Genomic DNA, 124,936 nt, shown 5'->3' on the forward strand with positions numbered 1-124,936 from the left:
AAACTGATGGTAATTCATGCAAAATCATGTTGACCATCTGTTGGAAAAAAGATTGCTAGAATTTTGGTGAGGATTTTAGCAGTCTTTATTTGGTCAAAAATATGTTTAGAATGGGCTACTTGCACATCTGTTTTTAGAACAATGTGCATTTTTTGAATTGTCTTGGAACTGTAATTTATTTACCATGTTTGTATAAAGCTTTATAATTTAAAAACCAGTTCACAACATTAAAAGCAGGGTACAATCAATTCAAGGAAATAAATCCAGCGAAGCTGGAAACAATTCAGCAATAACAGCTGCTAGTTTGAGCCTCAGTGGCTATCAGTAAGTAGGAGCCTTTTGCGTGTCTGTTTTTAAAAGCCTGCATGATAAACATATTTTTATCTGTCTCCGAAAGTAGGCAATGGTCAAATGAACCTGGATGAGGGGATTCTACAATAAAGAAGGCAACAACTGAAACGGCCCTGCTCCTAGTGAATGGGCTGGAATCTTACAGCCACAAAAGATGGAACCCTGAACAGTGCTTCTCCAACAAAATTAGAATGTTCACAATTGCTTTGCTAGCAATATGTACTACTTAAATTTGATTAATTCTAAACATCAGGAATGACAGAGCTGCTCAACAGTGAAACAGACTCCCTCAGGAGGTGGTGGACTCTCCTTCCTTTGAGGTCTTTAAGCAGAGGTTGGATGGTCATGGATGATTTAGCTGAGATCCCTGCATTGCAGGGGGTTGAACTAGATGGCCCTCGGAGTTCCTTCCAAATCTACAATTCTGTGGTTCTGTGATTAATACTTCTGTTGTTAAAAGTGAAAACAGTTGGTCAAATATCTGTTATGTGTGAAATACTATTGCAAAACCTTATTAGCCACAGTTTTCATTATAGGAAGGTCAGCACTCCTTAGAAATCAGAAATATGGTTATAATTCAAATGCAAAATTGGCATATATATAATTCAACATCTTGAATTTCTAAAAGAGATCCAGCTGGAGAAACTTTTATAATCATGTTGGTGATCTGTTTCCACTTTAAGCTCACATTGGTATTTAGCGTGAATCTTATAATACAATGTAAAGGTAAAGGGACCCCTGACCATTAGGTCCAGTCGCAGACGACTCTGGAATTGCAGCACTCATCTCACTTTACTAGCCGAGGGAGCCGGCGTACAGCTTCCGGGTCATGTGGCCAGCATGACTAAGCCGCTTCTGGTGAACCAGAGCAGTGCACGGAAATGGCGTTTACCTTCCCACCGGAGTGGTACCTATTTATCTACTTGCACTTTGACGTGCTTTCGAACTGCTAGGTTGGCAGGAGCAGGCAGCTTGCATATAAGTATCTTTCATATTTAAAGTTAAGTAAAATGAAAATATTTATTGTTTCAAATATAGTTTGGGCATACTAAAGAAAACACACTGCAAGAGACACTAGTTGCTTACATACATTAAGCTACAGTGTATCTCAATTACATGTTTTCACATTTGCCAGATATGAAATCTAGCATCTTTCAATTTCAGTTTTCCAGAAGCAGCTTTATTCTAAACCATGGGTTAACTCTGCATTTTCCTCAGCCACAAATCCACGGGCACAGAAAGTCATGTCCCCTAATCTGCATTTTATTAAACATTATTATTAAGATTCCCACAGAACTTCTTTATAGTTTTCGACCCTGTAATTCACAATTATCCCAATCACTCTGGCTCTTCTATAAGCCAAGCATTTCACACCTCCTTGATTAATTAAGTAACTAACTAGAGAGGTTCCAGCAATCTTCAACCCAATTAGTTTAACTGTTCCATGCTGAGATCTATCAAGAATTGAAAAATCAAGCGGATGGGGGCTAAAAGTGTTTTTGGCTATGTTAAACAAATCTCATGATTCCAAGCGACTTTGAATGTGAGCTAAATGAATTGTCCAATAAATATGGGGTGAAGGTATTATTTAGGTTTCATGAATACTTAAACATGTGTACACCAAAGCTATAGAGGCCACTTTCAGTTCCTCAGACATGCCTTTATCTTCATGCATTGAGAAAATTAGAATGGCAGTTGTCTGCTTACAACATGGGTTGGAATAGAATTCCTATAGCTGTTAGAAGAAGAGGGACTATACAGGAACATATAAAACTACCATAATACCAAGTCAGACTCAGATCACTGGACCATCTGTATTGTTGCACACAACCAGTAGTGGCCTTGGGGTCTCAAATTTCAACAGTACCCTCCATTCTAAATCATAGTTGTGGCATCCCCAACAATGCCCCTGAGGTTCTGCGCCCGGTGCAAATGAATTGGCCGCGTTCCCCTAAATCTGCCTCTGATACCACCCCATGGGCATAGCCAAGCGGAGGCAAGGGGGCGGTTGCCCCCCCCAATCAAGTAAATCAATAAAAATACTTAACAAACTGAGGTTCTGCCCCCCACAACATGAAGTCTGGACATGATCCAAACAAAATAAAAAAATTCCTTCCAGTAGCACCTTAGAGACCAACTTAGTTTGTTATTGGTATGAGCTTTCATGTGCATGCACGTGAAAGCTCATACCAATAACAAACTTAGTTGGTCTCTAAGGTACTACTGGAAGGAATTTTGTTATTTTGCTTTGACTACGGCAGACCAACACGGCTACCTACCTGTAACCTGGACATGATATTGTTGCTACCCCTACAACTGCCAATGGGAAGAGAGAAGATGAGCTGTCTTGCCGACAAATCAGAAGACAGAAGGGTTTCAAAACAATTTAAACTCCAGAATAATAGATAGATATGCAGCAGACATCTAACTTGTTAAAGGTTGGTGACTCAAGTTGGCTGTGGGCACGGTTGGACTAGATGACCCTCAGTATCCCTTCCAGCTACTGTATACAGTTCTATGATTCTATGATCTTTCAGATCAGTCATGACAGGATTAATTCATCCCAAACCATAACAAAATTAAATTCTTTTTTGTTGTTGACATTATTTAAATTTAAACAACTTTGCAAGTTTCAGTCTTCACCATGAAAGACAAGATAGCTTAGGCATGAAGGAGTATATTTCTTAATCAGAGGATAAATTACTCTCATTGCATTGCACAGCTTGCATGCAATTTGAGCCAGCTTATCATTTCCGGGAGCAATGTAATTTGAATTTGTTTTTATTGCATTAACCTTTGTTTCCTTATGTGAGATGGGGCACAGCAGTAAAGAGGAGCATGGATATTGGCTGTGGATGCCCACTCAACCCGATTTATGGCCCTGATTTAGTGATCCTGATCGTGCCCAATCCAGATCGTGCCCCAGAAAATACAGATCTCCAAAAATCCCATTGATTTCCAGTGGAAAGCCAAAGCCAAATTTTATCACATATGGAATCTGCAGATATCGTAGCCCCTACAGAGTGGATTAACCTTTCCAAACTTCAGACAGGTAGCTCCAGGTGTCTTCATGTTAAACACCTTTTTATGTTTTCAAAGTAAAATGGCCATTTTTAATCCCCCCCCCCATGCAGGGGCATGAAATTTTACAGGCCTGCTAGCCCCTACAACAGGGGATTCAGACTGCCAAATTTCAGAGTGGTAGCTTCAGGGGGTTTTATGCTATCCATCTTCATAAAAGTTTCTTTCTTTTTTTAAAAAAAAAAGACTGTCAAGTACTTAATTCTTCTGTGTCTGGCCTTTCACTTCTATGATGATTTTGAAAAACAAATCCCTGGAGGCACAACTGTCTCCAGGCAGAAAAACAGATGACACCCTTGCCTGGCAGGCACTGAGAGGTGTCTCCTGAGTGATGCAGGGCTGATTTGCAAAGCAGCGAAGTGGGCAGGTATGTAGACAGGCAGAGCAGCAGCAAGCAGAGAGGCATGGCATGGGCAGGCAGCATAGGCAGGCAGATCCTGGTAGGCAACAGGGGGGAAATAACATGCACACAAAACAACCCGGGACTCTTTTGAGGGGCAGATTGTCACAGCAATGAGAAAAAATAAACCATGGAGCCACAAGAAGATGCTGTCACATAGGAGGCAGATTGCCAGCAGCAGGAGCAGTGAGTGAGAGGGGAAATTAAGTATTTTATTTAGACATTGCCTAAGTGTTCTCCTAAGTTAACTGTTAGGATATAAAACAACAGAGTATTAAGGATTGATTAGGAAAGGATTGGCATAAGCAGTGCTTTTTTCCTATAAAAATACTGTATTGGCCCGAATATAAGCCATACCAGAATATAATAGGACCTTTAAAATTGGAGGGGGGGGGGAGAAAAAAAGAAAGAAAAAATACCCGAATATAAGCCGCTCCATTCCTCGAGCCGCTCTGCGTTGCCAGTGGCCTTTCCCCTTCCTCGCTCTCTCCCTTCCTGGCCTTGGAGAGGACAGGAGACTATGCATGGGGCTGGCGCTGCTTTGCCGTGCTCCTGGTGCTGTTTGCCCCGTGCTCCTGGCTGTATACCGTAAAGTCACAAATATAAGCCACACTAACTTTTCATGGTCAGAATAGGGGGGGGGGGTGAGGCTTATATTCAGGCAAATATAGTAGGTGCCAGTACTCACCATGAAGTTGTTACAGTAAGTGCCACACTTTTTAATAACAACAAGGGTACTGGGTACCCTTGAGTACCCCCTTTAAAAAAAGCACTGATCATAAGGGGAAATAAACCAGGGTGGCCTGCAAGGCCCTTTTTCGGTGGCCCTTGCAAAGTACCAAAGGAGCATCACTAGTGGCAATGTAATAGGAATACCAACATCCGAGATCCCTCCCCGCAGTTAATGCCTGGTGGCAGCAGCAATAAATTCCCTGTGAACACACAAGATGGCACTTTAGGGCAGGCATAGGCAAACTTGGCCCTCCAGATGTTTTGGGACTACAACTCCCATCATCCCTAGCTAACAGGACCAGTGGTCAGGGATGATGGGAGTTGTAGTCCCAAAACATTTGGCCCAATCGCCTTCTCAACCCTGCCGACAGACGGTCTGGGAATCAGCATGTTTTTACATGAGTAGAATGTGTCCTTTTATTTAAAATGCATCTCTGGGTTATTTGTGGGGCATAGGAATTCGTTCTTTTTTTTCTTTTCAAAAATATAGTCTGGCCCACCATATGGTCTGAGGGATGGTGGACCGGTCCATGGCTGAGAAAGGTTGCTGACCCCTATATTAGAGTCTAATTTCTACACCTGAACTGCAACACCCCAATGGCTGCTGCTACCCTGGTATTTTCCGCAGCAAAATGTGTCAAGTAGAGAAGGAAAAAGTCCATGTACAGGAGACTTATCTGTGCATATGTTGTATTTTTGCCCATTTCCCCCTGAAGCATTATATGGGTTGTTGTTTTTTTTTTTTTTTAAAAAAAAAAAAAAAAAAAAAAAAAGACTGTTCTGTCTTTCGTTGCCCCAATCCCCCGACGACCCACAGGAAGCTTGGCGTGAGTTTCCTAATCCTTCCCCAAAGAAGCCCGTCACTGTTTATGCCACAGATTCCCCAACGGTAAAAATACAGCAAGTCCTCGTGCTAGACAACTGGAAGAAGCCTTCAACAGGTGCCGTGAGGGAAACTTGGTCACAGAGTCTGGCCATGGAAATTCTTCCTTTCTCATCAAACACCGACCCCATGCAGTGCTGCTGTCTCTATCTTGCAGCCAGAGCGGGCGCGCAACAACACACGTCGTCGTCGTGAATCCTCTGGAAAGGTGCACTCCAGCAGCAGCTCCCCTCCCTCAAGAGGAAATCATCTCAGAAAAATACGCGGGGACTGCATGGTCCTTGGGGGCGGGGATGTTTGGCGTAGTCATGAAAAGGTATCTGCATCATGCTGGTGGGTGCCGGCCGGCTGAGTTGCCGCGTTTGGCTAGGGGTCCCCCTGAAGCCCCAAAGAGCGCGCATGACTTCAATCCTTTAGTCCTGCGCGCGAGAGAGGTGAGAAAAGTGCGGCGCGGGCGGCAGGCGCGAGAAGGAAGGAGGCGCTGTGAAGCTCGGGCCAGTCAGCTCAGGCGGCGAGGAAGGATCCCCCGGGAAAGTGGGAGTGAGTTGGCGAGCCGCCGCCGGCGGCGATATAGGCGCCCCCTCATCTGCTCTAGGCAGCCACTTACAAGCGTCTCACTTGAGCGGAGCTTCGAGCTCGCGTGGGGCGGGAAAGAAGCATAGAGCTGGCCCTGTCCCAAGCCTTTGAGGTCCAGCCAAAGGCTCTTTTGCATTTCTGGGGAAACGGCTCCCCGCCCACCCACTCGGCGCAAAATTGCAGCGCGAGGCGAGCAACCTCCGCGGGGGTGACTGAGCTCGGAGGGGAAGCCTCCGGAGTCCAGGCATAAGCAATAGAGTTGGGTGAGGGTGAGGTTGCTCGCGCTTGGAGCGGCGGGACTTTCTCCCGCTACTCCACGAGCCCGCCGGAACAGGACCAGCAGCGACAAGAGGCTGTGGCGCCTTCTCCCGTTTGCAGACCGGCTGAAGCCTCGGGAGGTTCTCCGCGCCCATTTCTCAAGAGAAGGAAAACTTTGGCGTCAGTTTTTCTCTGCCTCAGTCCCACGTCGGTGAGTAAGTGAAACGCGGGAGGATGGCGGAGCGGGGATATGACTTGCACGTCTACGAGGGACGTCTGGCTTTCCTCGGGGATTATTATCATCTTTTTCTACCCTACTGAGGGAATGGTCTGGAAAGCATTTGGTAGCGAGGGAGAAAAGAAACTGATGGGACAACCAAGCCTCTGACTTGCAGACTGCAGGCCAGCGGGGTTGGGAGCGAGAGGGCAGAAGGGGCAGGATAAGCATTTATTTGGTTCACAAAAACAGTGAGGGCTGGTCCATAAGGGCCCATGGGGCACCACTGCCCCACCGGCTTCAGTCTGCCCTTAGGCAGCAGCCCAGAGAGTGCCACTGCCTGTCACGTTTCCCTGCAGGGAATTAGATTCGTTAGTTCTGCCTGTCACTGTCTTAGCTTCTGCCTGATGTTTGCTTCCCTGCCTCCTGCCCTACCACTCTCACTGGGCAGAAGCTGTAAGGAACAAAATGGTCCAGGCTGCAATTCTAAAAAGATTTATCAAGGAATATGCCCCATTAAGCTCGGTGAGACTTCTGAGTAAACCTACTAAGGCCTGCGCTTTTGGTTTGTCTTCTATGGGGCTTTTTGAGAATCGATAATGATCTCTTGCGTTGGCTTTCGATGACTCCTGCCGGAGTTAGGACCCCACTAAATTATATGGGAAATGTATCGTTGTGTTTTCCCTGTCTGTGGTGTGTGGGATTTTTAAAAATTAAATCAATAACAGCAGCAGGCACCCTCAGATCAGGAACTCAGCAAGGGAGAAAGGTGGCTGAACCCCACTCCATTATTGCCCAAATTAACCCCCCCCCAGTTGGTATTTATCCCCAGAGTGAAGTTCCTTTTGTGCCAACCCTAACCACAGAAGCCTTCGTTCGAACCACACAAATCTTTAAAATGATGTCATGCTTTCAACATGCTTCCCACATAACAGCTTTTTAGAAAGTGGTGATGGATTACTTCAATTTGGAAGACATCAGCTTACTTTATTGGATGCTAGAAATCCTTACACTTCAATAACCCAGGTGGTCTCAAATTTTCCTTAGGGCCAAAAGTGAGGGGGAAGGTCCTTCCTTGTTTGCCTCATCCAAGAGAGGTCTGGAGTGGCAACAAGAGAACCTTTCTGCATTGCCTCTCTGTTTATGGGATGCTCTCCCCAGGGAGGTTCAGCTGGTGCCTTCATTATACACCCAGCCTTTGCCTGATCAACATCCCGTACACCGTATTTACGCAAATCTAATGCACCACCGAATCTAATGCACACCTCAATTTTCAAAACCTTGAAACCAAAAAGTATTTGCTGGCGAATGTAAATGCGCCATAAATCTAATGTGCACCCTAAATTCTGCGACATAATTTTGCCCAAAATGTGTTCATAACATTCATGAAAATATGGTACATTTTGTTTGTGGGGTTTTTTGTTTGTTCTTGTTTTTATTATGTATTTTCTGTTTTTAGCTTCAGTTACAGGTAGGTAGCCGTGTTGGTCTGTCATAGTCAAAACAAAATAAAATTAAAAATTCCTTCCAGTAGCACCTTAGAGACCAACTAAGTTTGTTCTTGGTATGAATTTTCGTGTGCATGACAAACTTAGTTGGTCTCTAAGGTCAGGTGCTACTGGAAGGAATTTTTTATTTTATTCTGTTTTTAGCTTGTATTTTTATGTTGGGAACTGCCCTAAGATTTGCGGATGGAGAGCAGTATATAAATTTAATAAATAAATATTTTTAAACAAACAAACAAACTATATTCTCATGTTGTTGTTGTTCATTCATTCAGTCGTGTCCGACTCTTCGTGACCCCATGGACCAGAGCACGCCAGGCACGTAGCTTGCCCTAATTCAGGCAGGATCATAGCAAGGCAGTTCTGCAAATATTTGTTCAAGGTACGAGGAAGTGCAGTTTAGAATACTGCTGCTCCGTCTATTTGGTGTTGTAATGAATTAGTTTTTGCATGTGACGAAGTAGTCAAATAGCTTCTTGCCTATAGGCATGCTAGAATCAAAGATTATATAGAGCAGGGCTGGAGAACAGAGTCACCCAACCACCCATGTTGTTGAATTCTAATGCACATCATCCCCAACCAGCGAGGTAATAGTAAAGGGAAACAGAGATTAAGAACATAAGAACAGCCTGCTGGATCAAGCCATCTAGCTCAGTATCCTGTTCTCACCGTGGCCAACCAGATGCCTGTGGGAAACCAGGGAGTAAAACATGAGCACAAGAGCACTCTCCCCTCTTGTGGCTTCTAGCAATCTGAAGAATTGCTGCATCCAATTGTGGAGGTGGATCATAGCCATCATGGCTAGTAGCCATTGATAGTCCTGTTCTCCATGAATTTGTCTAATCATCTTTTCAAGCTATCTAAATTGGTGGTCATTGGAGTTCCATAGTTTGACTATGTGCTGCATAAAGAAGTACTTTCTTTTTCTGTCCTAACAACATCAGGAGGCCCACTCTGGTGTACAGCATCATCACAAAAGTGTTGGGCCTCATGGTAAAGTCTTAGGTGAAATCAGCTCTAAGAAGGTTACTGGAAATATGCCCTCTCTAGTTTTTGAGCAAGTGTCCAAAATCATAGGCAACATAAGAGTAGACAAAAGTTGAAGCTTACTTAGTACTAATTTTTCAGCTACAGTAGTGTGCATTGTGAGTATAGACCAGGGATGGTGAATTCCTGGCCTGCAGGCAGAGTCGGTGAAATAAAGCCTAGTTTTGCCCCTGCCTGCAGGCCTTATCCAGCCTGCCAAAGCCTTTTAAATAGGCTTGCCCAACCCCCAACTGGATATGCCAGTGGCAACAGCATCAGTCACATCACTAGTGACACTGAGAAGTGCTGAGGAGCAGGCTGGAGTTAGGAAATGAGAATGCATCTTCTAGTCTGCGCCAATATTTCATGACTGCTGTTGATGGCCAAATACTCAGGAAACATTTAACAATTTTTATTTAACAAAAATTTTATACTGTTTGATTGTAAGAAACCCTCTAAGCGCAGCAGTTCCAAGCACTCCTTTCTTTTTCCTGAGTGCTCTGATCTGCTCCACAGTGACTCTTATTGACAGTGGTGTGGCACCAGAGCATAGAGCACTAGGGGACAAAAATCATGTCACCTCTGGCACAATTGAAATGACAACATCAAAGTGCAAATTCCAAATCGCCATGGGCCAAGAACAGGGAAAGACCCTGGGACACAGAGAATGTAAAATCAGATATGGTGGAATTGAGCAGATCTTCACAACTTACATTTGCAGGGGGGCTTAGCCAAAAGTTTCCCTCATCCCACCTACCAATGAGCCTGAAATAAAATACTGGGTTGTAGTCAGCTAACATTTATTCAGAGTAGTTCCAATGAAATGAATGGACCTAATATTAATTTCAACAGGTCTACTCTGAGTAAACATTAGTTGGCTTCAATCTATTTTGTGCATGTGCTCTAGTGTGGGTGCCCACATTCTTGGAGAGTGGCATACAGCCCAAGAAGTGGGTTCCCAGAAGGCAGTGTGTCCCTTTGGTTAACCCCGAGAAACATTAATATATGCTGTAGGGTTGTTGCAGATTTGCAATCCTAGAAGAGTTAAAATCCTAGTGCTAATCTTGATGTTCTTTCACAGTCCAACCTGTCTGGTAATTACAGGAAGTAGAGAAAATTAGTTCCGAATTAGTTGATGTGTTTATTCCATGCAAAATTTAACTTTGCAATGATAATTCACTACAGAGGAAATAATGGTAATAACTCTGTGAGCAAGCATAATTACTCTCTGCATTTTTTAAATCATGCAAAACCCTAATTGTGTTTGTTCAGAAAATAATCCACAGTTGAATTGCATCATTGGTTCCCACCCACTTCTGCTGCCACTACAAAAGAAAATATAAGCACTTCCTTGGTGTCTACCGCATCTCCCCTACAGATTGAGTCACCATTTTTCCTGCCATAGCTTTGACTCAGAAAAGCAGTGATTGGGCATCTTAGACGCAATGGCTGCAAAAATGTTGTAGACTAAAAAAAAGTGTCATCTTCAATATGCAAGTGTAATTTGCTATGAAATCTCATATGTGTACACATGCTCCACGTGTACATTAAAAATGTGGAAGAGGCAGGACTCCACTCTCATATTCCCAGCCCTGACGTAACCCCAAATATCTGTGCATTGAATAGAATGTGTATAAAAAAGTGATTATGTATGCACAGTTGTATACATACAGTTCCACATGATTCAGACCCCTGTGCAAATGAGGGTTCTAGTCGTATAAAATGCCTATACAGATAGCTCCTTTTCACTTGTTCCTCTAAACAGGCAAATGTTTGTAGTGCAAGATGCATGGTAGAATCAGGTATGGGGGCAGTGGCGAATGTTCCCAATCCCATCCACATATTTAGTGACCATGTCAAGCACATATGAGTAGAGCAGGGGTAGTCAATGAGACGCCTTCTAGAAGTTGTTAGATTACAGCTCCTATTATCCTTTCCCACTGGCCATGTTGGCTGGGGCTGGCAGGAGTTTGTGTCCAGCAACATCTGAAGGGCACAATGTTTGTCTACCCCTAAAACAATCCCCAAACTCAGTAAAAGTATTAGAAAGTTGCCACTATTATAGCCTCTTTTCTTTTTGGACAGGATTACTATGAAGCCACAGACAGCAAAATTTAAGGTGATGTTTTTGTTGCACTGCACACTACTTAATTTCTTGAGTTTTCAAAAGAGCTTTGCATGCCGCCTCCTTTCTGCTATTTATCTCCATGGCTATTGCTTCTGCTATTTCTTGGACCTACTGGTCCTCCCACACTGGAAGTTCACATTGGTGGAAAGACAGAAGTTTTCCTGGCTCTCACCCAACACATGCAAAAAGGGGTCTTACTTGGAAGTTCAAGAGAGATCTTTATTCAGGCAAGTAACAATACAAGCCCAGCAGAAGATACAGGGATCAGGAGTCATGGTTCAGGAATAGGGCAGGAAGCTCAGAACTGGACAGAAGCAATGGAGATGTCCAGCATTTTTCTGCAGCCTCTGACCTGCTTCTGTGGGGTCTGGCATTGGACCAGGCCACAACATGAAAGTTATGCCATGGTTTGACTAACTGTTATGTGTGAAATTGGGCTCATAGTTTATTTCCCTCAAGCAAACAATGAGTTGTAAGCCAAGAACAAACCTTGACTCTGGCTTATGATTTGCTTGGAGAGAGAAAAAGCACGAGGCTGGGCTAAGATGTAATGCTAAGCCAAACCAGGGCTTAACTCCTGGTACTCTACCAGTAGCAGAAGCCTGGGAAAGGTGAAGCAGTCGTGGTCTCCTCTCTGTACATCAGCATATCTGTTCATTTGCACTTAGCCATGGCTTGGCTTACCATTATGTCTGAACCAGGCCAGTATCTAGCTGAATGACTCCCATGATGGGTGGTATATGTGGATGGGGCTTGTATGTTGGAAGGATTCAGGGTTGGGGTATGTTGCACTTTCTTGTGAGATCTCTGTTGACGGGAGATGGGACATCCAATGTCAGGGGTCCTTAGGTTTTGGTTTACTTTTCCACATAGAACTGAAGTGCAGTTATTCCAAATTACACTCGGAAGGTAGTACACTTGTTTCATATTTTGTCTAAGTGTGTCTATGTTTAAACTTAGATTAGATCACTAATAATTATTCAGATATTGCCCTGTTAAAAAAGTATCACTCTTTCAACTCCAGTCCTGTATTCTTCTAGTTGCCACTTATTTTGCTTGTGACTAGGGGCAACACATTTTAGTGACTCATTCAAACTATAGTGCTTACTAATGTAGACAATGAACAATTTGTGAGCTGGAAGAGCCAGAACTAATAAACTAGTTGTTTATGTTCTGTGGACAATCTGAGGCCTTTGTGGTATTTGAATAATGCATTAAAAACAACAACCCAACCATGTTCTTCAAAATGTTGCAGAGAAGTAGAGACAAATCACAATTAAAATTAACTTCATTTTCTGTAGAAACTGTATTGGTAAAGTACAATAATCACATGAAGCCCCATGGATATGGATGAAGGACTAGAAAATAAAGTATCAGACATGTACAAGATTTGACATGTGTTTACCGTGCTGAAGACAGATGGAAAACATTTTTGTTGAATTGCATCTATGTTGTTGATAATATTTTATGCAACTTTTCTTGATACTAAGTCTTTCTCTTGCACTAATGGTGTACAGTGGTACTGTACCTCGGGTTATAGATGCTTCAGGTTACAGACTCCGCTAACCCAGAAATACTCAGGTTAATAACTTTGCTTCAGGATGAGAACAAAAATCGCATGGCGACAGCGGAATGTCCCATTAGCTAAAGTGGTACCTCAGGTTAAGAACAGTTTCAGGTTAAGAATGGACCTCCAGAACGAATTAAGTTCTTAACCCGAGGTACCACTGTATCTGGAGCCACTGCTCCCTTCTACTATATAATACCCTGTTTCTCCTAAAATAAGACATAGCCATAAAATAAGCCATAGCAGGATTTCTATGCATTTGCGAAATATAAGCCATTCCCCAAAAATAAGCCATACCCCGAAAATAAGCCATAGTGACGTGGTACCTCCCATTAAAACAGCCTGGAGAGGCGTGGCTATGCAGCGTACCAATGCAACACGGTTAAAATAAGACATCCCCTGAAAATAAGCCATACTGTGTTTTGTTGAGCGAAAAAAAAATATAAGACGGTGTCTTATTTTAGGAGAAACACGGTAGCTTGTTTTTGTGATCTAGATACAGTATCTTCAACCTTTTCAGACACAGTTTTAACCCAAACATGCATTTGGGGACCCATTTCTTAATCTTTTAACATAGATTTGCATGGTGGTAGTGCTCCTTGGATCAGGCTACAACCCACTCGTTGGTCCCGACCCACCAGTGATCTAGATGATTATGGTGGGTGTGGAATATCCTGTTTGAAGGGCCTGTAACTGTGGCATGCAGCATTTGGGGAGGACCCATAGCCCCTCAGTAGTAGAGCACATGTTGCTGGAATCTCAGGTAAGGCTGGGAAGGATTCTGGTCTCAAACAGTATACATTATTGAGCTAGATGAACCAATGATTTGACTCAGTCGAAGGCAGCTTCCTGTGTTTCTAACATTCCCAGCATTCCACGTAGGCATGGATCCAGAGTTTTCCTTCTTTGAACAGAAGGTTCTTTCCATTCATGGAAGGACATCCATCCTTCCACTGGCACAAGGAAGGGAGGCAATTATTGTTGATTCTCCCATCCCCTTGCCAGTGCCATCTCCCATGCTGTTTTGAATGCCCCCACACCAGCCTTCCATAGTAGATTTGTGGGGAGCAAAGTAGGATGCAGGTAGATGGGTGAATCTGCAGAAATAATGTCTTCCCTTCTGCCAGTGGGAGCATGCTACAGGCAATTTTAAAAAAATGATCCATTTTTCTTTCAACATTCTTCCAAAAAGTATAATGTTGTATAATAATTAGATCAACTTACTTCTACTCCCCTAGCCTGAGCTAATGATACCATGTGGAATTCAGACTGGATGATTTAGTGAAAGAAAACACACATGGAGAAAGACATCTGCAGATGGAAGATATTAAAAACAAAGATGGAAAGCACAAAAAAGGTGTTGTCTTCCAAAAGCTGGATGGATGGAAAATGAAAAATAGCATTATCATTATCAAACAAAACAGTAAAGGAATAGTTCTCAGCAGTGCATTTTCAGTGTGTGCGCTCTCTCTCTCTCTCACTCACTCACACACACACACACACACATTCACACTCAGCTCCCAAACTCCCCCCCCCAGACAACTTGGAAATTGCTGATGGTCTTAGCAGACTGCATAATGATTTTTCTGCTGGTTGTAGCTATTTTAATTTTACATTGCTGCTAATTTATGTGTTTTAAAACTAGCTTTCTGTAAGACATTGTAAAATCCATTGTGGAGCTTCATAGTGCTAGTGATAAAGATAAGAAATAAACAATGTCAGATTGCCCCTCAAGAAACTGGTTACTTGTGTGTTATAGTCATAACATACTTCTTTTATATAGCAAAAAAAATAAAAAATTGCAGCCATGAAATCTTCATGAGTTCAAGTAAGGTATTTAAGCTTTTGTGGTATATTGAGGGTTCAGAGAAAACAATAATAAATTATTCGAATTCATTTCTGTCCTGGTGAACGTCTCTGTCAACAGGGAGCTGATAATTAAGTGATTTGAAATAGGGAGCAGGCTTTCCATGGTTGCAAAAGAAGTGGAACATTTCAAAAGTTAACAAGGAAAATATGAATGTCTTCGAAACAGTAGCTGGGAAATATTTGGGGATTTTGTGTACCGACCAAATAAACTTATATAATCTCATAAATCTAAATAAATTACAGTCTTGTGTGCTCTGTTTTTAGACACAAATACAAATTCTGAGGCTGATTATCCTCTGGCCACATGAATAATTTCCAAGCTCTATTGTTTTTCTATACAGTTTTTGTTATTTGTTCTGTCTTAAAGTAATTTTGCTTTGATGTAGCATTTTGCATTTAGCAAGAGTCTTTTTCTGTTGATTTCTGTTTCTATTGATGTTTTTACACCCGACCCTCTTGGACAATAAGTACCACACAAAATGAAACAAAAAGGGCTTACCATAATTCTAATAATAAGCACTAATTAATTTGGGGGGAAATACTAACTAATGGAGACGAAAGCATTAAAAACATAGTGCCAACAATGCAGAAGTATGCATGCAATATCACATCGTTATGTAAATTGGCAGCAATGTAAAAAAGCAACAACGACTTGCCTAGTTTCATCTGGCCCCTTTGCTGCCTTCAAGGAAGACATTTTTATTCCTCTGTGTGCACTCACAATGTCGCCTTTTTGTGTTTTATTGTTTCTTCCTATGTTATTTTTATTGTTTCAGTGTCTTTGTAATGCACTTGTTACAGAATGACAGAGTAGAAATCCTTGTCATAAATATAAATAAATCCCCATTTTGAGCTGTGTTGATACACAGAACTGTCCTTTCATAACTAGCAACTGAGACATCAAGCCACAGATGTTATATATTAAGACTGTCTGGTGACCTGACAAATGGGTCGAGGTGTTCCTAGTAAAATTACTTCCAGTTTATCTTCGCCTTACAAATCTTCATGGAGAAGCTAGCAGAAGGTTTCCACTAACTGTTTCACACTTGATATAAAACATATCAGGACCATTTAATCTTACTTGGAAACAGAAGCAAGAGGGGGTAAAATGCCAGTATATATTTAGGTGATGAAGCGCTATATCACTTTTCAATACATGTGGCATTCTCACACATTTTGAGTGTAGAACCTGTAAGAAAATTCTCAGTCTGAAATATTGTTTAGTGAGAGATGTGGTTATTACAGATAGTTCTGTAATAACATTACTAATATAAAACGTCTCTCTTCCACCCTCAAATTTAATAAACTGGTGGGCATAACTTCCACTTCTGAATACGAATGCAAGTTAATCAGTGTCTCAGTGCTTAATTGGATCTAAATTTGCATGTTTTTGTGCCTATAGAGGGATGTTTCATCTGATCAAAATGTTATATCCCAACTCTTGTATTGTAGCAGTAATTAATTTCCTAGAGCCCAAATAGAGGTAGTTAGTCCACTGGGATTTCTCTAAAGGATGGCCTATGACATTTCCCTCTATATACTGTCATTGTTTCAGAGTTACCATAATGTGAACTGAGAAATTTATAGAGCAATTAGACCCATTATTTGGAGTGCTAAATAACTAGTAATTGTTCAAAGCCTTTTACTGTGTGCGTGATTTGAATATAAATGTAATTGCTGAAAGCAAAATGCTCAACCTGAAGCAGTTGATAGCTATCTATTTTTACATCTTGCACTTTGATTAAGATAGGGTTGCCATATGTCCAGAATTTCCTGGACATAGCTGGAATACGGCAGTAGGAAACAGTGTCCGGGAGGAAATTGCTGAAATGTCTCGGGAAAATCCGGATGTAGCTTGTCCAACAGAAGTCTACATTTTAGCAAATTCACTTAAAATTAGCTTAAAAACCTTTTTTTTCCTCTTTCTTTTTTGGAAATTTTTCAAAAATTTGGCCAAAAATGAAAAGAAAAGAAAATCTCAACAACTGTATCTGGATTTTCACTTTTTGAAAAATGGCAACCCCTAGTTAAGAGCTTCCCTAAACAAAGCTACTGGCCATCTTGGACAATGTCTCTTCTCAGGTTAAAAATTGGGAACCTATATTTGTTCCCTCTAGGTGGCCTATGATTTATCCAAAGAGCTATGTGGCTGATGCAATTTGACCCATTTTTTCATAGCCTTTAGATATGGTTTGAAGTTCTCCTACCTTCGGGCAGGAAATATAGAAGTATAGTCAGCTGCACCAGCAGGTTAAAGAACAGTTTTTATCCATGGGCCATTGGGCTGCTGAATGAAGAAAAATAATAGTGGTGCAATTGACTTCCGACAAGCACACAGAGGGCGAACAATACTGAGTGTATGTCTGTGGGGGAAGGGGGCTCGTTTAATTTCACTGCATACAGGTGCTGTAGTGACAATAAAGGTTTATTATTATTATTTATATGCATTACTTCATTTACTACACATCGTGCGAAGTAGTCTGCTGTGTTTGAAAGCCCTCCTGATTATTCTGCTGAGTCCTGCTCCGAGTTTAGCACCTGTAAACAGCATATAAATCAAATCAAGTTCCCCTGTTCAGACTTCAGTTTTGTTAAGCCTTTGCTTATGTTTTTCAGAACAGGTTTTCTCTTCTTTTGAAGTTTTACATTAAAAGTGAAACCTCATGTAACAATTGCAATGCTGCTGTATCCAAAATATGATCTTGCCCTATAGTGTGTCATGTCTATTCTTTTCTGTCCCTGCTGATCAATTTTCCTTGATATGTTCAGCTCCATCAAAGCTTGATAATCTTGACTGAACTATTAAATGTATTGGCAGTGAAGATCTAGTGCAATCTCTTCAAACATCAACTACTTAAGACACTTCTAAATTGTACTTTTTGTGCCATTTAGGAAAAAGGCATTGGGTGTGAATGATTCAAGCCTATGTAGTCAGAGACCTCTAAAAAATAATATCAACAGTGAACCAGCAATTACTTTTCTTGTCCATATAAGTACAGCAACACCACAGAAGAAATCCTTATCTCTTTCTTAAACTCAGCAATACTTATTATCTATTTTGCATATGTTGTGTTCATTTCTGGAGGTTTTAAGCAAAGCTAACACTGTGAATAGAGGAGTCCACTTATCTTCACAGTATTATGCTTTATCATGGTTGGTAAACATAACCAATCTTCATTTGTGGTTTTCACACCTTTCAGAAATATCTTCAAAGCCTTGTAAATTAAAGGATACAAATTACCTGGAGAATACATTATAATTAAACACAATGAAGTAATATTAACAATATTATATTAAAAGCATGCACACAGCAAAATGGCACTGCTTACCAATTAACAGAAAGTTCTCTGTTTCCTTTTCTCAAATAGCGCTAACAAATTCTGTCTAGCATCTTCCTTTGGACCCAGTGGACCACAAATAGAACTCTGCTTGTGTAGCGGGGCTTTCTTTGCATCTCCTTCCCATTTCACCCTTTTGCATCCACTTAAAACACCACTTTTGAGGAGGCTGCAGCAGCAGCACAGGGAAGTGGCCAGGGCTCAGATAGGCTGTGTTCTATAAGCAGAAGAGCCTTTCTGTTGGCAGAAGACATGTTTGAATTAAAGCCATTGACTTCCAAACTATCTTTAAAAGCACCTGCTATCCTAAACTGGACTCCAACTGCAATTCATTACCAGATTTCGAAGAACCAAATTGCTATTCATTTTTTTATGTAAATAAGCAGTTATAACCTCTTTGTCTTATCCAAAACTGCTTCTTACTGATCGTGTAGGTAGAAGATACATGGTTTTCGATATGTTGCTTTTTATTTTACTAGACTCCCTTCTAGGTGACCAAGGCTTCTATCAGAGTACTACTCTGAGGACAAGGAGAGTGCAGTAAATAAGATAGTACTGATTCAGACTTCCAGCCCATTTTTATAATAACAGAGAACTTTCCTCCACAGAGCCCAATGAAAACCGTAATAAATTTAATGCTGTATATTTTTGTTGACAGACTGACTTCAGGGAACAAAATGTATTTATTAGCTTGTATGTCATTACTTGTTCTTCAGCATTGTCACACTGATTGATGCAGGACTGCACAAGCTGGTTGCTTTTCTGCATCATTCTTTAATATGTTACTCAATCACTGCCATTGCTTAATCTGTCAAAGCCTGCTGGTGTAATATGTGCCCTTTCATTGCCCCCCTCCTATACCTGTAGTCATACAAATGAAAACATCACAGTGAATCAATATTCTCATTTGATTGTCAGCCACAGCAGTTGTTTGTAGGTGTTAATTCACAAACCAACTTTTGCACCTGCTGGGTTTTTCCTGTGGATATCCTAGGAATGATTCATTCGATCTCTACCAGTAGTAAAATATATATTGTTGTGATTTTACTGTGTGCACGCTATGAATGAACTTGTTTTATAGGGCCACAGGCACAGCCCTGTCTTAAGGATGGGGTGGGGAGTAGATTCTACAGTTTATAGTCAGAAAATGGTTCAACAGACTGATTTGAAGCTTGGCAGGGAAGGTAAGTTTCAGGATAGTTTGTGGCGAATTTGGGGTAGAAAACGTAAGAAATGGCATACGTTCAGGGTGAACCTTGTGTGAGAGAAGGTTAAGTGGAAGGGAGTTGCATGAAATACTGTAAATCAATTTTCCATCATCTGGCCAGTTTGGGCCAGTAATTATAATATCAGTACTTCTGATTTCAACAGGGAAGCAGTCATGGGCGTAGCCGAGGGGGGCAGGGGGCAGCTGTTCCTCCCCCCCCCTGGTAGATCAAGTAAAACAATAGAAATAACTAACTGACCAATCGCATAGGTTCTGTGCCCCCTAACAAAAATCCTGGCTACACCCATGGGAACAGTTAGGTCTGGCTCTCAACTTCAGTCTTTTCCCTTACCTTACATTGTCAAGACAGAGATATCACAGGAGTATGTACATTGGACTTGAAGAGATTACCTGAAGGCATTGATAGCAAGGATTTTGACTCAAAATGTTGGGCATATTGGTTTTGTTGTTTTATGTTCAATTGAATTAACTGAAGAAATACAGTACTTGTCTGTAGGACAGAAACTACTAAACTTCTTGTCTGTGGTAAAAGGCTCTGTAATCATCTTTTAATTCATAGAAAAATAAAGCTGCAAAGGCATATGATTTTTATATGGTCTGCTAATAGCGGTGGGCCAGGGAAGAAATGATTCTGAAATAAATGTTCTATGACATTTTCTAGTTGTTGCTTCTGTTTCACCAAGTACCCCTGGAAATTTGTTGTGTTTTTGGTCCAAAGGAACAGTATATTGATTAAATAAGAAAGATGTATTTAGAAGTACAATAAATACAGTAAAACAATCAAAACTATGAAAAACTATCAAGCAAAACAACACAAAATACCAAATACTCACTAGTCACACTAGAAATGCATTTGTGAACTGCACAGAAGTTTTGACTTCCTTGAACTCACCTTGCTATTGAAATTGGTTGATCCATCCAACAGGGCATTTGGCAAACAGTTCATCTCATCCCCTTTGAAAATCTCTCAAATAGTTCCTTAAGTAATATGGTAATTCACCTTACCTATTCGATGAAACGAGAGGTGTGAATCTTAACTGTCATTTATGGTGATATTACTGCAACTAGGATGTGGGAATAATTTATAAGGACAATTGTTCTTTGAATATGCTCATATTTTTCTTTTTTGATCGTGCTTCCCCCCTTTTTTGACATCAAAAAGTACAGTGAGGTTATATATCCAGTTTTTATGTTGGACTTTCTGTATTCAGAGTTTTTGTCTGCAGTAAAATGGCTGATTTGCCTGTATCTTTTTAACATTCTGTAGGTTACTGAGACCTAGCTTTATTAATACCTAGGGTATGGATCATTTTCCTTCTTTTTAACAGAACAGAGCACCAAAGCTTATATTTTAGGGGGGCCTTCATGTACTTACAATTTTTGCTCTGTTATATTGTATCTTTATCTTTCCTTTTCCCACTGCAGTAGTTTGGACATTATTTTTTTTAAATTATAGCAATTTTTCTATTCATACCTACTTTCTTATCGAGATACCACTTGCCACACGCTGCTTTAAATCTAAATCTCTTGTGCATGAGATTCCATTTTCCTATTCTTTCAAACATGTAGCTACATGAATAAAGCAGAAATTCTTATTCTAGATACAGTGGTACCTCGGGTTAAGAACTTAATTCGTTCTGGAGGTCCGTTCTTAACCTGAAACTGTTCTTAACCTGAGGTACCACGTTAGCTAATGGGGCCTCCTGCTGCTGCCGTCGCACAATTTCTGTTCTCATCCTGTAGCAAAGTTCTTAACCCGAGGTACACTATTTCTGGGTTACCGGAGTCTGTAACCTGAAGCGTCTGTAACCCGAGGTACCACTGTATTAAATTCTCTCAAGGTTATGGTCATAGAGTTGTATCCAGATTTACAATAACCAAGTCCATTCAGAATTCAATTCAGTGGGGCTTGCTCCCAGGTTAGTGTGGTTAGGAATGTCTGAACAAAACCCTTATTACTTGTTCACTCTCTGCGCCAAATAAAAACATTTCTATTCATTTGTTTTGGTGCTACCCACCACCCCTCAGTCTGCCACCATATATCTGTAGCACTTTAATATTCTGTTAACATTCTATTAGCTAACTATTTTTGCCATGTAAACTCTGCTGTGCTGAAAGTTTGGTTTCTCCCCCTAAACATTAGGTTTCATCTGCAGTGGCTGGAAAACTGAATGAAAGTCAAAACAAAATCGAAAATTCTTTCTAGTAGCACCTTAGAGACCAACTGAGTTTGTTCCTGGTATGAGCTTTCGTGTGCATGCACACTTCTTCAGATACACTGAAACAGAAGTCACCAGATCCTTAAATATAGGGGGGGAGTGGGGAGGGGTATTACTCAGAAGGGTGGTGGGAATGGGTGATAGGCTGATAAGTGTGGAAAACCTGTTGACGACTCTAAACGGCTGCAATTAGTCTTGCAGGGAAAGGCAAGGGGTGAGATGGCTATATTTAAGGATCTGGTGACTTCTGTTTCAGTGTATCTGAAGAAGTGTGCATGCACACGAAAGCTCATACCAGGAACAAACTCAGTTGGTCTCTAAGGTGCTACTAGAAAGAATTTTCGATTTTGTTTTGACTATGGCAGACCAACACGGCTACCCACCTGTAACTGAATGAAAGTCAGATAGACATGCTGGGTTGAAACCAGGTGTGCAGATGAAGAGAAGTGAAAGGGCTGAGAAGGAGAGGGTTTAAACGAATTGGTTCACCTATATTCAGTACGTCACAGACATAAAAGTAATTACAGTATGTATAGAAAATATGGGTCAGTGCATGAAAGCTTCTTTCAGCTGCAGCTCAGTGATCTCAGGAATTCCATATCAATCTGGATATGGATATGGAAGCTGTATTAATGAACTAGAATATTCTATGAGAAGGCTTGGGTCTCGCCATGCAGTTCTCGCCATTTTCACCATGAGGCTCCCATCCCTCTTTTTGTGCTTTTAATTAAAATTTGCATTGTTCATTGCAACATTTTACATTGTAAAAATCCCATGGGGAACTGTTCATAGTAAGAGCTTTCTCTGCATAGCAGCCTACACATAGCTGACCACACTGTATTGTGCCTTTATACAGATTATTTAAACATGCGCAGGATAGAGAAGTTCCCCTGCTGCCATGATGATTGAAATTATTTTTTGACTATCCTAAAGTTATATATTAGAGTGCATAATAAAGCAGGATAAGCAAAAACATCACATTTGCTTAGAAAATTCTTAGTTTGCAGCCTTTTTAAAACACAACAGTATTTCAGGTCAGTAGAAAATGGGCTGTTGTCTATTACATAGTTTCAGTGAGTTGGAAGGTTGGCATAGCTGCCTTTCAGCTGGATGGTGCTGGGTGGGGCAGGGCTTCAGTAAGGTCAGAGCTGCTTGATGCACCTACAGAGCTACTCCAGTACTCCCACCAGCAGGTTTGCATAGCTCTGACTTCACCACTGTCATACCCCAGTAGGTGCTGCAGTGATGCTAGTGTTGGGGATGTGGGGGCACCCTTGTTCCTCTTACCCCTGTTCCCAATATAGATGGTTATTTCCCCCCTCCCCCTTTTTCTGATATAGATCTTCACTCACCTTTTTTCCCTGGTGTGGGGAACCACTTTTTGTGGTTCGCCTCAGGTGCCAAGATGACTAGGGCCAGTCCTGGTATATACACATGATACGGTAGTCTTGCTGAAGCTAAACAGTGAACGCGTGTGAGACTGAGAACCTCAAGGATTGTCTTTTATGTGATTAAGCTCTCTGAAACTAGCATTCCAATTTTGAAACCAGTATTTCATTTTTGATAGCAACACAGCACATTCAAATGCATAAGCTGAGCATAATATCTGTTTTTCCCCACATGCAATTTTTATATGATCCTCTATATACTATCCATCCATGTGCTCTTCACATTTTTTTTCTACAGTGTTTTTGAAACTGTTGACATTAACCCCTGATACAGTGACGAGGATTCAATGAATGAATGACAAACCCCTCTCCATCTCTGATGGATGCCAAAGATGTGGTTGCCAATAAGCCCATGAACACTACAAGGTATGCACCTGGTAGTATGATATCCATTCAAGTACTGATTAATCTGCATAATCAAATAACTATTGTTACCATTTTGAATGCATTGGGGCTAATGAAAGCAGGATAGATTCTGTCACTTGTGTTCATCAATTTAAGGAATTTTACTTCTGCTGACATTAATTTTGGCTGCGCTTATTCCAGTTAAGTTTATGAACAAATGTGCTTAAAGAAGAAAGGATCTCCAGACAAGTCCATCAACTACAAGAGTTTGCCTATTGGTTTAACGGAAATCTTTTTTCTAAAGAGGACAATAGCCTTTTCTTTCACCTGAATTCTGAATCATGGTTAATGAATTTGCAGGAAAAACATGGTTATGCTGATAATTATTCAGAAGTCATACATTCATTTGTTTTGTAATGCATAAAAAGTAAACATAGAACTTTGCATCCTTTTTTGCAGGTTAACATCTTTCTTAAGAGTGAGTGGCTCGTGGAGGTCTGGTTAAAACAGTTTTCTCAGTTGTAACCCCCTGCAAACGTTGCTGAACTACAGCTTCCATCATCCCTGACCAACGTTGCTGTAGTTCAGCAACGTTTGCAGGGGGTTACATTGCCTAACCTTCTAGAGCCGACTGGCGGGCAACAAGGGGCATGAGGAGAGGGAAGAAAAGTCCAAATTGCACATGCAGAAGTCCTTGCTCTAATGGGACTTCATTGGATGCAACCCCATCTGCCCTATAGTTCATATAACTGCCATAATTGAATTTTGTGCCATTACTCCTTTTCACTTTTTCTGGGGGAAGATAATTGGCACATAAAGATACACATAAAGATATATACATAAAAATATGTATAATATGAATTGTAATTGTTTAAAAGGTGTTTAATGATACAGCACAAGAGATGTGGACCGGAAATCCAGGTGCTTTTGCAAATTTTTGCAGTATAGTTTCTTTGTAATCTTTTTGTACCTCAGTCAACTCATTCCTTGCTTCTTATATCTGTCAATATTGTTGGAAAATTTAGCCTGCTGGAACAATTTTTTTTTTCATTTACAGATACACAAAGGCAGGGAGAAAACAACTGACCAACTGATTCTTTTCTTCTAACTTTAAGTGAAGAGATGTGTGTGATTGACAGAACCACAAACAAGAATTCTACAGAGGCTCAGCCTGTTCTAGGACTGGTCTTGGGTAGCATCTCCCTGATCACAGTTGTCATGAATATTTTGGTCCTGTATGCAGTGAGAACAGAAAAGAAACTGCAAACAGTTGGCAATCTTTATATTGTCAGTCTTTCATGTGCAGATGTTATAGTTGGGGCAGCTGTCATGCCACTAAACATTGTGTACTTGCTGAAGGATAAATGGATCTGGAACAGAAATGCTTGCCTGTTTTGGCTGTCAATGGATTATGTTGCTAGCACAGCCTCCATATTCAGTCTCTTCATACTTTGCATAGATCGTTACCGTTCTGTCCAGCAGCCACTAAAATATCTCAAGTACCGGACCAAAACTAGAGCCTCTGTTATGATATCAGTAGCTTGGCTGCTCTCTTGTATGTGGGTGATCCCGATCCTTGGCTGGCGTAATTTTTATAAGGAGAGCAACACCACTGTTAACAATGGGGCTGATAATGGAAATATATGTGAAACAGATTTCTGCAATATCGTGTGGTTTAAAGTTTTGACAGCCATGATAAACTTTTATGTGCCATCACTGCTGATGCTTTGGTTCTATGCAAAAATATACAAGGCTGTCCAGCGGCATTATCGGCACCGGGAGCGCATAAATGGGTCTTTTATATCATCCTCGGAAAAATCAGGTATGTACAGTGGAAGGCTGCAAGAAGTGCAAAAAAAATGTTTCCGAAGCACAAGTAAAGATATTGGACACGTCTCAAACGAGAACAGCTGTGACCAGAACAAAAGAACGGTAGCCAAATATCCAACAAACAGTTTTGTTAACGTCCCAAAGGATTTTCGTTGCAGTAACCATGAAGTAGTGAAGCTTAGCTGTTTTCCTCTAGCCCTTGCACAGAGTGACGTGAAAAAAGGCACTTCAGGCATGAGGTATGACTGTGTCGATAAAAGCACTCAGAATACAGAGAACCTTTGCCCCCAAGACTTTGAGTTAAACAAGACTTTGGATGAGAAGATTTATGCAGAGCAGCCTCCCTGCAGAAATTACTCTGATTTCACTCTAGAGGATCATCCTTATATCGAAGGGTGTTTCCCTCAGTATACCAACAAAAAAGACAGCACAAGTCTCAGTCAGTTGAAGAAGACATGGGAGAAGCTATGCAGCCATTCCATGAGTGTTAATCAAGGGTTGCGTATGAACAGAGACAGAAAGGCAGCCAAACAATTGGGATTCATAATGGCGGCATTTATGCTGTGCTGGAGTCCGTATTTCGTTTTCTTCATGGTCATGGCCTATTGTGAAAGCTGCTACAATCGGCCAGTTCATATGTTTACTATTTGGCTTGGCTATGTAAATTCTACTTTAAATCCATTTATATACCCACTCTGTAATGAGAACTTCAAAAAGGCTTTCAAGAAGATATTTCATATGAAACCCTAACTTCTTTTTTTTTTGGAATATTCCGGGGTGGAGTGAGGCAGGGGACCCTCAGTATCATGGTGGAAGGAAAAATTGACTTTCTAGTACCATACAGAATAATTGCAAACACAGTGAATTCTTTTAGAACATCCTTGGGAACTGAAGAAATTGAAAAGAGTGAAAAACAAAAAGGAGAGATTTGGACAATTTCAGTAAAATGCTTTATAATTAAACACTCCCAAGTTTCAGCCTCAGGATTGTTTTTGTTTTGAAAATATTTTCACTGTATTTTTATTTTCCAGTTCTATTCTTTGTAACAAAACTGAGACAAAATTAAGTATGTTAGCACTTAACCTAGTTTCTAAAGCTGAAACAGATGTTTCTTCACTTCAGTGGTCAGTTTGCTATTGTCACTTGTCTCTTGATATTATTATATGCTCCCTGATTCCCAGAGCAATCAGTTTTACCACACACAATATTGGTTGCAACATGTTTCAAATACTTAGTGGTTGGTATACCTGCCTCTGCTCAACTGCAGATTGTAAACTCCTTGTGGCTGAGACTTGTCATTCTACACTTGATAAAGCACCGTGCACACTGCTGGTGGGGTGGGTGGGTGGGAGATATATACACACACACACACATACACATCAATGTCAAGGCAATGCTTCAATATTCACAATGTAGTTCTCACAGTAAATCTATGTCACTTGCCCAGAAGCCATCCACACGCTCCATCTAATAGCTAACTACAATTGACACATTGCTGCCTTCTCTCTTCAGCTCTCTAAACATCGTTTTTTATAAATATCAGAGCAGCATTCCATAAAACACCAGCTGCAGAGTAAAATCATTGGAGTCTTATTAAAGAAATTAGACAGCAATGCTTCTGAAAACCAGTTTCTGGAAACCACAGGAGGAAAGAGTGCTCTTGTGCATGGTTTCTGCTTGCAGGTTTCCCACAGGCATATGTTTGGCCACTGTGAGAAAAGGACAGTGGCAGACTTTGGTATTATGCAGGGGTGGAGCAAGGGGGGTGCGTTGGGGGCAGACCACCCTGGTAGGGGGTGACACTTTGCGTGCGCCCCCCAACACCCAAGCCGAGCCCCGCCACCCGGTAAAAAGTGTGCGGCGACGGCTTGCTCGCAAACCTGCTCGGCGCACGCTTTGCTTTCTCCGGCTCAGAGGTGAGGGGCGGGCCAGGGAGGGGTGTCAGCAGCTGACGCCCCTCCCTGGCTTGCCTCCACCCACAGCCAGAAGCAGCAAAGCGCACACAGAGCAGGTTTGTGAGCAAGCTGTGGAGCGAGGCTTTTTACCGGCGAAGCCTTGCTCGCAGTTTGCCCCCGCCGCTCCGTAGCATGCATGCATGTGCGCTATGGAGTGACACCCCACCCCTAGGTGCACCCAGGTTTGCCGCTCCGGGTGGTCAAGCGGCTTCCTTCGCCACTGGTATTATGGCACCCTGTGTTAGGCCAGCATCCCCCACCCCCGGCCTCACACTGCCAGGAAATCACTAATTAGGCTTTGGGAAGGAGTACTGGGTAGATTTACAGACATATATCTCTTGCACAATGGAAATATATTTATACTTATAGTTTATCAATGGAAGCATTCCATGAAATTTTCTGCAGTGGTGCTACTAAAAGAATTTTTAAAATTTCTAGTTCCACCTTAAGCAGTTGTTTGAGATGTAAAGGCAAATATACTGACTTTTTAATATATTAAAAATTGTGTAAAGGTATTGCAAGTATTGCAACTTCTTGAATGTTATTAAAGAAATTATGAGAGATGTGCCTGTTTACATTATATTATTAAATGATTTGAGAAGCTGTGTGAAAAGGAAACAGGACATAAGTGGACAGTTAGCAGGTGCAAATCATCCTTGCGAAGAACTGGAAAAGTAATAGGAAACAATAAACTTGAATGGTTTAGGAAAGAATGAATGAATTGATCATGTGCAAACAGCTATTATCACGGTACCTCTGAGTAGTAATAGAACTGTGACTAACTTTTTGGAAGGGTAGGGAAAAGTTAGTAAGACTGGACTGAAAATTAGAGAAAACACAAGTGAAAGCATGTAAAGAACTATGTTTGTTTTATAAACCACAGGAATAAATGGTTTGTCTTCTGTATATTTTAATATATTAATGTGAGATTGTAAATGGTTTTAATGTTGAACTTGTTTTAAAAAAATAAAAGTAGCTAGCAAATGTTCTTGAACGATTATTTCAAAACAATATTTTACTGTGCATCCAAACACCCAGCAAGAGCAACTCCCCCTCAACTTGCGTCTAATGTGGTGAAACACTTAATTCCAGATATGCAAACCTCTGAGCTTCCTAATTATGATTTAAATATAGGGTCACAGAACTAGAGGGTGCTTTTGTCTCAAAAGGTTATTCCTCGGTGTTATTCTTATGTCAGGAATGAGCCAGCTCCTAGTGGAACTTTACAGCCAGCTGCAGAACTGAGAGGTTTAGAATGTCGGTTGCCAAGGGAACAACTGAGAATAGGCTGGAACACAGCCAAAGCTCTCAGGAAGTTCAAACAGGCGCAGACAGACACAGAGACAGGAAGAGGTTGGAGCTGATCCACTAAGTCCAAAGTTGGCGAATGGGAGGGCTGCTAGACAGGAACCAAAACAAGACATAAGGTGTGAAAGTTCAATATCTTCTCTCGGAACTGGAGGGAGTCTTCAGAAGGGTCATCTTGAGTGATAATGTCAGTGGCTTCATTAGAGCTGTCCGGAGCTATCTGTTTGTTTTTGCAATAAATCTTCCTTTTTAATTACCTACGCTTACTGTGTTATCAAGCAGGGAACCTGGACTCCTGACATTTTATGAATTAGCACCAGTTCTTTTTCAATAAGACTCTTACTTTGCCTGTGGTGACATCTGGATAAATCTGTTTGATGAAGCCTATTCTTATTCTTCATATTCTGAATGCTTTCCGCAATCCTGTAATATGGCAAGATTCCAGAAATCAAAAATCTTTTTACCCATGTTGCTTCGCCTATACAAAATGTTGTATATTCCCTCCTAACTCTGATTTCTGAGGTTACAATGAGATATTTAATTAGGAAAACATTTCAGAGACTGCTATCATATTCATAAACCAATTGGCAGGACCCACTACTGCAAGTCTAGGAGCAAATTAATTCTAAGTTTCCATTAAATGCCTTAAAACACTGCTGTCAATTTTCCTGGGAAATGCAAGTTCCTAAATTGTACAAGTTCACACAGGTAAAGTATTTTGAAAAATAAGTTTAAATGCAGAGATAGTTTATTTGAATCCAAGTACGTAGTATGCTGTGCCATTGGCAGCTGTGCCCCAGGACTGCAAGGGAACAGGAAGAGCATGTTACCCCTTCTTCAACTCTGCTATGCATTTTTTTAAATATCTGGCCTTAGGAAGAATTCTATGTAAAATGAAAGCTCACTTATGCCATACATATGTAAACACTGATTGGTTCTAAAGAAGGTATTGTGTTATTTTCCCTGTGATTTCCCTGACCCTCGTCCCCAGCTAGACCATAACTTCTGTTATGTTTCCAAAATAAGCAATCTAAACATCTAGTGAACTTCTTTGAGATAAATGACTAAAGGGATTTTTTTCCGCTCCCCAAAGCCTGGGGATTTAATGTTTTTGTAAGATAAGGATGTAGCAAGTACATCTGTCTTCTGAGTGCTTTCCATTTTCAAAGCTGGATAGCATGCTGACTGCTATTTTTAAAAGTGAAGTAATATTATAAAGTGTCAAGGAAAAGTTAAGCCATAAATGCAAAGGGGCTTCAATGTGTATTTGAATTACTGTATTTGAACTGTGACTCCAAAAGCTCCACCAACATACAAAAGATCCTGACAGTTGTTTCATAAAACCGTAGAACCAAAACATTGAATCAAGCTGACATTACTAAACAGGCTACCTAGTATTTATGTACATCTAAATCCCACCTTCCCCTCAGGTATGAGATGCCACTAGCATCTTTGTGGTCTTAAGCTAAATAGTCTCGTAATACTTGCCCCAACCCACCACCCTGCACAATTTATTCCTTCTAGTATGACACACAGTCCCTTGAGGGACAAGTAGGAAAATGATATATTGTAGAGCTTTGTTTTTGTTAAACAAAGAGCTAAAACAGATAAAGTCTTACCTTTTTTGGCATTCAGGTGGACACACATATACTATAGGTTTCATGACATGGCACTAGCTAGTCCACATTGTGCCAAGCACACTAACGCAGGGGTGGGCAGAAGGTGGATCATCAAATCCTGATCATCAAGAGTTTGTGACTCTCAGTGGTTTAACAATATAGACAACAGAAAGATTCCCCCCACCTCCTAATTAGGCTGCTGAAATCTAGAAAGCTTGGAAAAACAGGGATAGAAAGGATTTACTGTATGTCTGAGAGCACCTGTTTTGATACTGAACACACCTTCCTGGGCTCAGCATGTGCTTAAAGGCAAACTTGTCCTGCAATTGTGTCTGCTTTCCTGAGCCACTATTTTACACCTGGCTTCAGCTGGTGGACCTGGGGTTGTAGTAGATCTTACAGGGAAGTCTGTCTACCTCTGCACTAGAGTAAGTTCCAAGCAAATGCCTCTACAGTTTCATTCACTTCAAAACGTAACATTTTCCTTTGTCAGCAGCCACAGTCTCATTAATTCCAAAGGTCTTAAAAGCCAATTGTTTCAAAAAGAAAATAGGAAGAAAGCAAACAGATGAATGCTTTCACCCAGACACTAAGCTACGGCCATATGGTAGAGATCAAATGTCTGGATTCTTAGAGAAAGGCTGGTGTGTATTTTTAAAATGTGGACACTCGAGCAACACATGTATGTGACGCACTCAGAGTCGGAATGACATTCAGGAGTGAAACCACCTGCACCATCTGTTTCAAAGAGAAGAAGAGATCTGTGGTCCATTATGCCATGGGAGCAAAGAGAGTAGCACTGCTTGCATTTGGAACTGTTTATTGAAAGGGCTACATGAATGCTTCTAACGCATGGGTAGTACAAAACAATCTAAACAATCCATCATTTAAACGGTACAGAACTTAGAAGAGGTACTGATGAGAAGCTATGTGTCACTTATTGTTGCAGGTGTCACAGCAGGCACAACCTGGTAGGCTCCTGTGACCCATGAGCAGCCATGATTGACATAGTTGTGGACTGCGAAGTAGGGCAGGGGTTCATCACTATCCCAGCAAACAGAGGTCCATGAAACAAGGTGAAGCGCAGCTTTTGTTAAGTAAATAGCAGCTGCAAGGAAGGGCGGCGGCGGCGGCAATTACCAACTTTCTCTCCCTGTCAACATCCTTACAAAACTCTCAGAAATTCCTTTCACTTCAAGGGAAGCCTCCCCTGATCCCAATGAGAGATTTCCTTCCAGTGCAGCTTCTCAGAGAGGATTTTTTGGGGCGGGGGCGGGGGACATCTATCACAGTCCTATGGTCAAATTCATCGTACTGGGATCCCACGGGTGATTTACTTGTATTGTCAAGTACAAGTGCGTCGTGCCTTCTCCTTTTTTGTGCTCTGGAGGATGCCTATTCCCAGTTCCCACTGCGTCGTTTTCTGCCCGAGCTGGTGTGTGTCTGCTTATAAAAACCCTGAAGAAAGTGGGTGGTTTGCTGAGCTTTCGGGGTTGCGTTACTACGAATTTGTCTTTGGGTCACTTAGAAACCCGCAAGGTGGTTGTTGTGGTAAATTGGCGGCACAGACTACAATCACACAGAAAAAAACACTTTAGGAGGAACCGCCCGACAGGGTCCTCCAGAAATCCCCAGCGCGCTACTGGCTGCGGCGCCATCAAAAACCTTCCTGCAGGTGGAAGGCAGCAGGCGAACTCCCCGCAGAGGTGACAAGCTGCAGCAACTGCTTGACAAACCTTCCGAAGGGGAGGCTAACGTGAAGCCGAGCTCGAGAGAGGCGCCTCGGCTTAAAAATGCCGCGCAGCGTCCTACCCCGCCCCCTTACTGGTTCCCACGTTGGACATGCGGGACAACACAACCCCGACAAACGTCATCGGGTCTTGCCCCGCCCGAGACTGTCCTCTCCAATGCGCTCGGCTGTCCCAAGGGGGACGTGCCAGCCACTCACCCCCCCGCCACCCACACCCTAAAACTATATCGACACTTCCAGTCCTTCGCGGAATTTCCGCAGCAACCAACTTATATAACTAGAAACTTGGCATTGTACGCGTGAGCGTTGTAATTTTGGGAAGCTCCTCTTCCCTCTCTATATCAGCGGCCCTCAAGCGGCGGCTTCCAAACGGAACCGGAAGTGGGGGAAGAAGCGTGACTATCCTTCGGTTGCCCTATCTCTATGTTCCGCACTGGCTGCCGCCCCGCGTTCATAGAGATAAAGAAAGCACCCTCACGGCTTTTCCGTTTCAAGGTTCTAAACTTCCGTGGCCCTGCGCGCATGTCACGAGGCGGGACGAAGATGGCGGTGCTCTTTGGCGACGGCGGCTTCCGGTGTCCGGCGATCCGTTGAATGGGTGAAGCGAGGAAGTTAGTTCCGGAGGAAGGCTGCTCCCTCGGGTGATAAGTTACAGTAGCTCTGTTTGTTGGCTTGCGCAGCTCTCGAACCCTGTGCTGTTCACTCTTGCGCGGCGAGTTGCAGAGACGTCGCAGCAGCAGCAGTAGCAGGAGAATGACGAGCGAGGGTAACGAAACGCGGAACCCCGCGGAAGGTGGACCCCCCAAACTGCAGTTTGTCCCCTTCAGCAGCGCCTTGGATGCTGGCTTTTGGCATGAGCTGACCCAGAAGAAGCTCAATGAGTACAAGCTCGACGAGACCCCCAAGGCGATCAGAGGCTATTACTATAATGGCAAGTACACCGTGGGCCATTTCTCTTCTCCGGGGGTGGGTGGGAGGGATTGTTGACCCCAGTAATAGTGGTTCATGCTGCTGGATCACGCCCTGCGCAGGTTAAAGGCAGATTCTCATGATGCTGAGGTGTATGCTGGCAAAACGAAGCAATTATAGCATTGCTTCACTACGCGAAGTGTAACCTGCTCCTCCTGCGCATGTTTACTCGACGGTAAGCGCCACTCTCGAATTCCGCGGCATAGGATATTGTTGCCAACCCCACACATTTCATTTGGAGTAAGACCTACTGAACTGAGAGGCCTTAACTTTTGAGGCAGAGGCTTCAACTTCAGTGTCCATGACACTGAAAAAAAATGTACTCATTTATATATTTATATTTACTTTGTATACTGTTTAGTCATCAAGACTTCTAAGCAGTTTATATAAAGCAATATAAAATATACATCAAAATACTGATAAGATCAAATGTTAAAAACAAGCTCCCCTATGTTTTCCCCAAAATATAAGTAAAACCGGTGGTTTGAAAATATACAAAAAAAAAATGGTATGTTGACATTCATGGTATGTTGACATTCATGCAATAATTAAGTTTTTAGAAGGCACCAGAAGCAATAAAGTTGTTTGGCTAATATCAGTGGGCAGGGAGTTCCAGAGTGTAGGTGTTGCCACACTGAAAGTTCTGTTCCTTGGAAGCATGGAGCAAACATGATGTGGCCCTTGTAAAACTGTCTGTTCTGCAGATTGAAGCAGTCTGTTCGGCATATAGGGAGAGTAAGGCCGTCCTTCAAATAAACTGACCCTAAACACTTGAAAACCTATTCTAGCTAGCAGTGCCATGTCCCTGCACTGCAACAACACAGTCCCAAGTCAAGTCTGTGGGAGTATTTTTGCACTCAAACTTAAGCCCCTTATGTTTTTATCTAAGCTTAGGAGCATAGCTTGCTCTGGGTGACAGGAGTCAGTGGGTACTGATAGACAAATTTATTTCTGTTTCTCCTATCTGGAACAGAGAAATAGGAAGTACTTCATAGTTATCCTCTGTTAACTCCTGTCCTCTGTCTTGAACAGCTGGTGTTTTATTCTCCCTCCATTGATAGGTGTGAAGGAGCCCACTGACTGCGTACCACTGTCTCTTCAAACTGAACAGGGAAAAATTACAACCCCAAATTATTTATCTAGGCTATCTACTTTACCTTATAGTGGTGGGTGGGTGGGTGGAGGAGGGGGGAAGGAAGTAGAAATATGCCCTTTTCAATCACACTGTCCTTCATACAATACTTCTGTGAAATGGGGAACCAGTTATGAAACCACCATATGAGGAAATAATATCTTGTGAGGAAAGCACATATATACCGTATGCTCAGTCATTAAGCAATCTTATGAGGGAGTATATTAAGATTGTTCCTTGTCTAGCACACAATGTTGCTTCCCTTATGGGGAAAATGTATAACCATACATATACCCATATATACAGCCATTATAAATTTTGTTGTTGTTGTTCTTCTAGGAGATCCTGCTGGTATGCCAGCTCGTTTAACACTGGAATTTAGTGCTTTTGATATGTAAGTAACTTAAATAGCTCCTATGTTATCTTTATTTCTCCACTTTATTTTTCCATTTGCAAGCAGCCACTATGACTTGACATATATTTTCATATGTAGCAATATTTGTGCTGTTCTTTTTAGATTTTTTTTCATTCTGGATCCTCACAATGCTGACATTGCATTAGAGCTATTCCATTTCTCCCACACCATCCTACTTTGCCTCCTAGTACCCAAGACTTTTTTTTAAAGAACCAGAATGGCCCTGCAAAAACACTTATGTGAGAATGCTTTTTTGCACACCATTCCTCGTTTACTGGTTTTTATGATGCTTAGGTGTTGTCTTTTTCACTTTTACTACACCCCATCCTATCATTTGGTAGCATGATGGGAAAATGTTTCTCGGCATTGGAATTCTGAATGAAATTTTAATATATAAACATAAAACAAAGGACTGTCAGTACCTTTTCACATCCTCATGACGGTGGAATGAATTTGTGGAGAGGAGAGGAGGTGTGACATGACAAGTGTTCCATAAAACTGGGGTCCCTGAATTGAATGCATGGTTCCGCTAGATACAAGCTGTGTGTCCAAGTGATGGGGGACTTCAGTGGTCAGTCAGGGATATAAAGGATAAGGTATCCTGGACCCAGGGTGTTAAGAGCCCTGTAAACTCAAGCAAGATCATTGAACATTGTCAGAGGAGCAAGGGGAATCACTTCAAATCGTCAGTAGGAAAACTGAGTGGGGAAACAGAAATGTTTGATGAGCAATACTATGTAATGAGTGTAGCATTCTAGAGATAAAAAGACCTATGGATTTTGTGACTTCCAGTAGATTAGCATTAACTTTGAATGCATGCCTTTTAACATGTCAGATGTGGTTTTTAAAGCCCCATCCCAGCTGTAAAAAGAGGACATGCATCTCTGCTTGTGAAAGAGGATCCACGGTCCTATTCCTCTTTTTGACATAGTTTGACAAACCAGGTGGAGATTCTGCAAAACTGAAGAACAGTGGCCATAGGCATAACTGTTTGCATTCTGCTTCTGGTTGGAAATGTGCCCCACTCAGTTTCTGGTTCTTCTCCCATAGCTATATTTTTATGAGACATCTAATCCAACTCCAATTCCTTTTCCCTCTGCGGCTGAGATCCATGCAAATAAATGTTAGATGAGTTTGAAATTGTTCTGGTCTGGATATGCAATGTATATTGATCGGGGTGGGGAACCTGCGGTCCTCCAGATATTGTGGGACACACAGTTGCCATCAGCTTCAGCCAGTATGGCCAGTGATCGGGGATGATGGGATTTGTAGTTCAAAAGCATCTGAATGGTCCATGGGTTTTCCACCACCCACCCCTATGTAGCAGCCTTGCAAAACTGAATAAAATATCCAGTTTTTCATAGTTTATTTCCAGATGTTTGGGGGGAAATGTGCAGAGTACCAATAGCTCTGGTTTGTGTTAACACCATAACAAATACTGGAATATAGTTGGAAGAGTTTTTGTTTTTTTCCTTAGGAATGCCCCAACACCAGCACATTGCTGTCCTGCTATTGGAACATTGTATAACACCAATACTTTGGAAGCATTCAAATCCTGTGATAAGAAGCTTCTTCTTGAGCAAGCCGCAAATAAGGCAAGATAAAAGTGTTACTATTGGAGGCCGCTTTTAAAAACAGCATTGAAACTGTGGCAATGGCGAAAAGGACCTAGGAATGTGTAACTATGACTTGAAGTTGTGATCCTGTTTTGGGAAGCCATTTGCAATGTGGTCCTGTACATGCTTATTTTGAAGAGAGCTCTGCTGAGTTCCAGAATACTTACTCTCAAGTTGAGTTTGTGTAGGATTTCATTGTTTGTTTCTCAGGCTCACTTCAGGAATGAGATTAAGCAACTTCAGTGCCGTATATTGCCAGAAAATTGTATGTCGTGTGGTATTGGCTTTGGTGACCTGTTTTGATGCTATCCAAGGAGTAGGAAAATAAAGGCTAAGATGACAAATCTCGACACAGATTGATTTATTGAGTTTATTGCCCTCTGTCCTCTTATATGGCAGATATTATACCATTGGGAAGCAAATATGTTAACCAATGCCACCACTATTTCAAGGAACTCCTTTTATTTAAGCGTTTAGTGCCTTCCCACTGAGTTCATTGGGCTCAATCAAGGATTGTGGCCTAATTGATGCAAATGTTATGCGTGTGCTGTACTCATAAGCTGGTTTAATTCTCAAGTTTTTTTTCTGAAATAACCTTATCATTTGTAGCTTTGTGAGAATGCTGAGAATTCTAATGGCAATATTGGAATGAAACATTGACTGTTAATGCTGTTTAAATTTACAGTGTAGGAATGCCCTTCATGTATTTGGCCTTGTAAAGAATGTAGATTACTGTTACACGGTTTTCGAAATACCTTTTATATTTCTAGCGTATGCTGTTGGGAGAGATCAGGGGTCTCTCTAGGCCTTTGCATTTGAAATAAATTTCAGATACAGCATGAAAGTGAAACCTCTCCATGGGAAAAATTCAGATGCACAAAGAAGGAAAGAGAGCAGTCCACAGAACTACATGTGTTCTCCCCATCCGAAAGGAATTCTTCTTTCCGTGTTCAGCATTATGTATGATTATCATCCACCTGCATGCTCAGACTAAGCTAACATTTGTCCATTTATTTAAGTGAATCTATTCTGACTTGGTGGCATAAAACATATAAGAACAGTATATATTAATATAGTTGCAATGATGAGACAGATTCTAATATTTTCCTTTTCTGATGATTTTCTTCTTCTTCTTTTCTACTGTTAGATATGGGATGCAATAACATCAGGGACTGCTGTTGAGAATCCTGTCTTACTGAACAGATTTATCCTATTAACATTTGCTGTGAGTAAATGGTGTTTTTTATTTTTTAAAAAATTCTAGATGATTCACACCTAAAAACAAAGCCTTTGCCTAATAGTCAATGAAGACTAGCTGATGGGTCATGAATCTAATGCGCCCAGGCTGAAATGTCAGGTTTACACTGCAGTCTTCTGTGATTCCTGGAAAGGAATCTTCTGTGTCTGGAAATATCCCTTGCTATCCTTGACATATAGAAAAATGAGAGCAAGTGGTACAGTCATACCTCTGGATACATTAGCTGCGGGTTACGTTTGTCACAGGATACGAACGTGCCAAACCCAGAAGTACCGGCATGCGTTACTTCCAGGTTCGGCGCTTCGCGCATGCACAGAAGCACCGAATCACGTCATGCACATGCGCAGACGCGGTGCTTCATGTTGCGTTCTGCTCATGTTGCGAACAGGGCTCCGGAACGGATCCTGTTCGCAACCAGAGGCACCACTGTACTTTCTAATTTATTAAGAACCTAGTTTTGTACTGTATAAGAAAATGTTGTGTGTCACTGTAAAAGCAATGCCACAGTGAATGCGAAGGCTCCTGATTTTGATCTTACAGAATTTGGTTCCTAGAATCCTATTCCTAATTGGCATTTTGTAGCCTATGATGGCCTAAAAGTTTTATATGCTTCCCCTCTGCTATTCTCTCTGTGCATGTCAGTGAAGTGCAGTTTATGGCAGTACCCAGTTGTGTGACATTGCATGGGTACATTGGGAATACTGCATTATGCATTCGCTAAATGGCTAATTTGAATAGTAATAATTGGATCAAACAACTCTTTCCAAACTATTACGTTTTGCAGTTATTTCATTATTGTAGTTTTAAAATGTTCTAACGTGTTTATACAATTTCCTCCTTAGGATTTGAAGAGATATCGTTTCTATTACTGGTTTTGTTACCCTGCACTTTGTCTCCCAGAAGGTATCCCTTTGATTCAGCAGCCTGTGTGCCTAGGTGCAAAATTCTCAGCTACTCAGGTATTATTATTTTTTAAAAAAAACCCAACAACAACACTACTAACCTAAAACCTTTAGGACTTTATTGTTGTCAGAATGATTTATTCATTGTAGCACTAAGTGGGGGTATGTGTGCGTGGAACAAAGTCTGTTCATTCACCCCCCATTCTCCTCCCATGTACCTCCTAAACCTGTTTTGGGTTTCCCTCCAATCCTCCAGAACTGCTTTAGAGGCAGGTAAGATGCCTGCAGAGGGAAGGAGGAAAGTCCCACTGTGTGATTGAAACTTGTTCCCTGCACACAACGACTTAGTTGAATCCCACCCGTTATTTCTTTATTTATGGAACACAATTCCTGTATATGGTACTTAAAGGAGAACCTCTGGGTTTCCTAAGGCCACATTCCTTTGCCCCAGGTGATAACCCTCGTCAACACTGCTTCATGTCCTTCGGTCCTACTGTTGGGCTGTAACGTATCCTTAAACTGTGAAAATACCTCTTGTTTTCCTGGACGGAAAGTGGAGAGAGAGATGTCCTCTGCCTTCTGTGTGGTTGTGATGTGTAGAACAGGTGACAGTATTTTTCCTGAGTGCCTTTGTCATTGCCTTGGTACACTAGTGACCTGCGTGTGATGAAATAGGTTGGTGGCTAGACCTCAGGCGGCGTGAATCTCAGTCTGAACTAAGTAGCATTTAAGAAACAACTCTGAATTGAGTAAGCCTGTGTTCTGTCTTCGTTTTAGATTGAAGCTCTCCAGAATGCGTATGATGAACTTTGTCAGAAAGAAGGCCTTACAGCTCTGCCTTTTTTTCTCATCAAGTACCACGATGATTCTGTTCTTGTTTCCTTGCTCAGAAACTGGGACGACTTCTTTTCTGATCACAAGGAGAAGGTAAAACCCACCTTGAACACAAAATTCTCTACTGCAATTCTCATTTACACCTTTGACTCCATTTACTGACTTCACAGTACATGAAAATAATTCCTAGATCCATAAGCTTTTTCTTGATGAGGGTGGGAGAGGAGAGCAGAAATGACGTAGGTTAGTTGGATATCTGAAAGAGGATTTTACATAGGGTAGTTGGGTGTCAGACTTTTCTAAGTGCTGGAGGTCACTTAGTTTACCTTGTTGTGCTCAAATACTTTATGGCTTTTCTTCAGCCTAGCTCTGATGCCATAAGTCAGGCATGGCCAAACTTGGCCCTCCAGATGTTTTGGGAATACAACTCCCACCATCCCTAGCTATCAGGACCCGTGGTCAGGGATGATGGGAATTGTAGTCCCAAAACATCTGGAGGGCCAAGTTTGGCCATACCTGCCATAAGTGAACCAGCTTCTGGGGTAAAATGGCTCAGAACAACTGAATGTTGCAAGAGAAGAGAAGAGGCTGGATTTTGCTCCTTTCTCTTGCACACTAGGAAGTAGACCTCACTCCCTGCTTTTTAAGTAAAGGGGAAGGCATGTTTAATAACACAGACTCCTCTAGTTGGCACATAGTCATTAGCCAACTCCGTTAATTTAGTCTTTTGACTGGGGCAGCTACTTGTGCACCCGCTGCTGAGTAGGGGTTTCACCACACATCTTCCCTCTCCTGCCAGCAGATCTGCTTTCTTTATCCAAGATGCTATGTAGAGCTTGTGCATTCCTTGATGGTTGGCGGTTCAAATCTCTGCGACAGAGTGAGCTCCCGTTGCTTGGTGCCAGCTCCTACCCACCTAGCAAGTTCGAAAGCACGTCAAAGTGCAAGTAGATAAATAGGTACTTTTCCGGCGGGAAGGTAAACGGCATTTCCGTGTGCTGCTCTGGCTCACCAGAAGCTGCTTAGTCATGCTGGCCACATGACCCGGAAGCTGTCTGCGGACAAACGCTGGCTCCCTCGGCCATTAAAGCGAGATGAGCGCCGCAACCCCAGAGTTATCTGTGACTGGACCTAACTGTCAGGGGTCCCTTTACTTTTACCTAAATGGAAAACCAATGTGCTGCAATGTTACAATTGTATATGTTCAGCTTTGTGTCTCTTGCATATTTACAGTTTTACTGTGGTCAAATTAAATTAGCTTACAGTACATATCAATAGTATTCAGTAAATGCTAATCTTCTTGTATTAACTGTTAATGGTATCTTTTTTTTCTTTGCAGGTGACAATTGGTGTTTACGATCCCTGTAATTTTGCCCAGTATCCTGGTTGGCCACTGAGAAACATATTGGTCCTGGCAGCACACAGATGGTATTTATTATGATTCCTTAAATGTGGCTTTTCCCATGGCTACAAACCTAAACCCATTTACCTTGAAGCAAGTCCCATAGCTCCCCTTGCCTCCTTAATTTCCAGAAGGTCATCCAGGCCTCTGGATTGGATTTAGTGGGGGCTGCACGGGGGGGGGGGGCAGGGAATCACCAAAAATTGCATTCCTCCTGATGGAATCCTGTCATCAGAAGATGAACTGCACTGCATAGCACCCTTGGCTACGATTAGGACTGGTAGCATCCCCAAAACATGGTATTGATTTATGAGCTTTGGTATTTTCTACAGTATTGTCAGGGCAAGGGGCTCCTCCTTCAAATTTCAGTTTTGTGTGATAACCCTGAACTGAACTTTGGCTGAGCCAATTGTACAATGCATTCCAAGAATTCACAAATGAAGATTGCAGTTCTTAAGAGCCCTCACATAGGTTCTGTCTATTGAAACAGAGGTGATTCGTCTGCTATGTGGTTTAGAAGAGCACATTGCTCTCGCAGATTGCTTCTGGTGCACTTGTTCATCTTGCTGTTCCTTATTACAGTGAATAGGTTTGTTTCTTGAAAATGTATTTGGCTTGTTGGACTGTATCCAAATCAAATCCCGTTGGGAAATTTTCTTGGCATCACATTCAGATAATTACCTATTGTTAATCCTGGCTCTGCTGCTGTTACAGAGTTTTCTTTCTGACAGGGGCAGCCACCTGCATTCTGTCCAAGTGCTCTGCTTCCGAGACAGGACCATGCAGGGAGCAAGAGACATTTCACACAGCACCCTTTTTGAAATAAAGCTTCCGCAAGTGACACAGAATTCAGGTAATCCATTTTGGACGGGTGGGGCTCTGTGTCTAGTGTAATGTGGTAAATATTCCTCCCTGGGAGATTTTTCTCTCTCTCTCCGTCATGCTGTGATGATGAAAACAGTGTGGTACCCGTCCCTGACTTTGTATGTTAAAAGCTGCTATCAGTAAAGGCCTCTTCAGTGAAAAGTCCTTGGAAGGTGCCCATCCTCTCGAAATCATTTGCCAGTTTTGAAAGTGTTTCCTGTACTTGCAAACCACTTATGCCTCTGTTGTTTCCATTATGGTGTACTCATCAGCGTAGCTTTTCACAAAAAGCTGTTCAAGAAGAAGGTGAAGGTAGCCTTGTTTCTATGGCATTAATTGCCAGAGATCATGCTAGAGGCAACCAGATACTAGGATTCTTAATTTGTTTTGGACCGTTCGTTTGACTTCATAGTTACCTTCTTTCTTGTGCTTTATTGTCTGAAAAGGGCACACTTGCCATTTATCCACAACCTTCTGAACCCATCACTTCGTTAAGAGTCCTTTTTACTCACTTCAGGAACATCAGCAAGTCCTGTTTTCCAATTATATATTAGCTGCCAGGCCAGTTCCAAGGATAATTTAGGGTCTTAGTTCTTTAAGCCAGGCCAACCCTACTGTTGGGCAGCGTAAGGCAGCTGAGTCAGGCAGCAGATACTGGGAGTTGGCAACAGTGCTTAAGAACAAAGATGTGTGGATTCCATGGCCTGCCCTGCATCCTCTAAGCTGACCTGCTGCCTTCAGGTATGGTGGAGCACACTGACACATCAGTGCTGAAGTAAGATTCAGCACCGCAGTGCCTCAATGACTGCCTCTCCCCATACGAACCAACCTGGACCCTACAATCATCACCTGAGGGCCTTCTTTGTGTACCGCCTTTTCTACAGTGGCTCCCAATTTGCAGACTGCTGTCTCCAAGAAGGCTCACCTAGCGCCTTCGTTACATTTCTTAGGCGCCAGGCAAAAGCATTCCTCTTTTCCCAGGCCTTTGGATAATTAAGAAATTTATGCCCTTTTAAACTCTGTGTTTTTGTTTGTTACTACGTTGTGTATTTTTGTGTTTTTATATTGCAATCATCAGATGAAGGGGGTATAGAAATTTAATAAATAATAAAAAACAAACAAACAACCAGTTCAGTTGGCCTTTTTGTGTGGAAAGTGGGGGGGGGGGGGTAGGGGGAAAAACCCCATCTTGTCTGCCTCAGGCAGAAAAATGTCTTGGGCAAACTTTTCCCAAAGTTGACTGAGTTTCCATCTTCTCCCATATGAATCTGCCCAGTCTCTGATCATCTGGGGCCATTTTGTGTTCCCTGCTGCCTTCAGAGGTGTGTTTAGTCAGTGGCAACATGCAAGAGTTCCTTTTCTCTCTTATGTCATTCTGTTTTCATTTGAATGCTTTTCTGTTTTAGAGATCATTTGATTTCTCTGCTAGTTACACTTTTTTCAGTTGGCTCCCAGTTTTAATAACTGTGAGCTGCTTTGGGCATTTCTAGTTGTCTGGAGTAAGTGGCTTGTAAATTTTATTTTAAACTTACAATGTATATTAGAAATATTTTGTATGTTTACATGTTCATCTCCACAGATTGGGATAAAATGTGATTTGGTGCCACTCGAGGAGTTTAGTAGCTCAGTGCGGGTTTGAATGTAGGTCAGATCCATCATTCCTTTGATTTGTATTACTTGATTCCCATTTAAGAACCTCAAGAAACTGAGCTTTTAAAATAAGGCAGTGCTAAAAAATAATAATGAAATAGCTGCCACTAGCAACAACGCCAGTCAATTGCTGCATTATGAAACTGATAACAGAGCTTAATCTGCACTCGTGTTGGCTTCAGAATGTAAAGTATGCTAAAATTTATTTTATAGATTGCTACTCTATAAAGTCCTCAGCTGCACAATAAAATATTCTGTCATCCAAAGACTCACTTTTATGGCAAATTCTAGTGAAATCTGGATTCTTGTAATCTGGATTGATTTGCAGTACTTTTCAATATATTCTAGAACAGCCAATAGCTTTTTTCTTTTCTGCAAAGTTGCCACTAGACTGACATGGGGCACCTTTGAAATTACAGCACTGACTTCATATAACTGTAGTTATCCACTACTCAAACTTTTAACAATTTGCTACTTAGGATGAGTGGGATTTTGCTGTCTCAAACAACATTTGTATTCTTCAACACAATTATTTTTCTCCGGTGAGGCAGGTTGTCCAAAAGCTGTTGGATGGGAGAAAAACCAAAAAGGAGGTATGGGCCCAAGAATGGTCAATCTGAGCGAGTGCATGGACCCGAAAAGGTACGTACCATTACAAGTCTTCACACTCTGAAAGGCAGCTTTGCAAGATCAGAAATACAAGTTGGGAATACCACTTAAGTACCTGAGGAAGCCAGCTCTTAGCATTATGGACTCATTCACTATTTACTCACTGTCTACAGAATTGTTTTTATTTTTTCCTAAAGACTCTCTTGGCCGTTAGGTCACACTATGTACTTACCTATCAATACCCATTTCTTTGACAGTTTGAGGACTTTTGGTTCTTGATTATCTTGTAGATTGCAGTCTTCCAAGCCTCTGGATGTGAAAAAGGAGTATAGTAGAATCTCTACTCACGTCCATCTGTTCTGAAGCTCCGTCCTTATGGTGAAACGGGTCAATAGTAGAAGTGCCGTTGCGCGCAGGCGCTTTTGTCGGCAGCCTGCTTCTGAGCATGTGCAGACGGCAGCAGCCGCTTCTGCGCGTGCACAAACGGCAGAAGCCACTTCTGTGCATGCGCAAATCACGGCAAACCCAGTGTTTACTTCTGGGTTTGCCGCGGTCATGGCTTGGAATGGGCCATAGTAGAGTGGGACGTAAGTAGAGGTTCTACTGTATATTAGCAAGGGAGCTATGTGCAACAGCTGTGCTGGTGGCTTTCAAACTTCAGTGAATCCATTCCACAATTTTTTTTGAGGCCTACCTGTTACAGAGGATTCTGGGTACATTCCGCTCACATTGGGCACTGGCGAGGCATTTTTTGCTTAATCAATGTCTTCCATGAGCTGGAAGGGCACCTTAGAGCACACTCAGCACAATCCTTGGGCCACATCCTGCCCGCGAGCACATGGTGGGCGTGCTCTTTTTCAGCGAGGCTTGTTTGCCGTTACTGATTGAAGGATGCCAGGTTGAGTTGAGTTCCCATAACAACATGTATTACATTCCGCTGATTAAGTTTTACGGGTCTCGTGCAAATAACCATGTAGGAAATGCAGTCCGGCTTTAGGAACAGCAAATCTGTCATCATTTGTTACCTTCCTCCCTTGTATTTGGGGCTCTGAAGCATCAATTGCAGCTTCCCTTGAGAGTCAGATTGGAAAAATAACCCAGAGCCAGAAGACCACAGTTAACTACTTGTTTATTACATTGACTTCAAGGAACATAAATTTGCATAACGTAACAGATACCAAGCTGCAGGTCATGAAAAGGTTGGCCGTTTTACAGCATTTAAATTTTGGAATTGTTTCCTGCTAGTAGAGAGAAACGCCCATCAGCCTCTGGAAACTGTGCACAGAGAGAATTATAGAAATGCCAAAAGATGAAAGGCTTTCCCCTCATAGTTCATTGTTTCTGATCTTTCAGCAATTTTACCAATGCATTTTCAAGTTTTTCTTCCTCCCTTCTTAAATGGTGAGATTTAAAGCCTTCTTTTTTAAATTAAAGTTGTGGGCTCTTGGAAGACTTGAGGTTTTGTAGACTAGAAAAGTATCATAAGGACTTGTATGTTATAACAAGCAGGAAATCTGCAGCTGAAAAATGGTCTGTTCTGTTTCCCTGCTACATTTTCACCCTAATTGTGAGGAGAGCTTAAACACAGCCATTTGGGGCTTCTCTTCCAATTATTCTGATACTTTCATAAATTTTGATGCCAAATTCTGCTTTCATATTGAGATGAAAATCTAAATTAAGTTTTAAACAAATACATGAAATCTGGAAAAATGTCCTGCAGAAGTTTGCTGGAGTATATAGCAAAATATTTCAAGAAGAATTCAAGTTAGCTGGGTAGTACTTTTATTTCAAGTTTGGTTTTATAAAATTGTTTATAAATATTTTAGATTAGCATTCTTTTCTCTGGATTGTGTCAGATAGTGTTGCAACAGGGTCATATTCGGATATTGTATGAATACATTTTATATTTCCCCTTTAATATTGGCATAATTTACAATCCTTCCAGTATTTACTCTGTCAATAGTATGTTTGTGAGGAAGGTATTCCAGCCACTGGCTCAAATAATATTAATTAATTTTATAATAATTAAGAATTCTAATTTGACCTTAATTTTTAATTAATTCCTGCAGAAGAGCTTAAACAATTTTACAAGAACTATTTTTAATAAGAAGAATAGAAGAGCAAACTGGGGAAAAAACACAATTTAAATTCTGACAGGGTTGAATAACAAAGAGTGTTATATAAAAGCAATTGCTGTCTGAGGATAATTTATTTTTTTAAAATAATTTGAGTTCTATTTTTTGCTGTTTAGGAGTAAGATTCAATGTAGAGTCACTTGTGCAGCAGGGCTTTCCTTTCATTTTCTCTCCCTGAATGTCCCCTAAACTATCTTGGGGGGTAGGTTCTGAATGGGGAGAAGAAAAATCAGAAGTTCCATTGTTTAAACCAACTGCCAGTTGAATTTAAATTCCATGAACAGGCAGACATTGTTCAATGTCACCCTATAAATTTTTCACTATCTGATTTCCCATTGTAAATGAGCACATCATATCTAGGAACACAAACGGGATATATTTTGTTCTTGTTCCTGTAATACTGGGGTGGGAATAATTCTGACAGGTTCTTTTAAGTGACAGAGCAGTACTACAAGAGTGATCTCTTTGGATGAGGGTGTTATAGTCTGATATGATGCTGCCTCTGTTACTTTCGTGCATCAAGACATGTATAAAAAGCTGATAAGGCTTTAACCAAGACAGCTAAATTTATTGGAGAACTTAAATGTTAGATTTTCTTTTTTGTCCTATAGCTTTTAGACTGTGGTGATATTAGTTGTCTTAATACTGGGTATTTGGAGATGGGAACAAGAAGAAAATGCAATGCACTATTGTAAGCTATAATTAAAATAAGAGGAGATGAAGGACATGAGTGGGGTACTGATGTTTCAACCAAAGGGGGCGAGCATAACCAGTCTTTAACTTCCTGTTCTATTTTAATTTATAGGTTAGCTGAATCATCGGTGGATCTGAACCTTAAATTGATGTGTTGGCGGTTAGTGCCTACTCTTGACCTGGAGAAAGTTGTGTCTGTGAAGTGTCTTCTCCTAGGAGCTGGTACGCTGGGTTGTAGTGTAGCCAGAACTTTGATGGCAAGTACTGAAGCTACTCCACATATTCAAACGCTGTCCCATTATTTTGTATAAGTATCTATGAAGCAAAATAGGTGTCCGATAAGAGTCCTCCTTTCTTCCACCTGTTCATGGGATTCTCTCTGACAGCCCCTACCCTGGAGGCTCAAAAGTGTGCTCCCACAAGAGTTGTCAACATGCAGGAAGCAGGCTGGGCCATCGTATCCTTTGCAATGAGATGTACAAAATTTGCCAAACTATACCTTAACAAACAAACACTATCTAATTAAGGTGCATATAACGCTTCTGCAAGGGTTTGGAAGGGAAACGGTTTCTATCACTTGGCTGCATTATTTGGTTTTTAGCTGTATTTTTAGTGGCATAGTGCAGCTTGTGAAATATCAACCTGAGTCCTGAGTAAAATCCTGGGATTAACAGAAATGAAACATAAACTGTGATTAGTGCTTATCTTCCATTCTGCTCTTCTATTTTACTTTTGCTATTAGTTGAAATAGCATAATTGTTCTCAAAGTGTGAGATGGATTTCTCTGAGAAGTCATTGAATATGGAATTAGCACACAACTGACCACACTTAGTGTGTGTCCGAAGGATGGGAACACAAGATCGGGCCTTTTCTGTGGTGGCTCCCTGCTTGTGGAATGCTCTCCCCAGGAAGGCTTGCCTGCGGCCTTCATTACATATCTTTAGGCACGAGGCAAAAACGTTTACAACTAGGCCTTTGGGCAATTAACAGTCTATGGCCTTTTAAATGTGTTTGTGGGAGAAGGGTTATTGGTTTGTTTTTGTATGTTATGTATTTTGTGTTCTCATTTTGTGATTTTCTTTTGTTGTGAATCACCCTGTGTCTTTGGATAAAGGGCAGTATACAAATTTAACAAATAAAAAAGTAAAAAAAAAAAAAGATTAGTGGTAATTATTGCCTTACTCAAAGAACTATTTCATTGCTTGTGGTTTTCCACTCAGGGATGGGGAGTCAGGAAGATCACATTTGTGGACAACGCAAAGATTTCTTATTCCAACCCTGTGCGGCAACCACTCTATGAATTTGAAGACTGCCTCGGGGGTGGGAAGTCCAAAGCACTTGCAGCAGCAGACAGGCTCCAAAAAATATTCCCTGGAGTGGTGAGTAAAATGCACTGAGATGTGATTTAATGATCAAGACACTTTATTAGTTTCAATAACGGCCTAGGATTTCTTCTCATGCCCATTCTACAAAAGTAAACTAAGCCACAAGGAAATAATTCTGATGTTACGGTGACTGACTAGCTTTGACAGCTAGTCATTTACATGGAAAAAGAACTGCAATTAAACCTGCTTGAAGCAATCAAAATAAAAGCAAGGCACAAAGGAAGAGTTTAGGAAAAGTAAACGGAGCACTAATTTAGCTGTGCTTAGTTCTTCATCAAAATAAAGTGACAGAGGAAAAGTGTCATTTAGCACAGAGTGTTATTCACACAGCCATAAAAATAATCTCTACCACCATACCATTTACAGTGGATGCTCGGGTTGCGAACATGATCCGTGCGGGAGGCACATTTGCAACCCGCAGTGTTTGCAACCTTCAGCGCCGCGTCTGCGCACATGCGGGTCGCGATTCGGCACTTCTGTGCATGTGCAAAGCGTGATTTAGGAAGTAACCAGTTCCAGTACTTACAGGTTTCGGCGCGGAGCGCAACCCAAATAAATGTAACCCGCAGCGATCACAACCCAAGGTATGACTGTATAGCAAATATAGGGCATATCTGCCTTATTAGAGACCCTTACTTGGAATGCATGCAATTGCAGACTTATAATTCTTTTTGCTTGAGAGTAGACATACCAGCTTACTATTTCAGACAGCAATTGCAGGGAAAAAATATTACAGTCATACCTCGGGTTACGGCCGCTTCAGGTTGTGTGATTTCGGGTTGCGCACCGCGCTGAACCCGGAAGTAATGGAACAGGTTACTTCTGGGTTTCGGCACATGCGCAGAAGTGCTAAAATCACGCTTTGCGCATGCACAGAAGCACCAAATTGCACCACGTGTGTGCGCAGATGGAGTGGTGCAGGTTGCGAACGCGCCTCCCGCACGGATTGCATTCGCAACCCGAGTATCCATTGTACATGTTGGCGGAATCCAGTTGATCTTTCTAGTACGACTGCTGCAACGAATGCATCTGCTAATGGCTTCTTCAAGCACGCACACACACACACACACACACCAAAAGATATGTTGGGGACTCAAGAACTGTCTAGGACAGATTTTGGGGGACAGGGCTGCAGCTGAGAGGGGAATTGGCAAGAATAGCATGCCTCCCCATTAACTGGTGTCCCTCCTTGGACCGAAAGCCTTTTAACCCAAGCATCAGCTTTCCTCAAAGAAAACCTGGAACTGGAACTGGAGTGTTAAACCAGGATGCCATGCAGCAGCATGAAGTAGAAAATTCAGCACCTTCCTAAATTTTATTTATTTGTATATTTACATATCAGACCATTATATTAGGATGAGGTCCAACCACATAAACAGTAGGCAGCCATGGAAAGATGGAAGAAAACTAGCCCTACAGGTGTTGTCTGAAAGACTGCACTGTGTTATTTGGGGTTGTATTCAACACTGCGTGCACTAAGTTCTGCTTGTGTAACAGGACTTGCCCTTCCTCTGCTCTCCCTGTCTGCTGCCAAAATCTACTCTAGAGGATCCCCAACCCTTTGGAGTAGATTTTTGGGGGTGCACACGGGACTGGACAGGAGAGGGGAAGCCCCATTATGCAAGTGGAAGCCGGTTGCACAAGCTGAACTGTTGGACACAAGGCTTTATTTATATAAACATTTCTGCCCCATCAGTTCACTCCTCTGGGCGGCAAGAACAATAAAATAAATAATAAAACCGGTCATAATTAGGCTCTGTCTGCGCTAGACATATGGAAACTGTTTCGATTTAACAGTTTCATTATTGGTTTTTATTGCAGTTGGAGCTTTTTAATTAGTCTCACAACCGTCTCACTTATACCAAATATTTCTCCATTCGTAATTATTGGCAGCTTTTACTCAACGGAACTAAATTTCTCAGCCTTGTGAATCCTCCAACTCACTCCCTGTGCACTGGTTTTGTTGTGTAATCAACAGCCGCCTTATTTGTGCTCTGCTTTTGGGATCTGACTGCTCCATTTTTGAGGGGCTACATATTGTAACTTCCCTAAATCTCCTAATCATGGTTGGAGTATTAGGAGTATGCTGTGCGCTTAGGCGTTCCCCTTGCATGCTCTGAATTCTGGTAATGGCCTTTGACTGGCCTTAACCGTCCAGGGGGGTCCTTTGTCTTTTCTTTTTTTTAACCTTACTCAAACATCTCAACCACACTAAACGCCCCACCCCCACCCCCACCCCCACTTGTGTGGGCAACAATCCTTAATAGATCCACTTTGCCCATCTTTCAGAATCACTGTGTTGGATACAACCACCTGTGTTTTTTAAAGGTGCTATTCCATGCTACTGAAAGATTCTCTGCCATTTGAAATAATACAGTATGTTTTTCTTATGCCATCTGCTGGTCAATAGGCTCAACTACACAACAAATCTGAGCTTTGTATTAACAAGATCTTATATGCAGTCTTAGGTCACCCTGTGTTTTTAAATGTGTGGGTTTTTTAAAAAATGAAACCCATTTGCCAGTTTGTACACACAAATAACAAGGTTATTTTTGAAGTACTATCTTCTTTTAACTAGCAAATCAGAGTGTGCTCCGTGTACTGAAATACTGTTTTGACATGTGCCGCATGTAATTCACTGAACCTGAGTATGGATGCTGCTGGTGTACCTCCCAGCCCACTGCTCAGCAGCTTCCCTGGCCAAGCTGCCAGAGGTGTTCTTGGAAGTGGTTTTGGAGAATATCTTCACTGTGTGTGCTGTGACAACAGGGCTGGTCTCTGCCTCCAGAGACATAGGAATCCAACAGTTCTTGAATGCTGTGGGGGAATTTCTTGTTGACATTGTTGATGCTTCTGCTGAGGCCCTACTCTGGTTTTTGCTGGCTGTTTTGTTTCCTGTGGAGGGCATGTGTTTGTGCCCTGGATAGAGGTAGGTGGGTGGTGGGTGACAGGCAGAACACAGTGAAAAATTGGCAGGCCATTCAAAATAGCGGGGGTATGTAGCTAGTAATGTCACGGGCACCATCCTGTTAATGCCCTTGGTAGTGATGCTGTAGTATAGCAGACAAAAGAGCCGGGGTTGCTGGTGTGAGAACGGCTGTTTTCTGCTGGAAGGAAAATATGGATTGAGTGCATACAGGGGATAACATCATCTGGGTAGATTAGTGGCAGCAGAGAATTCCATCAGGAAAACTATAGTCTCTAGGAAGGCTCTTAATGTTTACACAAATGTATGGCTTGCTTTTTGTTTTTGTTCAGTGAAGGCACAGTCAACTCTGCATTAAATATTCTTAAAACAGCTGTCCAGTAATAGGGTACCTTTATGAAATGGCCCTCGCTCTCTTTAAAGCAGCCACAACTGCAACCCAGCTGTGATTCTAAATGCAGATGAAATATTCCATGTTATGATGATTAAAATGGTTCTATCCTCCTCAGTATTGCAATTTTGCTGGCGCCCGCTGGCTCAGTTACATGAAATAACCAAACATATTAACAAGTGGGTTTACCTAATTATGGTTAAAAGTTGTATTCTGTGTGAAAATATGTGTGTTCCTCTTTTCTTTCTGCTTCATTTTTTAGAATGCTGAAGGTTTTAATATGAGTATCCCAATGCCAGGTCACCCAGTAAATTTTTCTGACGTCACCTTGGAGCAGGCCCACAAGGATGTGACACAACTGGAGGAGCTCATTGATGCCCATGATGTCATCTTTTTGTTAATGGACACCAGGGAAAGCCGGTGGCTTCCTGCTGTTATTGCAGCCAGCAAGAGAAAGGTATCCTACTTCATTAGTATCCCAGAGGCCATGATGTCAGTGGCTCATTGTAGTCTGTGGTGGCCATTCAAAAGCATTTGCAGTTGCTGTTTTAACACGAATCAAACTCTTCAACTGCAAACTTTCCCCAATGACTTAATGCTCTTAGCTATCTTCTGCTTGGAATCTCCCTCAGACTGAAACAGCTTAGTTGTCAGTGTTAAAAAATAGTGCGACATGCTCGGTTCCATTTGCGCATTAGAAGTTTTCAAACTATTATAATCACATTTCTGGCTGGCTTTTATGGCAAGACCCTGTGTATATATCCTAATATTTTGAAGGAGAGTGGTATCCAGGAACATACCTCTGCATACTTGCCTAGCAAAGGATAATGTGGATTGCATTAAAATTAAAAAAAATTTAAAAAAACATTAAAATATATATGGTAGCTTAGAGTTTTGATCTAGTCTGCTGCTGCTTCCGGTTTTTTTTCTCTTTTAATTTTGTTTTTGTAACTTTAATTTGGCTTGTAAAAATTGAATAAATATTAATAATTTCTTAAGGTACTTATGTACTTCTGCTTATAGCCTAAGGCTATAATCGCCTTCTAAATGCGGCCCACAGATGGTCTGGGAATCAGTGTGTTTTTACATGAGTAGAATGTGTCCTTTTTATTTAAAATGCATCTCTGGGTTATTAGTGGGGCCTGCCTGGTGTTTTTACATGAGTAGAATGTGTGCTTTTATTTAAAATGCATCTCTGGGTTATTTGTGGGGCATAGGAATTTGTTCATTTTTTTTTCAAAATATAGTCTGGACCCCCACAAGGTCTGAGGGACAGTGAACCAGCCCCCTGCTGAAAACGTTTGCTGACCCCTGGCCTAAGGGTAACTGTGGTCTGTTGAACACTAAGGATGCTGGCAACTGTATTTGTTCTGTCAGGTTGTGGCTTTTAGTTTCCGTCTTCAGCAGTTTTTACCACTAAGAAAAGAAAAGAAAAAAGAAAAGAAGTGAAGCTTACATGTGTTTGGGAATAGCTACTGAAGACCTGGAGAATTATCTGCTTGTTTTTTCAGTCTGTAGAAGTACTAGAGGTGGAAATCATCAAGCTGAAATAAAAATAGTTTACAGGCTATGTATATGATAATTTTGAAATGAAACCTGTGTAGTGTCAGATGAAATGATGTAATGAAATTATCAGAGTACAGTGGCAGCCTGTGTTACACACACGATCCGTTCCGGATCACGCTACATAACACGGGCGTGCGTAATGCAACCCCCCCCCCCCAAAAAAAACCCGAAAATCTGGAAGTAGCGTGATTTTAGCGCTTCTGCGCATGTGCGAAGTGCACAGAAGCGTTCTGCACATCTGGGGGTCGCGTGCAAGTCGCGCGTGCTCCAGTAACGCTTCCGGGTTGCGGGTGTTCTTAACTCAAACGTCTGCAACCCGGGGTGTGCGGAACCCGGGGTTCTACTGTATATAACTACTATACTTTTTGTTCTTGTTCTAAGCTTTGTTGAAATAGCAAGATATGGGCAAGATTCCAAAGTAGATAACAGGATGGGTCTCTAAACCTCTCTCTCTCTCTCTCCTGGGTTTGCAAACTCATCTTAAGTCAAGGTATAGAAGCGAGGTTGGAAAACTGGGATTTAGCCATGGAGTTGTATCCAACTATCCCACAACAGTTGCAACCAGTGATGCCAGTCAGTTTTGGGTGCTTTTCCCTGTCTCCCTGCAGTAGCTGCTTTCCTCCCATCTGATCTAGAACATTCCCCAGCACTCTGTAGTATATTTGGGACAGGCATGAAGGTTGCAGGGAGGAAAGGGGAGTTGCTGAGAATAGCTTCACTCCCTTTTCTACTTAAGGAAGCCTTCAGTCTTCTGAACGGTACCATTGGATACAACTCATAGTTTCCAATCTGGGTTTTCAGTTTGGATTTACACAGAATAACGATGGCTTCCAGAAAGGAAGGAAAGGAATCGCAGTGCATGAAGGTGATGAGGGAATATGTGTGTCTGAGGCTCCTTCATGTAGCACAGGGGCAGCCAATGTGTTTTCCAGATGTTGTTGGCCTCCAGCTCCCATTATCCCTTATCAATGGTCACCCTGGCTGTGGCGGATAAGAGTTAGAGTCAAAAGCATCTGGATGCCATGTTGGCTACCCATGATGTAGTAGCATTATTAATAACTTAATTTGTCTATCAATAACTTATTTTGTAAACAATATTTACAATATATTGCCATATGTCTGTAATTCATTTCTGTAATTTTTACCCCATAATAAATAGGTTTTCGCTTGTTCACCTGCAATTTATTTGATTATCACTTTCTATACTTTTCTTTGTTTTGTACAGCTGGTAATCAATGCTGCCCTGGGATTTGACACCTTTGTTGTGATGAGACATGGACTGAAGAAGCCAAAGCATCAAGAGGTGGGCGATTCTCCCTGCAATAATCCTTCAGCTTCAGCTGATCTTCTGGGATCATCACTCTTTTCAAATATCCCTGGTTACAAACTTGGTTGCTACTTCTGCAATGACGTTGTGGCACCGGGAGATGTAAGTATAATTGATGTGAATTGCAACTTACTGTGTTACTGTATTTTATAGTTCTTGATTTTTAATACAATCTGTCTCTGCAACCTTTCAGTGTTTATTATTATTATTATTATTATTATTATTATTATTATTATTATTAAGAATATCACTTTAAAATCATTATATATATTCCCCCCCCCCCGAGAGCACAGTGGGCCATTTATTAGCATTCGTTTTAAAAGATAGCCTTTAAAACGTTTTGTGCAATTACGCAGATGAAAAGGACTTGAAAGTATAACATTGTGAAAGCTGCATTCCTTTGTAGTCCACCAGGGATCGAACATTAGATCAACAGTGCACTGTCAGTCGACCAGGATTAGCCATGATAGCAGGAGCCCTTGCTGTGGAATTAATGGTATCCATTTTGCAGCACCCAGAAGGGTAAGTCATAATTGTGTGGGTGGAGTCATGTTTTCACAAAACATTAATAAAATTAATTAATCAAAATAATAATTTAGATGATTAATAAACGGAACTAAATACATCTCTTCCCCCCCCCCTTTTTTTATTAGTGGCTATGCCATTGCCAGCAGTAGTGATGACAGAATGAATGAACCTCCCACCTCTCTTGGGCTTGTGCCACATCAGGTTAGTAAACCAGAAATAAATGCCGTTGGCTTGCTATGTCCTGATATAGAAATGTGTCAAATAGACCCACTTGGCATATAACAGCACTGAACCCATGGCTAAGCATAAGTATGCGAGCATGACAGTATTCACAGTAAAAGTTCTGGTTTCTTTGCACCTCCCTTGATCTGGCTGCTGCTGCGCCACCTGGAGCTAAGCCAAGAGTTGCCTTACCAGTGCGAATCCAGGTTGGGATGTGGTATGTCTCCCCTGGAAGTAGTGAGAGGAGAGGGGATGTGGTCTGTGGAGGGTTCTGAGGGCTGCCCTTGAGCCTGAGGTTCACCCCATCCCCTTACAAAAGATTATATCCAGCTAAATTATTGCACGAGGAGAATAAATGTTGCGTCTGCAATATAACTTCTTCCTCCTCCTTTGCCTTATTTGAGCCCCCTCAGCTGTCCCTAAATCTGCTTCAGAGGGTTGGAAGACACACCCCACAAAGCAGATTTGAAGCGCATTGAGGTGGAGGGTTAAGTTCTGCTGCACTTACAGGAGACGTTCTGGGCATGCAATGATATAGTTGGATGTAACCCAATATCGTTAACTAGTTCGATCCACTTGCTATGACATCCAGCGACCTGTATATGCAAGAGCTTTCCTTTTTAATTCTTGGTAATTGAACTGATTATTATACTAAGACTAGTTTTTAAAAGTGGAATTACTATTGGGTTTTTATAGTCGCCAATGGATGCTGCCTTTTAAGTGGGCCTGACAATTCTCTTGTTACTTGTTAGTGCTGTTAAAGTTTTCAGAACTACCCTTTTGCTCTTTTCAGCAAGGAAATAGATAGAGATAAGACTAGCTTGTAAAAGCTAAGTTGTACAAAGTGCTAAGAAATCATCAGGGTTTGTGTGTGTGTGTTTGCTTTCAAGAGTTGATTGTACAATAATGCATAGTTGCACTGCAACATATTATCCTTTATGGTCAGTTCTTCTTTTTTACTCATTGTTTTCACAAATGCTTTCCTGCTGGCTAAGAAGATGTAACACTATCCCACTTCTGTTTGCTGATACCATATCCATTTAGAATTAGGAGGGAGAGCTTTCTTTGTGCCAGAGCTCTCTCTTCTTATGCTTATCTGAATCAGGACTAATATAGGCGGTGGACCAGAAGCTAATTAATTCAATCTTTTCCTCTCATAGTAGTATTTTTCTTCTTGTCCTTTAAGGTCTTCTTGCTGTGAAGAGAACATTCTTCTCTGAATGTTTCACAAACTGGACACAAATGCACAGAACAATATCACAAAAATTATTAGTAAAATTATTTCCTTTTTAGCAGAGAATTTAAGGGTTGTAACTCTGAACCTTCTGTGGCAGAGATTTTATTTATTTATTTTATTTTATTTTAGTTTATTTATTTATTTATTTAATTATTTCATTTATATCCCACCTTTTCCTCCAAAGAGCTCAAGGTGGCATACATGGTTCTCCCCCCCTCCCACTCAGTGTCGTGTAGTGGTTAAGAGCAGTTGACTCATCTGGTGAACCGGGTTTGATTCCCCACTCCTCCACATGCAGCTGCTGGGTGACCTTGGGCTAGTCACACTTCTCTGAAGTCTCCCAGCCCCACTCACCTCACAGGGTGTTTGTTGTGGGGGAGAAAGGGAAAGGAGAATGTTAGCCGCTTTGAGACTCCTTTGGGTAGTGATAAAGCGGGATATCAAATGCAAACTACTCTTCTTCTTCTTCTTCTTCTTCTTCTTCTTCTTCTTCTTCTTCTCATTTAATGCCCAGTAAAACCCTGTGGTGTAGGTTAGGTGGAGAAGCATTGAGCAGCCCAGAGTCACCCAGCTTGAAAGCTTCATGGCTGAACAAAGATTTAAACCCTTATCCCCCAGGTTGTAATCCGACACTCTAACCATGACACCGCAGTGGCCTGGATGGGTTTTAATTTAGTATTTAATTTTTCTTTTTCTTACTACATGCCCTCTTCAACATCTTAATATCAGCTCAGTTTATTCTTTGCCCACAGTTTTTGCTTCAGAATAAAATACCCACAGTTGTTTTGATAATGTTTTGTTGTTGTTTTTAAAGATTACAAAGCAAGGTAGATAATAGTCTATTTAAAGAACCAGTTCAATAATTTTGTTTTCTTTAAATACACTTCAAAATTAAAAGGGGACATCCCTCTTGCACTGGCCATATTGGTGCAGGGTAAGATGTAGGTAACATAAACAGTAGCAATATATCAAATACTGTGATTGAAGTAAGAAGGCATATGTCAAATTCATATAGGCTGGTTTTCTGAATATATACTTTAACACAGTCATGTTCAGTCTGTTACTATTTATATAAGTATATTCTTAAAATAAGCTGGTTTATATACTGTAATAGTACTAGAATACTGTTCCAGTTGCAAAAGAATCTGACCAAGGATACCATAATTTAAATAACAATGGACATGTAACTAGTGAGTTCTGGAAGGTACTACAGTTTGCATCATGCAGTTAAAAGATTCAAATATGGTTACAAAAAAAGACATTTAGAATTGAAGTGTTTGATCCTTTACTCTTATAGGATTGGAAAAGATTTACAAGGATTTGAAAGATCTGTGGATGCTTTATTCACAATCAGATTAGCAATTGAACTGCTATAAACAAATACCTGTAAGAACTGGTCCCATGCTCCATTCTGGATTAATGACTCTGCTCAATCATGGTGTATTGGTTTTTTTTAAAGAAAATGAAACCATGCTTTTAAGAACACACAGATGTCAGCCACAAAACTCTTGCTTCTGTGCTATTACTGTTTTAGCCACTGAGGAGGAAAGAGATAAAACTAAGAAAGGTGATCCCTTTTATTGGTCCACAGGATCACATTACCTTCTTTGTTTTTCCTAAAGGGCTTATTAAAGCTGGCCGGCTGACTGGAAATTTCAGTTGCACACAAAACTTCTGTAATACACAGAATTGGTTAGTATCAAGCAGCAGGAAACAGAAGTGTGTGCACCTTTTCCATTTCACAATGGCTGCAGAGAAAGAACCTGAACAATACATTCAGTAGCAGAGTCGTCATGCTTTATTCTTTTCTCTCTTCTCTCAGTTGTTGCTTGCTGCAGTCAAGAAGTTTCAACTCCAGGTGGTGCTGTTTCTGTATACAGTGAGATCAAAATGCACGCTAGTCCTCCTACCTGCACAAACCAAAACATATCATGTGCCAAGTCAGTTGCAGCAGAAAGGCCTGTTGAAGTCTGTGTACTTGTGCCACAAATAATGGGCATCTTGGCTGTACTTTCTTCAAAATATGGTGCTTGCAAAACTCAGCCAGCAAAATAATTAATATCATATTGCTGCCAATCTCTTTGACTTGCAGATTCGAGGGTTTTTATCAAGATTTGATAACGTCCTTCCCGTCAGCCTGGCTTTTGACAAATGCACAGCCTGTTCTCCCAGAGTAAGTTTGGTTTTTAACGTAAACTGTTTCCCCCCCCCCTCAAAACAATGCTTCTGCTTTGTCACTGTTGCGTTTTTCTACATGCAAACCTTTCCTTTATTTATTTTGAGATGTGTTGAGCATTGTGCTACTAACTAAACCTTTCTTAGCCAATATAATCTTAAGTAATTTTCTACCCTCCTTTAAATATGGAATTTCCAAGTCAGTTGTCTTAAATGAAACATCTCTCTTTTACCTGTACAAGGTGGTGAATAATATCTTCATTTTTAGCTGCCTCATTACCACCATCTCTCCTCCTTCCAAAGCCAGAATTTGTGTTGGCAGTGGTGGCAAGTGGGAGTGCGGAAGGCAGGAAGACCAAAAGTAGCCAGAGTCAAAGCCAGTGCTAGGCAAAGCCAACTAATTCTAGTTTGGAAGCCACCTTCCTCCCCGCTGAGGGCAACACTTGTAGGAGAAAGAAGCTGACAGGCCGTGCAGCCATCCTGGATTGTTTGCAAGCAAGAATGCAGACAGTTGGGGCTTGGCTGAGAGCAGACTGAGATTGTTGGTGCACCCTTCGCCCTAATAGATCAGGATCCATGGTGCGTCACTTTTTATTTTATAGAAGTGGGCCCTTCTCCCACTTCCATGTCTCAGTTGATGTAACATGTACCTTCTTCCAATCCTTTCCAGTGATTGATAGTGCTTGCAGCTAAGTAGAAATTGTCAAGTTTGTTGTTAAGCCACTTTGGATAAGCTTAGGAATGTGGAAACCTCTGTGGCATGGATCCTTTCCTTATCCTTTCCTTATCACTCTGGAAATGGCAGACATTGAATGTTGCCTGGAAAGAGCCCGTCCCATAGCTTCTTTCCCTGCTCGTTTTGTTCTAGTTCCTAGGAGAGCAAAAGTTAGTGTGGAAAGGAGCTCTAATGGACTCCCCTTGGTCCTGTGCTTCTGTTGTTTCTGGAAAAGCGTGGGGAAGATCATGCACTACGGCAGTTTCTGCACTTCTAAGATGTATTCCAAAGATGCCTGCAATCTGTTTGCTGAAATCCGCCACTTTCCCCTATTGGCCTAGCCTGAAGCTCAGGGTGAAAATGAGCTCAGTACTAGCCAAAATATTTTTCTGTCTGAGGTGGAACCCAAACCCACTACCCACTTGGTAGGGCTTATACTTTTATTATTTATACCCTGCCCACCTGGCTGGGTTTCCTCAGCCACTCTGGGCAGCTTCCAACAAAGATTAAAAATACATTAAAACATCAGTCATTAAAAACTTCCCTAAACAGGGCTGCCTTCAGATGTTTTCTAAACATCAGATAGTTGTTTATATCTTTGACATCTGATGGGAGGGCGTTCCACAGGTCGGGCACCACTACTGAGTAGGCCCTCTGCCTCTGCCTGGTTCCCTGTAACCTTACTTCTCGCAGGTAGGGAACCTCCAGGAAGCCCTTAACGCTGGATCTCAGTGTCTGGGCAGAACGATGGGGTGGAGATGCTCCTTCAGATATTCTGGGCCAAGGCCGTTTTAAAAAATCTTATTGCAACTTTCAGATATCAATTTCTGCCTTTATCTACCACTCGCTCCTTCTGATTGTGCCCCCGAAGGAGGCTGATTGACCCTTACAGCTAGCTGGTCCCAAATGAACTCTTTAGCTGCCCCGTATTCATTTTCTCCTCTCACGCCCAGAAGCCCATTCCTTTTCTTCTCCCTTAATCCTTCTCTATCATACTTTGGCAAAATAAATGACACATACATGCTAACCAGAGTACACTATGCAAACATGCACCAGTGTAATGAATTATTCCCATTATTTGGCTGCTTCTTACTCAGAAGTTTGACATTTAGTGTAGACTAAATCAAACATACGTTCACAATCAGCCTTTGAGGCTTTCTCAGTTCTACAGCAGTTTTCTGGGGTAAGTCCATGTTTAAGCAATCACCTTGACTGGGATATATTGCTGTGAATGCTGAGTAGGTCTGACTCATAATCTGGCTCGCACATTAAGTGCTATTATTTCAGTCATGCCAGATTCATTGCCGGCATTTCTCTTTAATTCCAGAAAACAACAGCACATCCTTCATACGCCAATTTTAAATATCTAAGGCCTTCCAAGGTGGTTTTGGGGATTGGGTTGGGGTCAGGGACGTAGTATAAGAAAGGCCTTATAAAAACATGGAGCCTTTCCTGCTATAAATTTGCCTGTTGTGATGGAATGCCAGTCAGTCTTGCTAATATAACTGCTGTACTTTGTCAAGGCTACAAGAACCTTCCTGACATTTGCTGTTCAAATTCCTCATAACATATGAGAGCATGAGCTGTGAGCCAGGAAGCCTCTGGTTCAAATATTACTTCATCTGTGAACACATTAAGAGGCCTCAGGCAAGCCGCCATTGCCTCAGTCCCAGTCCCTCCTCCTCCTGCTGTGTGAGAATTAGCTTGACTGATAAAACTGAAACGATAGACATGCTTTGATTTTCTTTTCCATGCCCCTGCCCATGGAAGTAAAATGCAGATGGAACCTTTTCCCTGTTTCAAGTTTCTGAAAAAAAATTGGGAGGGATGGAGAGAGATGTGTTAGGAAATGATTTCCTCATTGTGGTCATTTTAAGAGTCCTGCTTTACATAAACAGGTTTGATGATTTAATAAAATCTGACTTGGGTTTTAACAGCTGTGCTATTCCCATAGTGATCACTTTTCATGTGGTGAGAATATTAAATTACTTTTTTTCTGCTGAAGAGGTTGCTTCAAGGGTATATGTATTTCCTTACAGTATAAATGTAACATTTATTTACATGTTCAGCTTGAATTTTTAGCATCAAAATATGCTATGTTGCCTCATAGGATCAAGATTTCTGATGCCAATGACAAATATAACTACAGCAGTTCATTTCTGTACACTTTCCCCTCTCATTAAATTATCCATAAAATTGTCACAATTTCAACATTGACATTCTCCATGTTTCTGGCTGAAAGTTTCTTGGTGCTTGAAACTACGAATAATTTCTTAAAACTTTTTTTTTTAATGATGCGATTTTTTAAAAATCTTGCATCCATTTTTTCAGTATAGATATACAACTGAGAAGATATGAAAGGACCTTTATAGGCATCTTATTCATACTTATTCAGTTCCAGAAATTACCATGTTTCTTTTAGTATTCATGTTGCAACTGTGTCAGAAAGAGAACTGAACAATCAAGGTCCAAGTTACACTTCTGTCAGATAGATTTTCAGCTCCATAAGGTAGCCAATGAGGAATTTTGAGATGTCCGCTGTGAAGCCAGTTCCTTAATTTGGGCCTGAATTTGTCTTCCATAATCACCACCCTTATAAGCAGTACAACTGTTATGACTGGGATGACAAACAGCTGCCTCTAAGATTAGTGATCATGTGCAACCACTTTGGTGATTGTCAGGCCCGTCTTAGAGGGATCAGCCGCCCTGGCGCAGCGATCCCTCGGCGCCCCCAGCCTGCCGCCTCACCGCCCGCCTCCCTCCCGCGCTGGCCGCCCCTCGGGAGGGGGGGTGGGCGAGCGGGGGATGAGGGGCGTGGCGTTGGAGCGGGCGCTCGCGCTCCGGCGGGCGGAGGATGATGGGCAGGCGGGCGGGCGCTCGCGCACCGGCGGGCGGGCTGCAAGCCGGCCGCCCTCGCCTCCCAGAGCCCCAGCTGGAGTGCTGGAAGGTCGCGCAAAGCCCCGCACCGCTCCAGCGCTCCAGCTGGGGCTCCGGGAGGCGAGGGCGGGCGGCTTACAGCCCGCCCGCCGGCGCGCGAGTGCCCGCCTGCCTGTGGGGGCGGGGGTGGATTGGGGAGGGGGAGCCCGGTATGCCGGCAGGCTCGCGGGGGCGCCCCTGGGGTGCCCAGCGCCCTGGCGCGCCGCGCCACCGGCCTCTATGGATGAGACGGCTCTGGTGATTGTTGCAAAACAACGTAGTAGGTATACCCAAGCTTCATTTGTGCTAATGCTGAAGAGTGTTTCTGGACTGTTCATCAGGAATAACTGCAGCTTAATCTCAGCTGCTTAACCAACCATATATACATCGCCACCATAGAGTAACTGAAGCTAATTGAAGGCATCCTTTCCTCTCTTTTTTAAAGGTATATCCTGAATTCAGTACTAGTTTCTTTTTAAAAAGAAAATATGATTTAAAAAGAGTGGTTTTACACATGAGGCTAAAGAATCAACATGTATCTATACCGATGTCTTGTGAATCTTTTGAAAAGTCAGTAGGCAGAGATACAACACAGATGGAATCACTACAGTGTGGTTTGGTTATTTAAAGCAGTTATTAAAAAAAAAACTACACCAAAGAGATATGTCAAGCATAAAAAACCCTGTGATATCACATTTCTGAAAGTGTGAATAGTAAAAAGTAGAGCACCATTTCACAGTGCTTCAATATTGATAGTGCTTTGAAATTTATTTGGCTCCTTATCAGTGATGGTACAAGGGACTGTAGGGTTTATTTGAGGGAATTCTTAATTCTTAAGCTATGATTCTAAACATAGCTGTTTGCATGTAAGTTCAGTTGAAATTAGGGGTGCATACTTCCAAGTAAATGCATTCAAAACTGAGGTGTGATGTCTTCTATAGCATGCTTGATTTATTGTGCATAAAACATTGGGAATTACCAGTTAATACTGTGCTTAGAAGTTGAAGGCTCTATAGTTCATTTTTAAGAGTACTTTACTGCAAAGGTTGCTTGAAAATTTTCCACAGCTTAGGACATGGAGGCTGTTTCTGTAAAGGGAACAGTATTGGTATTTTTCCCAATTGCAGGGGACTTGGAAATATTGGCAGCCTGTATGTGAGGAACAATTTTTGTGGTGCTCAAGATGCATTTATCCAGCATTTAGTGGGACAAAAGAAGAGTTAATGCTTCTTTGTGCCTACATGAGTGAAGATGGAAGAAAAAGCGGCATGTAGGTCAAAACGATTTTGCCTTCCAATTTAAGGCACCCAAGTTTGTTGATAGGCAGAAAAAGGCTAGCTAAGTTTAAAATACTGGAAGGTCACTTTTCACCTTCCGCAGACTAATACTGATGTTTTTCGTAGCTCTTATAGCCAAAATAAAGATCTAGGAAATACATGAAGTTACTACCTCCATGGATTTCAAATGTAACATAAGAACTGAATTACTCATACAAAGCCACTTAAGAGAACAAAGGCTTTGCAGCCTGAAAGAAAAGGAACTGTTATCCCATACTCTCATTCTAGTCAGTTGGTTGGGGGGGGGGGTTGCCTGTGCTTTTTTGAAAAGAAACACAGATGTACTTTAAAAGCCTTGGTTTAAAATGAATTCTCTGTAAAATGGTCCTTGACAACTTTCGATCATGTGTCATTTTGCACAGCTGAACTATCTAACAAATAGATTTGGTTCTTCACTCTGGGCATCTAGCCACTTATCCACACAATGCAACCCTAGCTTTGTTTCACAGTGAAGACATTAATTTGAGTGCTTTCATCGTGTTTTAAAAAAAAATGGCTGTCCTTTTTAAGACCTTGCGGGGACTACTGGGACCTGGTTGTTGATAGCCATCTTAGTCTGCAGTTTATATATATATATATAAGGTCTTTTTGCAGTGTAATCTTATGTATGGCAGAATATGGCCTGGTCCCCAGCCTGGGACACGAAAGCTGGTCACATAATTTTAAAGTGGTAATCTCATCCTAAGCAGGAAGAACATCTTGGCTTGTACGATTATGAGTTTTACTTGTAAATAGGAACAATAGTCCTGGTTTGGCTGTAATGCTAAACTGTAGTTTAGCACTACGTGGAAAAAACATTCCCTTTTCTCCACTGAGGCCATGAGGAAAAAAATCAGAAGCATCTGCTTTCTTGTAAGCTTAACCACACTTGATATTACATCTGAACTGGGATCTGTGGTAAGTTTAAACTGTGCTTTATTGAAACAAGCCCAGATCAGTAACCACATTTGATCGCGGTCAGACATAACGACAAACTGCAGTTAATTTAAACTAGTAAATATATGTTTCTCATCCCCTTGCAACTGGGAGGGAGGGGAGCATGCAATCCAGGGGCTCACTCAGGTTTGTTCACAGAGTTAATAAACTATGGTTTAGCATTACAGCCAAACTATATAAAGCAAGGAATATAGTAAGACGCTCCTATGCTTAAGAAAATGGCATATTATGAAGGACACTGTAGCCTATGAAAGGGAATAGGGAATTAATTTATTGAACTTTGCCGTCTTACATTATATGTCTTTGTTTCTATTTAGCCTTTGAGTGTTCATGTTGTTGGAAGATACATTGAGACCAATTTATAGTGAAAGGCAGGGTAGAAATGTTGTTTGTTTGTTTGTTTGTTTGTTTATAAATGAATGAATGAATGAATGAATGAATGTTGCATGCAAAAGTGCACAGGGGAAGCACAATGACCAACATTGCTTTACTGCAAAGCAGCATTGGGAGAAGACAGTTTGGCACAGAAAAGAAGTAGGGGGAGGTTTCTTTTAAAATAATAGTAATAATTTTTTTATTCATTTTCCACAAATAAAAAAAAGTTACAACATACTTACATTGACAATATTGATATATCACATGTCACAACACAAATAAAAAAATATACTCCTATCTTTCCTCACTTGTTTACATGACTTCCTCAAATCCCTCTTTGTTGACTTTCATTATAATACATCTTTAGCAGTTTTCCAAATTCATTGTTAAACTTTAAAAATCCTAAAAATAATTAACTTCTTTTTTATCATCTTCTATTTTTACTACCATAATTTTTCATTTTTGCTATTTTCATTATAAACCTAAGCCAGAACTTACTTCCAAAATCTTTCCAATTTTCAAATATTACAATATTTTTTTTAATATAGTTTAAATTTATTCCAATCTTCCTCCACCATCTCCTCCTTCTGTTCGCGGACTCGTCCAGTCATCTCATCCAGTTCCATATAGTCCAACATCTTCATTTGCCATTCTTCTATCGTCGGAATGTCCTGTGTTTTCCAATTTTTGGCAAGCAGTAGTCGTGCAACTGTTGTCGCATACAAAAAGAATCTTCTATCTTTGGGGGGCATTACTTCACCAGTTATTCCAAGTAAAAAGGCTTCTGGTTTCTTAATAAATGTATTTTAAAATATTTTTTTCAATTCATTATATATCTTTTCCCAGAAGTCTTCTACCTTTGGACATGTCCACCACATATGATAGAATGTTCCTTCTTTCTCTTTACATTTCCAACATTTATTATCATATGAATGATACATTTTAGCTAATTTTACCAGTGTTAAGTACCATCTATACATCATTTTCATCATATTTTCTTTCAACACATAGCATGTGGTAAACGTAACGCCCTCTGAAGTAGGTGGAGGTTTCTTAACCCCTTTCTATCTAATTCAACATCTGATTATTGTCGTCATCATCAAGAAATCTGAGAAATACGGAAATTAGGGTGCCTAGAATTGGAGAACTGGGAAATATGGCAGCTGTATTAGAAGGACACACATGATTCTAGAACTGAAACCAATTCTCAAGGGTCTTCCAGCCAAGAAGAGCAGCTTTTCAAGGGCTGCAGACAGAACAGCGTTGCGGGAAAGCCCTGTTCCATTCATGGAAAGAAAGTTACTGGTATGATCCAAGCCATTGTTGAGTGTGATACTGCAAGGAGTGGAACAGATAAACAAAGAATCCAGTTTTAGCAGATGAGTAACACACTTCTGCTCCACAGAACTTAAAAGCAATTTATTTATTTATTTAGTTCTGAGACTTTAAAAAGCTTTCAGATACGTAAATTAGATAAGTCATTTATGTTGTTGGCAAACGTACAGAGATAGAGATTATGAAAGTTAAACCTGGGATTGAGAATTTGGCTGCTTTAGCTTCTATATACTGTGTATATATTTCCACATTTCTAATTTGGAAGGTATTTGTCACTTAGGGCTTTCTTTTAAGAACTTTGAAAGGGGAAGATCACAGTTCTTTCCTCTCTGTTCTCCTCTGTTCTTTTTTTAAAAGAGCAAATCCTTTGATAAATCTTTTTCTGGCACAATGTTACATTAACATCCTTATGTTGTTAGGAACGTGTAATCTAATTCTCTTTAATTAAAGCTGGAAAAGGTTTCATTTCAGGCTTTGGAAAGTGGTATTCCGTTAGGGGGAAAATGAACTGGTATTGCCTTAGAGGTGTAGTGTAAAAATCACTAGCATTGTTCTCCCTATAGGTAAAGGGGGGAGGAAGCCCTCCAAAGTATTGCATAGACGGTACTATTATGATATAATAACAAGAAAATAAACCTCCCCATAGGCATTTTTGTGATAACACTTTGGTCAGCTTATAGTAAAGAAAGGGGAACTGTGATGGGAGTGGAGTATTTTGGGCTGAAGGAGAAGGGTGGTATCACTTTGTACAGTACTTGTTTACACCAAATGACACCTGCCATTTTACTGCCCATTCACTTAGTTTGGAGAGATCCTTTTGAAGCTCTTCACAGTTGCTTTTTGTTTTAATCACCAGGAAGAGTGAACATTAATTAAAAAAAATTAAAGTGGACCCAGTGCTGCAGAATCCAGAGGAAAAGTTGAGAGCGTTGCTTGCGAGACCCTCACACTTCTTGGGGGCTTGTACAGGCAGAGCTGCTAAAGTTAGATGAGTGCTGCATGTTTTTAATCCACCCAGAGTGGATGGCATGAAACTCTTTTTCCATAAGAATAATGAACAGAATAGCCCTGCCAGGAAATAGGGCCAGCATATGGCTCTCTTGAGAGTGTTGCAAGCCAGAATGACACAAATGAGTGATACTTGAAACTTATAAAGAGCCTTTCAATCCAAAAGTGGAAACTGAAATGAGACAAGATGGAGGAGAGAAGCCTCAGTGCCTTGGCCAGATACCTTTCTGAACACGCCATACAGTAGGCAGATATTTCTGCTTGCCATCAATCATCACACTGCAAAAATAATCCGCTATGCACTTCAGTATTGACATTTATGAGCACTTTTACTGTCACTAGGGAATAGACCAAACACTTTCATATCACTGCACATCTTCTTACTGATATCAAAACAACAGTCTTTCATAAAGATGGATTAATAACAGGAAGCTTTTATAGTTGCCACATCCAAGGGTATTTTCTTCCATACACTGATTGTTTTTATTTAAAATAGTTATTGTAGGAAAGTGAGGAGAGAGTTCTACATTCACAGGTTTGGGTACTGCAGCCAAAAATGATGCCATAGCTGACTTGTGGTTGGTAACTCTCCAAGTATTTCAGCATAGACCTCCCTATCTTCTCTCCCTCCTGCTCCCCTATTTCCTGTTTGCACCTGGCCTGCAGTCTGTTTCACAAGCTTTATTTTTATTATTGCGTTCATAAAGCTATGTAGTACATTTATAACTACAATAAATATAGATGCAATTTCATTTCTGCACTTGCGTATTCTCATAATCATTAACGGTGAATCCAACAAGTCAGTTGCCAGATTTAAATTTTTCAAATTGTTTCTGAGGCAGAGGGTGTGGTCTGTTGAGATTTGGCCTAGCCGTCAGGATACAGAGCATTTCCTGGCTGTCTCACTCATTCCGCCTGTGATGCTTCCTGTGCCTTTCACAGCTTCAGTCTCTTCCTATGGTCTTTTCCCATGGCATCTAGGTCTGCCATAATTCCAAATGCTTAATAATTGCTCAGAAAACAACATTCTTTTGTATTCGCCCACATATGTTGGGCGGAATAATTACCTTGTCAACAAATCCCTTAGTACACCGTGTGGTGTGTGGCATAAACAAGAAAACTGATCAGATTTTAACAAGCGGATTGAGCACAAATCTAGCACAAAGTATACAGGCATGTGGAAATTACCACATCTGGTTTTGATTCTGATGCTGTCTTCTACATAATAAGAGTAATTTTCAAGAACACATCCTCTAAGAGAACTAGGTTCTGGATTACAGACCTTGCAAGCTAGATCCTATCAGTCATAGAACTGCGGAGTTGGAAGGGACCACGAGGGCCATCTAGTTCAGTCCATATTGTGACTCGAACCCACGACCCTGAGATTAAGAGTCTCATGCTTTACCAGTTTAGCTTATCCAAGGATAGTGATAATGTCTTCTTTCCCTTGAAGAGAGTGAAACCTCGAAACATGGCCATTTACCTTCCTAGTAGCCTTATCTTACCACCACCACCCGCCATGCTATTGGTGTATTGGGGGCAAAGCGGTATGATTGATTAGGTGCAAAAAGAACAAATGGATTCTTTATTGACCTGACAAATTGTGGAAGTATTTTTTTTGGGGGGGGGGATGTAAACCATTTATATTTGTGTTGAAGTAATGTAATATTCAGCTAGGAAGAGTCTCATCTCCTCATTAGCCTTGAAATTGTGAAATATCACTATCCCATATTTTCCAGCAGGAAGTATTGACATGTGTTTTGATTCAATATAGTGTTTCATTTTCATAGCTTCTTCATTCAGCTGCTAGATTGAATCACCTCACTTGCTCTCCAGTTCCTCAACTACTTTGATATACTAGACATACCGGTAAATGGTAAAGCATTCTGGGTGGTATTCGGTTCACTCCTTCCGTCAGTGCAATGTCTTCCGGCTGTGTAACAGAATTTCTTTTCCCCTTCCCCCTAAGTCTGTTCTGGGGGTTGCCCCAACCCTATGGAGCAGATTTGGGGAAGCTGCATGGTGCACAGGGAGGCAGGGTTGTATTTGAGGGAAGCAGTTCCATGTGGTCTGAGAGATAACCTTCTCTGCTTTCTGATGAAAATTTCCCACCTCTGAAGCAAGTGGCCTCTCAACTTCCATAATCCCCAGCCAGCATGACCAGTGTTCAGGGATGCTGAGAGTTGTAGTCCAACAACATCCAGAAGGCTGTAGTTTTCCCATCCCTGCTTTAGGAGAAATTCCCAATTCACACTAGCAGGTATTTCCTTCAAAATTTCAACAGGGGAGGAATACCGTATATACTTGAGTATAAGCCTAGTTTTTCAGCACACTTTTTGTGCTTTAAAAGCTGCCCTCGGCTTATACTCAAGTCAACCATTCCTTAAGAAGTGTACAAGAACGGTGGTTCTTTACTCTCCCCAGGCAGCTTGTTCCATTCCTGAACTGCTCACATAAATGCAAACTTTAGACCCCAGAAGACAGAAAGCCTATCAGTTAAGGAAGTATTAAAACCCCACAGGTGCTCACTTTCCCTGGCTCCTGCTTAAACAGGACAGGATCCCAGCCTTCTCTGTATAACACAAGGGAACATTGCGCTGTGAGTTAAACCACAGAGCCCTAGGGCTTGCTGATCAGAAGAATGGCGGTTCGAAACCCTGCGATGGGGTGAGCTCCACAGCAGCAAAGGAGGAAGAGGAAGGAGCAGCCCAAAGGGCTGCTTTGGGCTGCTCGTTCCTCCTCTACCACAGTGGCAAAGGTGAACCGGCTTATACTTGAGTCAATAAGCTTTCCCACATTTTTGTAGGGAAATTAGGTGCCTCGGCTTATATTTGGGTCGACTTATACTCGAGTATATGCGGTAGTTTAAATTACACCTCTCTGTTTGCTCTGATCTCATCGGTTATCAGCACCACCATTGCAGCAGATACAGCTTGAATGTTCTAAAACCTGCCCATTAAAAATGTAAAGATGCATTTAACCTAAATTGTAATTTGGTCCAGATACTCAGTAATGAGGAGCCTCTGAGTCTTGAGACTGCACTCCCAAGAGGAGCTAGAAGTTCCAAAGTTGCATTTTTATGTTGTGGTTAAACTAAAAAAAAAAAAAAAAATGCCCGGAAGGCAAAAATTAGCTGAGTTGTCTAAATGAATTCTTCCACTTCCAGATGCAGTAAACGTCCAAAACAAATATACTATGCTATGAACATCAACTCAGGTGTATGGATACCTTTGAGAAAATGAACCGTATCAACATATATAAGCAAGGCATAGCTAAGGTGTCAGAGAAAGCGAAGGAAGCAGGGTGAAGGAGATGTAGAAATGCATATGTGAAATAAAGCAGAGTGGCTTATGTGCACAATTCAGCCAATGAAGGCTGAATACTAGGCCCAGAGGGCAAGAAAGAGCTGAAAAGGTTAAAACCATGTTCAAGACTGCAGTTTGAAACTTAGGGAATAGGTGTATGGCTAGGTGCCAGTGTTCCCTGGCTCTGAAAGGAACACCATCCAAGGAATGGAAATTCAGTTCTCCAGGGGTAAACCCAGAAGCATAACAGGGCAAGAGTAAAACCAGAGATCTCCTGAGCATAAGCATTTAAGCTTTTAAGGGATTACTACTTCAACATAAGGGGGGAAATAACAAACTCCCAAGTTTGTCATTATTCCTCCCTGCCCTTGCTTTTCCTTGGGTTTGAATATCTGAAACATCTTTATATCCAAGCTGTTGTTCCTTGCACTTGGTTAATATGCTAAAAATCCTCTCTGCAAGAAGAATGCGCTTCCATATGCAAGGGGGAGGGGTGAGGTTTTTGTTTTTTTACCAGTTTCCACCCACACACTATAGTCCAGTGTCTTGCATCACATTCTGTTCCGGAGGGTTCCTTGCCTTATGGAGCAGCTTTTCAATGGGTTTGGAAGACAATAATGTGGGAGGAACTAGTCAGCCCTCCCGCCAACAATGCAATATGGAAGTCCCTTCTGCTCACACATTGGATCTTTGCGTCCGATCTGTTAAAAATTGTGTTCTTGGGCTTTGTGTTTTCTTTATTCGTGTGTACCGGTATTTTTGTTTCAGAGTGATGCTAGTGTTTTGAAAGCAGGCTTGTCTTTTGATTCTTGCATATCGATAACCAAAATCTGGCCTGAATTTTTATGTGCTCTGTGTTGTTCTTCCAACAAAATAGGTTAACATCAACATCTTTGAGAGGATGATAACTGGGAAAGAGAGCTACAATCACAGTTCTGAAGTTTGTAGATTGACTTCTGTGTAGGGCATGCTCCAGTCTATACAGATACCATCTGGTTAGGTTGTTAAATAACTTCTTAGACTACTGAAAGGTTGTTTTAGAAAATATCGACCTCTCTAAGATAGTAGAATTAATTTGCTTTGTGCACATTATACCATCATAACATTAAGACAATCCAATGGGTGGGAACCTGTTACCTTTTCTCTTCCAATGTTTGTACCTTTGGGTTCTGCTTTATCCTCATCACCATTCTTTGAATTCAAGCAACAATTAAGATGTCTCCAGGCACTGCAGTTGTGTGGAGAGGTTGCGGCTCCTGTAAGCCATCCAGGAAGGTTGATCATTGCTATTCATCTCCACAAAACTTTTATGCATATGTATTTCCTAATCCTTCTGTATATTTCAAAGTCCCTGCTTTAGCAGTGCCTTAGCATTATACCTCCTGTGGGCCTTAACTCTCTGTTCCATTCATCTGTCTTTTCCTCATACCTAGCTCTTTCACTCAATTTATAGAGCCAATTTTCCTTCAAGCCTTTTTTCAACACCCAATGAAATTTTATTGATGCCTTTCCTGAGCTTTCCTGGCCTCATACTGTCCTTCTTTCCACCTGATATTGCCCTCACCCCCCAAAAAAATAATCCAGCCTGAGCTTGCTGTTTATTCCTGTTTTATCCATTTCTACCTAATTCAAGACAAAGGCAGTCTTATGTCTATGTTTTGAATAACATGTATCGAGCTGTTGGCACTGCTCTGGGATAGGGCCTTCTCTGTGGTGGCATTCCATTTAAGGAATTTGCTCCTGGATCAAATCCCCTAGTGCCCATCTGATTACTTTTGTAAGTCACCTTGGAGGCCCTGGGCCAGATTCAACTAACCCTGTGTGTTAGCAGAAGCCAGCACAATGGGGCTTTCCCCACCCCACCCCCAAATCTGCTCTTTAGGTTCAAGAGAACCTTCACAGCAGTGCACAGAGGGGAAACAAGGGAGATCGTTCCATCTGGCAATCAGAAACACTTGTACTAATGCAATGATCAAATCAACTCCACCTTCTATGACCGAAGGTTGGACAAATTATATTTTTAATTAACGTTAGGTTATAGTGGTGGTACTTGAATTGTTCACAATTTATTCAAATTTTGGGCCATTTATTTATGATGCTGAGAGCAGCTTGCATATGGTTCCCAAGCGTCTCGTCCCCCCCCCCCCACCTTAGAAAGGCAGACCTGCTTAGCTTCAGCGCTGGATAAGATAACAGCAACACTTCCTTAAGTCAATACTGATTTGCCTCCCCACTCCCTTTCAAAGAAAACCTCTGATAATACAGTAGTGTCTGCTTTTATATGCAGCACAAAAGCTTGCTGCTATTTCTTTGGAAATTTTACTGCATTTTTCTGCTTCCCCATTCTTACCATGCACATTACCTGGAATACCAATTTGACCAGGTAGCTGTGCTACAAGATGGACACCTGGCATTCAGTTTGATTCAGGACTCCTTGTGTAATTAGCTGTGTAATGCTGTCAGCTAAAAGCAATCAACACTGGCTGCAGATTTGCAAGTGAATGGTTGCAGCTGAGAGAGATTCCTCTGAGTTTCCTCCTTTAGCAATGTAAGGCCTAGCTGGATACTTCTGAAGAGATGAGCAAGCAACAGGAGGTATATGACTGTTTGAAGACTCATACTTAAATAGGATTGAATTTCATATATTGAAACCTAAATTTCGTTGGTTTTTTTAAGTAAAATATCCTGTATGTAAGCTGTTCTCTGGGCTTGCTTCATTCAGAAATGAACTGAGATAATGTTTGCATTGCAGCTGTATATAAATTGCACTAGTTGCAAGGGAGACTGCTGAGTTTCACAAGTGGCTGTGAATATCGTCATTATTCATTTGCGATGTATCCTTGAAAAGTCGAGTATTGCAATATGCATTTAGGTAGTGTTAAATTAATTTTATTGTTCTCTTTTGGCATAGGCAAAAGTATTTCTATATTGTACAGTCAATCTTTGTGCCTCGATTAAGGAGGTAATAGCTTTATCCTTCTCATTTATTGCTGGAAATATCTCTTCAGCTGTTTCTTCGTGCAAAGAATTGAGGAGTTTTTTTGGAGGAGACATGGGCTGTTTTTGAGGCAGCAGATAATTGTCTAAATTACTCTGTTTGAGACCTGGAGACCCTATGTCAGTTTCCATATCAGGACATCTGGGTCTTTTAGTTCCTCTCATTACTAGATTCTTCTTAGATCAGTGAGGCCAAACTTCTGAGTAGAATACTAGGGTTCCAAGTCACAATCTCAATCGGTCTTAAGTGGTCTGCAGCAAAGGTTTAAGTTGTGAGATAATAAGAGATACATGAAAGTCAGGAGGAATTTAAGGCTGAGTCCAATTAGGGCACTCCTTTGAAGTAATTCTTCCTCTCCTCACTCAGTTTGTTGAAAATAATTTGAAGGTTGGGGGGTCGAAGGACTTAGAAATGGTGAAGGAGTTTATGGGTTGATAGCTTTGAGAGTTGAAAGGCTTGAGTTTTTAAAAGTTAAAGTTAAAAGAAGTTAAGGTTAAAGTCCTTAAAAGTTCTTGGAATGAGTTGACGCGAGGAGTCAACAGGAAGCCCGGGCGGGAATGCCAGGTAGGTTACTTCATTAAGATTAAATCACGGTACCGGGGCAGTCAAAGTATTCAAAAAGTATTCAAAAATACAACAGCTTCACCTTTGATTTAGAAGGGTAAAGAGGCTAAAAGAAACAGAAGGGGAGGACCAACAACAAAGGCTTATAGTTGAAGATTTCTTTGAGCTCCGATAAGAGCGTCTTACCTCAGTGCCATCTTTAGACTAAAGGATGTTGAGAGACAAAATATTGTGGCAGCAGTAAATAAAATTTGCTCTCCCATATTCTGTGATTTAAATATCCTAGATAGCCGGGTCAACTATGTTACTAAACTAATAATACCAGCCCAACGTAGGGCATTTACTATATTTTTTGCTCCATAAGACGCACTTTTTTCCTCCTAAAAAGTAAGGGGAAATACCTGTGCGTCTTATGGAGCGAATGGTGGTCCCTGGGGCTGAATTGCCCAGGGGCCAAAAGCAGATTGTGCTTTTTATTTTACAAAGAGAAAAGGGAGTGTTGAAAGGACCCCGCTCAGCAGCTGATCAGCAAGAGATCGGGAGAGAGATAAGAGTCCCGGCTCCCTTTCAGCCCCGCCCTCCTTTGTTGAATGTGCTGCAGAGGGAGGTTGTTTGTTTCCCCAGGACATGTGACTGGCTGATTAGATTATCTGACTGGAAACAGTAGAAACAGCTCCCTTAAGATTTTTCAGAAATGTGAGTTAAACCACATAAAAATGGGGCTTTTCCTCTTTGCTTTTCCCCCTTTGCAAAAAAGCTGCAAAACCTTTAGCTGATCCTCAAAAAAAGAGCCTTTGCCTTTGCAAAAACAGCTGCAAAACTATTAGCTGGTCCTCCAAAAAGCCAGGGCTTTTCCCTTTGCAAAAAAGCTGCAAAACTTTTAGCTGATCCTCAAAAAACAAACAAAACAAACCCAGGGCTTTTAGAGGAGGAAAACCAGAAAAATGTTTTTTTTTTTTTCTTGTTTCCTCCTCTAAAAATGAGGTGCGCCCTATGGTCCGGTGCGTCCTATGGAGCGAAAAATACGGTATGTTGGCCCAACTGAATATCTTTCCCTCGGCATTTGTCAGGGGTAGATATCAGAATATTCCCAGAAACAAGAGATACTGCAGATGTTCCCTGAATGTCCCGGACACTGTAGGGCATATTCTCTTTTATTGTCCACTACACAGTACGCTGCGTGACCGCGTGTTGTCCCCCCTTTTGGACGGTTTGAAACCGCAGCATGGTGGAAGTGTTGGATTCTGTCTCTCTGACATTGACCAAGGGGTGACTGTGGGGGTAGCTGAGTTTTTGGCAGCAGTGCTTCAAGGAGTACTTTAACAGGAGGAAATTTTAGATTTTATTAATACACACATACAATCAGCCTATGTGTTTAATTGTTGTTTATTTGTGTATATATATTTTAAAGTTCCTGTATGTGATTCTTTCTCTCGCAATTTTACATGTAAATGCCTAATAAAGGTTTGATAAGTGCTATTGTACAGTATAGAAGATTAAATTAGGAGGCTGTGATTTATATGTTTGTTTATTATTTTGTCCATCTTTTATTAACAGCCACGTGTTTTGTTTTTTGTTTTGTTCTGTTTTGTTCTGTTTTGTTCTGTTTCGTTTAAGTTTGTTTTGGGATTTGATTCTGGAACAACAACAAAAAGGAGTAACACACTTCCCTCTTGTCTTTTGTTTTTCAGGTCCTTGAGCAGTATGAAAGAGAAGGCTTTAATTTCTTAGCAAAGGTTTTTAATTCCTCACATTCCTTCTTGGAAGATCTCACAGGTCTGACTCTGTTGCATCAGGAGACCCAAGCTGCTGAGGTAAGATGCTTCGAAGTGGATCGGTTGTTATAGGAGCAGCTTTTGTGAATAAAATGCTTTTATATATATGTGTGTGTGTGTGTGTGTTCACATAAAGGTAATGGGACCCCTGAACATTAGGTCCAGTCGTGTCCGACTGGGGTTGCGGCGCTCATCCCGTTTTACTGGCCGAGGGAGCCAGTGTATAGCTTCCGGGTCATGTGGCCAGCATGACTAAGCCGCTTCTGGTGAATCAGAGCACCACACGGAAACACCGTTTACCTTCCCGCCGGGGCGGTACCTATTTATCTACTTGCACTTTGACGTGCTTTCGAACTGCTAGGTGGGCAGTTCACATACATACACCTATTACTCAAAAACTCTTATGCTGGTCTGTGTATGTGTGTAACACCAACCATGAGAATTAAGTAGCAGTTGCTGTTCCACAACAAGAGTTCCTTTACAATCGTAAGGAAAATACAATGGAGGAAGGTTGTTTCTTTGATCACTTGGATGCAAGCTTCCCAGAAACATGTAGTTGGCCCAGTATTGGAAATGGAATGGTGAAGCTGACAGATCCTTAGTCTGGCATTGCTTGGAATATCAAGCCAGGTAAAAAATGAAGAAGGGAATGAGGGCAAGTATCAGCATTGAATCCTATCTGGGTGCTAGGCCCATGGCAGCTGCTTAAGAATGCCAGGTGGCAACACTGGCCTGGTGTAGTTGCTGCAGTTTTATTATTAGACATAGCATTTGACTTTGCTGTTGGCCATTATAAACTTCATTTTTTTTGGTATGATTTTATAAAGCTCTTTTCAACTGCGGATTAATGTTGAAGTCTGACATTTTTTGTAACAGGAAATTGGTTTGAAGTTATGACCAGAGAACAGTTATTAGAGTGCAATTTATCTCCTCAAAATATGGATAACCACAACTTTTTCCACTGTTGCATGACTCAAGAACTACTTTGTCTATTTAGCTTCAAAATGTGCTGTGGAAGAAGTATTATTTCCCCTGAGAAAAGAGATGGGTCAAGTATCAGCCGGTTAGTTTCTTTAGATGTTTCTGGAGGCATTGCTACTACAATCAGCCAGTGTGATGTAGTGGTTAGAGTGTTGGACTAGGCCCTGGGAGATCTAGGTTTATACCCCACTTGACCACGAAGCTCACTGGTTGACCTGGGGCTGAGAGAATGTGACAGGAGAAACATACCCCACAGGGTTGTTGTGAGGATTAAATGGGGAGGGGGGAACCATGTACCCCACCTTAGAGAAAGCTAGGGTAGAAATTTAAGAATAAATAAAATGGATAAACAGTAAAAGGACAAGGGTAGCACTCTGCTAGAAACAGCTGTTCTCTCATCAGAGCCAATGAAATAGCCCTGCTTCCATCTCTATTCTAGCCTGATGGAATGGCTGCTGTTAGGTGAAAAATCAGTGGAGGGACCAGCTTGACGGAGCTGGTCTTCCTAGCAGAGCTAGTGAAATGGCGCTCCAGCCCTCCTCCTTTGGAAATGGGTAGTAAAAAAGAAACAACAAAGGAAATAGACGAAGAGTTATCTGAATCACAGATGTAGAATTCACTGTGTAGATTCAGCATTACAGATACACCATGATCAAGCAACTTATTGTAAACTAGGCATGCCTCTTGATTTACAAGGTTGCTGCCTGCTCAATTTTTTTAGCCAACTCTGCAAGGCATTCCCCTTATTCATCGTGAGCTACTCTAACAATTAAAGTGAAAAACAATATCCTGCCTACTTACAGAGGAGCTCTGGATCAGCATTACATATTTGCATAACTTTTGATTAGGCTGCATGCAAAAACTTGAAATGGCAGTTTATTCATTGACTAAGTAAAACAAGCAAGGGTTGTTGCTAACATAGCCATTCATGCAAGGACTTCTGCTTGTTCAGTGTAACCTCTCCACCCGCTCCGCCCTGCCCCCCACATCTTCTTTCAGAGGATTGGGGGATTGAGGGGACAGATTTGGGGAGTATGTAAAGAAAGAAGAGGGAGGGGAAGTTATGCTATGCAAGGAGAACTTGTACAAATGGAAGGCCACAACCCCAGAAGTTTATATTAGGGGTTTAGAAATGACAAGGTATCCTAAAAATGCCAGTAAATATGTCTTCCTCTCACATCTGGTTTTAATCCGGCAGGAAGTCATTCCAAAAAAAAAAAAAAAGCTAGAGAATTTCATTGTATCTTCATCATGGCTTTATAATGCAATAGCTGTTGAGGTCAACTCCCACTTCATCCCAAGTGGCCTTGTTTGCATTGAAAGCTGTTCACTTGGAGAACTTCTGCTTGCTCCCAATTCTTAGCTGATGTGGCTGGTCTGTCTCCATATATACCTGGGGTTTATAGCTAGTTCAGAGAGAAAGCATATTAATAGTCTCAAGTCAGAATGCTGAAAATGATTGTATTTCCTCTGTGCTAAAACCCTCATCTTTCTGCTAATGGCAGCTTATTTAGTTTATTATAGTATCCTCTTCTTTGGCCCTTCCCTCCAACCGCTTCTTCTTAGTAAACTAAAGAACAAAACAAGAAAACTTGCAAACTCTCTGGAATGAATAAATTAATTTAAACTGTTCGGAACAGTAATTGAGAGTAAGCTGCTTGAAATCTGTTTCTGGAAAAGTGATTAGAAAGTTTCTTGTATTTTCCTTCTAGTAAAACGTCTATTCTGCAAGGTGTGGTGTGTGCAGCAGGGAATGTGTTTCAGTGCCCATATAATCAATACTGTATATGGTATATTGCAACTATTTACCATTGAGTTTCATTTTGAATTTTCATTGCACTTCACTATAATACAATCTTGCTAATGCAGGCACCTACCACCCCCACCTGGATTCCTTTGAAATTTGATCATGATACATCCTTGTCAGTAGAGCTGCAGTTCATTTTCATCCAATTCAATAGGATTGTAGTTTCCTCGTAAGTGATAATCAGATCAGAATGTCTGTGGCAAAGGTGCCATATATAATTTTACTAGCAAGAGGGGGCAATTGCCCTCATCTCCTGCCTGTGGGCATTCCATAGACCAGTGTTTTTCAACTACTGTTCCGCGGCACACTAGTGTGCCGCGAGATGTTGCCTGGTGTGCCGTGGGAAAAATTGAAAAATTACTTTATATATAGTCAATATAGGCACAGAGTTAATTTTTTTAACATTTTCTAATGGTGGTGTGCCTCGTGATTTTTTTCATGAAACAAGTGTGCCTTTGCCCAAAAAAGGTTGAAAAACACTGCCATAGACATCTGGTTGGCTTTTGGGGGAACAGAATGCTGGACTGGATAGGCCTTTGGTCTGATTCTGCAGGATTGTTCTTAACATCTTTATGCTTGTCTTACAATTGATATGATAAATATACTGGTACCAGCCTTTCTATTTCTTATCAAATTACATGAATGCAAGTGAAATTTTGAGTTTTCGAAAAGAAAATTGGTTCTACTGAAGGACTGCACAGACAGAAGGTATGTAATGCTCTGAAATCAGCTGCACTTAGTATTAACTTGATGAATTTACTTCTAGAGTGCTTGATTCATTTTAGAGCATCCTTTCTCTTTGTTCCTTGTCCACTCTGTTCGCATAGAATATTGTTTTCATTTTAGATCAAGTGAGAAGCTCTTGCCATCACAAATAGTGCTGTTTGTAGATTCTTACCCTGTTAAATGAAACATTGTGCCAATTTTTTTACTGTGATTATTTTGGCCAAGAGATTTTAAATCACCAGGAAGAGATGGTTCTAGACACTAGAAATAATTGGCAGTAATAGCAAGGATAGATAAGCTTACTTGATCAGTTGAAGCATTTAACAGATCAGTTTTTGTAACAGAGCAATTACTGAAGGATGGTGAGACAAGACAACACCAATAGCCAATGTGTTCTGAATCTCAGCTTTTTGTCACAGGGAAAAATGAAGACAGATTCTTCCCCTTTCCTCAGTTAAAAGTATTCATGTAATTTTGGAACTTTAGTAGCTTTATTTAATCTTTAGAACATACACAGCACCCAAAGATTAAGGGTCATAACCAATCCCTAGTCATTCTGACCCATTATAATCAATTGATTAAGTCTACTCTGAGCATTGGATACCACTGTCTAAGTAATTCCTTGCACTGGGTTTTGAACATAAATATATTTGAGAGGTCTTTGCATCGCACACTCTGTTCCTGGTTTTCATATCTTTTCACCTCTTCATTCAGAACTTTTAATTTGTTTTCAGTGGCAGAAGATGTCGAAAATATTAATTGACTCACTGCCTACTGAAATATTACAATAAATGCTGCTGGCCTTTTTGCCAAGTTAAAGCTTAGAAACACTTTCTTTCCCTCCGGTATACTTGTAATAGTTCTGATTTGTCTGTGCCTCCAGTATTGTTTCACTTGTCAGTAAATGAAATGATCTGTTGCAGGCTATGGAATGGATTCAGAGACTCCAATACATGAGTGGAATGCATTTTTTGGCTCAGATTTTCTTCCCAAATTGCAGTCCTGTTGTGTGGTGTTATGCAGAGTCTCCCAATCATCTAAAATGGTTTTGGGGTGGGCAGGTAGCATAGGAGGAAAGTGGCACCTCCCTTCCCCATGCAGGGTGTCTGTCATTTTATGCTTGAAAATGTTTTGTATTCAATCTGTAGTAGAGAGCTTCATTTATTATGATGCAATATTAAGAGAGAAAACTCAGAAGTATCTTAGAAGGAATTAAATTGTTTGTAGGTTTCAACTTGGCAGAAAGGCCAGCAGCATTTATTGCAATATTTCAGAACACAGTGAATTAATTAACATTTTCAACAATGTGCATATTTCTCCCCTTGCCCAGAGGGATTTTTGGATCCAAGCTTTTGTGATCAAATTCTTACTAAAAACTTGACTAGAACTATAGTTTAGAAAGGTAAAGTACTCTAGTACTTACCGGTAGGCTGTGGAGTCAGATTCAAAATGTCATACATCTGTTTTGCTCTAGGGTTGAAATTATTGAGAGATGCTTTGTGCCCTTCCTTATTTCTGTCACTTTGGTATGTTGTTTATTCTTTTGAATAATATTTCTTACCTCTACAACACTGTTACTTAAACAATTGGCTTTGCCTGCCCCCCTCCCCCATGCTCCGTTGCCTCATCAGTGTGTGATTAAAATGCATGTGGTCCACATGTTCAGGTGTCTCTACTTTTTTAAGAGGCCTTCATATACATGGAAAATTAGCATGTCATTGGGGGGAAAGTGTTCTAGCTTAGTCTGTCTTCTGATGTGTATTTTCAGCGCAGAGAAACTTCTAATATGCAATCTGCGCTAAGACTTTTTAAAGAAAGTAAGGAATGTTAATTGAAAATATGTGAAAAATAAATATCACATCTGCAATTTGTCAATCATGGCTATTTTTTAAAAGAACCACAACAAATCCCTACCCGCCCACCTTTCAACTATATCAGACATGGCCTCCTCTCTGAAATTTATGTTTGCATTTTTAAGAGTTACATTGTTTTTGCAGTAGTAGCAATAGTTTAGCTTACCGGTAGTTTAGTTAATTTGGTCTACAGACCATAAACATCAGATACAGAACTCAGTTATCAAGACAACCACAACATGCCTGCACACAGATTGTGCATTTTAAAATAAATAAATAAAAAATAACAAAAATATAACAAAATCCACTATCAACAATAATTTAAATACTGACAGCGTTGATTCAGAACTCTGATCTTCCCTTTAACAATTGTGTTCTAGGTTTGATTGCTACAGGAAGTAATGTGGCTGTTGTTTCTTGGAAACTTAGGTTTGGAGTCAGTCATTAAAACTGAAATTTAAGGGAAGGAATCATAGGAAATCTGCATTTAAAAATGCCCTTGAAGAATTCAGGCTCTTCATACTAGCAAAGTTATGAGTTTTCATGCACCTTTCAGAACACAAAACTATTACGTCTGTGGACAGCTCACCTCATATATATTGTGTAATTATTATACCTGCTATATGTTGTGAGCAGTTGCCAGTTGTAGCATACGTACTGCTTTCCAGTCTTGCATGTAAAAAGTGAAGGAGTAATAAATGGCACTTTTAAAGAGCTGTAAATTCCTTGCAATTTTGTTCCTTAGTTGTGAAGCACCCTACAGGGATATGGTTTTAACCTCTTTCTGTGTCTTGGCTCTATGAAAGTGGATTGCAGTTACGAAAAAGTGACTAATCTGTATGCGAGGGCCTGCCCACATTTCTAAACCTGAGAGCTGCGTACCCAAATCCCGGTAGCCCCTTACCTTGCCATTCTTTCCTTCGGGACAGACCTCTGCTTGATGCCCTCCTTACTACATTTTTCTCTGCAACAGGAGCCAGACTTTTGCCTCACTGAGCCCAGTATCTTGTCCCTTGGGGCTCACATGTTGCACTGTTGATTCTTTCCTCTGGAAAATCTCTGTTTGAACTGGAGGCAGCCAGTCGTTTTTATGAAAGCTGAAATAATCTAGACTAGGGAGGCATCTGTTCTCATGGGGCCCATTTTCTTTTTGTCCCACTGTCGCCTCTCTCCAGATAAGAGTTGCAGGTTTTTGAATCTATTTTGAAACTAGCAAAACTGAGATGTGAACAGACCACGAGTACTGATTTACCATCCAAACCACCTTCAACTCTCCAACCGTACTTTCCTATCCTACAAAGCGCTTGCTCAATGCTGTTTCTATTTACTTTGTTGACCAGCCCAACCCACTCATGGTTTTAAAAGCAGTGTGACTCAATCACAGCTTTGCCAAGCTGGGCTACATACTGTGAGTGCTGTCATTTTGAGACATGGGTATCTGTATTTATCTCGTTCTTCAGTTTTGCCTGTATACTAAATATTTGTACCAATCACTGCCACCTCTTGTTGACTCTGAATAAAGACCATTTTAATCTCTTATTATCTTACATTTTCTTGACTCTGCAATCAATTCAGAAAACCCACTAAACAATTCCTTATCAAGCAAGGTACAAAAGTTTCCTAATGTCCTCCTATTGTACTTGAAACAAATATAATTCTGAGGCTTTGTCTTTAATTTTTATACACAAGAAGCTTGTAAGTCCAAAGAATGCTAGTTTCATATGGTGTGTAGTTCAAAAGTTATTTTAAAACCCCTGCAGGCATTATGTATGTTGTGGGTTCATTCCCAGGAAATTAGCCCTTCTGGAATAAACAAACAATGGATATGGAGAATCTAAAACCCTTTGTACAGTCTCAAACCACCATGCAGTGCTGTTAATTGTATTTCCTCCCTTCCTCCTAGGTCACTTGTATCCTAGACATATAACCCCACGTCTAAGATATAAAACAGCTAACTAATCACAAGGGGGTAATTGGTCAGGAAAAAAAATCTCTTGCAAGCGTAATGAAACATAAGCTTTAACAATCACATTTCGGATAATGTAACTATGGCATGTGATGGTAGAACTGAATTGGAAAATTATAGAGATGATGCTGCAAGAAGCATGAAGCAATAGCATTCTTATCCCTTCACGTTTTAGAACGGTAAAAATAAAATGTCTTTTAAAGATGGAATGTAGTTTTACCGGGAGTATTTTATTATGTTGCAGGAAACAGTACCTGCTTCTTACATTATGATTCTATGCAAGCTTCCACGTACATTGAAAAGAGTAATAAAGTACTATAAAATTATAAAAGCTGATCAATAATGGTTGGTTTCTAGCTTTTGCAAATGGTTTTGAGTGCCTGTTTGAACTGAACGTTTACACTGCCAGCTCCATGTTCCACTGTCCTGGCCCACCCCAGCTAAGGCAGACACACATCTTAGAGTCATGTCTTATCGACAAAAGAAGCACTTAAAGCAAATCTCAAGGTGCTTCAGATGCTCATGAACACACACTTCTAGCCACTAGGCAGCTGTCCCTCAGATCTGCACTCTGTGGAGCAGTTGCAGCAATGGTGAGCCCCTGCCCTCTGCCAGCTTACCGGTATATGTCCTCTTGGGACAGGTTGTTGCTGTTCTTCCCGCTTCAAGCCCCTCCTGGTTGTAGGAGACAGCGGGGCAGAGGAAGGTGGGGAGTCTAGTTACCCATCTGTTGCCAGAACAGCCCCTTCTTCTTCTGCCCCATCCTGTGTGCCCTCCTCCTTCTCGGACTGCCCCGGCTCTTCTCCCTAACTCTGCCCCACATTCTTCAGAGCCCTGCCAGTCCCTGACAGGCACCTTACAAAAGTACATGAGCTCATTGAGCCAGTGTCAGCTTGTCTATAAGAATCAACATGATGGAGCCCACCTTCATACTCCACCCCCATAACTTCTCACTCTCATGGGAGACAACTGCTAGCTGCAGGTGCTTCTCTGTCCTGTTTCAAAGAAGATAGAGAGACTCGTTTTAGATTAAAATGTGAACCACTATATGCATGTGCCTAGTGTTTCTTGGCATTCAAGCATATGCCCAGCATTTTCAGAACTAGTTTTACTCTTGTTCGCATAGCCCAGGCATCCCCAACCATCGGCCCTCCAGATGTTTTGGATCACAGTTCCCATCATCCCTGACCACTGGTCTTGTTATCTAGGGATCATGGGAGTTGTAGGCCAAAACATCTGGAGGGTCACAGGTTGGGGGTGCCTGGCATAGCCCGATACGACTTGAAAAACCCCTCCTTTCTTAGTCACCTACTTGTTTGCCTGAAAAATTGTGTAGAAGGTACATTTGCCAAAAGGAGTCATTCGGTCTGGATGGCGTTGGACCCAAAGGAGTGCATGCAGACATTGCATGAAATGGAGAGCATTCTTACTGCTGGTCTCTAAAGATTGGCTGCTAGTGGAGAAGGGAGGCAGGCTTGGTGTTAGTATAAGCCTCCTAGAAAGAGGTCTAAGAGTGCTAGAGAAAAAGGCAGGTGAACTTGTGTACCCTGCGTAAGTTGTGAGTACTGAGAAGACTAGACAGGTGCTGTAGTCTAAAACCTTTTGGAAGCATCAGCCATTGGGGATCAGAAATGTTGGACAAAGGAGTCGTACCTTGGAAGTCAAACAGAATCCATTCCAGAAGTCCATTGCACTTCCAAAATGTTCAATAACCAAAGTGCAACTTCTGATGGCTGCAGGAAGGTCCTGCAGCCAATCAGAAGCCGTGGAAGCCCCATCGGCTTCCAAAAATAGTTCTCAAACCAGGACAATCACTTCTGGGTTTGTGGCATTCGGGAGCCGAAACGTTCGAGAACTAGGCTGTTCGAAAACCAAGGTATGACTATAGTTCTCTAGTTGTTGTAAAATGTTCTGAAAAACTTAGATTACTTCCTTTATGCTTTTCTGGTCATAATAATTTTTTTCATCAACCATATTGTGGCTCTTACATTTTTAACTGTTTGAAGTGTTTTGGGGATCACTGATTTTAAAGCTATGTAAGTTAGGCATTTTTATTTGCCTGCAAGCAAAATCAATAAATCTTTTGAGTAGTTTTGAATTTCAGAATATCGACCAATTTTTAGCCTTTGGGATAGACCGCAGCTATTACTTAGGTAGCAAGATAATTTTAATTTTATTCTTCTTTAAATTTTGTTTAGGTCTTAGACATACACTATTACAGCTGGGCTTTTAAAATCCCTTTCGGATTGGTTGCCAAATAAATAGTTGACTTAAAATATTTTTCCTGATGAAGAGTTTGAGCTTTTCCATGCAAATTGTATTCTACTTCTTTCAGTATGTTCCAGGGCAATGAAGAATAAATAGGCCATTTGAGAGACTTTCTGCCATTCTTAGCATTTGAAACTCCCATTGTTCTAGGCACGTTTTGCAACAGGGAATTTCATTAATGCAAGCAGTTTCTGAGCTCTGGAAGCAGTACTGCGCCTAAGATTTCAGATTAAAATTGCCACTGCTGGAATGAAAGAATGACCTTTTCTGCCTTTCCCACTTCCAGCCACTCTCTGAGGATTGCAGAAGGGACCCTCATAAGAATATTAGGGGGGCGGGCAGGGGAAGTATGGCTTTGTTTTTTGCAGTCTTCAGAGGAGGACTAGACCATGTGAAAAATGAATATAAGATTTTAGCTGCAGTTCATTCATTTTCAGCTTTGTATTCTTGTTATAAAAAGTGTGCCTAGACCCATAACCTAGGTTTAATGTGCCATTTAGCTCCTAGCTTTCATATCTTAGTTTCATAACACTGGTCATTCTCATGTGATGAATAAGACAAAACTACATGCAGATAAACCTTTTGCTATATTTAAGAACATAAATAATATCATGCTATGTCTGCATACAGACAAACAATTGCCTGGTATATAGGCCCCTGTAGGTCTTTGGAGTTGGAAGAGAAAAATTTGGTTGCAGTTGTACAAATTACTTCCAGATGTAGATTTCAATAAACACATAGTGTTGTTGCTTTACCTGAAGGTGATATAAATTTCTTGAGACAAGTCTGCATCTAGTAAACTGTTGAGTATTTGAATACTAATGAAGTCACTGTATTCTGTGTGAATGCAATCCCTTAATGCCAAATATTTCAGGACTTTTCCACTAAGATGACTTTTTAAGAGTATTGTATTTTAATAGTCAGGGCCGTCTTTAGCATATGCGGCGCCGGGGTGCAAATATCCACCCAGTCCCCCCAAATTTAGTTTAGCCACCCCCAAATTAACTTTAATTGAGCTTTTTTGTGAGGCGGGAAGCCAAGGTTGTTGACCTTTTGGGGGGGGACTCAAAAGTTGTTGTGGCTGTGTGGGCACGGACCCTTCCCCACAGCAGGGATGCAAAGCGAGGGAGGGCGGAGGGAGAGGCTCTGTTCCGGCTCCGCCGCTGCATCCTTTGCCACGGGTACCTGCTGGGTGCTGAAGTCCCATCCCAAGTAGTTGGGCTCAGCAAGCGCAGCCATGGCGGCCTGAAGCAGATGGGCCAATGTGTGCACATAATCTGTACAGAAGTTCCTTTAGGAGTTCATGTTAGAGTAAACACCATCCTTTTTGATGGTGATGTAGATGCACTTTGGGCCGTACCTCACAATTGCCAGCTGCAAATTTTGAACACATGGGATTAGGTCTAAACATGTCCTTCCGTTAATTCAAAGGCTCCTTCCATTCATTTGTGCAAGAGAGTTTGATCCAGGAGACATTCTTGCTGGAGGGAAGGGGGAGAGGTAATTTTCACACATTTCTGACCCACCACCACCCATGGTGCCATGAGGTTCAGGTTTCCCAGTCCTCCAGAGCAACTTCATCCTTCATCAAAGTCCTTCATCCAAGTTGTTTATAAAGATGTTGAACAACGGGCCCCAAGACAGAACCCTGAGGCACCCCCCTTGTCCCTTTTTACCAGGATAGTGAGGAACCATTAGTGAACATTGTTTCGTTTCGATCAGTCAACCAGTTATAAATCCACCTAACAGTTACCCAGTCAAGCCCACACTTTACCAGCCTTTCTGCAAGAAGCTCATGGGGTACTTTTTCAAAAGCCTTACTGTAATCAAGATTCACTGTGTCCACAGCATTATCCTGATCCACCAAGCTTATAACTCTATTTTAAAAAAAACCCAAATGAAAATAATAAAACTCCCTGTTTGGCCACTATGAAATAAATTCTCAAAGTGATGGTATAAGACCCAAACTACAGGTTACACAAGGAACACGTGCCTGCCTTTAATCAAATAAAATGCATCACACAGCACCATCTGGCTTGGAGTTTCCCTGCCCCATGCAAGCTATAACCAATAAAGTGGGCAGAAGCAAGGAAACTCTGAGCTGCTGATAGAAGCCACAGGTTTCTCATAATATGTAGTTTGGTCTGAAGCTGCATTGGGCATCAAAAGTAGAATATATAAATATTCTCATTTCGGTTTCAGCAGGAAAAACCTGCCCTGAGAGCTAAACAGCTTTCAATAGGTTCCAGTATTTCAGAGAGGCGACACTTTTATTCCTGGTTCTAAAATTATTGGTTTGGGAGAAGTCAGCCTATTCAGTCTATGCTGAACCTTTGGGGACAGCCTATGTAGTTTGTTTGTGGTTAGCAAAGCTAAGTTGAGCAATTCTTCTGGAAGACTATTGAACTTGAAATAAAATGAGACTGTAGAAACCACTGTTGGGAACTAAAAAGACAGGGAGAGAGTGCCAGCCCAGAACCATGGCAGACAGTGTTTAGTTTGGAAGCCAAATGGAGCAGAGCCAAGCAGCAGTGCAAAACGCACAAGTCACACGAGAAATTAAATGAGTCTCAGTTGGTGGAGAATGTTTAAATGTGGCCTGTGTTTTAATAGAGAGACATGAAGGAACAGAATCATGATAACAGCATGGAATGATTTTCCTGCTGTGAGTTATCACTCCTGACTTGTAATACTTGTAAAGGGTCGCTGCTGTTTTGCTCATTGCATGCCTCGGCTCAGTATACCTAAAGGAGCGTCTCCACCCCCATCACTGAGGTCCAGCTCTGAGGACCTTCCTTATGGAAGTTCCCTCACTGCGAGAAGTGAGGTTACAGGGAATGAGGCAGAGGACCTTCTTGGCAGCCACCCTGTGGAACGCCCTCCCATCAGATGTCAAGGAGATAAAGAACTACACATCTTGTAGAAGACATCTGAAGGCAGTCCTGTATCAGGAAGTTTTAAATGTTTGACATTTTACTATGTTTTTATATGTACTGTAAGCTGCCCAGAGTGGCTGGGGGAACCCAACCAGATGGGCGGGGTATAAATAATACAATTATCATTATTGCTATTAGTGTCCATGTGCACCTTTGTTTATCTCCTACCCCCAGCCCCCCGAGCAGCCACTGTAGTTTAGCTCTCACATTTATGCAGTACCTTATTGGATAGAGCTGTGATGTATGTTAGGTTTCTGTTTTTTTTTTTTTCGGGGAGGGGGTTGCCTTGCCTTGCTTTATTGAAAGAATCACACACGGCAATACAAATGCAGCTACTGAATCTGAGGGAAATCAAGTCACTCCTGCCTTCTCTTGGCAGGGAATTCAGACATCCAGTGACAGCTGTGTGTGTGTAGGACTGCATTGTTGCCACAACAACCTGTTGCAAAGGGAGAAAGTTTACTTTCTGCACAGCCATTGGAGAGAACTCAGTTTCCTCTCCCCTCTAGTGTGGGCCAATGCTCTGAATAGTTTCAAATTGTTAGCACTGGGAGCAGATGAAAGGGGACCCCTTGGCTATAGGCGGTACCAAGGAGCCAAGAGTGAGCAAATGCCCACCCTAAAAATAGCCTGACAGTCTGTTAGCCCACCATGTCTGAATGTGGATATAAACTTGTTTCTGTTTATATCATATCATATCATATACCATATTAAAGATTAAATGTGAGATGGAGCTTCCCTTCCTCTCCCCTCCACCCGCCCCCCGCCCCCAGCAGTCTACTTTTTCTGGAGCCTCTGCTACTCCTGGCCGTTCAGGCTTCTGGAGCTGTCCTTACAAGTTTTTGGGTTGGGACCATAGTTTAGATGGCACTCTAATATATATATATATATATATATATATATATATATATATATATATATATATATATATATATATATATATATGCTTTAAATTATTTCATCAGCACTTACTGAAGTTTGCTATGGAAAGGTTGTTTTAGATCTGCCATCCATCTGCCTCCCTACTTCCTGCAAAAAGAAAATCACAAAAACTTGTGAGAGCATGCATAAGACTATTTTGAAATGTCATTCTGCAAGACTTAGAGCAAGCCTATAAAGATTTTTATTTGCATTGACTTATTCCGTAACTAACTGGCAGCTTTATGGATTCAAAAGAAGCTGTAGAAATCCTATTATTAGTCTTCCGGAGCTCCTTATATAATTGCCTTCTTCTTCTTTTTGCCAGTGGCTTTAAAACAGGGGTGGGAAACCACTTCCAGCCTGAGGAATTAAACCTGGCCAACTTTCCAGGGGCATGGCAAGATGCAAAAAAATTTGCAGGAGGGGGGAGTTGTACATATTTTACATTAACATTAAATACTTAAAGATGTAAATATTATGCATTATATTTACAAAATCAATGTATTTTATATTTCTATTTTATGTTTAGCTTTAGGGGAAATTGTTTGTAAAATATGTCTTACTCCTAGGAAAAGTGTGGAAAGTGGCAAGGCAGAACGAAATGCTTAACAAATGATTCAGAAGGTTTCATATGGTTGGTGGGTGGATGAAGTTTGCTAGAATTGGCTTCATGGAGGGGCTTGTTGGGTTGAATTAACCCCCCCCCCATATCACAGATTTCCCACCACCACTTTCTAGTGACTGGAAATGGCAAATTTGTCTTTCAGCTCCTTTTTTTTAAAGCCTCCTTTTTCTTATTTTGATGACTTTGGGTCTCAATATTGTGCTATTAGTTCATTTACTGTTCTCATTTACTGTGCTTTTTTTCCTACAAATACCTCAGCTATTCTGATTTTACTGATTTCGCTGAACCTTGTTTGTGTATCTTTAACAACTCACAGTATGCTTCCTAACACTGAGCCGGGAGATGGAAGAAAATCACCTTTAAGATACAGTCGTACCTCGTGTTGCGTTCGCTGCAGGTTGCGAACGGCGCGGGTTACGAACGCAGCAAACCTGGAATTGTTTACTTCCGGGTTTCGCCACACGCGCAGAACCATTCTGCGCAGGTCATGCATGCGCAGAAGCGCAACATCACTGCTCGGGTTACAGACTTTTCGGGGTGCGAACGGCACCCCAGAACGGATCAGGTATGTAACCCAAGGTACCACTGTACTGTTTTTACTTCTAAAATAAATCTGGTAAAATTTGGCGCCCTCTGGAGAGGGGAGGGAGAAGGGGAGAGAGCATCCTTTAGGCACCTGGGATACTTTTATATCAACTTCACCTTTTACTTTCTGACCCACCTCTCTCCTGGCCCCTATCTCTGACAGCTGGAAAAAGAACTGCATTGCAATGACAGCTACCTTTCCAAGGTTTTAGGAGCCAAAATAGTCTTGTGTAGCTATTTCTGGCTGTGGAAAGCCAGAAAGAAAGGCTAGGTATAAAATTATGCAAGGGGTGTGGAGAAAGAACGGCCTCTCTCTTACATAGTACTTGAATTTTGTCCATCCCCCAAAGCTGGATGCTGGAAGATTCACAACAGATAAAATAAAGTACCGTACTTTTCCGTGTATAAGACTAGTTTTATTTCTTTAAAAATAATGCTAAACAATGGGGGTTGTCTTATACATGGGTAGTGCATTTGATTGGTTGCTGCCGCTGCTGTTAACAGCTATCGTGCGTGTTATTGGTTGCTGCGTCAATGGGTGGTGTTGATTTGCTGACGCTGCGGCAGTTGGGCAGGTGATTGGCAGCTTCTGGTGAGGGGACAGACGAGAGGCAGATTTTGTGATGCGTGCGGGTGAGCGATTATCAGCAACCCCCCCCCTAAAAAACGCTAAACAACCCTGGGTAATCCACCCAAAAAAGCTCAACAACTCTATGCCTTCTCCCCCCATTTTCTGAAATTTGAGTCTCCAAAAATAGGGGGCGTCTTTTACACATAAAAGTACAGTATTCCCCTCACAAAGTGCACAGCTAAACCATGGAATTCACTCCCAAAAGATAAAGGGATGGCCACTTTAAAAAGGGATTAGACAGATTCGTGGAAAATTGGGCTGTGTTCTCCTTCCTCTCAGAAGTAGCATGCTCCTCTATGGCAGATGCTGGGAAACACAAGTGGGGAGTATTGTTACACTCCGGTCCTGCTTTTCAGGCTTCTCATAGGCAGCTGGCTGGCCACTGTGAGAACAAGATGGTGAACTAGATGGACCAGAGGCCTGATCCAGCAGCCTTTTCTTACGTTCCAGTTCCTTGATCATTTTTGTTGTCGTTTTCTACACATTTGGTGGCTTAAAAAAAATTTTAAAGGCACTTGTCGTGTTTCCTGTTCCTATGAAGTGTAATTTGTCAGCTATTCTTTTCCAAGGTAAGCCCAAAGGCTTACCAGCTTTGCATCATGCTGTATACTAATGTTAATATCCCTGACTTTTTAGAAAACATGCTAATTGGAGCAATTTACTGTGTTGCACTAATCCTGCCCCATCTCCTTTCTCTCATTCACTGTGATGCTCTGATGTCATGTTCATGAAAGCTCTTGCTTCTGGGTGAAGGAATATTGGCAATTCAGATTGTGAAAGAAACAAAAAACCCTCTTACCAAAAAAAATGCTTTAATATGTCAAAAGTGTTACTACACTATTCATCTTCAAGATAACCCAGTGAATTCTGCTCTAATTATCTCATTCGACATCTTCGGTCTCAAATTAGCTGCTCTAATTATTATTAAACTTGTATATGACCAGAGGGGAATTTTAAGTTTTGGTCAGTATAAGTTCCTTTGAACACTTACTTAAACAGAAGGTTGAATCCATATTAATGTATTACATAGCAAGTATATTTCTGCCCATAGAAAAATACAAAAAAAGTGGAAATTTAAGGGTATTAACTTGTTGGCAAAACTTTATATGGCCGAATAGTAACAGTAGCTGCCAGTTCATCTGTTCTTTTACATGGTGTTTCTCTTATAGGAATTATTGCATCCTATAAGCTGTGATCGTCAAAATCTTCTCAATTACATTTTATGATTTGACTTTATTTGGTATTTCCAGAGAGAGGTCACAGGTTTATGACTTAAAATGGAAGCATGTAAATATGGTCCTAGCTAAATTTATTTTTATTGTTAGGGAAGAGGGAGTGTAAGATTAACAACTTGCTTTACAGTGAAGATGAGATCTTACTGCACTGTATTAATTATCGTGTCAAACAATTCTAGTTTCTAATGAAAATCAGATGATGTACAAATCAGGTGCAAATTCTGGGTTGTTGTTTTCAAACATGCCAGAGAGTCAGTGGTGGTCGTTTTCATGTTAATATACACCAAAGTGCTTTACACAGAAGTAATGCTTCTGACACCAAATGTGTCATCCCTTTGTACGGGAGTTGCGTTCCAGGTCACTGTGTACTTGCGTGGAATCAGAAACCCATTGAAGACACCTGCAAACACCCTGTTCTACTCCTACTCCCATTCCACCCTTTTAGTGATGTTTCAGTAATGTCTTTGATGTTTCTAGCTCACTTCCAGGTTCGGGACTATGCGTGTGTGTACGATTGTGCACATTTTGGTCGCTCCTAAAACAGGAGTTGCCTGTAGTTCAACCTTTGGGTATTTTATGCGTTGGAAATTCATGTATAAAACAATGTTTAAAAATTCTTATAAAAGTGAGGTGCAAGACAGCTTTTCTGAAATCCTAATACGGGGAGAGCTTTGGAACTGCTATGGAATAAGTTTAGTAACTGGCATCGTTTTCACTTTACGGGGATGTGGTAAGGACCTTTCCTTGTATCAAGCTGAAGTAAATTTAGAGTACAGTTCAGGGATTTGTTTAAGTGCCATCTGCATTGGAGCTTCATACAGTGCTGCTTTAGCTTTTAATGGACGAAGAGGGACTGTGGGAAGCGTAACATCAAAATTTAAAAAGTGGACCATGGGGAGAAGAATCCAGGAGATTACAATCTATTCTGTAGTAAATTGGAGGAAAGCATTATTATTTATCAAGCATATAGAAGGTCACACAATTGGTCATCTAAATATGCCAATAGAGTAAAAAATAAATACATAGTTCCTGCTCCACTGAAAGATCTAATATTTGGTGTTGACAGAATTTACACAAACATCAACACCAAGCTTTTCAATTAGCAAAGGAAGTAAAGTCAGCTACCTCTGGGAAAAGTTTTGCACAGATTACAATACTGCTGTGGCATAGTATTATAGCCTTCTCTCTCTCTCTCTCTCTCTCTCTCTCTCTGCCTTCAGCTTCCCCCCCCCCCCATACCAGTTTTGAGGAATTCCCTTTCTCTCCCTAGATTTCGCTCTCTTGCTTGTGGCATAGTCCTTTTTTGTTCCATTGGCACACACTTATTGATGTAATAAGATGCTGGCACAATCTGCTACTTCTCTTCATATTGCCAGGGTCACTCGTAAGGCATTGGAATTACTATGAACATTTCAGCAGTGTATATATGTAGCAACAACTGCTAGTTCACACATCAAATTTCTCTATTGGAAATGGTCAGGAGGGAGTGTGTGCAGAGGAGCAAAAGGATTCAGGGTTTCTCCTGGCATTCTGCCACTTGAACACTTTGCTGGAAAGTGAGCATTAAGGGATGCAGTTCTTCTTTTTAAACTTTTACAAGCATGCTTTGTTTTTAATGTGTGCTGCAACTGAAAAGCAAGTTGCAGTAAAATTCAGTGAATGCAAACCAGAAGGAAAGTTTAGTAGACAATTCCTGTAATCCAACTAGCCATCATTAGCTGTTGTCATGCCCTTGTTCTTACCTGCCCTAAACAATTTACCTTGGAAGATGCAGAAAATCAAATGCAAGGTAGTTTTCATTAAAAAAAATGTAGTCAGACTGTTCTGGATTGCGTGGTTGGTGCTGAAATAGCAATGCAAAGTGAAAACATCTGCCTGACAATCTGCCAGGACCTTTAAAAGTTAATGAAAACAGCAAGGAAAAGGAAAAGTGAGATATACAGGTTTATGCACACAATTTTGCTTTGGTTCTAGGTTACCATGGCAAAAGGTAACTGCTGAACTGCTTGCCTCTAAAGGTGCACAGTTATATACTCTCCCTCTGTTATGTGCGCTATTAGAACTTTTCTTCTACTTTTAGTTTACTCCTGACTGAGATTGGCCGATTGTCAGAAGTTGTTGGAAAAAAGAACCATATGCTGTTTTGAGTAATTTTTAAAAAGGTACTTTCTTCTCCTAATATATACTCCTAATATATACCCACATGAACTCCTTACAAAGGAAACAAAACCCAGACAAAGGAACCCCCTTAAACTCCCCACTGCTTGGAATTGGGGAAGGCATGACAATATAATCGGCTGTTGGGATGTTGTGAATCATTGTTTTTACTGACAAATGGGAAGGGCAACCCTCAATTTGCAAATGCTCCATCAATGAGAGGGGTGTTTCATGATTTCCTCTCTTTGTATTTAAGCTGGCATAGAATCTTTCACAGTAAGATGATGATTGGAGTAAAGTTAAGTAAATGAGGCCTTCAGGATGATACAACTTTGCTACAGAGTATTACCTGAAAAGTCACTTCCGTTTTTTCTTCTGCTAAGTTTCCTGATTTGAGAGAAAAAAAATAAAAGGCATTTCTCCTGAATCCAATCTTCTAAATGGCAAGCAGTTGTACTTTGCCTGCCAAGAGTTTATTTCACATGTGGTTGATGCCAATTTTCTTCTCACATATGCGAAATTCATTTGGCCCATAGTAAATAAAATACATATAGTAGGTTTTAAAAAATATATTTTTGGAAAAGTGTTGGCATTTAAAGGAAAACAGCTTATTTAATAATCTCTCTCCTTCAGTAAACAATTAAGATTTTAAATCTCATTAGAGACTGCCAAATAACTAACTTTTAAGATGCAAAAGTTCATGGTTATGAAGTATTTTCATTTTATTAGGTTATTCTTGGAAAAGTAAAGTATCATGTGATAATGCATCACAGTACATGCATGTGTGTGTAATTCAAGCATTGCGCAGTCATTTCCAATGACCAGAGGTTTATCAGTTCCCTCTCATAGAAGAGAACAGAAAAGTCTTTATTCAAAGTTTGTTTAGTGGAACTCCTTTAGTGCCCCTTCACAGTAGGGCATCTTACAGAATGACCCTCATGGTAATGCTCTGTAACAAATAACTGGCTTGCTGTATGTATTTAAAACAAAACAAAAAATACTTGCCACTTGCGTAACCTCTTCAAAACGTTTAGCCACATCAAACAAATAGACAGAGAAGATGCAATCTACAGCAAAGTTTTCAGTTAAATTTAGTAGTTTAGGTTACTAAGCTTTCTGCTTAAACTTCGTTTATCAAAATTATTCCCTTAATAACAGAAAAGAAAACAACACTAATAAGATTGCATTGAAGATCCCAAAAGCTCTTATGACCTCTTCTGCTGCCCACCCAAGGATTTATTTGCAGCCAGTTCCAAACAGCTGTGCTGTTTTTATTGCTTCAGTATATTTACAAGATTTTGAATTGTAACTAGTGGTGTCCGTGTGCAAGCAGAACTGACTTCAGCCTGCTCAACATAACTTCCACCTCCCCTTCCTCCCCCTGCACCCATTCAGATATGCTCCAGAGCGTTGAGGGTCCCTCTAGAACAAATTAGGGGCACAGGTGGAAATCTTGTGCAATGTTGAATGCTATCCTTTTATTGTGGTCTTAGACAACTCTGCCACAGGGGTTGAAGAGGGGATACAAATTTTAAAATATCCATTCAATTTTGGCTTCTTTATTTGAAGAAACGAATGGTGGCAAACAACTTAAGTGACCATGGCCCTGGCCATCAAGCGATACCTTGGGAATGTTCTTATAACTGCATCATCCTTAGTTACAAATAGGGAATAGTTCTATAGTTGGTGGGGGAACCATTGAAAGTGCATTTCTACATGACTTTGCTATTTTAACTTGGATCATGGAAATAATATCCCAGGGTGTATTTTTAGTTCACGTTTCAAACTGGAATGGGATATAAGAAAGAAGGTTGCGCCTCTTAAAGGCCACCATTTAGTGCGTAGTACCTTCAGATGGATTTGTACTATTGTTTTCTCTAATGCTTTTAATTTTTATTTTCTTTATAAAATCCTTTTGGTACAATCTGACTGCTATGCTTTAGAATCCTACCATCCAACCCACTTTCAAATATTTGAATATGGCAATCTTATTGCATGTTCTCTAGACTGAAGGCACCCAACTCCTTCAACCTTTCTCCCATAGGACTTGGTCTCCAGGTTCCTCACCATCTTCATTGTCCTTCTCTGGACACATTCTAGTTTTAACAATACCCTTTTTCTGAAACTGGTGCTCAGAACTGGCCACAGGCTCGTGAATTCATTGAAGGCACTTTAATTATTGTTTCATTCTTGGATAAGCCATCTCCTTTTTTCTTTTGTGTTCATGATGATCATTTAAAGCAAACTATCGTGAACTCAGTACCCCTAGAAAATGGGACTTAGGAAATACTCCTCTTCATAAGTATGAGCGTGCAGGCATTGTCTTAACAAGTGGAAGCAGGATACATGTTTCTCAAATCAACATGCAGTCCCTGGCCATTCAGACCTAGCACCAAGGTAACACTGGAGTGATTCTGCTATGTATTGTATCTTATATGGTACCTAGAACAAAGCACTCGAGCAAAATCAACCCATAAGCATGATGGGTTCTAGTGTACCATTGAGTAACTTCCTACCACTATAGTAGCTATAGACTGTTTTCGTTGGAAGAATCTAAAAGAGCACGGAGAAATCTGTTATTTAAAAAGTTTATCATAGTAATCGTTCTTAGATTGGATGGGAGGTATGTATTTATGGCTCCAGATATTCTATATTGCTAGAAGGACTAATAGATTGAAAACCTTTTTATACGGCAAATTGTTCATACATTTTCTCCATTAAGTCTAGCCAGAATATCTATCCCTTACTGCATACACACTTATATTTGCAAGCTAGAAGTTTTACTAGATTCCTCTACTCTAGTTTAAGCTTCACTTACGTACCTTTCCATTCAGGTTCTTTGCCGTTATTGTTTGTTGATGAGTTTTTCAGCTGTACTGTCAGGTCAGAGGAAATGGAAATATATAGTGGGATGTTTTCCATATGCTGAAGATGTAGTAACTGATATTACTTCAAAATTACAGTACAGTTACTGTACTGAACCATTGCCTACTTCTACTCATATATAATATTTTCATTATTTTAGTGTTCACGTTTAATTTTAGATATGGAGTAATTGCTATGATTGTTTTTTTATTCCCCAGTTTCTATTAATTGTGACTCATATTTATCATGAACCCCAAGTTCCAAACAAATCAGTGGGGAGTAGCATTACTAGGCACAAAATCACAATTTCTACCATTTGTGATGTCTGCCATTCCTTTAAATTGTTCTGCATAAACAGTTTATTAATACGTGTGATGGTACAATAATGGTGGTTCACTTCAACATGCTTCTTTTCTTTCGTTTCTCATTTCACAGCAAACCTTCTTTCTAGTATTCCCCCCCCCCCTTTTTATCCTGGCTTCTGGAATCAGAAATTAGTATGCTATCACCCTCAGTATGTCCACATTTGTTTTCTCTGTGATTTTCCTCACTGTAGTTTTCCTCTGATTCTAGGGAAGCTTTGTCCCTTGTCATTGGACTCGCAATGCTTGCCCCTGCCTTGGTCCTTCACATTAGCTTATACCTGTTGAGCCCCTTCATCATTAGCAAGCAGCCCAAAATTAAGCAGACTATATTTTTCAGAAACTTTACTTTATATTGAGGCAGTCTACTGACATCCATGTGAAGAGGATATTTGTTATAAACTGCTTTCTGTTGAAGTTAGAGTAAGCACTGAATTCTGTGTAAGTCGAAGGTATTCTCTGATTTGTATGAAAAGGTAAATGTGCCACACTGGTTCTACACGATTTACACTGGGTGCTGGTGAGTTTCCAGTGTCAATTCAAGGTGCTGACCTTAACCTATAAAGCCCTTAACAACTGGGAACCTTAGGAGTTGTTCCTCCCCGCATGTCAAAATTCCAAATGTGCTCACTAGCCCAGAAATTTTTGCAACCACTACAAGTAATATTTTCTCGGTGTGGGACAGCCTTCATTGCAAGTTGTGACCCATCTTCTGAGGCCAAGTGAGATCTAACCTGAAACTACTGCAAGTGCTAGTCTTAACCTTCAAGTACTGTGTTAGGTACAATGCAGATACTTCCAGTAAATCAGTAAATATCTTCAAAAGGTTTAGGAATGAGTCATTTTTATTTAGGTCAGTGTTTGCAGAATCTATTGTAGTTCAATCTATATTTCGAAAGGTTTTAAGGCTTTTGTATTGTGCTAAGTTTATTGAATATGGCCATTTGTTTCACTGAGCTATAAGCATCCTTTCCTCCCAAAAGAAATGGAAGATAAACACATTTAAAGTACATAAATAATACTGAAAGCTGGAGAGACTGCTGTTGACAGTGGGTGCAGGGAACATAGAAGTCTGCCAAGAGCTTGGTCTACTCAGTCTTATTTTGTGCTGCTTAAGATATGGGCATTTATTAAGCCTTAATGTTATGATTTTCCTTCACTTAATTTTTTTTCCTTTGGAAAATTTGAATCATATCAAATGGCTGGGGGAAATAATATACGCCAATTGAGCAGATATAAGAAATCATAATGCAAGGCTGCTTTTGATTTGAAACTACAAAGTAGACAGCAATGTGAAGAAAACTGAAGTCACTGTGGAAGCATGAACCCAAACTTTCAGAAAGACTTTGAAGCAAATATAGTAGTAGGATCCAAGAATGATGAAATCTCATATCCCAGACATTACTTATTATTTATGCCTGCTTTCAAAGACAACTATGGGCTAATTGAGGACTTCTTCCACCCAGTGGGTGCTGCAGTTTTTCTGTGATATACAGACATTTATATATATTTACATGTCGCCAACATGGTATTTGTTCAGTTCCATGGTTTTCCAGTTTGAACAACTATATTAGACAAATTTTATGTTGACGTTGATCTAGGTGTTGCAAACTCTGAACAGAAAAGAAGGAAGAACCTGCTTGTTCAGACCAAAAGCCCATCGAGTTGAACATTCTCACAGTGGCCAACCAGATGCTGATGTGAAACAAGACATGAGGGGAATAGCACTCTCCTGCTCGTGAACCCAAACAACTATTATTCGGAGGCATACAGTTTTAAGTCTTTACTTTGGAAAAGCATAAATGGAAAAGCAGAGCAACTGGCAACGTTGCTGACTTCTTTTGTAAATTATAAACCAAGTAGTAAACTGGATCTTATTTCCTTCCTAAAACAGTGCAGGATGGAGGGGGTATAGCCTAAGAGAAAGAAATAGACAAAGGAGGGTATGGAAGCTGTGTACAACATATCTTTGCAATTTAAAACCAGTAACTACATAGATTGAAGTGTTGCAGCATTCTGACACAGCTTCTATCACTTTGGTTGGTATGATACTCCTCCACTTCCTTGGAGTGTAGGACTCTTGTTGTCCCTTGTGAGATAGGACACTGTTTCCTGCAAAGGTTCCAGTGTAGGGAAGTCTAGAAAAATATGAGTTGTCTGCCATCCCTCATTAAGATGCAGTTTGGATAATGTAACTTCATGAGGATATTTATTGTTCACAAATGTCCCCCCACAAAAAATAAACCATCAAGAAAGAGACCATATCCAAACTTGAAGAGATGCTAGAAGAATATAGAATTTCTGCATGTTTATAATATTCCTGAAGTGCATTGAGTTTCAGCCTTTTGCATTAACAGAGTCTGTAATGATATTTTATGACAGGAGAACTAAACATGAGTTCAAAACCAATCTCCTTTTCAGGCTCTGAGCAAGGCATGTACTAGGCTGAATTTCGAAGACTTTTATTCCAGTTGCCTTAAGTAGAAGGAAAGCTAAGAATCTGGGGTTAGTTGTTTTTCTTACTTGCAACCTTCCTTTACATAGAATTTCCTAATTAAATATCTTGGATGTCATTGACATTTGGATCAGAAAATTCCCATTTCCCTTGACTTTGAAACAGTTTTATTTTTCCCTGCTTAAAGGAAAAATTTAATGCTGCATTTTATGAGTTTATATTAAGAATGTTTGGCCTTCAGTTTAATTAAATTAAATAACCTTCCAGGCAGTGGTCTTGATTTCATTTTGCATTGCAAACAGAAACAATTTATTTATACCTGCTCATTATTCTTCTCTTTATTACAGTCTCTTGTTGTTTCTTCCAATTTGTAGATTAATCAAATCTTGGAACGGCTGCACTGCAGTTCAAGTTCTAATTAGGATCAAGATTTAAAAAGAATAATTCTTTAAAGGCAAACTCTTTAAAGGACTCTTATTGAGGAAGGTTTAATCTGTTTGCAATCAATACCCAACTCAGATAATTCTGCAGTTAAATTCTAGAAATTGGTATATCATGAAAACAATGATATAATTGTTACAGAAGAATGGAGGTCTGCCAGAAGAATGGAGGTCTGCCACTAAATGTATGAGAGGACCACTTGGAAATCTAATGCAGAACCATCTCCTTGTAAAAATAGTCTTGGCCAAGGATACCAATCAAATCTACCTCAGTGGAGCAGGATGTGTGTGTCTTTCAGATTCAAAGGACAAGATAAAATTTTCAAGATGAGAGAAGTCTCTTAAGGGATGGCAAAGTGGTGACCTCCATAGGTTGCTGGACTGTACCTCCCATCTTCCCAGCTGACAGGATCAGTAGTCAGGGAAGATGGGAGTTGTAGCCCAACAACATCTGAAGCCACACTGGCTATGTCTGCTCTAAGGTCCTCTATGATGGACAGCCTCTCAGATCCTGGTCAGCAATTAATATTAATAAGGGACCATATTTTCCCTTGAAAGTAAATTCCAGGGATGCAGGGTCTCAACATCTTCAATCTCATGTTTATTTAAGAAATGTTATTGAGGCCTACCAGATATTGTGGAAACCACTCCCAGGAGGAATTGCAGCCCCATTCCCTACAGGCACTAGTGACCTCTGCAGCCTTTCAAGATATTTGCAGAGCTTCCACTTGTCATTTCATTAAAAGACTGACAAACCTTCCTCTGCCTCAGCAGCCTTTGGTAGGAAGGAGTGTTTGCATAAAGTAGTGTCCTTGTAGGATGCAGATTTATGAAAGCCCACCCTTTGGATAGCACTGCACTGATAAATCCCTAGGTGGAAATTTCCATATCATATATTTGTGGTCCGTGTGGATTATCTTAGGCCATTCGTCTGCTGAGATATAATATTGTCTATGCTAGTATTGCATTTGAGCAGGAGGTGTCTGCCTTTTCTAGGGAAGTCCCTAAAGGGTGGAGGCAGTGACTTCTCTGGAACTGGAAATAAGAGGCAAACTTATTGCTGAAGATGAGGGAGGGGAGTTGCTGTAAAACGGTTAAGAGCGAGAGCTAATATTACTTAACCGCACCACAGGAAGTCTATGCTCGTTTCCAGAACACACAGTCTTGTGAACATCTTTTGTAAGGCGATGCTTGATATGGCAAGCTTTGTATTAATATATTGCTTGTAGCTTTGAAGTGAAATTGGAAATTGGCAAGACAAAAAAGGTTAAATAGTGTAATAGTGCTGTGTTATTATCTGCCAGTCCTCCTTTCTGGAAACTTTAATTAAAAATTAAATACTTATGCCAAAGGACGGCTATAAGGTGCCCAGGGCACCCCCCCCCCCCAAACGTCCAACTTTCATCCCATGGTCGATTGATATCAGAAGTCATGAGCCAACAGAAATTGCACCACCTGCTCAGTTCTTAGCATAGGGTGGCTGACAGAGCTGCCTCCATTCTATTGCTAGATCTGGATTGAAATTGGACTAAGATGATATTTTTCACCCGAGAAAACCTGGGGAGTGACACAGGGGGTGCAGAGTGTGAAAACTGTCTCTCCCGCTTTTGTCAGCAGGGGCTTCAAATGACCCCTTTTGTCTTCAGAAGGGCAACTCAGGATCAAATACATTTATAAATATAACATATAAAAAGGTTTACGTCTTCATTTGTCGAGATATTGGCTTGTACACGTATGGCACTCTGAAAAACATCAGTAACTCCTAATTATGTAACCATCTGAACAATTCTGTAGCTAATTTAGTGTAGTTTAACATACTAAAGTTTGGAACAATTGAAATTGGCTATATTAAACTCTATTATTTGGGTTCCAATATGAACTTTCCATTCCCTGTGACCCAGTTCTAGCCAATAACATAATTGTGTCTGCTCCTAGTTTTTCTCTGAAGGTTGAGCTGTGTGATTTAACACTGCAATGAGGGGGAGAGTGTACATGGGCTTGGTGCTTCCAACTGTGTCATGCAACACCCTATTCCAGGAAACGCCACCCTCTATTGTTTCCAAGCCCTTGTGCACACATTACCTAATTTAATTGAAAAATTGTGGTGTCAACCGGAATAACGTCTTCATGAAGGAAGGGAGCAATTTAAATTTGTAGATTCAAAAATGTGTACTTGGGGGGGAAATACATATATTTATAATATGGGATTTTCAGAGTGGGGATTACCATTATTAACCACAATATGCTGGTGACATCAAACTCTGTATTTCATATTTGATTAGCCCGGAGCAGCTGTCTTGGCCCTGAATCAGTGCCTGGAGGTTGTGGTCAGATGGATGAGCCCTGTTCAGCTGTGTACGTTTGCCACTTTTGGAACAGGTACATAGTGACTCAGAACTCCCAACTCCATTCCTTTTTGTAGGATAAGCAGGTGGCAGTGCTAACCTGCAGCGCTTTCCTTCAGTTGAACTGGCATGCCTTTGTTCCAAGTCAATACACAATCCTTGCATAGTTCCCTGTGTCTCTGCAACCTGAAGGGATGGCTACTCCAATTCGCTCTACATGGGATTGCCTTGGAAGACTTTCAAAGCTGCAGTTAGTACTGCCTGACATAGACAGGCACAAGTCTTGTGCCAACTTCCCCATGAGGCTCCAGACTCAATTCAAAACACAGGTATTGATCCTTAAAGCTCTTCATGACTCAGATGCGAACATAGCTCAGAATGACATTTCTCCCACCATGTGACTAACTGCCGGCTGAGATTATCACCATCAAGGGCTCTGCTCCACATTCCTTTCCTTGAGCAGATTTGGAAAAATGTGGTACAAATGGTTGTTGTTGTTTTTTTGTGTTTTTTTTTTAAACTAAATAGGTTTGAAAACTCATGTAGCTAAGAAAATGAGATGTGAGCCTGGAAGTTCCTAGCTCAAATCTCACCTCAGCCATAAGCTTGCCAGGTAACCTTATACCAAGTCACTGTGTATCCCTCTCTTCCATTTTGCCATACACTAATGGAAGGTAATACAATACCTGACCTAATTTACAGAGCTTTTATAAGGATTATTAATGTAACTAAGCCAGTTTTGAGCATATGAAATGCAATCTAGAATGCTAAATACCATGTATAAGACAAGGTTTTTTGCAAAATAAAAATAAAAATTGGGGGTCATCTTATACACAGAACATGGGCATCTGGGGGAATTTTTATAATATTTAAACATATCTCCGGGATTTTGGCTTGGATGGTCTGAGGCAGTCCCTCCTGCTGCTGTCCCGTCCCCACCCCCCCGGGCTGCATGCTGGCAACTGGCTCGCCTCCTGAAGCCCCCTGCTGGCTGGACCACAGCTGCCTCAGCTACCTCTCCTTTGCCTTTCTTTCGGTTTTTTTCCTCTTCCCCTCTCAAGCTCCCACCCTGCCCCTAGCCCGCTCACCACCTTCCTCAGCTCAGTTTGCTTGACGGCATGGCCTGACGCAGAGCGGCTGCTGCCTTCTCCTTGCTCTTCCTTGGCATCCTGCTTGGGAGCCTGCTTCCACGCAGCAGCAGCTGCCACCGAGGGGGAGCATGTGGTGCCCCAGTTGCTGCCTTTGCTTCTGCACCATGGTGAACTGCATACACCTCATGAGGGCAATCGCCCCCAAAAAGATCAACAACTTGCCGCCGCCAATTACCCAGATTTTCGCTTCTGTTTTAGGGTTTCATTTTCTTAATTTAGGGTTCAAAAATGGGAGGGGTGCATCTTATACATGGAAAAATATGGTAGTTTAAAAAAAGAAGAAGCATGCAGGCACCCCCTGATTTGTGTGGGGAGCTGTATTCTGGGTCATTCCGTAAATAAACCCGTTACATTGTCTTCCAGGTCTGAACTACCTGTGCATGCATGGTCACACAGTCTTTGAGTGCACGCAAAACGGCGGTTGCCTGTAGTCTGATTCCCATGCACCATTTTAATTGCTTGTACTGGAATTCAATGTTATTGAACAGGAAGTAGGCAGACTGCATTACAATCACTGGTACTCAAAATGGGTGCAGCTTTTTTCAGTACTGAAAATATTGCAGGGGGTTGACCTTCCAACTGTACAATTCTGAGATGCCATAAGTAACTTGCATTATCACATCCTATTCACATTGTTTCCTTTTTTGACATGCTGCCTTCTAGACTGTTCAGCGCTGTAACCACCTAGTGTACTTTTATAGAAAGCTGGAGCATAAAATCATCATCTTCATAACTCTTTACTTTTTAAAATGTCCATAATGAAGAATGCATCCTGTAGAATGCAGTTACCTGTAGTTCTATATAAGTATGTAATTTGAGGTGAAACAATTTGTGAAGGAAAAGGATTTTCAAAAGGTAGGATTTATCACATATGAGAATATTTCAATGCTAGCTGGTAGTTTTTTCACCTGTGAACTTGGAAATAAGTGTTATGATCAGAAAGCTATGATCTCATCCAAGATGATGGAAATCAAAAGCTTGGCAAATTAAGTCACACATCATTCATTCATTGAGATCACACACACAGAGAGAGAGAGAGATTATAAGGAAAGTACAACTTTAATTCTCCATAAACATGTTGAAACAAGACTTTAAAGAATATTAAAAATTGCAGGGTGACCCACACCCAACAAAACATCTGCCAGAGCAAAGGAATATATGAAAACTAGAATAAATGGCATGGTCTTGTCACTAACAAACCTCTTTTATGAGGTCTGTTTTTATAAATCAGTCGCAGTTAAGTAGTGTTGTTTGGATAAAATTGTACATGTGGTGGTGGTATTCAAGTATGTAAAATAGAATTATTTAAATTGAAGATTGTAATAATGGTAGTTTGCGATTTTTTTTCATCCTTTTCATTACATTGATGGGCTAGATTTTAAAATGTTTAGATTGAGATGAAACTTCTCAACTCTAAATTTCCTAACAAAGGACTCCCCCCCCTTTTTTTGTATGAAAAAAATTCTCAAAAGGGGGTGGAAATCGGATTGGCAGAGCAGAGTTAATCCTTCCCCCATCCTTCCCCCCTCAAAAGAAAAGCTTCTATTTTTATATAATATGCATGTAGTACACCAGGCTGACTTCCATCAATTGAAATCACAATGTAAAATTCTATTGGTGAGATAAACATCACACAATAACAACCCCAAATTAAAACTTTAACAACAGTATTATCAAACTTAAAAGATCAGGCACATCAGATAAAACACCATTCTCCACAATCTCAGCCTGACAAATTAAAAGCCTTGAGGAACTGAAAAAGTCTGAGAGTTGAAGATGGAACTATCTGAATCTCATGGGGCAAGATGTTCCATAAAACTGTTGCAGCTGCTAAGGAAGGCCTTACTTCTTTTCCCAATCAACCTTACTGGGCAAGCAGGCTGGTGTGGGAGGAGGAAGTTCTTCAGCAAATTGACTACCCTGATTTACAAAATGGTTTATTGAAATAACGCAGGATTACACCATGGCTGGGGAATTTGCATGGGATCAATTCCAATCTGTTACCTCCAAGGACGTGGACAGGCTGCTTGGACGAGTGAAACCGACCACCGGTCTCCTTGATCCTTGCCCATCCTGCCTAATAAAAGCGAGCCAGGAAGGGCTGAGCGATGGGCTCCGCGGGGTGGTGAATGCTTCTTTCTGTGAGGGAGCCTTCCCAGACCCGCTGAAAGAGGCGGTTATTAAACCGCTTCTTCAAAAAAAAATCTTCAGACCCAGCCAATATGGCCAACTATCACCCAGTCTCAAATCTTCCATTCTTGGGCAAGGTGATTGAGTGGGTGGTTGCTGAACAACTCCAAGCATGCCTGCAGGGTGTGGACCATTTGGATCCCTTCCAATCAGGATTCAGGCCACCTCATGGGACTGAAACTGCCTTGGTCACTCTGGTCGATGATCTCCGGTGAGCTAGGGACAAAGGTGAAAACTGATTCCTAGTTCTGCTGGATCTCTCAGCAGCCTTTGATACCATCGACCATAAGATCCTTCTGGACCGTCTAGAGGATCTGGGAGCTGGGGGCACTGTTATACAGTGGTTCTGCTCCTTCCTCCTGGGCCGTGTTCAGAAGAAAGTGGTGTTGGGGGATGAGTGACCCCTGGGCTCTCACTTGTGGGGTGCCTCAGGGTTCCGTCCCTCCCCCATGTTTTTAACATATACATGAAGCCGCTGGGAGAGATCATCACGGGGTTTGAGCTGGGTGTTCATCAGTATGCGGATGATACCCAGCTCTACCTCTCTTTTAAATCAGAACCAGTGAAGGCAGTGAAGGTCCTGTGTGAGTGTCTGGAGGCGGTTGGAGGATGGATGGCGGTTAACAGATTGAGGTTGAATCCTGACAAGACAGAAGTACTGTTTTGGGGGGACAGGAGATGGGCAGGTGTGGAGGACTCCATGGTCCTGAATGGGGCAACTGTACCCCTGAAGGACCAGGTGCACAGCCTGGGAATCATTTTGGACTCACAGCTGTCCATTGGACTCACAGCAGGTCAATTATTTGTCCAGGGCAGCTGTCTACCAGCTCTTATCTGGTATGCAGGCTGAGACCCTACCTGACCGTGGACTGTCTTGCCAGAGTGGTGCATGCTCTGGTTATCTCTCGCTTGGACTACTGCAATGTGCTCTATGTGGGGCTACTTTTGAAGCTGACCCGGAAACCACAGCTAATCCAGAATGCGGCAGCTAGACTGGTGACTGGGAGTGGCCGCCGAGACCACATAACACCAGTCCTGAAAGACCTACATTGGCTCCCAGTACGTTTCCGAGCACAATTCAAAGTGTTGATGCTTACCTTTAAAGCCCTAAGCGGCCTCGGCCCAGCATACCTGAAGGAGCGTCTCCACTCACTGCGAAAAGCCAAGTTACAGGGAACCAGGCAGAGGGCCTTCTCGGTAGTGGCGCCCGCCCCGTGGAATACCCTCCCATCAGATGTCAAAGAAATAAACAACTATCGGACTTTTAGAAGACATCTGAAGGCAGCCCTGTTTAGGGAAACTTTTAAGACTGCATGAATCATTGCATTTTAATATTCTGCTGGAAACCACCCAGAGTGGCTGGGGAAACCCAGCCAGATGGGCGGGGTATAAATAATTTATAATTTTATTATTATTATTATTATTATTATTATTATTATTATTTTATTTTATTTTATTTTATTTTACATTGTGGCAGTGGGGCAGAGGAGTTGATTAACTTGAATAAGTGTAGATATAAAATTTGAAAACTAAGCATTAAAAAAATTGCCGAAGGGTGGGAAACAGTGGGACTAATAGTGTGTGTGTGTGTGTGTGTGTGTGTGTGTGATTCTTCATAATTATAATGATTCTGATTCAGTTGTGTGCACTAATTTCATAATAAGAATATTGTGCAATAAATGCAATATGCCTACCGGTTGTAGGCAGCAATCTTCATAAAAGTAGCAGAGCTGCAACTAATCTTTGCAAATACTGCATTTGGATTCACTGCTTGAAAGCAAATAGTGCAACCAAAATGTTCAGAGAGGTCCCAATATAGCCCATGCAGCTCATACAGCCCCTAATACTAAGCCCTTATTTTCAAGTTTTAACAGGAAAATGGAGAACAATGTTTTTTATCCACAGTGCAGCAAAAACGTTACCTTTTCCCATCTGAAGGAAACATTATTTACGGAGTTCCCTTGCTGCGTAACTTCCTTTCGCAGACTACACAGCAAGTGCCCTGGTTACATTGGCACAGAACTGACCGAAGAAAAGGCCCTGAAAACAAAACTCCCATCTTCTGACGATAGAATAATTGTGCTGAACTTGTTCTGTAATTACTGCCAAAGCAACAGTTACTAAATCCGCCTGAAATATAAAAAGGTAGAAAACAGCGAGAGATGAGATAAGGCTTGTGCTTTGATTGGCTAGGAAAGTTTCTGTTCACACTTGTCTGGTACTACTTACAGAGCTTTCTCTCTTTGTAGCCAAAAGCATTTTGTCATGTTGATACTGGCAGTGCAACTGCTCTGATTTTAAAACTGTATGAAAGAACTTCTTTTATCATTTCTAATATGTAGCTTCAGGCCAAAACAGACACAGCAATATTAAAGGACTATGTTCAGAAGTAAATTCCCCCCTACACAGCCTTTGGGAATATGACTTCAATAACGAACTCTGAAGCCATCCTTTATCATAATGACAACTGTTGATTTTCCTGTAATTGTTCAGCTGAGCTCCCACTGCTTGTCACCTAATTAGCCATCTGGCCATCCATCCTTCCAGGATTTTTGTTTAAAATTGTTCGCTGGTTAACACCCAAAATATCAGGAAGATGTTCCCTAATATCTCTTGATGTTCTTGGACAAGCCAAGGACAAGCCTTTATAACTGCACCTGCAAGCTGTTAGGAAGTCTTGGTGGGGAAAAATTAGAATAAACCAACCAACAGCCTCAAATTATTCAGGTTTTAAAACCATACACCTAACATTGACTTTGTTGCTCAGAGAAATAAATACAGCCATGGTAAACAGATCTTACAGATGCAGATGTTAGTGCATAGGGATTCTCATTGCAAAACTGATTATTTTGCTTTTCTTCCAAAGACTTAATTTTTAAAAAAAATACTTTATTGATATGATTTGTGAAGATAGATGTCTCTTGCAAGAATATTTATGTTTGTATGAAAATATTCTTGAGATTTGCTAATTTGGAACATCCATTAATTTCTGTGAGATGAATTCAAAATCCACGTTGAAATAAATGGAGGTTGTACAGCTTCAGCAGTTGATGACTGTGTCCTAAAATATCTTTCAGCTAGTTACGATGCCAAAGAGAAAATTAAATGTCTCTTTAAATCTCTGGTTAAAAGTAAAATGTTGCCACTATGGAATCTCAGGAGACCAGTTTGTGTACTCTGTAACGGCTGGCAAGTACTGCCAAACTTTCTTCATCCTCATGCTATTAATACTGTGTATTCTTTTTTACCTCTAAACTTCAATTGCTCGCACCAAACACAGCTTCCGTTTCTTAGCACTTTCTGTAGTTTGTAAGAGTCTCTAATTGTTTGAGGTTTCCCTCTGAGGAAGGCAGCCCATGGGGTTGTAGGATGGATGTGTTTTAGGGAGGTGCCTCTCGTATTTAGGTTGCAGTAACCCCCTAGGATTGCTTCCCTTTCAGAGAAGGAGAGGAATTTGTTTAATGTTGCTCGGTCCAAAGTGCAAGTAGATAAATAGGTACCGCTCCGGCGGGAAGGTAAATGGCGTTTCCGTGTGCTGCTCTGGTTCGCCAGAAGCGGCTTAGTCATGCTGGCCACATGACCCGGAAGCTGTACGCCGGCTCCCTCGGCCAATAAAGCGAGATGAGCGCCCCAACCCCAGAGTCATCTGTGACTGGACCTAACAGTCAAGGGTCCCTTTCCCTTTAACCTCCTTGGATTGCTTCCCTTTCAGAGAAGGAGAGGAATTTGTTTAATGGTTGTTTTTTTTGATGAACTCTAGTTGTTTTGTGTTTGGGGCATATATAGTTGTCAGTTTAGTTTTGGCAACTACTAGCAAAAGTGAATCTGCCTTTTTTGTCTTTTAGCACTGTTGTGGCTTTAAAATTTAGGTCTCTACTGAGAAGGTCCACCTTCGTAAAAATATTACAACACCAGGTTTTCCAAGCCCATGCCAATTATAATGGGACTAATCATACACAACAACATGCTCCAGAGTTAAGTAAATTCATCTGTGCCCAATAACAAAGCAAATTAACATTTAAACAGGGAATCCCAAGAGGGCAGGTATCCCAGACAGAGTGGCCCAGACAGGTTTCAGAATCAGGAAACTGAAAATAAGCAATCCCAGTTAAAGCTGCCTGCTTTGCAAGCTTGGCTGTCTCTAAACAGTTTAGGTGATGTAAAATTGAAGCCAGAACTCCAACTAGCCAAAATGGTAGTGAATGATTATGTTGACATTTGGGGGGGGGGGAATGGAAAGGAGGGTTATTGGGTAGAAGTGAAGACTAGATCTTAATTTGAACAAAGCAGAACTTGCTATAAAAACCTTTACAAAGCAAGCGCAACAAAATTGTTTACGGATCTCGCAGCACAATACCTGGGTTTACTCAGTGGGATTTAATACCAAGAGAAACACTGCAAGTACATTCTGTATAGGTTTGCCTGTCACCAAATCTGATGTTTTCTTGTCCCCAGGCAAAGATATTTTGATTTGTCTAGCATAGTCAATGGTCAAGGATGATGGAAGTTGTAGTTTAAAAATTAACAGGGGGGGGGGCACTGTGTTGGCTACCCTTGGTCTAAGTCTTTACAGCAGGGCTTTGCCTAAGATGGAGTTAACTGATGACTTAGATCAGTGTTTTTCAACCACTGTTCCGTGGCACACTAGTGTGCCGCGAGATGTTGCCTGGTGTGCCGTGGGAAAAATTGAAAAATTCAAGAGAATTACTTTATATATAGTCAATATAGGCACAGAGTTAAATTTTTTAACATTTTCTAATGGTGGTGTGCCTCGTGATTTTTTTCAAGAAACAAGTGTGCCTTTGCCCAAAAAAGGTTGAAAAACACTGACTTAGATTACCGGTAATTCTGTTGGTTTCTCTTGCTCCGCTTTATGTTTGCTGATTTTGTTGAGCTTTGTTGCATTTTATATTGGTTTTATGATATTTGTTAGCTACCATCAGTTTTTGTAAACTAAAACAGAATATACACATTTTGAATTTATTTCTTTTATTTATATATTTATTGTTATTATAGTGTGTGTGTGTTTAAATCCACTTTTTAAAGGGGTGTTTTCCATTCCCTAAAATTCTTAAAAACATTGTCTTTAAAAATTGATTAATTTTGAAACTGTTTCCTTGGCTTGTTTTGTAAATGGTTAGCTGGCCTGGATAAATGAATTCTGCACTTTTAGTTCTTCCTAAGCAAGAGATGAAAATGATAAAAAACCATTTAGCTAAATAGTTGTGTGTAGCTGAGATGGGCTTAGAATCAGATGCGCATATATGGAGTTGAACAGCAGAGTATATCTTTTTAATGGACAGTGTAGCAAGAACTGGCCAATTTACACAAAACAAGATCTATATTTAGGGAAGTGAGTTAAATGGTGCCAAAGTAAAGAAAGAGATGATCAGAGCTGTTCTTGTAGCCTGTTTACTTTGGACTAAGGAATTTGCCAGCCCAAGGCCACGCATTATAGCTCTACAGTACAATCTTGTCTCCCGGTATTTAAATCCAACACATTCACAATTTCTTCCTGAAAAAGCTCATGACATGGAGCAAAACAAAAAAAACACAAATGATAATTTACAGTTTTCATACAGACATGCACTGGGGGGGGGGGGCACAGAAGATAGGCACCTTCTCTCTCCCAACATACACGCCTATCTTCCCCTTTGCCCCAGCTGGGCATCTCTGGACCACTTCACTGCCTCATTCACTTTTTATTTGTTGGGCTTAGAAATCCCCCCCTAGCAGCCCCAGTTTCTTATCGTTAGGGAAAAGGGCTTAGGAGTTCTTGGTCCTGGTAGCCTTCATGATGAGCAGAAATTTATTCCTTATTAACCCAGTCCAGAACATTTTCAACTCCTAATTCAACTGACACTAGTATTGCAAGCTTGCTCATTCTACTGGGCAGTTATAGAGGTTTTTCCAGTCGAGAGTGGACAGCTATTCCTGCCCTTAAGATCTACCGGTATGTGTCAAAGAATATTGCACAAATGCTTTACGGTGCTGAAATTTGGGGAAGTGGTGTCAAATCTGAACTAGAAGTTCTACAGAATTAATTTATGGGGGGGGGCTTCCTCCTGGGACTTAGTCGGCTCATCTTAGTGCTCAGTTGGGTATCCCCTCAATAGCAGCCAGAATTGATCTAGCTTATCTTAGATAATGGCATAGACTAAATGCCTTTGAGGGACCATATTCTCACCTAGCTCTGCTAGTTGGAGCCATAGCTGTCAACTTTTGGATTTGAAAATAAGGGATCAGCAGCCTCACCTATCGGGGACAGTCACATGGCAGTGGTGGGCGGAGCCAGAAGCAAAAGTGGGCGGAGCAGCAATGTAAACTCCATATTTGTACATTGTGCAAGTACAGTCTCCCACCCACCCCCAGCCCAGCAGGCCAACCGCCGAAAGGGGGTCTTTGTGCGAAGGGGCAGAGACACTGTCTGAAAAAGGCCCAGGACAGGGTGGGTGTGATTTGGAAATCCAAATACTGGCCACCACAACGTCAACTGGAGATTTCAGGAGCCCCTCACAAGAAAACTTCCTGCAAGAACCGAGCCCCTTCTTACATCTCTCACACTGTTGGCCTTAACCCTTCAGCGACAGAAAAATTCTGTACCAATCTGGTATAGGACTCAAATGTACCCCAAGAGGGAGACGTAAAAGGTTGCTATTTTAAATATGAACAACAACACCATCAGCCAGGAATAGGGAGGAAAGCTGTTGTTTGTTTGTTTACATTTTTATATATTGCTGCAACACAGAAAGATGTCACAGTGGTTTACAACAGTATAACAATATACAATATAAAAACAAAACAGCGAAGTTCTCAGCACACATTTAAAAGCTGGCACGGAAGAAGTGAGCGTGTTAAAGGAGCAGGTGGAGTGATAAAAAAAACCTGGTCTGCTTGGGTCGTGGGAAGAGGGTGCATGGTGGATGCCGAGAAGAGGGGAAAAAAACCTTTTAAACCCCCCTCTCCCACTTAATAGCTGAGATCTTTCCGTTGTGCCGCTGAGGCAAAGCAGCGCTTGGGCTGCGCTTCTGGCTAAAAGGAGCTTGTTTGTTGCCAGGACTTTGTCCCCTCTGCTGCCCCAATCCCTGCTTCGCCTACAGTGGGAAGGGAAGGAGGCTCTTGCTCCATCTCATCTCCCTGCTAGAAAAAGTTTCGGCATCACTCGGCTCCCAGCCAGCGAACATGCGGAGACTCTCGGTCGTGCGACCCGCTCGCTCTCTTCCCCGCTTGCGTCTGCCCTGCAGTTTCATAGGACACCACCCCACCTAGCGGCCATGTGGCCGAAGCGCAGACCTTGTGGCCTCTCCCTCTCCCTCTCGCCTTTAACCCTTCATTGCCCGTGACTTGTGAGCCGGGCAGAAAGCAGTCCTTTGATATCCCGGGAAATATCCGGGTTTTCCAGGGATCCGGGAGAGCAGCGGGAAACGCATTAAAAAACGTGAGGATCCCGGCCAATCCGGGACACTTGGCAGCTCTGGTTGGAGCAACTAAGGATAGGAGATTGGGCACAAAAGTGTCAAGATAAACCTAGGGCGTATAATCTCCAAATATCAATATTTATCCTTTAGTAGGTGTGAATTTAGAAATTGGGTCTTCAATCATGGCGACAACCAAGACAGAGCATCCATTATCACTGCCCTTTATTCTATTTGGTACCCTCAAATTAAGGGCAACCACTCAAGGCCTCACTACTTTGAGACACAGTCTTAGGAAGTGAGCAACTAATAAGATTATTTATCATCATCATCATCATCGCCACCACCACCACCACCACCACCATCATCAATAATAATACACAGGTTTCTGCACACTTGTGATGTTTGCATTGAGCCATCCACCACTACTCCAAGATCTTTCCTGCTCAGTTACTTTCACTTCAGACCCCACTAGTGGATTGAATTGGTTGGTAGAAGCATCAGCCGCCATGTGGCGTCTCCTTGGCTCCAAGCTTCAGAGAACGGCAGGAGGTTTTTCCTTCCAGGTGGCACCGCTCTTTAGACAGCACCTTCAAATTGCAGCACGACAGACAGGTTTCCCTTGTCTGTCTTCTTTGCTTGGAGCTGAAGAGTGGGCTGGAGATGATCCCTGACTGTTTTAGAGTACTGGTCTTCAGCAGTGGCTCAAAACCTGATCCAAGGTGGGTTGCAACAGGGGCACTACCACCATGCAAATACTGTATATGGTAAATATATGATCTCCAAGTGCATGTTTGGATGAAAAGAGGGTTCTGAGTCTGAAGAAGCTGACAATACCTGCTTTAAGAGCGGCAGTGAGGAGGAACCTGTTGAAGCCATTGTTGGACTTCAAAGTTGTGCAACAGGGTGCCATGTCCTTAAACATTAAATGGTGGTTGTAGTAAGTAAAAAGAGAGAGAGAGAAGGTTCTTTTAAAAACCTTAGTTATTCAAAATGGTAATTCTGCAGCATGTTGTGCTGTTATCCTTCCAGTGAGTAGCACTATGCATAAACCACAGCTATGCCTTCCAATGTGCACTCATATAAATCACATTGTCTGCATTATCTTCTGTTGCCTGGCTTTTGGGGGGTTGTGTTCAGATAAATAAACTAACAATTTCAACTCTTAGGAAGGAGATATATTTAACAGTCATAAGAGCACATTTTTCTGAACATTAGGTTCCTTATTCTTGTAAAAGCTTGGAGTAAATTTAAGAAAGAAATTGAGGGCATTTATGAAAGAAGGGGCCAGGAATCTTACTTGTACTATATATCTGCTGGCTGTATTAAGATGCTTTATGGAGAGAATTCATTTTGCAGCTTTGCGGCACAGTCCCATTTTGGGAACGCGCTAAAGATATTTGCAGCCCTCGATTCATATTACAAAAAGTAGCTTCTCACACCATCACTCACACTGGGATTAGTGTGCTCTTTCTCTAGTCCCTGTTGATCCCATAAAATGAATGTAATTGCATTTGTATAATAGCTTAAAAAGATCAAAGTAGGTCCCATAAGGGGAGACAGTGTTGAGAGCCAAAACAAGCTGTTTGGCTTGTAAGCAATTGGAAGCCTTTAAGGTACTGACTCACATCTGCAGCATACTCTGCAATTCTGACTGCTCTACAGCATATGTTATAGCACATGTTGCTGAAGAAGTCATTTCTGCTTCAGTGAGCTGAAGAGAGGAAACGTCAGATTCTTTAGATACCAGCGCCTTTATCTCCTCCTCTCAGGTCTTTAGAATTGTACTGTGCATGAGTTCGTCTTGAAATCACAATAACCAGCATTGGACACCTCCCTTGTTTTATGATGAGTTTTCTTTTGTGGGAAAATATTTGCAACTTTTACATAAATACACCTATTGACACTCAAGTAAATCTTTAAACTTTGTTCACTTCTCTCTAAAATAAAACATTTCAGGTTTAATTCAATTTTAAAATGTTGGATAGATTAGAATTATGCAGATATTGCTTATGGAGAGCACAATATTGACTACCCTAAGTTTAGTTCGCCATCAACAGACATGTAGCATTCATATACAAAAGGAAGGGGTGAAACTTTTAATATGTCATTCATTCTTTTCTTCTAAAAAAGATAAATTATAATGTTCAGGGTTGGACTTCTATCTAGCAGGAATGTTTTCTGCTTGAATAAGCATCAGTTGAATAATCTTGCTAGCAAATGTGTATTGAACATAGAATTAGCATTGATACAGTTAAGTGAGCAGTGGAGAGCCGTAAACGCAGTCTTTATTACATAAATAAGAGGGTCATGACTGAGTATATATGTATAAATGGGACAAACCATTTATACTCCAGAGGGATAGCTCAGTCGGTAGAGCACAAGACTCTTAATTTCAGGGTTGTGGGTTTGAGCTCCACATTGAGTGAAAGATTCCTGTATTGCAAGTGGTTGAACTAGATGATGCTCGTGGTCCCTTCCGTTCTATGATTTTATGATTCTTTAGGCAAGGGCTATTATAATACAGATTGTCCAAAGTGCACATAGCAACATGCTGCGACAGATGCACTTCAATAAAAGATAAGTTGATTTTGCATTGTAGTTGTTAAATTAAAAAGATTGTAGCCAGGAGAGAAAGTGGTGGGAGAATAAAGATACAATTGGATATATGTAATTGACATCCAGGTAATAATTAAAATCCAGTAGATGATGGCCGGGTTTGCACATAACGCTAAGCCAAACCAAGGCTAAATATGAATGCACAAGCACTCACAGTAAAATTGGATTAACACTAAGCCACACCACGACTTCACACATGAGGCAGGAGGAGGGCTGGTGGGCAGAGAAGAACCTGCTGCTTTTACTGTGAGCATAGGTGCCAACTCCTAGGGGCTGAGGCACTTTGGGACCCCAAATGTATTTTTGAGATGGGTGCCCCACATTGTTCTGAGGGCAGAAGAGGGCATGATGCTGCTTCGGTGACTGACATCTCACCACCACTGGCTGGGGCAACTTCCTCCTCCTTTCCTTGCATGGCAGTGGGACGGGGGGGGGGATGATGGGGGCCACCACGTTCGATTCCTCCCCCTGGCTCCTTGGGATGTTGTGCATGTGGTGTCAGGATGTCATGTTGGGCCCCCACAATATTTTTCAGGAGTTAGCACTTCTGACTGTGAGTATTCACATACTTATGCGTTCACACTTTCCCATGCTTTGGCTTAACATTCCCTATTCATCAAAGTATTGTTGGCATCCTTCTGCCTCCAGAGGCAGTGGAGTATGTCTCAGGAAGGTGAAGTCAAACTGCTCCACCAGCTCCCCCCAGGGTATTTTGAATGTGGAGAAACAAGGTCTGCATGTTTAGCTGCAAAAATGCCAAATGAAAGAATCTTTTAAAAATAAGGGGAAAGAAGGAAGATATGAGATAAAGTGAACAAATGTTGAATTTGGAGTGCGAAAATTTGTAATTTGGGAGTAAACTGATGCAGTGAAAGATGTACAGAAGCTTAACAATTACAGATAGGTAGCTGTGTTGGTCTGCCATAGTCAAAACAAAATAAAAAATTCCTTCCAGTAGCACCTTAGAGATCAACTAAGTTTGTTCTTGGTATGAGCTTTCGTGTGCATACACACTTCTTCAGATACTTTTTAAGAAGCTTAACAAGTTCAGGAAAGGCACAGTAATCTTGTTTGCTGCTGTGCTGTTAAAAACCTGCAGCCTTTCACGAAGTCTTTTCTGACATTGCCTTTAATATAAATGCTACTCTAGGCAATAAGTGCACCTGGTAACAGTCTAACACACCCTTTCTCTTTATCATTTCATTCTTTATTTTTATATTCAGTGTAGTCATTTTTACCCATACAGCCTAGACAGTGAGCGGCCTTGAGCTGGCCGTGGTTGGAGATGCAGAATTCTGTCGACCTTCACCAGACCCTGCAATGCACTCCTTATCATCTTACTTCAGAAGTTCCTATACACAGAGTTATAGGAACATGTAATGCATGTAATGCATGAAGAGAAGAAAATGCTTATTATAGATTTATTCTATATTAATAAATAATTTTGTAATATACACATGCCCTCAACCTTACATCTAATTCTTTGTACTGAATTGCTAAAGTTTTCTTACTCTTGATACATGTTTTTCCACTTCTGCTTGAGTAAGTAATTGTTTTCAGGCAGCTTTGTTGCAGGAAGCAGGTGAAAAGCCTTCATTGTTCCACATAAAAACATTTGGTTCATCTAGAATTGTTTTTAGCTGTGAATGAATAGGAAAAGAAAGGGTAAAGCCCTGTTTTTATCTCCTTCCTGTTGTACAAGATAATTTCACACATACGGGGGTGGTAGATATATAGTCCTGCATGGGCTTAATATGAACCTGAAATTTAAACCCCAAGTTAATATTTAAAAGCCAATACCTAACTGGAACATTCATGTATTCTGCTCAGGTGTGTACTTTTCTTACAGACTAGCCTTAATTTGACATTGAGTTTATGATTTCCCTGTTCATGATCTCACCTGAAATTATATACAGCTTTGCCTCAGTTCTTTCTCTGATCAGGTTTTCTTCGCCACAGTTACCTTACAAGCTTTACTGAAGTCTTTACCAGAGGTCAGGTACCAACCACTGACACACTGACTTCTGGTCTTCAGAATGACAGCTGCTGGACTCTTCTTCCCCACTTGGAATCCTTCTTAGCTTCTGCCTTCTGTTATTTCAGCTTTAAGGTGTTTGCTGCTTCATCTGTTGCCTATAGCAACAGTGATTTCTCAGTTCCTATCCCATCTCTGGAATCTTGCTGCTGCTTAAGTTGTTTGGGAGACGGTGAAGAGATATATCAAAGACTAACCCTTTTACGGTGCTTAGCCTGCCCTTTTATTCTCTCCAACCAGTTGCCACATTCTCACTAATATGATGAACCCCATTGGCCTAGAACTATGGACCAATAAATTTGAATGTAATGTCCCAAAAAATGATCTGCTATACATTTTGACCTTTTCGTATTCTACTGAATCATATAAAAGCCAAATGTGACAGCAAATTGTTGTAACTGAAACCTCGCAAGTTACATAGTCTTGAGCAACAGCATCAGTTTAACTGCCTCTTGCAAACTACCAACTGAACCCCAATATGGCAGCTGATATCCAGCAAAATCTGGGGAGCACCATATTGGCTATCTCCACATTAGAGAACGGCAGAATTGGCAGGTTGCAAGGTCAGCCTTGAGTATTTGGTGCCAGCTTGCCTTCAATAGGGACACACTATGCTACCCGAGTTAGGAAGAGAGCAGAGGGAATTGTCGCAGATCCTTTGCATCCCGGTCATCATCTGTTTGATTTACTTCCATCTGGACGTCGCTACAGGGCTTTATATACAAAAACGGCTAGGCACAGGAACAGTTTCTACCCTTGCGCCATTAAATTGTTAAATTTGTAGTTATGTAGCGGAAAGGGAGGCCAGTTATGGGTGGGGTTCCTTTGCTGTGTTATTGTATTGTGAGTGGAATAGTGTTGTATAAGGTACGTTTATATTGCAATGTAGCCGAATCACAATTCCAAGATTGTTGGTACTTGGCCAATAAAATTATTCCTTCCTTCCTTCCTATTTGCAAAGTCTCTTCATACCTAGTTTAAATTCTTTGGTTACTGTAGGGCAAGCGTTCCCCAACCTAGTGCCTTCCAGATGGTCATGCTGTCTGGAGCTGATGGGATTTCCAGTTCAAAACATTTTAAAGGCACTAGATTGTGGTAGGCTGCTGCAGAATCTTGTAATTGAAAAGGCAACAGTATTAAATCAAGAGGTATGTCTAGGTTCAGCCTCTCAAAATACAGCTTTTAAAAACCAATTCTTCAAAATGGAATAGCATTCCCATCCAAGGAATTTCATTCAAATTCCAAGAGAGCCCAGCTTTGGCACCAAATTTGAAGCACACGTAATCCTGAGTACTCCCTCTACAATAGATGCATGCATGTAATGTAATAGTAAAGTAGCACTGTGGTTTAGTAAACACAAGCTCCCTTTTGAGCACATCTTCTTTTGCTCTTGAATAATGGTTGTATGCGTTACGTTGATTTCTTTGTACTTCCTTACTTAACTGTATTTTATAAAAAAATTTTTTATCATATTTATACTGTATAAAGTGTAGCTTGGGGGTGTACAGCTAACAAAATCCCCGCCTGCAAATGATCAAAGCATGGAACTAAAATATTAAGCACAAGAAAAATACAATCTTTCTTTTCCATTCATTTTTGGCTTCCACACAGTATTTCCAGCTGGGTATGTGTTGCCATGAGATGAAGTGGAATCAAGTATATTGTAAGAGAGCACATTGTTCATCCAGATTAGTTCCATTCTAGAAAGGAAAGTTAGCAACTCGTACTTTCAACAAGACTGGAGGGAGGATTCCTTATAGATTATGAGCCTTGCTGCCTCCCACCCCCATAACTTCCAAGGCAGCAGGCATAACTAGCAAATAAATGTCCAGGCAAAGTGAGCGTGAAATATCTACCGGTACTTGCATTTCATCAGTTATATTAATTCATACAGTATGAACAGTTTGGGAAGCTCTGCCTTTTTTAGATGTGCATGTGCTGTAGATTTTTTTAAAAAACTAATTTGAAGGATTTTCAATATAACACCTTTAATTACCAAGCTACTTGTTTGAAATAACATTAGATCTATTAAGTTTCCGTATGAAGATTCTGTCAAGTTTTTAAAAGTGGATTACGCTAACTTCTTTCTTATTGTTTGTGATAATTGGCATATTTATCTTACATGTTGGACAGGATGATTCTCCACCTGACTCTTTTCTAATAAATCTTCAGACTGGTTTACCAGTACCTTGAATTGAGAAAAACGTTTTGTGTTTCAGTTTGGTTTATGTATCATTCTCATAGCATGCCCAAGCATGGTATATTGGATAGCCTGCAAGTAGCTCCCCCAGTCTTTTTTAAAAAATAGTGCCTCTTGGTAGTTTCGCTTCCCTCAGAAGTTTAGGGGCAAATGTTCTCTGTGGCAGTCCTGAAATTGTGGAATTCTCCCACCTCAGAGGTACTTCTGGCTTCTTCCCTATATAACCTCCAACAAATGCTGAAGAGACACCTCTTTACCCTGGCCTTTGACACCTGAAATGTGTGGTTTTGGGGCCCACCCTATTCCTGTGACTGTACTGTATTTTAACTCCTGTTTAAAGTTTTAATTGTAAATTGTTGTAACTCCCTGGTGGTGGTAGGGTAAAAAAGTTAATAGTAGTGGTGGTGGTGGTAGTAGTAGTAGTAGTAGATAGTAACATAAAAGTTCTGGCATTTGCTGCCTCATAATTTAATGTAAGAAAGAGGCTGTCTATGTTATGCCATACCTGAAATTACCAATTGTATAAATGATATGAAAGAGCACTGAAGATACTGAACAGCATTTTTCTTCCTTTTTCCATTTCAGATCTGGGACATGAGCGATGATGAAACACTCTGAAAGCTCAGTGAATGAAGTGAAAGATGACCCACTTCAGGGTGTGTTGGTGTGGGTTTTTTTGTCAGTCATATGACAAATTAACGATTGCTTACTTAACTGTGGCTGTTGTAAATAGAAACACTTAACGGTGCACAACTTTTATTGGGATGGGACAGTATTGCAATTCAAGGCACTTGTACTGTGAGTGTTTCTTCTCTTTCTATTGTGTGTGAGAAATACATATATAAGAGAGTTAAAATTAAAATCTCTCTATTTTTTCCAGCTTCTAAATATAGCTTATATTTAAAATACCTCTGAAGAAAACTTCTTTGTTTATTTTTCTCCCAGTTTCCCACTTTCTTTTAAGTAAACATTCTGAACAAATTAATGCCTTTTGAAACAAATTCAGGGATTTCTGGCCAATGTATCCTTGTCTCTGAGGTAGACAATAAGAAATTAGTCACATTGAGAATAAATAGAATGATGGGGTCCACATGTTTAGTCTCTCAAAAAGACATTTCCTCTGGTTATTCTGCTACCAACCTTGTCCTTCCTGTATATGCCAACACTCTATATATATTCTCAACTTTAGTGCCTTTTAAAAAAAATGGTAGTTGATAACATATGATTTTCTTCCTTCCAATACTAATAGTTCATCTCTGCTGCCTCCATAGTGAGGTGATTGCCCACCAACACCAAAACTATGCCATGAGCCTCCAAAGTATAATGAATTTAAATAATAATAATAATAAGGGAAACTATGTTATTTACTGATTTTAATAGAAGTATTATTTTATCTTCTTTGTCAGCACATAAACAATGAAACAGCTGTGCAGAATCTTCATGCTAGCATTTTGTGCCCTTTGCCATTGGACTACTTTCTCAAATCGTTTCTGGTTGCAGTCACAAATCTGGAGAGGCTCAAAGTAGCCAGATTATGGCATATCATGTTAACAGCATACTTTTAACCTGCATATTGCTCACTGAATCTTGTCTCTACTTGATTTCTTATTTCTACTAATTACGAAACCCCTGTTTATTTCGTCTTACGTTTTTCTATCTAGTAAGTTAATCTAGCTCTTGGGAAGGGGTGTGCATTTTTTTAAAAAATATCAACACTTAGAAGCTGTACGTTAGCAATAGCAGAAATAGGAAGTACAGTTCTCATGTGTATGCAAGTGCAATCTTTTAATTTAAAATAATGAAATTGCATAATGGCCTTCAGGCACTACTTGCTGAGGAAATTCAGCATCTCTGATGACAGACTAGAACTCTACACTGGGAAAATTTAGTACTCCACAGCTTGCACTGAGTCACCAGCACAGACGTCATTTGTAGATAGTGAAACAGGAAACTCTGTTTTGAAATTCTACAGTCTTGATTAGCTGAGAGTACAAAACAGCTCGGGGTCCCAGGAAAACTCTCCAATGAATGTCTGTCTTGACGTTTGGATTATCAAGATTGAATTTGTCAACTGTTTTTCCCTTCCAGAGTTTTAGCTATATATGACATTTTAAGCACAGGGTAATACAATGTTTCCTTGCTTAGTAATTCCAGTAACTTAGAGTTGTATAAGACTGAGCTTGCTTCCTGTACATATGCTTCCCAGATGTCTGTGCTGTGCAGAAGTACTCCACTGTGACTTAGAAAACCTTCTGTTGTTTAACTTTATTGTGTTTTCCTCTCCCCTTACAAACCAGAATGGCGCTCTTGCTTTTAGCTGTCTCCCCCCCCCTTTGTAAAATGTTTTAAGCACTTAATTGAGGAAAACATAATGAAAGATTTTATTCTAATGAATGAAATGTACATTAAAAGAACTTCCAAGTACTTTTACTCACTGCCTTGTTTGCATAGATAGACTTCTGGCACCACCATCTACTGTTGTAGTTTGATAATGGAGGAAGTTTAAATTTGAGCTCTGGGGAATGAATGGGTGTGTTTTTGCTGGCATGATTGTCCAAAAGTAAAAGTCTTGATTATTCTTATTATTTTGTCATAACAATGGAACCAGAAGTCATACAATTAAGCTGAAAGGTAGGAGATTCAGGACAGACAAAAGGAGGAGTCTTTTTTAGTCATCCCCTGCTCCCACATTAAGTTATTTGCCCTCGACCAAAGGCCTTCATATTCTCTGCATCAGTCTGTACTAATGTTGCCAAGTTAATTGTGTCTTCATTTCATTATCATTTTAATAAGTATTACTTAACCTGTTCTTTCCTGCCTGAGCAGGTCACAATAAAACTTCAAGTTCGCAATACACAATAACATTTTCATACACATCCAGAAATACAAAATCAGCTAAAACCAGTAAGATAAGAAAGGGCTGGGCACACAAATGCATTCTTGTCTGACATAAAAAATTCGGGAAGGGAGGGAGCTCCATAATGGTGGGGGCACTGTTGTGAAGGCCCTTGTCTCGTGTTGTGGCATACCAAAAACTGGCCAACTGCTGTATACTCAAGAAGGCCTCCCCCCAAAGGTCTTAATAGTTGGCAGCCATTTATGTAAGTTTCATAAAATATGTTAAAATAACAATGGGTACAAGAAAGAATTATGGGCAACCCTACAGCAGAACTTCAGTGGTGTTGAGGAACAGCCATCTAACTCTGCTTTCTGGAGACAGCCCTGTAGGTAGAAGCAGAATGACTGTCTCACCATGCCTTAGACTCCTAGCCCACTGAGCCACTCCAGAAGGATATCATGGTCAATGGTACTGAATGCTGTTGGGGGAATTAGCAGAGTTGCTCTCCCCCATCCCTCTCTTGTCCATCAAGGTGACCAGGGATGCTTCAGTTCTGTAATCAGGCATGAATTCAGGTGGGGAAAGGGACATTGTTGTTCCTGCAAGAGCAGCGGGTGAGATCTAAGCAACCAGTTTCGCATTAAACTGCCCACTGCATCTCAGGGAAGCAAGTGAGAAGCAGCTGGCATTGGTGTGATTGCTGATACTACTGTTGATGTGGGATAAGGCAGGCAACCTTAAAACTGCATTTGCCTGACCCAAGAAACATAATGGTTCTCTAGGTAGATGCTGTCCCACCCAAACTTTTTGGGGGGAGTTCAGAGTTTTGTTGTTGTTGTTTCAATCACTCTTATACAGGAGTGGATTGAATTCAGTTGCTAAGAGTGTTATCTCATAGCTCTCTTTTTTTGTTTGGTTTGGTTTTTTGCCTTTCCAGAGTTATATGTCTTTTCCAAGACAAGGTGGTTATTTTTCGTACACCATGAGTGCTGTGCATACTGGAAAGGATTTAGGCTGTAATATGAGTCATTTTTGACATCCTCAATATTTATCTTAGGTAGACGTTACTGCTACACATGTGTGCAACAGACTGTTGGGCAAGCCCAAAGGCAATATCTTCATAGGGTACCTGTAGAACAAAGGCTAAACTACTACACAGTGATATTACTCAGACTGGAATAATACTGCAGTTGCACAAGTGTCACAGAGGGCAAAGGCTGATCTTCAGAATATTGCCTAAGACTTTAAGTCTTTTGTCTAGGTCGGCCAAGTTGATAAACTGTGTCGTGCAACAACAAAATAATTGTGTGAAATGGCTGGAGTTTTACCATCCTTGGCATTGGCACTTTTGAGTGTTGTTCCTAACCATTACCTCAGTCATTCTTAAAGTAGGCCTGTAAGGTTGATTAGTAGTGTTATCCTCATCTTGCAGACAGTGGCCTGAGGCCAGGTAGCAAAGTTTGTCTGTGGCTCAGGTGAGTCTCGATGTGGGACTTCCTAGCATATGCATTTAGCTGCTGCTTTCTTTGCATCCCTGCTAACATGAATTTATATTATATACACTGATTATGACTACACCCTCAGTTTGTGAATTGGCCCTTAGGTATGTTTGGGGTAGAAGCTAAAGCGGAACCATTTTCTATAGATATGGATTCCCAAAAAATACAGCCCCCCCCCCACAATAAATAGGCTAATTCAGCATATCAGTCAGTCAGTTTTATTACGGCAAAAGCCAGCAGTACAGAAAATCATAAATCCAAACAGAGAAAAATTGGCAACAACATCACCAGAGATAAAACAATTACATATCTTAGTGAACTTTCACTTAATGCATTGTACAAATCAAGGTTACTTCTGTTACTGATAGCATTTACAGAGCACTTTCACTGAGACAGTTGTTGTCCTCCCCAATTTGGCTGCTGTGTGGACACAGATTGCTTGGCATGTATGCGTAGTTCTTCTTCATTGGTTGAATCAAGGTTGCCGTAACTTTTACCAAGTGGTTTCTTATGTAACAAGGGGCCTCTAAAAACAAACAAGTTGGGATTTTCTGGCAGCCATTCAATACACAATGCATTTACAACTGTTATAGCTCTCTCTCGGTGTTTACTTTCTTTGTTTCGAAATAGGGACTCTGCTAGATTATATATTGAGCACTTTTAACTAGGCTAAAGATGCATGATTTCTCTCTCCTAC

The 124,936-nt window shown here is 41.0% G+C and overlaps 2 protein-coding genes across 3 annotated transcripts; both read left to right on the forward strand.

Moving 5' to 3' along the window:
• Positions 1 to 23,813: 23,813 nt before the first annotated feature.
• On the forward strand, positions 23,814 to 25,943 carry HRH1 (histamine receptor H1). The gene has a single exon (XM_033140774.1). The coding sequence runs from the start codon at positions 24,294 to 24,296 to the stop codon at positions 25,749 to 25,751; it is 1,458 nt and encodes a 485-aa protein (XP_032996665.1). The 5' UTR covers positions 23,814 to 24,293; the 3' UTR covers positions 25,752 to 25,943.
• A 6,390-nt stretch (positions 25,944 to 32,333) lies between these two features.
• On the forward strand, positions 32,334 to 121,599 carry ATG7 (autophagy related 7). 2 transcript variants are annotated; one of them, XM_033140776.1, is made up of 19 exons: positions 32,334 to 32,564; positions 34,074 to 34,128; positions 35,627 to 35,744; positions 36,913 to 36,990; positions 37,866 to 37,982; positions 38,703 to 38,852; positions 40,099 to 40,187; positions 40,893 to 41,014; positions 43,227 to 43,317; positions 46,225 to 46,369; positions 47,333 to 47,491; positions 51,077 to 51,271; positions 53,606 to 53,809; positions 54,114 to 54,229; positions 54,361 to 54,436; positions 57,787 to 57,867; positions 75,050 to 75,172; positions 120,487 to 120,557; positions 121,308 to 121,599. In XM_033140776.1, the coding sequence occupies exons 1-18, from the start codon at positions 32,387 to 32,389 to the stop codon at positions 120,517 to 120,519; spliced, it is 2,130 nt and encodes a 709-aa protein (XP_032996667.1). In that variant the 5' UTR covers positions 32,334 to 32,386; the 3' UTR covers positions 120,520 to 120,557; positions 121,308 to 121,599. The 2 variants fall into 2 exon arrangements, with proteins under 2 accessions (XP_032996667.1, XP_032996666.1); XM_033140775.1 differs by having other exon boundaries at positions 32,335 to 32,564; positions 120,487 to 121,599.
• The last annotated feature ends 3,337 nt before the right edge of the window (positions 121,600 to 124,936 follow it).

This window comes from Lacerta agilis, chromosome 2 (genome assembly GCF_009819535.1).
Source record: "Lacerta agilis isolate rLacAgi1 chromosome 2, rLacAgi1.pri, whole genome shotgun sequence".
Lineage (NCBI taxonomy): Eukaryota > Metazoa > Chordata > Lepidosauria > Squamata > Lacertidae > Lacerta > Lacerta agilis.

What these genes read in the sequence shown, in the direction of transcription:
- ATG7 (XM_033140776.1), top strand. Translation starts at nt 32,387, where the DNA reads ATGACGAGCGAGGGTAACGAAACGCGGAACCCCGCGGAAGGTGGACCC. An exon ending in GCAAGTGACACAGAATTCAG is followed by an intron (nt 41,015 to 43,226) that starts GTAATCCATTTT and finishes CCGGTGAGGCAG; the next exon opens with GTTGTCCAAAAGCTGTTGGA. An exon ending in ACGTTGTGGCACCGGGAGAT is followed by an intron (nt 53,810 to 54,113) that starts GTAAGTATAATT and finishes ATTCCTTTGTAG; the next exon opens with TCCACCAGGGATCGAACATT.
- HRH1 (XM_033140774.1), top strand. Translation starts at nt 24,294, where the DNA reads ATGTGTGTGATTGACAGAACCACAAACAAGAATTCTACAGAGGCTCAG.